At 36.3% G+C, this 144,179-nt stretch overlaps 3 protein-coding genes across 5 annotated transcripts; 1 reads left to right on the top strand and 2 right to left on the bottom strand.

Moving 5' to 3' along the window:
* Positions 1-18,022: 18,022 nt before the first annotated feature.
* Positions 18,023-19,356, bottom strand: LOC117792641. Its single transcript, XM_034632854.1, has 3 exons — positions 19,271-19,356; positions 18,911-19,214; positions 18,023-18,661 (listed from the first exon to the last, which is right to left on the bottom strand). The coding sequence occupies exons 1-3, from the start codon at positions 19,354-19,356 to the stop codon at positions 18,023-18,025; spliced, it is 1,029 nt and encodes a 342-aa protein (XP_034488745.1).
* A 20,249-nt stretch (positions 19,357-39,605) lies between these two features.
* Positions 39,606-134,652, top strand: LOC117790414 (maternal protein pumilio-like). Of its 3 annotated transcripts, XM_034629860.1 has the most exons (8): positions 39,606-40,585; positions 57,157-57,168; positions 102,784-102,825; positions 122,415-122,846; positions 123,205-123,421; positions 131,421-132,665; positions 133,158-133,326; positions 133,404-134,652. In XM_034629860.1, exons 1-8 carry the CDS (start codon positions 40,445-40,447, stop codon positions 133,924-133,926), a joined length of 2,781 nt encoding a protein of 926 aa, XP_034485751.1. In that variant the 5' UTR covers positions 39,606-40,444; the 3' UTR covers positions 133,927-134,652. The 3 variants fall into 3 exon arrangements, with proteins under 3 accessions (XP_034485751.1, XP_034485753.1, XP_034485754.1); XM_034629862.1 differs by lacking the exon at positions 57,157-57,168; XM_034629863.1 differs by lacking the exon at positions 102,784-102,825 and having other exon boundaries at positions 39,607-40,585.
* Positions 134,653-139,644: 4,992 nt separating this feature from the next.
* Positions 139,645-142,120, bottom strand: LOC117790925. Its single transcript, XM_034630540.1, has 4 exons — positions 141,907-142,120; positions 140,667-140,776; positions 139,995-140,400; positions 139,645-139,926 (listed from the first exon to the last, which is right to left on the bottom strand). Exons 1-4 carry the CDS (start codon positions 141,971-141,973, stop codon positions 139,775-139,777), a joined length of 735 nt encoding a protein of 244 aa, XP_034486431.1. The 5' UTR covers positions 141,974-142,120; the 3' UTR covers positions 139,645-139,774.
* Between the last annotated feature and the right edge of the window lie 2,059 nt (positions 142,121-144,179).

Below are 144,179 nucleotides of genomic sequence, written 5' to 3'. Positions count from 1 at the left end.
TTAATCCTTTTGTATAAAGTTGTGCTTACAACTCATTATTGTTGCGGCTGTCTGTTCTGGCGCTCAATGAAACCCCTCTTAGCCTCCAATCTCTCTTAGTTCCCTCTAATGTCACCCCGGCTTTATTTTGTGGTAACACATTTCGTTGCCATTCCTGTTGTTGCTTTTCCGCTTGTGGCAAAAGTTTCCTTTTTGGGGTCTTCGGCCAAGTTTTCCATGCGATTTTCTGTGTTGCCTGCGATTTTGACACTCGCTTGACTGCGTTTGCACAGGGAAAACTTTAACTGGATCTGCGTCTGTTTCTGTTTCTGCTTTTTGGGGTGACTTTTGTTTTCAATTTTACGCTTTAATTACCTGGACGAATACTTGTTGTTTAACAGAGCTTCCCTTGGCCATGATGGACATTGGCTCGATTAAAATTCGTCGACATCATTGGCAATTCTCTCTCTTTTCTTTTTGCTTTTATATTGTTTAATAAACTGCTGCTGTTTGGTATATTAAAAAGAAATACAAAAAAAAAAAAATGTAATATAATTAATAATTTAATAATGAATCGATTCGTGTTTGTGTGGATAAATTTGTGTATGTATATGTATGCGCGTGGTCTTGTATTGGGATTTCAATTTAATTAACATTAAAATATTTTCGCTAACTGACGATAAATGTACAGGCATATTGATTTTATTATCAAATTATTGATACATATATAAAAAGAGAGAGCGAGAGACAGATACTTGGAGGGAGAAAAGTGCAGTTATAAAAAATGTATAAATATTTTTTAATTAAAATTGATCTCATAGACTATGACAGTTGATCTTATTAGTAACTTTTTCATCAGAATTTAACACATGCGAAAATAAATCCGTTGAGAACTTGAATTTAAGAAATCATTTCATTTAAAATGTAATGACAGAAACTGACTTAAAATTAACCTTTGAATTGATGCCTGTGTTGTAAATTATCTCTTTTGCATAATATTTACCCAATCAGGTCATATTTGTGCAACATATAAACCAAGAACTTATACACAAGGCTTAATTCAACTCTAACAAGGAATAAATTGTACTAAAGGTTTTAACAAGGTATACCCAACAAAATATCTAAACTCACCTAAAGTGAATAACAAGTTTGAGTTCTCACATTATGTGCGAGCATCAAGAATGTAACTTTTCATATAAATTTAATGGAATATTTAAGTGTTTTGGGCCGCGTTTAACTGTTAGATACGAAAACAAACATATTACACTTGGAGATTTATTTTGTATAGCTTTAAATTATTTAACAATCTGACTTGTTTTTTCTTTGAGCTTTTTTCTTCTACTTATTGGTATTTTCAACAATGATGACAGTTTTATTGTGTGCCCACCTCTCTCACATTGAAATTGACACATTTAATGATTGATTGATTTCGGTTTTTGTCATCAATTATGCATTACATTTTGCACGCTTGACAAGCATTTGTCGAGCTGCTCTTCCTACTCCTCCACCTGCTGCTAGTTCGGTTTCTGCTTCTGATATTTGTTATAATTATTTTAATGAAATTTCAACGTGATGTTTGACATTACATGCAGTCGCTTTATTACAGCCGAAATGTGATATATATTCAATTATTCATTCATTTATTGAATACAAAATTCGTTTGTTTTCATTTGCTCAGCAAGAAGCGGAGCGCATCCAGTAGAGCAAACGTAAATAATTATTTTGTCGAAAACCAAACAGATTAGATGGTTAATACTAAATGCCTATGAGATAAGTTTACCCACATTTCAAATCATAAATTTGTACATTTTGTTGCATGTTTAATAAGCTTTTTGCTGAATGTCAGTGGTTGTTTGTCTAATATAAATAATGAAAATATGCATAATTTATTACGTCTTAATATTGTGCTGGTTATCTTATGAATAAACATTGCGACTTACTGTACTGTATGTAATTAATCTCATTTCTTGAAATTCTACTAGTCTTGCTCTAACATGTGCTGTATTTTAGATAGCTTTTACTGCTGTCGCATTTTGTGTAGATACTAATTATCTGGCAAATTTCAACAAGTATTCTGCTGAAACCTTTCCTTTCTCTTTATCTCTCTCAGTCTCATCATTTCATTTCTCATTTTTCCATAAGCTAAAATTGTTCTAACGCTAGAATCATAATAATAAGTATAAATCCAATTATATATTATTGCTCATCATTGCACTTAATGACTGACTAACTGATTGACATATGGTCTGTAGTACATTTTGGCTCATTAGATGAAAATCCGTTCAGTTCTCTGTGTCCGAGCAGCACCTGTTTGGCTCTTTCCAATAATACGCATAGCTGAAAATGTAATTAAAATGATTTTTTTCATTAGTATTCTCGTTTTTTTTATTTTTATACACTTGCTTTTCTTCTTATTATGTTGAGTGCTTTTTAGTTTTTCTCGGTTTTTCTTTGCGCTTTTCTCGTTTAGCCACTGGCAATTTGAACACTGAAAATTTTTTAAATGACGTTACGTGTTTCTAATTAGCTTGATGTTGCTGATGCTGCTGGCGATGATAATGATAATAATGATGACAAAAATAATTGCGATAATTTTTTTTTTTGTGCTGCTGATAATTTGGAAAAATGCATTGTTTTCCAACATTGTAAACTTGTTTTCGTAAAATAATTTTTAAAATAATGTGCGCTTCCGCGCTGCATTAAGAAAATACTTGCTATTATTTTGTTATGGCCAAATAGGAATTGACTCATTAGAAAATTATGTTAATAAAAGCTAATGCTTCAAGGTTGGGCCGTCTGACTGAAATATGTACTATGTATGCTTATGAGTAATTTTTTAATTGTTAATAAAATTAACTGAAATTTCTGAATATCATACCTTGTAAACATAATAAGTAAAACAGTATTAAGTAAATATTTGCTGATTTTTTTATTTGATATTTTTAATGGTAAGAAAAATTGAAAATATAATAGTACTGCTAGGGAATTTTATAAATAATTATTTACTGGTTCTTTAAATTACACCCTAGATTTATAAGTAATACGACGACTGAAAAACTGAATTAACTTTATCAGCTTCTTATTTTTAGCTGAATAAACTAGAGAATAAGAAGAAATTTATTTGCTAGTTAAGAGGTACGGATAATAAAAAATTTAATTAGTACTCCCAGTTCTGGGTATCATGTAAAATACGTATGAATTAGTTAAATTTTAAGGTGATACATGGTATCTGGACGCAAGCTTCTGCGCTTTTATTTTTTATTGCAACATTTGGAGTGAGCTGGCATCCTCAGAAATTCGGTTGACAAGGTTTGCCTTCCATTTAAAATATATGAGTTTTGTTTTAAAACTAATTTCATTATGCTTGTTTAACAGAAGTTTTAAATAAGTTACTAAGCTCGAAATGTGAAAATTTAATATATTAAATTGACGTCCAAGATAAACACATATTGTTACGCAAGAGAGAAAATTTGGGAACAATTTTTGTTTGAAAATTTGTACATATTTATTTGAATGTATGTTTATTTCGGTGTTTTGATGGGTCACTTTGTTAAATTAAATGCAATTACGAAATCAATGTCAAGTACGATTATACACACACACACACACTCGCAAACCCAATTCAGTATATGTGTGTGTGTGTGTGTGTGTGGGTATGTGCATTGTTTGTGCATATGTCAATTCGACTTTTAGACGCACTGTAGGTTCATGTCAAAACTGCAAAACCCTAAAAACAACATTTGATTGACCACTCAACAGCTGCCTCGTAGAGACAAGGGATATGTTGTTGGTTTTGGATTTCGGTTAGTTACGATGCCCATCATCATCATCATGATTCGCTTCATCATCATCATACGCAAGCATGATTGCGCAACAACTATCGCAAAATAATTGATCCCATTGTGGAAAGCGTCATTGCGTTGACAGCTAGCAGACAAAAGCGGAAGCAGAGAAGTTCATAAAACTAGGTGGGGAAGGGGATCTCACATTTGCCCCCACCACACACAAATTCTCTGCTGTTGACAGTTGCACTCATCTAGCAGAGGCAGATATGCACCTCGTCATTGTCACTCGGCGCCTCTCAGAAATTGGCCTTTCTGGTCGTCATCATGAACATCATTATGATCGTACGTTGCCCACATGCAATTTATGAGTGTCGACCAAAAACTAATGACTGATATGTTTGATACTGACGTTTTTATTGATTTGTCGTGTTGTCTGGCCTTTTATAAAATCAAACCATTCAAAACATTATATCAGGTTCACTGACTGAATTAAACCTGACTTAATATACATAAAAATTACATTCTTAAAACATCTCTCTGTGTGTAGAATTCAAACTAAAAAGTAGAATAAGCTCGACAGCAAACGGAAAAGGTTATTTGTTCGGTGTCATTTTACAAAAACCACATAAAATCAGGAAAATGTGTTCAACTAGCATGAGTGTTTGACTTCTGGATTGGACTTGTGATGTAAATTGGAATAAACGATGCATCTTATACTAATGTAAGCTAATTTAAAGCTTAAGCAGATGATTTACAGTTTCAATCTTTGAGTATAGGTATCCATTAAGTATAGAGGAAGTATTAAGGATAGAGTCATTAGAAAATGCGTACATTGTCATTTTCATACACTCTGATTACCGTCTTTAAAAGCTTTATAAAAGATTGTATCTCAATGCTACAAAGTATTTATTTTAGTTTAAACTTTAGCAGACAAACAAACTGATGCATAAAGTCGCTTTTAAACTCATCAAAAATGCATTAATGTCACGAATAAAAAAAAATATTGAAAAAATGCGAAATATATATAAAAATATCGAGCTACTCGATAATTCTGCACTTTGAACAACAAGTGAAGAGGCAAGAGAGGTACCAGGACAACAGCGCAACAAAAGTAGAGGACTAAAAATCTTTTCAATAAAACAATTTACTCAATTGGCTCAATGACTCGACGCGACTTTGCTTCTCCTTTTGTTTGCAGTTTTTATGAGCGAACGCAGCAATACAAAAGCTTAAAAAATAAATGAAAGTGAGCGAAAAAAGAGAAAAAAGAAAATGGAAATCTATTTAGTTTTGTGGCTCGTTCGTGGTGTTACAAAAGCTCATTGGGCTCTCCAGCATCTGAGTTGCAGTTTTTATCGTTCACATTTCCACTTTGCAACTCCCTCTTGAACAACACCATCATGTATTCTATTTTTCCCCCTTATTCCTTTTTCAATTTTGCCAATGTTTTCTAGTGTTTTTTTGGTTGTTGGGTTTTTTTTTCTCTTCTTTTATTTACCTGGTCTCCTGGCGTCGCATTGCATGTGTTGTGTCGTCGCTTGGCGCCATTGAGGGACTCCGCTAGTCTCGTTTCTCCTCTCTATCACTGTCTGTCTGTCTGTCTCTCTCTCTATCTCTTTTCTGCACCCGCTCTCGCCCAGAGTGGACTGTATCAATTTAGCGCATGTCGTCATAGCAGCCATTGATGCATAAATAATGGAGATGGTGAGTCGCATGGAAGGGGTGTTTGCTGGACTAGCTTTAACTGTCAGTCAGGCTGGCGCTTTGCTGTTTGTCAAGAGCTTTCCTCCCACCACTTTCTTTCCTTTTCCTGCTCACGCTGTCCATCACTTGTTCCCCCATGTCTGGTTCTAACTGAATTTGTAGGTATATTTGTATTGTGCAATGTTACGTTACGTTTCCTTCTTTTCTCATTTTTTGTTTTACCTCTTTTTTTTTGTATTTTATGCGCTTTGTTCGTTCAGCCATTCACTATTGTCGCTTTATTTGCTATTCAAAACTATTTTCATCGATTGCCGCGATGCCGAACACTAAACAAACAAATAAAAGGCAGACAACTTCTGTTATGCTTGGTTAAATTTAAGTAGAAAGTATATATATAAAAAAATTGCACAAGTGCAACAGAGTTATCGAAACTTTTTGATTTTCATGCTCTGAATTTAGTTATCGATTGTAATCAATAATAATCTATATGTTAGTGGTTTGAATAACTAAACTATATCAATATTAAGCCGACTTTTTAGTTAATAAACCCTCTATAACTACCGATATGTAAAATTTCAGGCTTTAAAGTCGCAGCATAAGCGTTGCTGTCGATGCTGCGTATGCGAAATATTGTTGCCTGCGTCGCATCGCTTAAACTAAGCCGCTTTTTCAATCACATCTCTTCTTCTGACACACAGAGCATCCAACTGACATTGTTTCGTGAGCTGCTTTGATACTGGAACTCTAGCCAAAGGTGCGGACTGACGATAGGCAGAAAGCTTAGAAAACCCAATTAAACTGCAAATTGCCGACTGCGAGTAGGAATAGCCAAAGGTGCAACTGATGCACATTATTGCAACTCTGTTCAAAAACTGCAAAATCCAACAGCCAATTAAATTTGCAATAAACTTTATTTAGGCAGGTATCTAAAAATAAAAATATACAAGAAATGGCCTAACCTCTTAGCAAAATACAAAACTTAATTAAGACTGCTTCAGAGACTTACCAAAAATATTCTTGCACGTGTATATTGTTGCCATTTTCCCAAAACAAATGGCACGTCCACGCCCCAAGGCCGAGCGCCCACCTACCGCATTCACAACAAAAATCATAAGATATTTTTAAAGTAAATTTTGCGTAAGCCAAAGGACAAAAATTCTGTGTATTTAGTTTACAAAGAACCAATCAATATTATGCCTAGAAAATGTGTAGCAGAAATTAGATAACACATGAAGCATTCAAAACGAAAGCCAATAAGGACTTTTCAATGCTATACATAGATATTTATATTTACTGTTCATCGAATGTTGAAACAGAATTTATTAATTCTTTTAAAATTATAAAAATTTGGATGATTTTTAATTGATGTTTCATATCCAAATACATTACATTTTATACGATTTTTAAGTCATTTTCGAAATTGAGCAGATGATTAATGTTATCTATTTTAGCAACAATGCAGTAATACATTTATCGATTTTCTCATGACCCTAAACTCAATGAAGACTTTATGCATTCTCTTTAACTCTTATCAACTACTTAAATTACATGAAAATCGCATCAAGTAGACCCTTGAATGTCATAAACAAACTAAAGTGATAAAATTGCTGGCTTCTGTTGCCGTTGCAGCTGCTGCAGACAGTTAGCCAGGTTCGGTATCCTTGCACAAATTGGATGCAGTGAATGCAGTCCTCAAGTTCAGAGTATGCTGATTGCCAATGGCACTTAATAAAACGTTGCAACTGAACAACTAAAATAGCAATAAATATTGAAATAAAATAGCAAAACTACAATTGCATGTACTAGAGACAGAGAGAGACAGAAACAGACAAATGCTGAAGCCAATTAATTTTTATAAATCCGGCTTACCAACTAGCAAAATTCTGAAGTTACATTTTGAAATAATTTAAGCAACAAGCATATGGAAAATCTCATCTATACGAAGAAAATTGCCAAAGTGTAAGTAAACAAAGCATCGTAAATGTATGGTGTGTGAGTGTGTGTATGTGTATATTACATGTACAAATACTTACATATGTATTTACATGAAGTTATTTACACTCTCCCAAGTGGCAAGTGTTATATTTGCTTTGTTGTTAAAGCAACACTTGAAAAACCTTTGCACACCCACATATACATACATACTCCTTTGCTTTCGGCTTTTCTTGATGTGAGCCAGCTGGAAGAAACGTCTCCCAGTGCGGCGGCAGAACTCCTCCGTAGTCCCAGCTGTTGCAACAAAGCCAAAGCTGTCTTGCCCCTTGCCACTCGCATATGTAACTTGAGCTTTACTTTTAATAAACAATATAAATTTCCAGTAAATAATTGTTTGGGGTTTGTTTGTGAATTTATTATATGCATTTCAAGCGACTTTCTTCCGTTGCTTTCTTCAATTTACTTGGGCATTGAAGGAAACTGATTCTCCTTCGACTAAAAATTTCAATAAATTTTATTTCATTCTTTTATAACTTTTGATTGGCTTCGAGGCAAAGCGAAAGTACAAAAGGGAATTGCTAAGTCAGCTTATAAATTTATATGTATACAAATATCTATATATTCTTATTGCTGCATTAATAAAAAGTTGACAACAATGGATTTTTATTGCCAGTCTTTATAGAGCATTTAACAGTGACTCTATAAACTTTAAGAGAAAGTTAAGAATAAAGTTTCGAAAGTTTAAATTAGATATTATGATTATATTATCTTTTAATTTGGATTTTAAAAATATTTTTTTAGAATCTGTAGATACTGGCAAATATATATGATGAAATTTTATTATGTTGTTAATCTCTCTGTCTCTCTTTTCTCTGTGTGTGTGTGTTGATTTTGTTGTTTATAAAATTTTCTTTATGAAACTCCAAATTTATATGAAAGAAACCAAGTGTCGATTGAGGTTCTTCAATGGTCCCTTGGTATCGAGATGAGAATATTGTTGATTTTATGGCAAAGTTAGTTTGGTGGTAAGCGGCGAGCTCAGTCAAAGCTCAAAGCAATTATCATGCCTCAACCGGAAAACTGTCAGTTGTAAGCTGCAATGGGGGCATTAGCACACGTAATCCCCAGTAGAATTCTTACGACAGTTTGATGTGAAGCGGTGCGAGGGGAAAAAGCGAAAAAAAAGATTTCACGCCTCGCGAAAATCTGTGACAGAAACTAAAACCGCAACAGAGATACAACAGCAAATTTTCTATTTAGATTGTGTTGGCTTTTGGGGTTAAAGAGCGCTGATGATAAGGGCGAAAAGGGGGAATTTGTTTATTTGGAATGGCTGCGACTAAGAGATTTGCTGTTCTTGGAAAATTTGCTGTTATGCAATTACAAAATACGCTGTTTTTTTATATTATTGCTCTTACACCGTCCATTCATATACAACTTCCGCTGTTGTTCTTTCCTTCTCTTTTCACATTCATATTCCTTAACTATTCATTTGCAACTCTTGCTTCTTCTCTTTCTGCCCATCTCCTGTTTCTTAACCGGCTTTTAAATGGAACTCACAAAATCCGCTTTTGTTGTGTCACCGTGCGGTCGCATAAATTAGCGCAACTTTAATCTGATTTTAATTGGGGGCGGAGAAGTGAATGCGCAGTCGGTGGGTGTCATTGTCACTGTGTGTGTGTGTTGTTTTGTCAGGTTTAGACCATGAGCTGCCTCCCTGGGCTGGTTGTGAAATATTAATGACAAACCCCGGCACCAAACCAAACAACAACTAACCAACCAAAAGCAGACAGCAGCTATAAAAAAAGAAGCCAACTAGGCAATGGCTAAAATGGTAATGTTTCCCTGTTCGTTCTACTCTGATCCTGTTGTTCACTCATCTGCAACTGTGCCTATCTCTTTGGCCTAAGCAAACTAACTGCTAACGTTATGTCCTTGCGTCTGTTTCTCTTTTATTTATTTATTTGCAGCTAGCTTACCTAAAACTGGTGTAATTTACGTTTTTAATTTAATTTCTTGTTTCATTTGCTTTAAATTTACTCACTTGTATTTTTAAGGATAATTTCTCCGCAATAGCTGAGAAAAATACAAAAATTTTAACTAAGCGTTGATTTCGATGTAAAGTATATTTCCGCTTGCTTCTTATTCTCGTAATTTGATTTCAATAAATTCTAATTAGTATCACATTTGTGTTTCAATATGCTTATGTTCAAGAACAACTCTGGGTTCAAAATTCTCACTCTAAAGTCTATGGCATTGTTAGCCTTTTTTCTTTGAAGAAAACTTGTAGCTTAGAAAATATTTCAATATAATAATGTACGCCTCTTGCATACCTCGCTGCGTATGCGTAATGAAAGGCTCATGGCAATGAATTAACAGGCGACCATTGTAAAGGCTGCGTTTGTGAATAGAGTAGAGCAAGAGAGTGTGAGAGAGTTAGATAGGGACAGCATGGAGTGATAGCTAGAATGAAGCAGCTGTGGCATGCAACTATCTGCGTGTTTAAAGGCGAAATTTTTGTCGAAATAAAACCATAAAATGTTTGAAATGCCAAGCGAAAAATAGTTTTGACTGCTGCTTGCAGCCGTCTATCACAGACAGACAGACAGACAGACAGAGAAAGAGAGAGCGAATGAGAGAGTGCGGGAGAGAAAGAGATATATAGATAGCTGGCGTATGCGTTGTCAGCAAACCGTTGCTCGCCAGCATTCCTCCTACTGGTTTCCTCTTTGGGCTGCCTCTATAGTCAAACACAATGCCATGGTATGCGCAATTTTCATAGCCGTAATGACGATGCATTTGTATGTGTGTGTGTGTGTGTGTGTGTGTATGCATGTGTATGTTATCAAAGAGCAAACAATGTCCTGCAAAGTAGCAGGATGCACATATGTCTTCCCTCTATGCTGTGCTACAACTGTGTGTAGCAGTTGTTCAGCGGGAATTTTGCAGCTTTTGTATGCGCACCGTCGTGCGGAAGTGTTGATAAACCTCACTAAAAAAATAACCACCTACCCAAAAAGAGAATGGTTGAAATGAAATGGGCAAATGACAACGTTAAATGAGCTTCATTCGGCGTTTTGTCGCATCCTTTTGCTGTCGGCATTGGGAAAGTTTATATACCCTTATTCATATATATTTTGATTTCATAGATTTGACTACTGTTTGTCATAAAATGAATAGTTGACAGTGTCACAGTCTGCTGATTTTTGTGAATATCCTGTAGCCAAGTGAAAAGTGTAAAAAGGGTATAATTATGTCAAAGGTAGTAGGAATATACATTATAGTTATACACTCTCATATAGTCATGTTAGACTGTATGAATTGGCCAAAGTACTTGACAGGAAATACTAAATAAATTAAGGGTATCTCATAAGTCGATCAACTGCGTTCTGGATTTGCACTGGCCAAGCACTAATTAGCAAGTTGCAGTCATTGTCATATTCTTTCCCATCGGGACTCAAATATGAAGGTTCAGCTTACAATTTTTATTCTTCATTTTTCGTATTCAAATTGTTTAAATATTTAAAGAGTGCAGAGGATTGCATGCTTTTTAGACCGCACTTGACACAGTTCCCCTCGCATTGTGTTGTGTAGGTCCAGAGCTCACCTCGATAAACTTAACCAACAACACACACACACACACACACACACACATACGCGCACTTTGGCAGTATCAGCAGAAAAACTTTCCACTGCTTGCATATTTTCAATTTCATACTATGAGTATAGCAAAAGTTTTCCACACCAAGGACAAGTGTCCTCAGTGCCAAGTAGCAGCACTTCGACATGTGTCTCTGCATGTGTGTGAATGTGTTGTTATGATATATGGTCAGAGCACTCGAACAGACACACACAAGGTTAGCCAGTTGGGTCCACCTATTGTCAAAGTCTATGCAATATATATTTATATACATATAATGCATTTCATGTTATTTATTTCATGTTTCCAGTTGGTTCTTTTACTTTTTGTCGTTTGCTCACAACTTTTACATTTTTTTCCCTTTGCGTAAACAATACTCTCAAGGTTTTTCCTACAAATATCTATTGCGTTGAAAAACAATTGTCACAGGTCAAGCATTATCCATTGTTTGACATGCTATGGAGTGCATTGACATTGATAAAGATGTTGACAGCTTTGTATATTGTCATGTTGAGAATTGTGACAGTTTCTAATATTCTATTCAATGCTCGGAGAAAAATAAATTTAAAATTATTCAGTGAAAAATAAATTGAGTCGAAAATGAAAGTTTAATTTAATACAAGTTTTAGATTTTATCAAAAACTTGAAGATTTATACAAAATAAAAAAAAATAGACTAGTTTCACAAAGAAATTAGAATCAAAATATATTTTGGAATTAGTTTTGCATTGGCTTAGACAATAAAAGCAAACATACCAATTACATCAAAATTTAATTGATAGATATTATTCTGTTTGTCTAATATTTTTATTCCCATTGAAACCATAAGGCTACTTGTATTTCTAAAGTTTACGTGCAACCTACTAGTTATTGGGGTATTGTAATTTTGTGTATTGTCGTCGTTGTTGTCGTCATGTCTTTTGCCTCAATGCATTTCAATTTTAGAGATTGCAAAATTGCAAAGTGTCACATTTAAAGTGCTTTGCCCTATGCCAGGCGATACGATATGCAACATTCAATACACACACATACATTTGAGTATACGAATAACAATTGAGAATGGGTTGTTGCCACATTGCGTTGACTGCTGTCTAATGCATCACATACACGCACACCCACACATGCACACATTGGTATGGTTTATATGAAAAGACACCCACATTTTTCTTCATCATAACTGTCAAAAACCGACAAAGCTCATGGCACACAATTACAAAACATAAACAGCAATGTTGTAATCACAGCTGTCCAACTCAACAAAAAAAAAAAAAAAAACGAAAAAAAAAATAAAAAAAAACCTCCCAGGAGTATATACACATTCTTCATCCTACTCTTCCTCGTGCTCATTTCGCATCAGAACAATGTCAGGCAGTGTGACGTCTGTTTGGATAATCAGAAAACTGCCAGAGCCAAGCCAAAACGAATGATGACGAACAACCAACCGCAGATGACAACAGCAACACCCAAAACCAACAAACGACAACCCGACGGTCGACAGTCGACGACGCACTGCATCATCCAGTTGCTCTACGCATTTTATTTCATGCTTTACGGACCAACAGCCGTCGACATCATCATCCTATCAACGTCATCATCATCCGGATGGCAAAATCTCATCAGCGTCAGAGCTGGTTTTTCCGTTCGCTTGGCTAGTCCGCTCGTCAGTTGCAGCTTCAGTTTTAGCTTCAGTTTCAGCTTGATGCACTCATTCGTTTTAATTGTTTAAAATGCCAACTAAAATCTAGATCTAATTGTAAGAAGCGCAAATTACTCGGCCACAACTCTAACAGCAAAAGTTGCATGCCACAAAACATTGACCGACCATGCGAGCTGACGTGATGACTGACAAATCTAATAGAAACGGCAACACTTGAAACTTATTCCAAAATGTTATTGCATTTATTTTACACTAGGCAACAAATTTTTAAAATGTTAAAGAGAATCTTATCGATATCACAATCAGTAAGTAAAACTGCATGTATTGATTTTTTCGGAATTGAAATTTGATTCGAATTTTATATTCAGGTTTCATTAAAAAATATAAGACATAATTTTAATGTATATTAGTGAATAAAAAAATAAAAATATAAGAAATATCTTAAAAATTACTGAAAAATCAAGTCAAGTCTTATATCATGTGTCAAAAGTTCTTATAGAGGATACTATAACATTTAATGGACATTTTAAACTCATTAAAGGAGATCTAGTTTTGAAGTTAAACTGTTTCTAGTTCTCTATGCAAACTTGTTTTCAGAGATAAGGCTATATTGATGAAACGTATTGCAGAATTTACTATAATACTATAACTATAGTATATCAAACGTTATCTGGAGATATTTTTTCTAAAAGCTATTAAATCTTTGTTCTACAGAAAATATATTTCCTATCTTAATTCTTTTAGAAATCATTTGTTGCCCTGTGTTTTGACCACAACGCTTATACATAAGTGCACACTTGATGTCTTTTTGTAAAAACTGAACTCATATCTGTGGCGATGACAACGACACACACACACACACATACACTCGCTCAGTGTGTAACATACACATAAAAGTAATTTCACTTAATTGCCGCAAATAGACGCAAGAATGTGTAATTTCTAACAATGCACTTGAGACCGCAAAAAAAAGGAACCCCCTTAGTTTCGCCACCTCGCCACGCCCTGCCCCTTTTGTCAGTTGGGGGTGTGATTAGATGTTCACATTGAGCGAGGCTTGGCCCAATTCCATGGCATTTAATTAGCATTTTGTAATACATTCGTAATGCCCGTGAGTATTTGGTTTGCTTGTTGTTGTTGTTCGTTGTTGTTACTCATTGCAGTTGTACTTTTAATTTTAATTAAATTGCTCAGTTGTTGCCCACTGGCTTGCCTTGATGACGGCAACTGTATGACGATGGATTGAATATATTGTGGCCGGGTTTTTATGCAAATGTTGCCCAGCTAATCGTTTGGGGCCCTGACACTCCCTATATGCATATATGCTTCAAATGGATAGGGTATGCTACGTAGTATAGAGTAGTTAACTTTCTCCCTGCTATGAAATGAAAGCTACCATGTCAGATTTAATAAAATTTTATCGATGACATTAATAAAGCAAACTATCGTTGGTTCTTACCCATAATATCATACCCTGTGATAATGTTATTATCTTTTCTGCTTACATTTTTTTTATGGCACAATCTTAATGACATTTTTAAGAATTATTTCGGTTCAGTTCTCCTTAAATACCTTGTACAAATAAATTCTTTCGATTTTCTGAAAGGTATACCAGGTTTAAAATAAATTTTTTCTAAAGCTTCATGTTTCAATGGATTTCTTGGACTTCAAGACTCCTCTTAATTCCATTCTTTACTTGACATCAGTTTTTTTTAACTCTAGCATGAAAACTCTTCAGATCATTTCTTTTGTCAATTTCGCTTTCGTATAATAGAAACAAATACCTTTTGTACTTTCGGTTCATTAAAACATCTTCAAGTGCAGAAAATAATAAATAGCTTTTGATATGATACTTTTAATTATAGATTTGAATAATTTTTTCAAGTACCATTTGCGGCTTAATTCAAAGTTCTTTAGGTCGTCTTTTTAGCTGAGTCACTTGCTTTGGTGTATGACAAGCAATTAGAGTATCTAAAGTGTCTAGTTATTCTACGTGTTGAACTTCTCCTTATTCTGTTGTCAGAGTATGGTAAACTGTTTATCACACGTGTTAAATAAATGTGTTTGTTGGCCTCCCAGTTAAGTGCCGCATTTCAACACCTCGAACAATGGGACGTTACTTGGCTGTTATCTGCACTTCCAAACGGACATGCTACACACTTAACCCATTTTGTAGCAACAATAATAATAATAACAACAAAAGTCACAATGCTGGGGAGTTGTTCATAACGTCCAAGGGAATTGATGGGTCTCCTGACGATGGCCCGTTGAAAAAAAAAGGAGAAGAAAGAGAGAGAAAGAGAAATGGTATAAGGACAGAGAGAAGTGTATAACTAATGACTCGTTCGTCGAGTTGATGATGACTGTGCGTCTTTTGCAGTTGCCCCATGTGGCATCAGAGGAACCACCCCCAAATAGAGCACATCCTCTTAATTGCCACAAATTAATTAAATTAATGAATTGTTTGGCATTGCATTTTTATATGCCTTTGGCAATTTCTATTTCATTAATATTTAAATTAGGCAAGTCAGAGAGAGAGAAAGAGAGAATTACAAAGATTCTGTTTTACTCTCACAACAAAAATACACACATACACAATGACAAATGATTTGCGTTGTAGCAAAATTGCAAAAAAATATTATATTTATTTATACAATTATGTATATTTTATGGACAGAAACTGACGAACAGCTGAGCTGGAAAATTAATTTTGTATTACAAACATGAAATTAAATAAGACACAAGGACAGATAAACACACGTACATACATATAGATATAATGCTAATGTCATTCTGTTATTATGCAATAACAACTTTTATTAGGCTTATAAAGTTGTTGCCATAAAAACACAAACAGAGTTGCTTTGCAATGATGCCTTGACCATAATGTTACATTTATTTAAGTATTGAAGCAGAGCCAATTTAATGCAATGTATAATAAAAGAGAAATTTACAAATATATTGGAATTTGAACTGACAAATAATTTAAATTGCAATCAAAGAAAATAATCAAATTGGTTGGAAATGCAAAATAATTGTTTCTAATGCTGCAAACTTACGACAAATGGTTACAGGAGCTGCCAACTAATGCATAATCTTTGTCATTATGTCAAACTGGTTAATTTTGATCAAGTACTCTAAACTTATCATCTTAGTTTATAAATAATCGACATAATTTTCAACAAATATAAAAGAGTGCTGTCAACTTGCTCTAATACTAAATTATCTGTAACTACTTAAGAAATTTGCAAGCGGAAAATTGTATAGCAAAAGTTTAGCAATTCACACAAATTGTGTTTAAATGTGCAGTAGATCATCTATTTTATTGCCTTTAGATAATCATACATTTTATTTACCATATATAGAATGGCAATAGATCATTGGATTTGCATTTTGGTTTAAATGCGAATTTTCTGAAACTCTCAACCATTTCGCAATTTTCTGCATATTCCTCGTTTCCGTTATAAATCAAATGGAAATGCCAACACACACAGTCAACAAGCGGGTCAGCATCCAGTGTCCTACATACATAAACAAGCTCACAAACTCCCATATGCCCTTGTATCCCTCATATATCTGTGTTTCTCTTCTCCCGACTGCCACTTGTTGCCTTGTTGCGGCACGTTGACGCCACCATCTGGTTGGCCATAATAAACGTCTACACGAAGCAGAACATTCCGCAGCCCCCCTAAACAATAAATGTCATATGGCTGACACATCAACACTTTATGTGTCGCCTTGCCAAAAGCAACACCCCAACCTCCCCTCACACACACACACACACACAACAATACTCAAACACAAATTATAAATGAAAATCTTGCACGCTTTTAATTTCGCCTGAAAGTATGCAGCGAATGTTCTACATAGGAAAGCGGAAGTGTGTGAGAGAGAGATAGAGAGGAAGAAGGAAATGGGGAAAAGGGAGTGCGAAACCTTTCTTGCTGTGTTTTGTATGTCACATTTTTATAGCCAAAGCGAAATAAAATAATATTATTGCCAAAAACGAAATAAAGGATGAGCCGAACAACAATGGAGTGAGAGGGAGGACATCAACATAACGTCAGCCAGCTTTTCTTATGACCATCCCCTGCTCCTGGCATCCGTCTCACTCACTCTCCCGCATCCTTGTCCTACTACTCCAAGAGCTCAGATGCTCGTCACTCACTTGACATTCTTTTTTCTTATGCGTAATTTATATATTTGGCTGCTGTGCAGTGACGTCAGCTGTTGGCCCTGGTTTTAGTTCCTGCGGCTCCTTCTATTCTGATACTGTTCCTGGTCCTGCTGCCATGGCCCACGTCTGGCTTTCTGCTTTGTAGTTTATGGCTTCAATTTGCCCAAATGAGTCGTTAATTTTGACTTTTCATGTGACACCCGCCCGCCCTTTACTCACGCAAGCACACACACACACACACACACACACACACACACACACTGCTAGGGCATCCTAGAACCTGACCAGAACCTTGAAAGCAGCGAAAGTAACCAGAGAACCAGAGAACTGTGAGTTAGTTTCCCAACCACTTTTATTGTAATTTTGTGGTCTTTAATTGAATTTTATTAGCATTTGTACTTATTATTTGCTCTCCGCTCTACACATTTAATCGTATACTTTATTTCCCAAGGAACCAAATGAAAAACCCCGTCGCTAGGGGTTGAGTTGGGTTCACATTGGGGTAGTTGGTCTTAGGGGAAACTCGCCTTTGTCTCGACACCCCTAGGCAAAGCTTTGTGTGCTAATAGAATTTGCTATTTGTTTTAGATGAGCAAATTTAAGATGGGGTACAAACTAGACACTAAAATAGGCATCATGGAGCTATATTTTGTAATTACCACATTGCTTAAGTGCTTTATAAGCAAAAGTAATTAGGTGATTTTTCTAACTTTTATATGTTTATTGTTCTTCTTTTTCAGGTAAGTGCTGGAACCATAGAAATTCGTATGATACTTTTCAAATTTGGGTAAATATAATACGAGTAATCAATTAGGGATTTTAAAATATAAGAATGGTTATTTTCAATTATCTTCTTTATATTAATTTTTTAAATAGTTTATAATTCAAATCCAATATCGATTTATTCAAATATAACCTTTTGATATTAAATTATACTTGAAAATATTCAAATTGATAGTGTTGAAAAATTCTATAATGTTAATTTCATGTAATAAACTAAAGGTTTTAATTAATTTTATTCATTAATGGTCTAATACTAGTACACTATCGCGTTTAAGATCCAAATTTAGAGACTTATTTATTTGTATATACAATACTAAAACTGACTACCGATTACAGCTATTTTTTGATATTTATTTATATTTATCATATGCGATATCTCTTGGACTTAATGCGGTTCTTTCGTTTCTTACGCGTTGTCAACTTCACATAACGCACTTTGCCCGCATTTCCACTGCCGGATTCCAATTGCGAACTGGGTCGCCGTTGACGTAGTCGCAATTTAGGGGGCGTGGCTTTTGTGGGACGTGCATATGGGGAGGAGAAAGTGGGCGGCAATGAATGCCAATCATTACTGCGAATGGCTTCACTCGTCGGTCCATAGTCATCGTACATATTACCATAGAGCTGGGTATAGGAATTGCTATTGACATCGCTTAGAAACTCATCCACCGTAGGCATTAATGACACACCGTTAGATTGGCCACTAAATGCTGCAGCACTGTCATAACCAGTTGCCTCATCATCTTCATATCCAATTGATGAACCCGATTGATCCTCGTACCCTGAAGGCGAGTCCTCTGGATAGTCATCCAAGTGCTCCTCGCTTTCCTGCACATGATTTAAGGTTTTCTTTGGCGGAGGACTACGATAATTACTACGAAAATGCACTCTCTTGCGTTTGCGTCTTCCTGAACCAAATTTGTTGAAATATTCATGTTGCAGTGCAGCCAAAAAGTTGTTATTCAATAACTCATTGTTTTCCAGTTCCGGCTCCGGCTCCGGCTCCTGCTCCGAATCTGGTTCCATTTCCAATTCCGACTGCATTTCGAAACTGTTGATGTTATTGTGGTGCTTCTGCTTTTTCTTCCTCTGCTGCTGTGACGCTGAGATGGCAGCCAAAATGTTTGGTGTAAAGATTTGCTGCAACTTGAAGCTGCCAATGCCAGACGCTGTGGCAGGAGCTGTGGCAAGATAGCTGCCACTACCATTTGGCTTGAATGTGGCTGACATTGTTGTTGTTGCTGCCGCTGCCGCCGCCGCCGACGCTGCCGCTTCCTGATTGTAGTTATCGAACAGTGCGGGTCCATAGTTGGGCGCCAATGTGGGCATCACGGACATGGGCGTGGCCGCAGATGCCATTACTTGCATAAGATTGGGCGACAGGACGCCAGTGCCACTTGCCGTTGTCGTATAGCCCAACAGCGACACATGTGGCTTGCCATGGGGAGTGGAGTGGTGGATTTGTGGCTCAAGCGAGGGTGGCAACCGTTTGTAGACCTTGTGAAAATGCGTATGCTCACGCACAATTTCCGGCATATGCAGACGTATGTGCACCCTGCACAAACATATTTCAATTGTAAAATTCAATAAATGTGAAGTTCTTTCGCTTACCTTTCACCGCTGCCAGCAGTTGCCGCATGCGTCAGCGAATTGGCCAAAATGAGGCACAGTATGGCAGTCGAATAGCGGAATTTCATCTCACTGGGTGTGTTCTGCTCCTTTGACTGGTTGTTATCCTTGCGTACGAGCGGCCTTAACGTTGGCCAACTTATGACGATCGCCCTGACGTTGTCGTCTACTTTTATTGCGAAAGATATACCAAGAAAATTTATACAAAATAAAAAAGGAAAATTTATATATATACACTACGCATACAGATCACATTTCATTATTGACTGAGGGGGCTTGATATGGGACACGTTGGCGCTTGGTGGACTGAGGGGAGTATAGTATGGTAACTGGTCACCTCACGTTGCCAGCTGTCTGCACTTTGAGTGCAATTTTCCATTTCCATTTTCATCCATGTCCACAGTGTGCAACGCCGCGGCGCTACAGTTTTATACTTTGTGCTATTTGATAGCTTTGAAAGCCAAACAAAAACAACAATAACAACAACAACAATAACTACAACAATCTCCCCTATGAAAAGTCAGCGGAAAACGCATGCGTAACGATTTCAATTTCATTTTTTCAAGTAAAGTAAACTTGGCTATTGGCAATTCCATTTGCTGCTGTTTGTCTCATTGGGATGCCATAAAAGTGAATAACCAACAGGCAAAGACCTTGACAAAGCGAATGACAAAAGTAAAGAGTAAAGATATAGAGAGAAAAGTATTGAGTAAAATGAAAGGTCAGTGTTGGAATTGTAAGGTGTAAGGAAGTGAAAAAATCAGTTTCCTCTCAGGTTTATTTTGTATGCTTGAAGTAAAAAAGCAGAGAGAATGAGCGAATCACTGAAAAAGATATAATTTAGAGATGCTGTAATACAGTGCTGACCAAAAAAAAATAAACAGCCAAAAGTGTGTATGTATTGACATGCATTACACTAAGAGAAACGGGAAGTAGATCAGCTATAAAAGTATATTTTGTAAACAGCTTGGATTATTCAATTATTTAAATGTATTGTGATTGCTTCTTATTTGGTTACTAATAAAGTATAACTTTTCATCGGTTTCTAAACCAAAATTAGTTTAACGTCATTTACTTTTACAATTAACTTGTTCATCCCCAATTAATACGAAACAAAAATTATTAAAAATACATTCATATCTTCTCTTGCTTGCTGAGAAAGATAACTTTGCCTCGGATTTATCTTTTACTGGAGTCAAGTTTCTTTATTTTTTTGGTAAATACAAAAACAAAACTATTTTTTGTCTTACTTAACCTTGGCTAAGTGCCCAGAAACTAAAATTTTCGTACAAATGAATATTTTTATCCGCTTTTCTGAGTCACTAAGCTGCAGCCAAATGCATGGAATAAAGAGGAGATAAGAGAACAGAATGGCTGTTTACTCCTATGATAGGGAGACGTCTGTGTTAAAGTTGGTTTTCCACCGCTTTTCTATCTCATGTTAATAGTAACAAAAAGTAATGTGACGACAACGCAATGAAAGTGTTTTACAAGGATAACCACAAGGAATATAAAGGAAAAACTTTTAAGAGATACTGTTTCAATTGAAATTAAATGGAAATTGGAGTCACAACATAACATATTTTGCTTTGTTAAAGAAAGGTGAGAAAGTTGCAACTGTGAATTTGAGATGAAAGGAGAATAGTAAAGAATCCAAAAAGATCATAAAAAGAAATTCAAAAATTAAAAAATCTCATAAAATAGAATGTAGAAAACTACTTAAATGTTCAATGACTTTTTGCACTTACATACTTGTATAATATCGACGAAAAACTAACCAATAATAATGATAATCGTCATTAAAGTGATAATGATGCTTTTGGCTTTAAGAGTAAAGTGTACAAAAAGCAGCATACAAGTAAGCAACCGTTAAATTCCCGCTTTTCCAGATAGTCTTCATATCTACTTAAACTGCAGTGCACAAGCAGCTTTAGCAACAGCAGCAGACACAAAGTAGATAAAATAGAAGAGGATGAAGAAGCGACAGGCGAAGAGAGAAAGGAAGATAGTAAGTGTGAGGCAAAAGCGTAAAGATTAACAAGTCATGATTATTAGTTGTGATGTTACCTCCGAGGGGAGGATAAAAAATAAAAAACAACTTTAGTTCTTCGACTCAGCTGCAACATCAACATTGTTGCAAATAGGTTGAAAATTGCTATTGAGTTACTGACGATCTGATGATTGCCTGACTGCCTCATGCTGACCTCTAATTTTATGTGGTTTTCCGGCCAAGATGTTTTCTTCTCAACATATGTTTGTGTATGTGTTGCATGAAAGCATCACGACGCACAACTCTTGACCTCAAATAATGCAGTTTTAGCCATTTGCTTTTGATTTTCTCACACACAGCAGGAGGAACAAAGCAAAAAGTCAAGCACCACGCAACATTTCGAGTTGACAGGCAGTAACCAAAGCAACTACAACATGAGCGATTGCAACATCTCACGCTACGCACATGTTGAGATACATGCCAAGTGTATGTTGTCAACATGTTGCAAAGCTGACCTTGGCCTGGGCCTCGCACTTGATCACGCGCTCGCTCGCTCATTTCTCTCTCGCGCTCTTTATCAACATTGTTGCTTGGTCAACTAGTTCAAGCTTATGCTAATGACTCTTCGTTATTATTATTGTTGTTGTTTTTACTTTGATGCGCTCTTCTTCCCTCTACGGTTGGGTCATTGTCTTTTGTTTTTTTTGTTTTTGCTTTGACTATTGGTGTTGTTGTTGTTGTTTCGCTCTAACATTACGTTACGCATGTGCTTTTAGTTTTAATTGTTGTTTATTTTAGCATTTGGCTTTACCATTATTTTAAACGCTATTATTGCGCCTCATCATCGTAATGGTAAATGGTAATGGTCAACATCAGTTACGCCCCTAGGTCATTGGCATTGGCCAGTTGCTCTATCTCTCTATCTCTCTTTCTAATGTAAGTGTCTTGAATAAAAAAGTTTGTGATACCCTGTAACAACTTACAAGCATGGTTATTGATTGAAAAAAGCTTGTACATTTTTGAAAGAAAATATTTAGAGTTACTTCTGAAATTTTATTAAACACTTTAATCAAAAGTGATCGACTAAGAGATAATTATAGAACAAATTGAAGCAAACGGGTTTGCTTAGGGTATTTCTGAGCTGTGCATTCTCAACTAAAGAGTAATTGCTTTTTATTTTATTATTTGTGATGATTTAACGTTGGGTGTATCTCACAATGTTTCCTATGGCTTCCTGTCTTTGCCAACGTGTTGCTGATGTTGTTGTTATTGCCGGTATTATTACTATTCGGTATTACTTTTGCCATTGTTGTTGTTACGATTGTTGTTGTTGATATTCCGCCATGTCCGGGGGCTGAAAGTTTGTTCTTTGTTGCTAGCGGAGCCAATTATTTTACAGGCCGTTTAGAGAATGCCTACAATTCTTTTGAGCTTACAAGTCGTTGATGCCGCTGTTATTGCTGTCATTGTCAAGTTATTAGCCATCATTATGGGTACCGTTACGTAAAATGATTTAACTGTGAGATAACAACCAATTTCTCTCAGTCTCATTTGTAGCAACGTTTTTGCTTCCTTTCCGTTCCTTTCCTTTGCTTTTCGTTCTTTGTGTATGTCTAACAAACAATTTGCATAACCAATGAGAGAAAGAAACAAAAAAATATGTGCAAAGAAAAATGTAAAAAACTTCAGTTGCAGTTGAAGAAATAGAACAAAACTTTCTACGTGGCCACTTGAATAATTACAGTCGATAGCTATACATTTTCCAGCCCGTTTTCTTCTTTTTTCTTTTGCAAACTTGAACAGTTCTCATATTGTGACTGTGACTCCAAGTTTGTATTACTCAGCGATTTTCTGCATTTAATTTCTAGATGGACACAAATCTCAAAGGGTTTAACTATGCAGCAAGCTCCAAGTGTGTAAATTGAATCTGTAACAGAAAGTTTCGAGATATGAGTGTATGATATTTCCAAGTACCTTATTACCTAGGTTTTGCTATCTTTGAAGCCAACTTGTCTTCCTAAAAAGATCTGAATCTTTCCTACAAAATATCTGAATTTATCCATTTTAAAATTATTCAATTATAAACTGTAAGTAACACCATAATCTGAACAAAATCTTCAATGAAGAGCATACGCTGTTCGTTTTCTCTCCAATATGCTGCGCCAATTTCTGTAAGCTTGCAACAGAGCCACAAGGCTTGCAACTAACTCGGCACTTCACAAACTGTTGCCAAGCTGAATTTTCAACTTGTTGGCTTCCTGGTTGGCTACGGCTCCGCTGAGATTTGCAGTGCCAAAGACAATATCTCCATAAATACATTCGAGTTCTCTCGAACAGAGCTGGAGTTCTTTAAATGATGTCAGTAACGAGATTTTGCTTTTTTCATTTATTTTTTCTTCTGCTAAGCAAAGGGATCTGGTTTTTCCATTTAAGATTTGAAGCTTGCTATTGGCGTTTTCTTTTATTTCGGCTTCTTACCTTTTTTTTTTTGGGTCAATGGCCAATGTTTGTGTGGCTTTTTCTAGTTGGATAGAAGCGCCTTTAGTCCGCTTTCTTCTGTCTTCGAAATGAGCAAATTTTTGGAACTCAACAAGTTTTTCCATTTGATGAAACTATTAATATGATTATCATTTTAATTGGCAATTATGTATATGGCCTGCCATTTGTTGAATTGTTTGGCCAGTTCACTGAACGAATCAAGAATCTCCTGCTATGCCTCTGTTTGTTTTGGCTTCACTCTAATGACTTTCCAAGTTGATTTGATTAACCCAACGAATCGGTTCTGCTTTGTTGTGCGTGCCGCTAATGTGAATTTGATTAATTAAATTAATAATATGATATTTATGAATATATCTTTTAAAAGCATTTCGAAATTATACTAATGGTACAACCCAAAATCCACCTAGTCTCATTGTGCCCTCTCTGTGGCCTGTGTTTACCAGAGTGTTAAACTGTTGACATTAATGCCTAGCATGATTTTGTCATGACTTCATGCCAGAGATGACAAAAATATGTTTATATTATGGGCTTATAAACATAACTGATTACGTCAGCGCGTTATCACAACATTTATTTAGGGGAATATCAAGTGTGTGAGGAAGTGGAGAATGTCGTTAATTTCGATGTATTTTGATGTGTATATTGAGTCATAACTAAACAATTATTTTTCCTTTTATAAAGTATAACTATAACATTCCGACTAGAATTTGTGCTGTAAAAATACTTTTATATCTAAAATACATTAAGGCCCGCTTTTTAAATGTCTAATTATGGGCTAATAAAACTACAGATATGTAATAACGTTAAATTTCTGACTCTGTATAGCAATTTCAATAATTAATTGATTATTTCATCTCCAATAAACTTTCTATCTCTTGAGAAATTCGCGTTCTTTGTGTTCTTCTACCCTTTAATATATTTATCACATTATTGTTTTTGGCGTTCCTTTTCGTGAAACTTCAACTGATTGCACCATTAACGCGTCATGTTCCTAATAGACAGCGACATTATTTCCAAGCCATTTCCACAAACACGTGCAAATTTGCATTCGAACAATCAAGAGTGCGACGACAACGACGACGACGGTTAAATGTTAACCCATTATGGGCCACAGCTGTCGCTGGTCTGATCAAATTTAACGCTCATGAGATGTCAACCATCCACATTGTCGTCGCACATTTTCCAGTCGGCTTTGTCACAGCGTGGACAGCTCAAAAAAGTCGCATTAGATGTGTTTGTAGCGATATCATAGTGTGGCAGCCATGTTATACATACCCTAGAACTAAAGCAGTTTATTTAACTTAGCTATAAAGCATGCCAAATAAAAGCTAAAAGATAAATAAATCGAAGCTGATATAAAAAATGAAATCTTTTGATCGAATTAAAATTAAAAAGATTCTATATATTAAATAAAACATTTTTAATAAAAATTACACCCAGAATATGTAGCTTTTCAATTGGGAAGTAGTCTGGAAGCAATATTAAAATATAGCAACAGATTAGAAAATATTGGGATATAGTAAGTTTTTGAGTAATTAATAAATAATTATATTCAAAATCTGTTAAGTAAGATGAATAGCTGATTGCTTTAAAAAGGGTATGCAAATGCGGCCTGAAGTTACTCTGTCTCTTTGTCCCGCCCTATGTTTTATGATTATTTTTTTTAATGATGTCAGCGCTTTAGATCTTCGATAAAAAACTAGTGAAATAGCAATGAAAAAATAGCAATAGTGTTTGTAATTATTAAGCACATCAATAAAATGAATGGCGTGAAAATGCTCACATTAATTGGAACACAACTTCAATGAGAGAGTACTTAAGATAGGTAGAAAACCAGTTTCAGTACCATAGCAACGCTCATCAGATTCAACACTGAACTCATCTCTTGATTTGTCACTTCACTTCACAACACTTTGGTCACAACCCCCCATTCCATCTTTTACACCCCATCAGCAAAATGTCTTTTTTTTCTCCATTTTTCTATGTGTTTCGTTTGTCGGCAAAGTTTTTTTTTGATATCATGAGCGTGGCCAGCAGAGGTGACCGCGCTATACAGTGATAAGGGGAGTAGAAGAGAAGTGTCATAGCATAAAAGTAGAATCCACTGAGCTCTCATCATGTCCAGCAGCCGTCCAGTCCAAGTCAAGCATTTGAGTGTGAGAACGTGAATATGTCTGGACATGGAACCTTCTGCCCTTCCAAACAGTGTGATCTCCCATTTTCCTCTGTTCCCTGCTCCCTGTTCCCTTTCCACTGTTCCTGTAACTCTGCTGTGTCATTCACACTAAGGCGGCGAGCTTTTTGGATTCAGTCGGTCGGTCAACGACAACTTTTTCGTCGTGTTTTGCGAGTTTTTACCAAACTCATTTATGTAGTTTTCGCTACTTGTTTACTTAAAGTTCAAGTCGAGTGTTGTTTTTACAAATTGTCAGCCATGGCTCTATGACAATCTGTGACTGTGTGTGTGTGTGTGTTACCCAAAAATGGAACAGACACCAGACAGAAGTCTGTTGCCGATGTCTAGAGTCCACAGTCACTGTCACCATTTCTTCTTTTATTTCTGTTTTTTGTGTGGCATTTTAATGTTGACCTTTGTTTTCGTTCTCGATTTTTTTTTTCATATATATGTTTTGGGTTATGTCCAGGTTGCTTTTCAGCTGGATTACTCGAGTTTTGTAATTAAAGTTGAAGCAAATGTTTGGTATATACAAGAATGGAACCAATGAGAATGAATTAGAGAATATGCTTTTACACCACACAAGAATAAAAGCTTTTTGAATTTACAGGACATTTTTTGTGAATACAATTGAATACAAAGTCTATTCAATGGATGTGTGTTCAAAATTATTTTGTATCTTTTAAAAAACTGTAATTTCATTTTTATTTTATTTTTCTTTCATGTTCTGTAGCCTGACTTCTAACTATTTATATTTTACTGTGTAACTCAATATTTTTTGCGCTGTCAACGATTAGAAATAAACTTTCTAGCAACACAACCGTTTAGTTTTTCAATTAATTTTCCACCTTCACTCTTATTTTTATACCGTGCCCCCTTCGCATATTAGCTTTCTAATGCACACTGCACAAATTCTGTACTTTTTTCTGCTAAATCATATCAAATACAATTACAAAACTATTAAAATCACAGGCTATGAGAGTCGAGTCAAGCAGTCAGTCTGTCATTCTGTCACTTTGTCGGTGTCACACAGCAGGCGAATGACATTTTACCAAATCTCAACCGACTAGATCAGGCTTCGTCCCTCTGTGTTCCCGATTAAGCTGGTCATCAGACGTAACAAATTAATTACACTCGCTGTTTCTGTTCTGTTCCGGGTTCCGTACGCTCCATTAAAACTAAAAAATGCAATTACATATAACGCCTGGGGGTATGCTATGGAGCAGTCGCAGCAGCAGGAAGATTGAATCAAATGGAAGAGAGTGGGGAGGGTTTGAATGTTATGAAGGGTAAAAACGACGCCGTCAGCATCAGCCTTTCGCTTAATTTAGCGCCCTGCTATTGGAGCTGGGCGTGGCATTGGCTTTGGCCAACAAATGAGGACAGGCGGACGGAATGAAAGAGAGGGAGTGTAAGAATATGACCACCAACTGCGGGGATAATTCGGCTAACAAAATGGCAATGAGATTTTGCGACACATTTTTAATTTCATTTTGGTCCTTTTGGTTGGGCAAAAAATAGCGCGAGTTTTTGGCGTCAAGAAAACGCAATTAAAATGATATGCTACTTGAGAAAAAACACGAAAATGGTACCATAAAAGTATTGTATATGAATGTTGGATTAATAGTGTAAAACATAATTAAAGTACTAAAACTTCGCTATAAGTAAGGTGTAAGGTGTTGTAAAACTAAATTAATAGATTGCTAGGTGCAAATTAAGATATTGAGATAATGTCAAAAAAAATGATTTATTTCAATTAAAAATTTGTATTTAATTTATTGTCAAAATGTCAGATATCCTATCATCATCTTTCTATGCTTGTTGATGAGAATAATAAAATATGTCAACATTCTATGGCCTTTTGACACGTATTGTGACACTTTGAACAATGTCTTGTCTTACCATCTTCAGCACAGCTGCAACTGCAACCAACTGCAAATTGAAAGAAAATAACTGGCCCTATAGCCGAGAAGAGGCTCTTACCCTTCTCTTTTCTTGTCGTGCCTCGTCACAAGTTGTCCTTCTGATGATTATCTTTGGCCTGCAGATAATAAAAACTGACACTGGCCAAGAAATACGTAGTCTGACAGCGTCTCGCGTCCCGATGCCGACAAAGTAACGACACTTGTGGCCTGTCTCCGTCCCCAAACCATAAACGCCTCCTTCTCCTTCAGCATCCTTCTCCTTTTGCCTGTTGCTCCTGCTCTATCGCTGCGGTCGTTCTTGTATGCGAGTTTATCTTTTGGAGTTTATTATCATTACGCTGCCATATGGCAAAATATTCAGCCCGAGGCTGTGCAGAGGAAGGGCGACGACAAGCGGCTGACGTCAGCCACGTTAGGCAGGCGCCAGAATTGTTGCTATGTGTATAGTAACTGTCAGTTGCTGTACACTTGAAGAAAAGCGAGATGGAAAATGGATTGCAAATTAATCAGTTTACAAGTCACATCTAGCTCACGGTAAGTAGAATAAACTGATTAGGTATTAAGGTGAATATGAAAAATCATGATGTGCACATTTTATTGAAGTTTTTGTTGAGTGTATTTCTGTTTCTAGCACTCTAATGTATGGAGAGCATTTCCGTCGTCATTTCATTCGCGCTGTCATCCTCACCAGCCCCATCATCATTTTCCATCATCATCATCTTCTTTAACATCAACAGCGCTATCTGCATAAGTGCTGGGTCGATGGGCCGGGTTAACTGGCAGCTTACATTTGCCATGTTTTTAATAGTTTCAAGTGTGTGAGAAAAAGAGATGGTTATATTGCAGGGCACCAGGGTTGTCATGTTGCGCACATTTTCTAAAACGTTTTTCTGCAAATGTAGCGCAAATTTCTCATCTTCTGTATCTTTCTAACCCCGTTCAATCCCTAGGTCTCTAACTCTTTCGCTCACACACTGTTTCCCTTTTTAGCGCGTGTGCTTTCATAATTCGCTATAAAGTATGCAATGTTATTTTGCGCTTGATGAATTTTTCAACGTTGTACAGTTTATGTTGTTTCTCTTGTTGCTCCTGTAGCTTTTAGCTTGTGTTTAGGAATAAATTCCGTAGTATAAAGTGACTTTTTCCACCACGAAAAGTGAATTAATGTGCATCGCTTTATGTGGGCTCCATCTCTTTTCTCTCTCTCTCTCTCTCTCTCTCTCTCATTCGCTTTGAGTCCAACTTTAAAAAGTACTGATCTGGCTTTCAAATGAGGCTCAAAATTAAGTTGGCTCTTTTGTAAATGTTGCCGGCGGTGGCTTATTAACATTTTTTTTTTTTGTCTAAGCAGTCTTGTGTTTTAGCATGGTTATTAATTTTGATTAGATTATGTTAATAAGGGATATATGATTAAATATCGATATATAATGGTATTGAGTTTAACGTATCTTGTTTGCCATGCGTGTTTTTGTTGTATAATTAAGATATTTTTATATTTTGCTCTCTAGGTGGTTTTTTTTCCTTGTCTCCTCTCTTCCATCTTTCACGATTTATCTTGCATTTCTAACATTATACCAAAATCTATTTTTATTTCTGTTAATGTTCTTTCTTTTGTTTTTCTTTTTCCACTTTATCGCAATTTCAAACAAGTCTATAAATTGCTGATTGAATTTCTTTCATTATCAGGCACTAATAGTTTCAATGGCAAACCAAAACAATCTACAACCAATCTCACGATCTTCAAGTCTAGTTAATGTCATGTTGGTTGCTACGTGTCACTTGCTCTTGCCACAAAAACAACAAGGGGTGACAATTTGCCAAAAACACAAAAAAAAGCTGTAAAAAAAGCAAAGAAAGTCGAAAAATAAAGTCATGTTTAATGGCGCACAAAACACGCCGTAAAGAAAATAGCAAAGTGCAAGCAGAAAAACCAAAGCAAACCAGAAGCATACTGGAAAAAAGATAAAAAAAAAGAGTTTTGTCAGCATTGAGGGTGGTGGGGGGAGGGGTGTTGAGACTGAGGCGAATGCAAAGTTATTTGATTAAGTCACTTACAAGCATCCTTTTGCCAGAACGCAACGAAAGTAATGCCACTCAGGATGGCCAATGCCATGTAATATTGACATATTGAACAAACGTGCTCGCTACACTCACACTCACACTCACCCATACACAGCGACCAAGTGCAAGCCAAAAGCTTAGTGGCAGACAGTCGAGGGAAGCAGAATCTCTAAGAGAGTCAGAGTAACAGACAGTAAGGCAGGGCCCGGACTTAAAGGACTAAATTCATATTAAAAGTACGCGCAGACATGACAGCGGCAAAAGCCCACACCCACGTAATGTTACCCCAACAAAGTGAAGCTAGAACAAGAAACAAAGGTTCGAGGTGCCGAAGATTTGATACGCTTAAATACACAAGAAAAAAATTAAAATTTACATACTAAGAATTAAGTTTTGACCGATCGTTTGTGTGGCAGCTGTATGATATTTAAACCAAATTTAGTCACTATGCATTAATGAATACATACTCTTTGAGATTGGTTAAAACAAATCAACAAGAATTCAGAAAGAAAGTTTCAAAACATACAAACAGTATGGCTATATCGTCTCAGTTCGACGTTCGGAACAAGAAGATGAATATGTTACACATTTTGTGTAGAAATTAATATACCCTCTGCTAGCGTATAAAAACCGACAGACAAAACCAAAAACTGAACCCAAACCCAAAACTCGATCCCCAACTCAAACCCAGTCTAGCCGCATGGCTGCAAGTGCAAAAATTCTAAAATATATTGCAAAAAGGAGCAGCAGCAGGAGCCCCTTCATAGAGGCACGTACAACGAAGAGTGGCGCCACCTCGACCACCTCTCTCGACCTCGACCCTTCTGCAACTTTAGTACCCCCAGTACCCCCTGCTGCACCACAGTGTACTGAGCTCCGTCTCTCCTAGTGCTGTGTTGTGTGGCAAGTAACCAACGTCGAGACACATTTTCTAATAATGTTTCAGCGTCACGTATTAATGCGTTTGTTTGTATCTTCATTTTACCCACTGGCATTTTAATGTATATATTTTTTCTTTTTTTTGCTCCTCTCGTACTCTCTTTTTTTTGTGTTTTTCTGCAAAGAGAGCAAGCTGTCCTCTAGGGGAATGGGTTCGTTTCTCTCTGGGGAAGTTTGTCATGTTTGTGCATGCGACACACTCGCCGGGATAATAATGAAGTACGTTTACGTGTAAACTCTATCCTAATATGTATGCTAAAAGCTTTGAACAGACTTCCCCCTCTTAAGGCCCGCTCTAAACTTAATGTTTTTTTTTTTTTGCCTTTTTTTCCTCTTCTTTGTCTCTTTTAGGTGTAATATGTGGTTGTGGGGACAATTGAGGTAGTTTGGATACTATCTGTAGGTAGTTAAAATTAATTAGTGCTTGAAGCTAGAATTGAGTGTTAATTTGAAGAATTAACTATAAATAATATGATAACATGTTTAAATTGTTTTGAAATGAAATCATATCATAACTATATATTTACACAATTAATGAAGTCTTTAAAAAACGTAGATAGTTTAAATTCCTGTTACTCATATAGTTCCAACGTATATTATATTCGTTGCAATCATAGAATCAAACCGAAACAAAGATAGGTACCTCTTTCTGTTCCGGTACGTCCCAAAACAAATTTCCATTTCGGGTTTGTCCTTTTGGTTCCGATATCAGGTACGTACCGATACAACTACTCAACTTTGAAAATTTTCGATATTATTTTTTTTATTTTCCTTATGTTGTTGTTCGTAATCGTTGCCCTGGCATTCAAACGAATTAAAATATCTAAATTTTTTCATATGTCCTTAATCGTCATTCGCAAATGTTTCACTGGCAGTTTAGTAGCAGTGTTATTCAATGAACTCCTTATTTGAATGAAACTTCTACATATTTACCACCACACACAATTTCTATTTGACTTGCTCTGCATCTGCTTCTGAGCACTTAAATCAAGCCGAGAAATGCTTGCGGCTTGTTGACTTAACTGCTGCTCCTTTTTCAGCACTTGTTTAACCATTCATACATGCTCTGACCCACTTTAGTGAGCCACCAGAGAGAGGGAGACAGAGAAAGAAAGAGTAAACATCATATTTTCCAAATACTCACTGCCTACTTTTAGGCATCTAATCACGCACACAGCACTGTGAAAGATGCCCCAGCTCAGTTTACCAATTCTATTAAAATTCTTCTGAAAAGTCACACGCAAGCAGAAAGAGATAGATGAAGAGACTGATAGAAAAAGAGAGAAAAAGGCATAGAGACAAATACATATTAGAAAAGTATTAAATTACAACGCCATGCAGAATACTCGTCGTATACACGCCTCTGTTTGCACAATGTCCTTGCCCCAGCTGCATGGAGCAGGCCGTCAGTTCAGTTTTTGGATTGTTCTTTGTCCAGTGTTGCTTCGACTATCCCAGCTATTCCAGGCTATCCCTTTTTTGTGCTTGGCAGCAGCATGAAAATTATAGGTCCTATGTCCTTCGTACAGCAATGTGTGAAGTCATCGCTTTATAATCAAGTTTTCCTTTCAAGTTTCCTTTTCCTATTTTCCTCCCACGTCTCTTTTCCCCAACCATTCTCGTTCACGTTCTCGTTCGGTCCATATGCTTGCACAAATTGTCGCCTGGCTACAAGGATATGTGACTGAAACTTTGTTAGTGTGTGTGTGTGTATTTGTGTGTTTGTATTTTACTCCTTTTGCCGTTTACTTACTGCTGACTGTCTCTTCGTGCATCTGCCATGAAAATTAAATTGACCGTAGCTGCTTAAAGTTATTAAAGTCGAAAGGCAGTTGACTGTATTCCCCAGCCCATTACTACTAAGATAACATTTAGAAAAGGCTTGCAAAATCTGCAGAACATCAGTAGTGACATCTAGCTACCCTACTTCGTAATTACAAAATATTTAGCAGAATGTTACTGATAGTTTTTGGTCTAGCAGGAAAACTAGGGTATTTATGATTTCGAATATGCTGTAAATATTCACTATACTCGATTTAATTACTTAGATATCTACACAGTTAGGAAATAAAAATAATGTAAAGTATAATTCTAAATAAGTAAATAAATCACTGTAAAGATACATTTTTCTTTTGGAAGAAAAAGCTATTTAGATACTGCTAAAACTATGTAAGACCTGTTCGAAATAGGGTACATTTTAATTCTCATATGCTCAAGTCGACTCGTTTCCTGTCTGTTGGTTGAGTCAGCACATTGTGACTGATTTTCACAACAGTTTTGGGATCTGCTCATGTGACGTATAATACCTAAAGGGACTAGGTTAGACCGATGGGAAGGTCAATGGTTTGTTACGGTCTATTTGATGACACTCGGATGACATCAGCAGTGGGTCTTTTAAGCTTGTTTACAGCTAATCAGATTGTAATATTTAATGTAGAAGTACTTGGTCAGCTAAGAAATGCTCGAAAATGCATAGGTAATAAGAAATTATTAAAAAATAAGAATCTTTCTTAGATAATACACATGTGAGACCTAAGGAATCCTCTTTAGGGCTATGACTTATACCATAATCAATCTCCCAATCATAATTGAAAATTTCTGCGTGTCACTTTCACTTATTGCCTTTTATTTTTAGCCAGGTTTTCATAATTTTCCATTGCATACCTTTTGCGGTAATACAAAATTTTCGTGCCGGCTTCGTTTGCAGATTAAATCAGCACACACAGACGGCGAATTTTCTTACTTTTCCTCTGTTCTTTGTTCTTTTCTCTGGCTACGAGCATTCTTTCATTATTGTGACTCGTGTTTACTTTTAATTTGGTTAAATGAGGCATAAGTGAGCAAATTTTTTAAGTGCGTTGTAATTTTTAATGAACTTTAAGCACAGAAAAAAATAAAAAAGGAAAACAAGAAAAGTATATCCCAAAGTATGTATAATAATAACAAGACAGATAATCAGGAAAATGTACAGAATGTTTATGGTAAGCACCTTACTATGCTTTGGTTTTTACGCTGTTCTTTTCAATACCCTGTAGACAGGTTATGCAAAATAAAGTTGCACCTTGAACGATGTTTTATTCATATAATCGATATATTTAACTATATTTAATAATACTTCTCGTTTACTTCTCTCATTGAAAGTTTACAGATTGTTATTATAATTTTTTTTTAATTTTTATTTACTGAGTATTATATAGCCCACTCATTTTCTTAATTGGTTCCACTTGTTTTCCACTTGGGAACATTGTCTCATTTCTTTAAACCGATAAGTATTAGAGTGGGTTGCACTTAACGGTTGCGACTATAAGACTCTTACAACTTTCCATATTTACCACATGTACTTATAATCTTGCATAATATCACTTTTCGACTTGTTTAATAATTTCATTTTTATGTTTTTAATCTTTACAGGTACGTGGCTTATATAAAACATAACTTTTTAAATGGTTGGACTCCCTTCATTTTTTGTGTTTAGGTTTGTAAAAAATTTAGCTAATTATAAACAATCAAAATATTCAATAGTGTTTTAGTCCAACTGATCATCAAAGACTTGCTAGAACAACGATTGTAAAAGCATCTATATTTCTGAAGTAGTCATATTTAAACGATGCGTCTCTGAGTCATAGAAAGTCAATTGTTTTAAACTGTATTACGTATTTATACAACAGGTATTTAGTTTCTGTTCCAGGTGTGGCCATGTCTCCCCCGATTTTTATTATTATTCTCAACTCGTTGTTGCTGACACAATTTTTGTGTGTGTTAATTTCAATTAATTTAAAATATAAAGGTCTTTTCATTGCGATTTGCGACTTTTCGTTGTTATATTATCGCTATTGTTGATGCTTTTATACATATTCTATTATTTTTTGTCTTGTTTTGACAGTCGTGGCATTGGCTAACTTCCAGTTGGCAGAATTTTTATTTTTTAGTGCACGTTTTGGCAACCCTAATCGCAGTTGCCATTGAATCTGACAGCCAGATAGCCATGGTTGCCACTAACAGTGCTAAGTTTAAAATTGCATATGTTTTAAATATATTTTTCGCCTGCTAATTTCATTTTTACGCTACATTCACAATAATTGTGACATGCAAAAAAGTGAATTTAATCAAATTAAATAAATTGAATAAGAGTTCAAGTTTTTTTTTGTGTGCAAGCAAAAGAGAATTTATTTTCTTCTGCATAATTCAATTAAAAATTGTTTTTTTTTTTTTTTTTTTTTACAAAAAATGGACAATAACGGATGAAATCAACAGCACTGTTTTGTACATAATTGAAAAAAATTGAGCAATGAACATGTTAAAATGATCGAAGAGCAGATGCCCTGTCATGATTGTTAAAGTGTTTATTCAGCGTACCGATAGGAAGATACTCGCCTATCTACCAGTTACAGGGTATACAAGTACAAAACTCTGAAATGTATGGGGAAATAATAGAAAAAAATGGCATTGGAAACGTTTCATATGGTAGTTGGATACCACTTTGGATTTGGCTTTGGGATTCAATTCAATGGTCTGTTAACGGGCAAAAAAACTTCCAATATTGTGCAAATGTAAATTAACTTTTCACGACAAAGACACCAAATACAAGTAGTATGCGAATAAGTAAGTTGATAATGGCTGGGTTGAATTGGGATTGAATTGCCATTGGCTTGACCGAAATGGTGACAAAATGGGGGAGCGAAGGGAACCTAGTCCAACAGTCAACGATCAACAATCAAATTCAAATTGATTTTTAATTAATTTTCGTCACATTTTTCTGAACTCTGAAATGAATGAAAATTGCTGGCAATTGCTGGTGGCCCCTCTTGTTGTTGACGTTGTTGCTGGCGATTGATTCGATTGAACTGGATGACTTTCTGTGTGGGCGGCGATGACACTTGAAGTGGGCGTGTGAGGTTGTGTTGTCAACTATTATAAATTCAATTTAAAAACGTGATAGATCAACGGTAGGAGAAAACCACAGAAAAAATGTACACAAATGAACAACAGAATTGTGTTAGTTTGTCGTCTAGTTCTGTTGAAAGTGTAATGGGAAAAACGAGGGCAAAAAGTGGATTTAAATAATAGCAATTCCACAGATAAAGGACAATGGATTTATAGCTAACAGTTTAATTATTGGGAAATTGTATTTGAAGTGTTAGAGAATTAAAAATAGTGGATATGTGATCAACATTATAACCGAAAAAATAATAATAATATTTTTATTATTATAATTTATTGTATTCAACAAACTAATTCTAGATTACAATATATAGTTTTGAGCCAGAGCAAAAAGGCCTTCAGGCTGGAAAGATAATAATGGCATTATTGAAGAGGCTGACAATCCTTGCAGACCTTCATTCATAATAAACCCATGCACACACACACATGCGCAGTCCTTCAGGCACTTGAAACTTCATTGCCTCATGTCTGGTTGGGCACTTCACAGCTGTTTTTGTAATTGCGTATTGAAATTGATAGAAAAAGTACTGCAAAAGCATGTTATCGATAGCAAGTAGCCGATAAAAACCCAGCAAGACTGTACTACATTAAATTTATAGTCATGTTATTTAAAATAAATGAGTTGACAACAAATTGACTAAGACATGTACTAATTTTAATCAGGCCTTCAAGCTAATTGCCAAAGAACTAAGACGGAAAAAAACAGCACGTTAACAAGGGAGGGGGGACTAGTCTACAAGGAAAGACGACATCCTAAGCTGCATGTTAGAGCGTCACTAAGGAGCGACGTTGCCTCGAGATTAACATCTTGAAGATGCCGCCACGGATGTCACTTCATGAAAATAGTTTGTACAAGAACTTGGAGAAAAATGTACCGGTTTTGAAAAATTATTATATTTACTAAATCACATTAAGATTGTTAATAGTTTTAAAATAATGAACATCAAAATAAAATATACTTGCATAGTTTCATTAAATAATTACAAAACATTGAAACAAAATCAAAAATTGCTAATGCTACAAAAAATGTACCGCTTTGGGTACAATTTATCCGAAGTTTCAACGAGTAACAAAATGTACCAGTTTTGACATAAATGTACCAACTGTGGCAGTTGTGGCTGCCGCTCTCTCTCTCTCTCTGTCTCTCTTTCTTGCTCTCTTTTTGATCTCACACTGTCTTTGTCTTGCCCCAAAACAGAGTCAAACTTGTTGTGCAGTTAGGCAGGTCGTGGCCGGCTCTGAAAAATTTTAGGCCAAGCTCACACACACACACACACATGCATATTACACATATTTGAGAACGATTCAGTTGAACGTCGCGTCGTTGCCTCGTCGCGTGCGGTGAACGAACTCCAAGCGGTTTGACGGGAACATATTCGCACAGTTGTTAGAGCGAGTTGGCAGATCTCGGGTGCGGTTAGCTCTTGTCGCTCTAAGCTTGACTTGCAGCTTTTTTGAATGTCATTGTCGAGGTGAAGCGTGGTGAGCTGAGCTGAGCTGTGTTGTGGTGTGGTGAGATGAAGTGAGATGGGGTAAGAGTGCTCGCTCATTCGTTCTCTTTTCTTCAGTTGCCTTTGCGCTTGTCTAAGTTTTGCATAAGCATCGTTGGCGGCTTTAGCTTGTTATTGTTGTAGTTGTTGGTCGTTGGTTGTTAGTTGCTTGTGTGCTAATTTCTCATGTGATTGCCGAGCATTGAACTCTTGCGCTAAAAACAAAGCACAGAAACATGTAAGCATGAATAGAGCAGCAGCAGCAGCAGCAGCAGCTACAGCAACAACATCAATTGTTAATTGTTGCTGCAATGTTGCTGCAACATGTTTATGGCAACTTGTTGAATGTTCATGGCATATCTTGGCTTGGCTTGGCTTGGCTTGTCTTGACTTGGTCCATTACCGTTAGAAGTTAGTGAACTCTCTGAACATGACCACATTTGTTCACATTGTAATGCGGTGTTCTTCTTTTTATTGTTGTTGCCTTAGCTGATGGATTTCCATCATGTTGGGCACGCAGACAATTTTCCAGCTTATGGGATTGAAAGAGCAGTAACAGCAACAAAGCAACAGCCTACTTCAATTTCATGATGTCGTGCATGAAACCGTCTTCAATGTTGTTCTTGTTGCTGTTGCTGTTCTTGATATTATTATCTGCCTTCTTTTGACACTCCTCTCTGATATGTATGGACTATGGAAGCTGTCCAAGAACCGAACCGAACCGAACCGTAGCTTAATATGTAATTTAACGCCTTGTTGTTGTTGTTGTTGATTTTTTTCGTGCCTTATAAGGTTTACGTTTTATTTCATGTTTTTTTTTTTTTTGCTTTTGTTCGCCTTTCGTTTCGCGCTCTCGTTTTAGTTTCAAGTTCTTTTTTTTTAGTTCTCAACTTAATTTGTTTAGTCACACTTTGTTGCAGAAGTCAACAAACTTCACATGGGTTCAACGTTACCTAATAATAATCATACCATCAACAGACAGCGTCAACGTGTTATATTTATTATATTTTATAATCTTTTTCTCTTTTATTTGTTTATCATCATTAAAATGTAAAAGCCTCTTGTCTAGTTCTCGTTATTAATGAACTTATGAAGTTAATTTTAGGTTGGCCATACATTTTGGGCATCTCTTAGAAGATCATAAAAGTATTTTGCGAAAGTAAGAGATTAGATCAGCTCTGCAGCATACTTAAAGCATTGCCCACTAATGAAAAGAAACGATTTGTAATATTTGTTTAAATTTTAACAAGAACGAATTTTAAGAGAGAAAAGTATTATAAAATTAATTTTACTATCGGTTCTCTATCGATGCCAATTATGTTATTTAAGTTTTTGCTTACTTAAAGGTTAGTTACCCTATCTTTCTTTTTTCTTTGCAGAGGCTATTAGAAAGAAACCCATATTTTCAAACATTTCTTCTGTATGATATAGAACTTCCCTAATTTATTACAAGAATCTTATTAGCAGCCTCTCTCTTCAAATATCTGTTTGTCCGGCCTTCCGAGCTTTAGACACTGTAATACTTTAGACAACCTGTTAACTTTTAGCTAAATTATCCAGCAAACACAGATGTACTCATACACACATATTCATATGCGATTTGTTGGTAAAATTGCATTCTTCGAGAATCGCAAACTCAAGCCAAAAATGCAAGAGATATGCTACAAAAGATAACTGCGCTTTTCGTTCTCCAACTGGCAATGCCGTACAAATAGTGTCGATAGTATAAGAGTGTATAAGAGCGTTAATTGGGCGCAACAGTTTTCTCACGCTCTCTCACTCTGCCACACGATGTTTTGGGTTTTTGGGGTGTGCTCAGCTCCACAGAACGTCAACAACAAGTGTTTATCATATGCGCTGAGTAAAGTCTACACAATTGACACTCTCTCTCACTCTCATTCGCTCTCTTCTACACAACAGTATCGCACAGTGGCCCAAAGTGTGTAAGTATATGTAATACTTGTTGTTTGCAATAGTATTTGTAATCTAGGAAAATATCTACTACATTTCCGTTTGCTCTTTGTGCAACTTGTGACCACTGTGCTTCGTTATACGTTGCATTCGTTCAGCAACGAACGAACCTCTCCCCATTGTCGTCGTCGTTAAATCGTTCGTTCGGCTGTCGGCTGTCGTTTGTCGGTTTCTTTTTTTGCTTCGGCACAATTCGTATCGCTAGCTGAAAATCAGTTCGCGATGGAACTTTGAACACTGCGGTTCGTTCTCCCGTTTCCGTTTCGTACACTCGCAACATCCGTTAAACGTATTTATCGAGAAACTTTATTGGAAATCGTCGTGTTTACATTATTATTATTATTTATAATATTATTATTGTGCAATTAATGCAAAAGATGTGAAATTATTGAATTGGTTGAAAACCAGAATGTGCAATAGTAATTTCTGTACAATATATCCGCAATTGTAGTGCCTAAGTGTGTTACTTGAAACCAAACAACAATAATGAAAATTTAACAACAAGAAGAAAAATTAATTGAAAAGATAAATAAGAGATATACTCGGGGAGCGTGTCATTTAATTGATTTTAAGGATTTCCCAATGCAAAGTAAATTGAAAACCTCGTCAACATCAACGTCAACGTCATCGTTACCGTCGTCGCAGTTGTCGTCGTGTGAGGATTAATGCTGCAGATTATTTATATATATGTCCATACATATACCGATATATAAGAAGTATCCCGGTGTCATCTGGAACATCTCATATATCGCTCTTGTGGCCTGTGTGGCACGTTTGACGAATGCGGCTTAAATTTAATTGAAACGCGCGTCTAAATCTGAAAACACAAAACTCAAATCCCGTAGCAAAACCCAAAACAACAGAAACGAAATTTAATTTCGCAACAGTCCACAAAACTGAATCAACAGTTTTACAAGCAAATATATATAAATATATATATATTTATTCTCAGAAATCAGAAACCAAAGTTCCAACTTTATTTTATACAACTTGAAGTTGATATAAAGAAAAAAAAAATATACATATAATAAAAAAAAAAATAAAATATATACGGGCTACGCTTATCTTTAGCCGCCCGGATAAAGAGTGTGAACCACAACAACAACAACAAGAAATATAATAATTACAACCACAACAACAAACAGTGATAGTAAAAACAACAAAATGGTGGTTTTAGAAACTGCCAGCGCCCTTTTAGGCGGACCCTACGCCCAGGGTGCCCCCGCCCTAAAAATGGTGCAAAAACGTTACATTGGATTACATCAATGGCTGGGACCAATACGCAAAGAGCTAAAGGAGCATATTGTAAGTGAAATCACATCTATATTGTTATAAAGAGTCAATGTAATGAGTCATGAGTTTGAAAAATTTACATGTTCCTGCGATAAGAAGAAACATATTCCAGAGTTTAGATCGAGACCCCTATATTTCTGAAAATATCACATTACTAATACATTATTCTTTATTTAATTTCATAAAGTGTTGCGGGAACAGTATTTGATGTGTTGTATTGTAGATGTATTGTGTAATTTTCTCGGAATATAGTTATTTGGAGTGCGTCAACAGTGCCGTGCGAATTTTAGCAGCTTTTCAACTAAACTTGTTGATTCCAAAAAGTTATAAACATAAGTGAAGACGGTAAACCCGATTTAAGAAAAACTATATTTTTTGAAATTGAACCGAATCATAAGATATCCAGATTTCTGTAGGTTTCTCAGGCAGCTCTAAATTTGTTCAGTTATTTAACTTTACTTTCTAATTCGATTTTTTAAGCATTTTTTTAATTTTGCTTTTTCATTTTGTATATACTTACATACCTATTTTCTATTTCTGCTTATTTTTGTTTACTACTTTTGGAAACAAACCTTGTTTTATAGTATTTGTTTTACAGTATATATTTCTAATTATTTCCGCTCATTGTTGTTTTTATTTTACTTGTCACACTATCCTCCTTCTTACCCTCCACATTCTGAATTCATGCTCCACAATTTTGTTGTCCATTTGAATTTGGTTTTTCAAACATTTTCACATTGATTGCGTGTGCTTTTGTTTGTTTCGCTTGTTGTTGTTGTCGCTGTTGTTAGTTTGCATTGATTGATTGACAATTTGATTGATTATATGCCAAAATCCCTTTTATACGCTCCCCTATATACCATATATACAGCTGTAATTCTTGCACACTTTTTGCACACTTTTTCGATTAGAAACAAAAAGAAAACTAAAACTGAAACTGAAGCTTGTTGCAATTGGAAAAAGGTAGATAATGCTAGGTAACGAGAAGGAAGGCAGGCTGAGCATTTGGCGTAGTATTTACGAGTAGGTTCCCCAATGTCTGGTCAAGACTAATGAGCACACATTACTCATTTTTATCTGAGAAGGGTAGCCTGCCTGTGGATGCCACAGAATCGGCAGCAACAGAGCCACAACTAGAAAACAAAATCCAACCAATGGATGCCCAAAGGCAGCTTGCTTATTAGAAGAGTTGCGATTTTAGCCAGGAGTATAGAAATAGGAGCAGGAGCAAAGGAGTAGAATGTGGAGTAAAATGAGGACCAGGTAGATTGCGGAACGAGAGAGGAGTATCTTTAGGCTTGTGGTAGAGGGCCTAATTAATGTGTGTGCAGTAAATTTATGACTAGTGGCTTAAGCAGCTTATGAATTATGCTTTTAACGTGTTCAGAAGGAAATGGAGAGAAGAGACCTGGAGAGCATTAACTACCGCCTGCACTTGATGTGCGTGTGTGTGAGACAGAGAGAGAGAGAGAGAGAGTTTGAGTGTGTGTGTGCATTTTCCAATTGAGTGATTTATGCGCTTGAAAAATGCACGTAAAATGCGCTTGCCTAGAATACAACAGCAGCTCACACACACACACACACACACACACAGCTCATTAAGCTGCAACAAATGGTGTGCCTGAAGCACGCTTGTTTTATTTTTAAGAGGGGATCAGCTGCACTTGCATTAATCGAATGGATTAGTTATTGAATCTGTGAGACTGAGAAACGATTAATAAAATTTTAAAGCAATTTTAACCATCTCTATCTATTTTCGATATCTCTGTTATTTGCCCCATCTCTTGAATATTACGTATACGTTTTGTATGCCAGTAACAGATGGAATCAGGTTACACAATTGACGCACACCGAGGCACAATTTGCCAGTGTCTCGCTTGTTGCCGAGAGTAGAAAACTTGAGTGACCTGATATCAGTGCGATGTCAGTGTCATTGTCATTCTAAAATGTCCATATCAGTTACCATTTGTGGACCACACAAAACAGTTAATAGACTTCTATATTTGTTGAAAGCCTACAAATGCACAGCTAGAAATATTTTACAGAAAATTGTAAATAAGAAATGAAAAACATCGTTAATTATCTAAAAGAAAGTTATTCAGAGAATCATTGGGAAAAAATAATATTACAGTTGTAGTAAATTTATTATGATACACATTCCATATCCTTCAAACTTTGTTTATTTCTGTCGAAAGTATTTACTGATTTGCAAGTGCGTCAAGTTGACCAACTTTCTACCAAGTTGATTATTACCTTAAAATTCAAACTGTAAATACCATTTGGTTATTGCACCAACCATATTTAGTTTTACTTGCTATCTGTCTCTCTCTCTCCATCTTTCTATCCCTCTATCTTTCTGCAACTTTTGTTTGACCTGTTTAAAGCTGAATGACCAAAGGTTGTATAGCGACAGCTGTCACTAGACGTTTCCTTCCAGTCAAAGACAGTGTCGACTACAAGTGGCCATCTCTAAATGACTGACAGACTGATTGACTGAATGACTGACTAACTGAATGACTTGTCTATCCATCTAGCCAAAAGCCAGTTTAACAAGTTGAAAAACTTCACACAAGTTAAACACTGAAAAGCGCTTCAAGCGACTTCCAAGAGGCTTTTCAAAAAATAAAAATAAAAGGAAAATCAAAAAAAAAAAAAATAAGAAAAAAAAGAAAAAAAGAGATGTTGATGAGCCCTCAAGTTAGTATTTTTTTTCGTTTTTTTTGTATTTTTATTCAAAATGTCGTTAAAAATTGTTGTTGCATGTGTCTCCGTGTTTTTTTCTCTTCTCTCTTCTCTCTCCTTTGACTGTCTGTGTGGTCCTAACTTAGTTTCTGCTGTGCTTTTCGCCTACGAGGACCTTAGTCAGCGCCTTTGCAATCCATTTAAATGTTGTACAAATTGTCTCATGACGCTTGAGGCTCTCTTGAGTCTGTCAGATCCCTCAGTCTTTCACTCCCCCGTTCTGCAGCCTTCCTCGCAATGATTCCGAGTGCAGCTTACAAGTAGCTGCCGCTGACTCTCGTCTTGGTTCTGCTCCACTGACGCAGCTCGAGTGCATCTCTTTGGTTATGCTTTATGGAACTGCAAGTGGAGTCTCTTCACGGTTTTCTTTGGCTACCTTTTAGCTCCCACTCTTTGACATGCATCGCTAGTTCATCGTAGTTCTTTTTTCCTGCTTCCAGTTGTTGTTGTGTTTCTTGGAAGCCTGACAACAACAATTAAAGCACGCAACTTTCTATTAAATTAGCTCAGAAAAAATGATCACGGACTTAAGCACAGATATTAAGCTCACAAGAGCGTAATTTGTTTAATTTCTGCTTTGTGCGTCATTCGTAATCGTTTGACTGACTGTTTCTCAAAACTGACCGATCTTTTCTTTCTGCTTTGTGCGACGTTCACAATCGCTATGCAACAATTACAAGTCCAATCATTTCTACACTCTTCAAAACGTTAGATTTTCACTTCTGTTTTGTGTCACATTCGTAAACGTTTTCAATGTTAAAGATTAGATTTATTTAGATCAAACAATTCAAATAATGTAGATTTGTATCTTTTACATTTTACATGTCATCTTAACTGACTTTGAGTATTCTGCTTAGTATTGAGATTGGTTATTTTTCTTGCTTCTTCAGTTTTTATATTGCTTATTTTGCCATTTGTTTTTCTTTCGCTTGCATCTTTCATTATTCCTATATGCATTCTCGCTATTCGTATTCGTTTTCGCATTCCCATTGGCATTGGTATTCGTGTGGGGTTTTTCGCGCAGCTGTGAGTTTTCCTGCGCTTTTCATAAATTAAAAGTTAATAAAAACCGCAGGTAGGTCTAATTTATTTTTAATATTTATTTTTATGTTCGCCGCGTTTCACTGCGTGCAAAATTGTTGAAGATTTTTTGCTGTTGGCAATGGGGGAATTTCGCTTCAGCTTCGTTTTCTTGTATTTTTATTTATTCATTTTTAATATGGGGTGCTGAGAATTTTTCATTTCTGCCCGTTGTTGATAGATACGGTGAAAATTGTTGCAAATTAGGTATCACAAAATCTTTGACTTTGTGTTTGTGAGTGTGTGTGTGTGGAAATGTGATTTTTTTCTTTTGCTTAACAAGCTCATGCTCAACTGAATGTGCAGCTATGTTTAGGTCTACAGATAAAGAATGCTTGGATAGCGAATTATTTGCAATATTTTGCCCGGGTTCCTATTTTGGTCAGGTGAAAACTGGAGCACAGCTCATGGGAGAAATTTTGCTGAGCCAACAAACTGGTAGTAGTTGTGTTGCAAGAGAGCTAGAAAAACAGGAAAAAATCGAAAGAAATCTTAAGTAGAAGAGCAGGTTAAGCTAAGATTGGCAATGATACTTGACAGTTAGAAATTGCAGAAATAAATTACACTTGGACAAAATATATAAAGCAACATTTAATAACATGCAACATAGCTTGAAGCTTATGAAGAAATGTATAAAAGCTTTTTCCATCTCTTGTATGCATGCATTTTATTGAGATTGGACTTCAGTATATTTTAAAAACATCTCAAAATTTTAAGTGAAACTTTCCGTAATATATTTAAACAAAATTTACAAAACTTTGTTATGAACTTAGCTCGTTCGTCTCATTCTCTTCATCTCTCTTTTCTTTTTTCATATTTCACCATAAACTTTCATCTTGCTTAAATCCAATTAAATACAGTTGCCAAACGCATTTGCAGACAAAGAACATTTTTGAAGTTTTCCATTACACTCACCTGCAACCTGCAACCAGCTGCGCTCAACTTTGGAACCAGCTTCAGTTCATAATGACCTAATCTTGGCCAGAGACCACTCCGGTTACTCCATGGCCAACTTTAATGAACTTAACTCAATCGCAAGCGGAATCGCAATCTCAATTCCAATCGCAGTTGCAGTCTACACTTTTAGCACTTTTTTAATTAATTTTCTGTCAACGTTTGCGAAAAAAAACCAAACTTTGCCATAATTCTGACTTTTTCTTTCTCTGAGGGCGTGACACACGTGTTTCAATTTCTGTTGAGGTTATTAACAACAGCATGTGTTATGTTAGAAAAAAAAAAATAGAAAAGAAGGGAAAGGGACAGGGCAAAAACAGCTTGAGTTGATGGCCCTTAATGCTGTCCCTGAAACTTGGCGTTCAGCTAAACCAGCAATGGCAACTGCAACTGCAACTTGTAACTTGATTATCTTCTGCTCTCAATTACAAAACAGCAACAAAGTTTTCCATTTCTTGCAAGACGAAAGTCAAACACAATTTGTGTTGTTGAAGAAAAACATCTCTAAAAAAATATAAGAATGAGTAAGAGAATTAAAGTCGTTGCGACTCGACTAAAAAGGGGGTCATATTGATGGTCAGTGCTTGGGTCTTCAAAGGGCATAAGCTATGTGAAATAAAATTCAAGTGAAGTTGACGTTAAGTGAACTAAACATAAGTCAAACTATATGGAATGGAACTAACAGAGAAATTCTTAAACTAAAGTCACAGAAATAAAACCAAAAGCCAGCATCTCCAAGAAGTACTCAAAGAATACGTACTATACATTATACATAAATAACATATATTTTGTTTATAGTAGGCTTTCTACGTATTTTTCTCAGCTTATATAGTCTTTATTATTTTATTCCTGGTATTCAAAACAGTTCAAGTCAAGACATTTTCAAGGTGACATATGAATGATTTGCTGTGACAATCGACCGAGTTCTCTAATAAACAGGAGAGGAGAGAGAGGGAGTCAGTGGAAGAGAGAAAGAAGTGCAAAAAGTTCAGCACAAATAATGAGCCAAAAAGTTCTGAGCTCAGCTGCAAATTAGGTTAATTAAAAACCGCTCGAGGTCTTCCTATTTTCCTTTTCCTCCCGCTGACTCCCTTTGGGGTTCTCCTCTCTCACGTAAGCCACACTTGAAATCTGCTTGCCAACGAGAAGAATAAATAAAAAGAAGGAAAAAAATAAAAGCTGGCAGCAAACGACAACGAAAAGTGCGTAGCAAACTTTTTCAATTAAAGTTAATTTTTTTCGCTGCTTTTTCTCTGCTTTAAACGTTGTCAAAGAGCGGCACAAATTGAATTTTGATCGATATATAATGCATGGACGGTATCAATAAGGGAGGAGGAGGACGGCTCTAAGGGGTAGTTGGCTGCCATCAAGGGAAGATTGTCAAGGGCCAGAGCAGGCGTACATAACAAAATGACAGCAAATTAGCAGGCTAAAAAGGTCACACCAAAGTGGCAATTGACATAAAGGTTGGAAAAAAGAATGCTGCGACAGGCGACATCTAAAGGCGTGCCTGTGGTGCGCGGATGGAAGAGTGGGTCTTAAATAAAAAAATCTGTTAGAAAGATGAAAGCATGTTTGACAATGTTCCATGCTAAACGAAACGAAATGTTAATGCTCCGATTAGATTGGAAAACTGAAAGATAGGTCTTTGTATTCTGACGATATTTCAAATATAATAACGTTTAGCATAAATTAATAGAGTAAAGAATTCGACCCTATTAATTACACCTAGAACACATTTAAAATAAATACAATAAATTACTTATTACATATAGATACAATCAATAAAAGAATGAATGGAGATATCGACTTAGATGTTTAAAAAATGTATTTCTTGTTTCGATTCTTATAAACTGCCAGTGCATAGCTAAATTGAAATAAAAATATATATACGTGTCGATATTTGATATGAACATAGTTGCTGCAGTTAGAGTTAAAAATATGCTGGCAGCGTTGCATTTAACAATCTATCAGCTAGTCACCCAACAGAAAGCCGCCGCGAACAGTTTGCCCCCACGCACGCCCCTTTTGGTGCAACCCCCCTTTATATACCGTATTGGCTGCTCTTCAAACAAAACGCAAAAATTCCGATGGGAAACAGACAGGCTGTTTCATTTCTCCTTCTCCCAATCTGTTGGGTGTCTCTTCACGTTTACAAAATGTTTGACACATAAAACGCAGGGCCACGCCCCGTTCCCTGCCCTTTTAGCTGCTACTGCTGCTGCTGTCTATGGCATATTGTAAAACATGTTGAACATTAAACGAAACGGCAATAAAATAAAAAAAAGGAAGACAAAAAAATCAAGTAAAATAGAAAATTTACGCGCAAGTTTATTGAACCACAGAGAGAGAGAGAGAGAGAGAGCGAGAGAGAGAGAAAGCGGAATAGAGAACTAGAGACATGAGGACACAGCTCATGCAGATCTCTAGCAAATACCATGCCCCTCATGTCAACACCCGCCCAAGTCTCACTCACCGACAGTTAAGTACACACATCAAAATATTTGAATGAAAAGTAAGCAAAGTAGCAGGATAGCCACATTCGCTTACCTATAACTATACTATACGAATACCTATAGCCAGACTTGTTACCTTTGTCCCGTTCCCATTTTCAAATTCTCCCTGCCTACTGTAAAACACTTGACGTTGGTTTGAACCCAACCAGAAAACAATTTGCTATAGCATTTTTCCCTCTTTCATCAAATGTTGGGCATCATTTCAGGTCTGTCTGTCTGTCTATCTTTCCGTCTGTGTGTCTGACTGACGCCTCCTTCAACGAGGACTACTCTGGTTGAAAATAGTACGTTTTGGTATGGTTTCGGTTTCGGTTTTGCTCTCGGCCTCTGGCTTTATTTGCCAGTTGATGTGATGTTGCATTTTGTGCGCTTTTGCATATAAAATCGATAATTTTCTGCTCAAATGTGCAGAAAATTTCGTTGATGTTGTGTATATTTATTATATATGTTTTTCGCTCTTCTTATTTTTTATTTTTATTATTATTATATCCCACCCTACTTATTCCTATGCTCAAATTTCGGGCATGTTTTGGACATATATCGTATTTTAAAGTTTAAGTCTAAAGTTGTCATTTGGTTTGCTTTTACAGTGGCTGCAGTTAAAAATTAAAAACAAAAATTTAACATCAATTTATTTTAGTGTGCATATATTTGATTGAGAATTGAAACATGCTAAAAAATGTATTAAAATTAAGTAGTAGTAATAGGGTTAGTTAAATGTGGTAAAATTTAAGAAAAACAAAACTCCTCTCTTTTTTTCTAGCAGAGTAAAATAAAGAAAATTATTTTAAAAAAATAATTGAAATCTTAAAGCAAGTTACTTTAAAAATAAATGAGCTTATGAAAAATGTTTTAGAACTCTAAGCTTACGACGTAAGTGACCTTGAGATAGGCATTATTAATTTCGGATATATCGGTCTGCATTTGCATAGTCTGCACATTATTTACTCAATTCATAAACAATTCAGTAACGCTTTTTATCAAAGAAGTTTAACAAGCAAATTTTTAAAGAACTCAATTAAATAAACAGACAAAAACACATCAAACATCAAGAAACGGAATGATGAACAAATTGTCAAGTTGAAAAAATAGATCAAAAATACACAAAAGTTTAAGAAGTAAAAAAATTTAACGAATAAAAGGTTGTCAAAATTCTTGTCTTATTTTTATAATAATCATTTCAGTTGGTGATTTCGTGTTCCATTTATTTTATTTGACTTTTTTCTCATGTATTTTGTAAATGTGGTAGCCATGTCAATGACCCAGGGCAATGTGTGCCGGGTCTGGCTTAAAAACGTGGCCAAGACAACAAAGCAGCAACTGTGGCAGCTGTTTTTGTTGCCTTAAAATTTTGTTCTCTCTGGTAATGTCATTTGAATATCTCTCACTTGAGTGACGCCCTTCAAACTTTTCTTTGTCGTGTCGTGTGTGTGCTTGGCTAGAAGATTACGACTTGGCCAACAGCTAAAAGTCAGTGAGTCAATTGTCAACACTTGAAATACATTTCTAACTTGTTCTTCCCTTTCTCTGTCTCTTGATAGAGAATCCATATACATGTATCGTTTTGATGACAATAAACAAAAGTTGTAACCGGTTTTTTTTTTTTTAAATGGAGAGGTGTCCAATTAATTCTGTTATACCTTCAACTTGAAGTTGATCGCACTTAAACTTTAAATTTAACACGACATCCTCATTTAAAGTATATCTGATTGGCAATTGCATTTAGGGAATGTATATAGATGTATATAATATATAAAATATTTGGTATTTTATTAGCAAAAAAAATTCTTATAGCAGCTATACGAACAAAAAAAATATCTATACAAGAACTATTTAAAAAATTAGCTCGACATAATCATAAAAATAATAGCAACAGACCACAGTTTGGCCCATAGTTGGCTCAAAGTTACTTGACCTCATTAAGCTAAATGATGAAACATTTCAACTGTCAGCTGCAGTCCAACCAAAAAAAAAAAATAACGAAAATTTTCATGGTGATATTATACAGTATACCACTAGGTCAAATACAATCCCCTAGATAATCAGAAAGACAAAAAGATGAGACTACAAATTAAAAAAAATGTAAAAAGATATATGCTGTAAATAATTACAAATATTGTGTTTTCCATTATTTTAATTAGTGAAATATGTAATGCACTTTGTTCTGTGTGGTATGGCATATTGAAATCTCTTTACCCCAGAGAGAGAGGCCGAGAGAGCGAGAGAGATATATAGTGTTAGCTGGTACAAAAGAGGAATAAGAATGAGCCACAATAAAGTGGAAGTGGGAACATTTCCGCCTGCCGCAAAACTGTTTCCTGGCCAACGATAAAATACATTTTTATGCCAAAGCTAATGTACGTGTGTGTGTGTATATATGTTGGTGGGTGGGTCTGTAGAACTGGGTGGGTGGTTAAGGGTTGGCCAAATGCTCGAAACGGAGCCGTTAATTTGCGCTTTAGTGTTGAAAGTGCCGCAGTTTATGCCGCGTATATATATACAGCCATATATATTTCATATGTACATATGTATATCAAATATATATATTTTTTAAATTGTCTGCACTTAAATTGAAATTAACGAGGCGTAAACTTTTTAGGTTAGACCCAAAGCTGAAAAAAAATAAGGATACAAACGAAAATGAAATGAAACTTTTGCTTTAATTGGGCGCTAAGTGCAAAGAAAGAGCAAAAAAAAGTGTGATGGTAGAGAGAAAAGGGACTTCGAAAAAATATGGTACGAACGTAATGAAAGTTAAATACACTCTCATGATTGAAATTATTTTGGGTCAGTTTGAACAGTTTTATAAAATCTATGTTGAAACTTTTCTCATATGTATCTCCTTCAAAATTAAATTATAGATTTACACTATGAGTCGAATATGCTAAAAAATAAAGCGAATTTTGTTAAACTCATGCAAATTCTAGTAGATATTTTGTTTATAGATGCTTAGCAATTTGTATTACAAATGTGTATACCCCTGCAGCATGAGAAAGGGTATATATGAATGCTGTGTGTTCTGTTAGACTAACGCTATCAGACCCAAAGCAAAACCAGAACCAGGCAGGAGTGTAACAGAACCAGCCAAGACTAGTAACAGCTCATCGTGAGCTGTCAGTAAGAATTATTATGCTTGTAATGCAATGCGCATCATTGTGTGGGTGTGGGTGTGTGTGTGTGAGTGTGTGAGTGTTGGCGTGTGTTGGTTAAAAATGGGCGTGGCTATACAGAGAACCATGTCACACACCCACACGAGAACGCTGTGGAAATAAAAAGCCGCAAGGATTTATCACTCTGGCATCTTTGGCTGGCTGGCTGGCTGGCAGAACAGGGAAGACTAAGAGACTGAGAGACTGAGGAGAGGACTGAGGACGAGGCAGACACATTTCATGCTAACAAGCTGGCCCATGCTATGCATGCAACTTACTTACCTTAGAGAACAAGCAGAAGACGAAGGAGAAAGAGAAGGTGGAGATGGAGATGGAGATGGAGCTGCAGCTGTAGTTGGTATCCAGCAGGAGGGGAAACTTTACCCTGGCGGCTGTCAAAGCATATGTAAAAGGTATTATGGCTAAAAGCAAAAATATTGCATTCGACAGTGCAATTTGTTAGCTATTTGAATCATGTCGATGTGGTTGCATGCTGCTAAAAGGCCAACCAATGCGATAGCGACAGCAACTCGTGAGTGCGTTTTAGGTTTGATTCGTATTTTAGCTGGAACTGTCTGTGAAATAGTATCTGACTGTATGTGGATATGTTGTCTACAGACTGACGCTGCTCAAGTTAATTGCATCTAGTTGTAGTGTTAAATCAATTGACAGCCAGAGATAGGCACTTAGCACCACTTGGTCGTGTAGTATTCTGGGTGGTGCTAAAGAACTAAAACAAAACTGACGGTTACATGAGCACGGCATTTGTCTAATTTATTCTGAATTCCACTTTTAAATCTAAGCAGAAAATTGTGATAAATTTGACTCTGTTAATGTTTTTTTTTTAATTCAATAGTTTCTACTTAAAAAATAAATGAAAAACTATAAATAGTTTTAATTAGCCATTCTTTAAGGTGTTCAACTGTTGTTATAGTTTCAACTATAAACATCTAACTCCCCCACAATTAGTACCCTCTTCCCCTACCTCTTTCTTGGCGCCCGCTTTACTATATGTAACAATTGGCTGCGCCTCATAATCTTAATTGTTTCCAAAGCATTCAGTTTACTGTCAAAAAGTGTTCAAGTGCAACTGCTCAACTTGGATTACAATTTTTGCCAAACAAATTTTCAGCAAATTGCCAGGGTTACCCTTCTTTCACCAGTCTTCTTTACCGCCAACAAAAACTCCAAACTCTTTGTCCTCTCCCCTCGAGCAACTGATATGCAAAGTTTTTGCTCATTTTGTGCCTTTTTGCTCTTAAGGGATTATGAATGCGAATGAAAATTTGCCCAGCCGTTTGAGGTGGATACTAGCGAGGGAGAGGGCTGGGGATGGTGTAAATTGGGGGAGGGGTTGAAGTGGCAAAGGAGGTTAGTGGAGCTATATTACACACTAAGCGGGCTTGCCGTTTGGTCTGAATGATGAAGTACTTGGTGCATAATTTGCTTAAATAATTCGCAAGTGCAAATTTCTGTAGAGAATTTTCACCAATTTTATTTTTTGTTGTTGTCTGTTTTCTGGTTTGGCCTGGAAATGGAAAATGTTTTTTTGCAGTGCGGCGGAAATGATGCAGTTTCTATAGCTATTGCAAATTGCAATTTACAATTGAAAATGTTAATTGTTGAGCTGAGTTCATTTGTGTCACACGAAAATGAGGAAATGGAAATAGAAAACTGGAATAATTTATCTTAAAAGTGGGTTACATTTTCAATGATTTGTGTATAATAATAGTAATAATGATGATGATGAGCAATGGGTATGAATATTAAAATGCATTGTCAGATACAAACACAAAAGATACAGTTGTATCTTATGCGTGTTTCGTAGGTGAAAGTTGGCTTAAGACTAATGCAATGAGTATATTAAGTATTTGAAGAGTTACAGCTCATTCAAGAATTATGTGAGTTTCACTTTGGCTGACGTGTGACATACTTTTGTATCTTTGAGGTTAACAACTATGTGACAAACTTAAATTTTAAGAGAGATGTACAACTCTAAGATACTCTATGATGCAATCGTGACGGCTAGAAATTGTTGATTTTCGAATATTCTATTCAGTTATAATGGAAATCTTTGAGTTGGTATCTTATGGAACAAATTTGTACGTGCATCTGTTAAATTTCAACTTCTTTGCAATTTTAACAAGAATATCAACTTGTCGACAATTGATAGATGGCTAAGCCTCACTTAAAGACTCAGCTTGGAAGTCTTGACATATCCGCCACACATATAAAAAAATCCACTTTTCCCGATAGAGTTTATGCATAGCAAATGGGCGGCTTTGGCTTTTGTCTGACAAGCGTGTAATCTCAACATAAGTGGAAGACGCAAGAAAGATGGAGTACAGAGAAAGGGTTTTTTTTTTTTTGCCATGCTGCCACTTGCCTCGAGTCACTCACGTGGCTGCAACACGTGCCACGCTTGCTATCAGCTGACAGGCAGACCTCGAAACTACGGGGCGTTTCCTGTCAACATGTGTGACAGACATTTCATGTCATCAAAATTCACTTTAAGCATCAGAGAGAGAGAGATGACCAAAGAGTGAGAGAGAAGTGGAGTCAGAGTTGAAAATTGGTTTTCCCACAACTGCAACGCGTATGGGGTGGCAACTCTTGCCTTGAGACTTGCTTAAGTTTTCGAGTTTTGCGTTAAAGTCCCAACATTTTGTATCCATAAGATACATATGGATGTATCTTGCATTTGTCACGTGCCATTTTCGTTTGTTGTGTTTGTTATGTTTGTCTAGCTGCCCCTTTGCAACCCTGGCAAGTCATCCTCCTCCTTCTCCCCCTCCTCCTCAACCCCTGCAGTCCTGGCACTCGCTTTTCTTTGACAAATAGCTAAACGCAGATACTTTTGAGTATGCGTGTGTGTATACGTGTGGCACAGCTGTGAAGCATTTTTGTGGTCATGTTGTGTGTTGACACGCACACACACAAACACATTCACTCGAGACATGTGTGTGAAATCACTTCACAAGCAAAGGGCAGCCGCCTCGACGGACCACGTATCTGATAGATACGAAACATATGATGCTGCTGCTGCTGAAGCTCCTTGCGTGTTCTTCCTTCAACCACACACAATTTATATAATGATGTCGCACTTTTACTGTCTCTCTCTTTCCCCAGTTTCCCCCCGTCTGTCTCTCTCTCTGTGCACTAGGGAATATCAATTTTTGCTGTTGTTGTATTGACAATAACTATTTATTAGATACATCGATACAATGTATCTATGCGCCTGGGCATGTGTTGTATATTTTTGTTGTTGCTGTTATTGTTGCCCTAAGACCTCTTCCCTTTTTTTTTGTTGTATATATATTTTTTCTTTTTTGCGCTACTCTAAAATGCAATTTTATAGCTGTCAGGGGAATTTAACGCCAAGCGCGAAAATGCAGTCACTTGCCTGTCCCTTGCTTTCCCCTCTGTTGGGTCTGACCTAGCGCGTGTCACGTTGTGCCTGCCCCACCCACCTTCTCCTCTCTCAACACTCCAATGCCTTTTGCTGTCTTTTGTTTAGCTACGTTGCGCTACTTTTTGGCTAACGATGAAGTGTCAAGATACATTTTGTTGCCGCTGTCTTTGCCTTTGTATTGTTTTTAGCTGTTGGAAGGGTGGTGGTGAGAAGGGGCGTGGCACGACACTTGCATACAGCGTTTGGAAACGGTTTTCAGCTACCATTTTTTCTGTCTTTTTTATTGCGTGCAAAGCGTAAACAAAAGGCGTCAATAGAAAATGAAGCGTACAACCCAAAAAAAAAAGTATATATAGTATATTGTTTTGTCCTTTTTAGGTTTAGAAGGGTAGGGTGGGGGGAGTGAGGAATTGCCCCACTGCGTGTGCACATAATAAAGCTAAGTAAATTGATGGTCTTTGCGCCGAAACTGACAAGTTGCAATACCAATAACAACAACAATGGCAGTGAGTTTTCGATGGTCATATCAGATAGGAGCTGGCAACTCAACACTAAGAGAGGGAGAGAGAGAGAGAGGGAATAGAGGAAGACTCTGCAGTTCATATTTTGCCATATTGTTTAGCTGCATGCAAAAAAAAAGGCAATAGAACGAAAGTTGGATAGTTAGTAAAGTTAGATAGATAGATAGGATAGATGGATTGATGGATAGTGTGAGTGCATGTATATAGAGATGAATGGTTCCATTGGTCAGACAAGTCATTTATCATGCGATACCCTACGCAATGCAGAGAAATCTATGATATATTTATGAGCAAATGTGCGCGGACTTAAGGTGAAAGTAAGACAAATAATTCGTAATAAACTTTAATATTTCGTTGGAATATTACAAAGAAACTTTAGAAAAAAAAAGATTTTTGGCACATGAACTTAGCTACATAGTTCTGATTAATTAAGTATACAGGACAAGCTGAGATTAAAACTAAAAATTCTTTCAATCTACCGTCAATTTTATATTTTGCTCAGGAGTCACCTACATTTTTCCTAACTGGCATCTTCCCAGTGTTGCGTTGCTCAAGGCCAAATACTTGACCCTGCACCCACGAATCCATCCACCCATCCATCCAGAAATATACAGACACAAACGCATAAGAAACAGCTGCTTTCTTATGGTCCATCCCCCACCCGTTTTCATACACATAAATCAACCGCATAATCGTAATTAAAGAATAAACAAAAACACGAGGGAAAAATCGAAGAAAACTGCACACACATGTGCCATAAGATTCTGTTGTTGTTGTGACTTAAAAGAAAATACCTAAATATATTTATAAAATCCCTTAAAAAATACTGCACACATTCTTAGAACATATTTGAAGTTCCCAATAACAGAAATTGCAGAAATTTATACAAAATAATGCAAATATATTTAAAACTGAAATTGAGTTTTAAAAGTAAAATCGCGTAAATAAATGATGTGCTAATACAATTGGTGAATGATCTTGAGGCTATGTACATCAACGATAAATCGAAAGTTGCAACATAAATATTTAATTTCATTTGTGTGTTTGTTTAACATTACGAACAACAAAAAGAAAATATGAGGAGTCAAAGATTGATAACACAGGGTGGAAGAGAAGTACATTAAAACATAAAAAATAAATAATAAAAAAAAATTAAAAAAAAAAAAGAAATTGAGGCTGGAAAATCGAATTTTTTTTTATATTTTTTTGGGCAAGATATAAAAATGTAGAAGCTTTTCATGTATATTTGTAGCAGCAGGCGCTGCCAAGGATGCGTCCTGGATATGTAAATGATGTTTTCGAGTGGCCCTGCGAATGTGAGTGTCAAACGCAGGCAATGAAAACTGAAATCCCAATGACCGCAGTAAGGGTGAGTTGTCATATCCGTAGCCAAAGCCAAAGCCAAAACCAAAACCCACACCCAACACTTTGCGGTTAAAAGGCCAGAGGGGCAACAATCTGTGTGTGTGTGTGTGTGGGTTTAAGCTGCTTTGCCAGTCAGTTGGCCAATTCGTTGGCTTTCTTGTCTTCCTTTATAGGCATTTTAAAATTTCATATTCCTGGGATTTGCCTGCATTTTACAAGCCATGAATTTTTTAATAACCCTGCTCGCTGCTAGCGACAAAAACCGCGCGCGACAATTTTCGAGCACACGAAACGCGTCAATATTTATGAGTCTTTCCGCTCGCCCTTATCTCCCAAGCAGTTGACCCTCTGAACCCGCTCTGACCTGGTATATATGATTCTCTCTTTGTCTCTATTTTTGGGATTGGATATGGAGGTCTCGCAATTTCTGGCCTTTGTTTTTGTAAAAAGGCCACTGATTTATGAGCAGCGCTTTTGATGCGGATTTTTTGGTTATACCCCGTGGCTTAACTAGTTTGCCAGTCGCTCAAAACCAAAGCCTTTGTTACCCAACAGTCTGTCTGTCTATCATCCCGAAAGCTGTTGACAGTTTTACTACAGCAACGAGCAATTTAATAGGCGCACTAAAACAGAGTCACAAAAGGGGAGAGGAAAAGAAAGAGTTATGTGCGAAAGTGTAGAATATAACAGAAATGTCCTTATAAATTTGTTAATACTGAATCTAAAAACTTCTCAACAGATTTAAAAATATTTTTATATTAATTATCTTGTATTGTAAAATATAACTATCAATACAAACATTAAATAATATTTCTAAATAATTATCTCTTCTTTCTCATTGCAGGTAGGTGACAATGTACGTAACTTGTGCAGGGAATCAAGATACATGAAACAGAAATCCCAAATCTCTCACTCCCCCTCTATAAAAGTATAAACAGATACAAAATCGTAAGCAAAATGTTATTATTATTTTCGGAATGGGGTATATATGGATTTTTCGCACATGGCTTCATACTCGATGGCTTATTTATTAACCAAATGCCGAATGAACATCATTCTGTGTTATATAATATTGTTATTATGGTCTAAACAAAATGTTATCTTGTTCGTTGGCCATCCGTTTGCGTCATTAGATCGAAGAGGCCAATTGAATTTAGTGCCGAAAACTATTAGATATCCATTTGTTTGGGTACGGTTCTACTTTAGCTGCCAGCTCATTATAAGTGCTTAGACAATAACAAAAAAAAACTTTGTATTATTACTTTGTTCTTGTTTTTGTTGTTGGGGCAAAGTTTCCAAGTAGAAACAACAGCAGGTAAACATGGTATTTCACATATCACAGAGCTTCCATAAATTGTCTTGGGAATTTATTAGTCACTCGTCAGAGCAACAGCAACAAATATCTGTGGTAGTATTAATATTTTTTTTTTGCGGGTTGGATTCGTCATAGTTTTTTAGTCAAATTAAATAATATTTTATTTTTTGGTATTTTATATTTATATTTAGACGAAAGGCGAGCGACAATAAATTGTTTAATTTATTAGATTTGACATGGATTGTCGTCTAGCTATGACAAACTAGATATTAGATGTATAGAAATATATATTTTAAATACTTCTCATTTATTGTTGTCGGTTTCGTATCTAATCGTCAGCTTAATAAAATCCCACAGCTTTTAAACTCATATATTTGCATTATTAATGATGGGCATAAAAGGGTTGCAAATCTCACTTAAAATTGCATAATAAATGCTCGGCTATATAATATATTTACAGTAAAAGCTACTTTTAACGGACAATCAATTTAAAAATGTTCACTTATCTGTAGGTATCTTGACCTTTTCATTCGAATAATATGAGTATTTACTGTATTTGGTTTAGCTTATAAGGAGAAAACATATTAAAATTCTAACAAAAACGGTCAGAAAGATCTTTTAAAACGTATTAAGGATTGTATAAGCAATAACACAAGTTGCTCATTTAATTATATATTTCTGTTTTGTTTTTTATTCGTCAGGGAACAGGTCTGACAGCCTTTGTCTACGAATTTTTGGCTGAGTTGACAAAGCCAAAATTAATCTATATATATATATAACATCAAATGAAATAACTAAGTGAGAAACTCATCAAAATGAAATAATTTCGATGCTTTGACAGTGACGCTAATTAACTTAAAATGTCAAATGAACCGAAGATCGAATGCTTTAGCAATTTATTTGAAGGCATTCCATAAACTCGTACTCTTATGAAGACACAAATAGCACACACCCATTGCCATATGACATAATCAGAGATGCAAATTTCATTGGCCAGCTCTCATGCTTTTGACCCCTTGAAGAACTACGAGAAGCCATAAAATATATTAATTAACTAGACTGGTTCAGTCCGGTCGGACTTAGTAGCCCACTTCAAGTTTTGTTAAGTTTAAGCCAGTTGTTAAGCGAAATCTTTATACTAATCTGTGTGAATGAATAGCACGTTCTATCTACCAGTAAGGAAAATGTCAAGATCATAAACAAACCCGAAAACTAGATAAAATACTTAAAAGCGAATACAACTTTTTAAGAAGTCAATTATAATCAGAATTTAAAATTAAAACTTAAGCTGGGTGAGCGTAGTTTTTTTTTATGAAATAAAGTAAATTAGTTTAAATAAATTAAAAGGGACAATTTAATTTAATAATTGGTTCAAGTAAAATTTAAACAGCTATTGGACTGAGATGAGAGAAGTAGTTACAGCCTTTTAAAGTTGACAATAAATTCAATTTGAATTGAAAAGAAATTGTGAACTGATAGGCACTTGGAAGCTGAATAATGAGATTGGCAGATTCCAAAGGAAAGTTTACATTGTCAATGATGTACATTGAATATAAATCAAAATTGAAAGTGTTATTGAACTATAGTTAAAAATGAAGAAACTATTGGAATTGCATTGAATGAGCATATTAAAGGCAATTAAATAGAAAGTTGATTGTATACGTATATATAATTGAGATCCAATTGAAGTAGAAGAATTAGATAAAGTAGTATTGCATTGTGTATTATTGCCAATTTTATTTCCACCATTTGCTAAATTGTTGCAATACTTGTTTCACTTTGATTATTATTATAATTTTTTTTAATTAGTCTCCAAAGTTATTTTGACTTTGGATTTGAAGCTTGCTCATGCGCGAATCAAGTGATTTCATTAAATTTCCGATCAAACCTAAACAAAAAACAGAATAAAATTAATAGAAATATTAACAAATGGAATGAAACTGCAAACGAATATTTAAAAACATTTATTTCAAACGTGGCAATCAAACGGAAGCATCCAAGTTTGGTTTGTTTTGTGTATTGAACAATTTCCGGTTTTGGTTTTTATTTCTTAAAATTTATTTTATTACGTTGTTCAGTTGCAGAACCTCCAATTTGAAATTGTTCAACAAATTATGCTAGATATAAGAATGAGATTGTTAATGAGCAATAATTAAACAGTTTGTTTAATATTTTATTATGTATTCTATTATCAATTTATTACTTACATTGACAGATTTAAAATACCGTTGTAATATACTGTGCTTGTCTTTTAGAAAGCTACACAGCTTGACAAGGAAATCATTTTAATGTAAGATTTTAAAACCAGTTTCAATCGTTGTGTATTCAATCGTCAACCGACAAGAACCTAAAGGAAATCAAAGTCAAAGACATTCTGCAAAACTGGGTGTCAATGTTGTTATTGAAAGGCAGAAGCGACCAGGCAATGTGAAACCGGTTTTCAGTATCCGCCAAATCGTTGGCTGTTGTGGGAAAGGAGAGGGACGGGAGGGACAATGTTCTACAGCAGTACCGTTAACTAAGGCGGTCAACATAACGGTGTAAGCAAAATTCAAGCGTCGATTCTGATATTCTGCTATTTCCGCGATTCTTTGCGGTTCTCTTTGTTCTTAACTTTCTTTTCATTTAAGCCAAGCTCTCGAACAGGCCAGGCCAGTCAGCTTTGGCCAATTACATATTTGCACTGCACATTTCTCTGTCTCTTTTTCTCTGTGCCTGACCCAATTCTTGAACTCTCTTTCTTTACCGTTACTTGTTGGCATGTTCTGTTCCATGTTAACATTGGGAGGAGGGGCTTTTGGCCGAGCTTCAGTTGGTTTTTTTATGCCTCTGCGCTCTTTTGCGGTTCTTGCTGCTGCTGCTGCTGCAAATCTGCTGTTGCCTGTTTGTATTACCTGATTTGTTGTCGTTGTTGCTGCTGTTGCAGTTTTGTTTTGGTTTAACACTTTTGACCTTAATACTTTAAGAAAGGCGTCACTTGGGCATTTTTCGTCTGCCTTTTTGCCGCAGCGCTTTATACAAATTGTTTTTCTCTTATTTTCTTTGACCTCTTTCTCCCTCTCTTCCCTCATGTCTTACCTTCACTCTAATTTCGTTTGTCCTGCCGTTGAAGTTAGTGCAAATTGAAAATGCCAGTCAAAGCCACTTGCAGAGTGGACCACGTCAGTTTTGATTGTCAATACTGAAAACGTAAATACTGAGATCATTTCGGAAACAAGGAATACCTGAAGCTGCCCATTTTTTTAAAAAAATCTGCTTGTAATACATTTTTTTATCTGAGTCACCATATGCTTAATATCACAACATACTTTTTATATAAGCAGTACATTTTACTTTGAGTAAAATTTCACTATTCGTCCCTCAGTTTAGCCACAGAACTTTTCCATTTGACATGTACTAAAATTGCCAGTACACTCATGTAGCTTCCCCATTCGTCTCTTTTATCTTAAAGTCAACAGCAAATTTATCAACAAGCTGTCAACGAGCCGAGTGCGAAAATCTACGCGACACACAAAATAGAAAAATAAAACAAAAAAAAAAAGAACTAAAAAAGCTACATAATGTCTTTGGAATTTTCACCAGGTAGAAATGACCAATTGATGCTCTGTTGTTGCTGCTCTGTCGCACTCTTTCTCCCATCTCATCTCTCTCAAATTGCGGTCAGCCAGTGGGCGTATGAGGCAACTTGTTTTGAGTGGAAACCAAACAAAAGCAATGCTGTCATGCAGTCAATCAGAGGAGCTTTGATATGACAGTGTTGAGAAGTGAAAATTAAATGAGATTCAAAAAAATTCTTTATAATTTTATTTGCAGTCATTCTCATAGTGGAAATACGTTGTCTTATGTAGTTGTTGTTGTCGAAGTGACTGCAAAAAAGTAGGTTAATATTTATTGTTTATGTTGTTTAATTGAGTTATGTTTATTTCTGTGTGTTGTATAAAGTTGTGGTTCTTTTGCACATTTACTTGTGGGTTTCTTTGTTGTTTGTTGATTTTGGTTTGCCGTGAAATGTGAGTCAGGTTGAGATCTTTTTTGGCAACAAAAGCCGTAAGAAAATCTTGAAAAAGCAACCAAAAACGTGCAGCTAATGGATGATGAGAACCCATGTGAACAAATGAGCAGAAAAGTTGAGCTTAAGAAAGCAGGGCACAGCAATAGAAGAATAAGAAGAGAGTACGTGCGATTAACGTAGCCTAGATTTTGGTGGAAATTCGTATACTCATATATAAGTTGAAGAAAATGTAAAGAAATTTGAAGTAAAATTCAGTGAAAATAACATTAAAGATTGATATAAAAAAATAAGAATTGAACCAGCAAATAATTTTCAATAGAAAGCCAATCATAAATATACTACTTGGTAAAAGTCACTTTGTTCGTAGAAGAAACTTACAATCTCCAAAAAAAAGGTCACACGATCACTATTCTTTTTTTCTTTTTTTTTTTGCACAACTGTTTTTTGGGGTCAATATTTCAATTTCAATTAGGCAAATCGTGGCTAATCATGTGAGCCGCCTGTCACTTTAGAAAGGTTTTCCATCAAGCATGGAAAGCGAAAAAAAAAAATTATAACTTGTGAGCTTAAATATCATTTCGAAAGAAATCAATAAACTGAAACAAATGAAAGTCAAAAACTGCAACAACAACAACAATGAGAAGAACGCAAAATAACACAAAAGTCAAAAGAGTCAATGAACTTGGCCAAGAAAGTCAACGTACAAAAGAAAGACTTAAAGCAAGAAAAAAAAAAGGTGAAAAAAACTGCTGTCAATGGATGTCATATGTTAATTGTGTAAACAATAACAAATGAGAAGAATAATTAATGTATAATAAATAAATAATTCGCTTGAGGTTTGCATAATTTATGTGATAATTACACATTTAGAACTTTGACAAGCTTGACAACTTTGCTGTTTCCAATATCCACTTGCCACACGATCTTCGTGGATTACATCATGCCACCATTTTCGGCCGCTTCGTCTTCGTTTTTGTGCGTTTGTTTTGTGCATTTTTTTTGTTAATAAATTCTTTCTTTTTTCGTTGTTGCTTCGTCGTGAATTTAATTAACGAACTGTGTTACCGTTTGCCTCTGTTGCTCCGACTTGTAGACTGACTTGAAAACTTCTTGGTTGAGGGGAAAAGTGTGCTTAAAAACTTTGCAGCACTTTGCTGCCACTTGCCTTAACTATCTCTGCCGCCCACAACTACAACCATACCTACACCTACATTTCGATGTAACACGTTCTTCTGCCGTTTCAACTGCTATTCTTCTTTGTCGTGAGTGCTTGAAAAGCAATTGACATACAAAATAATGGAAGTACTCCTATAATGTCAGCTACCTACTTCACCTGGTAGCCCCCCCACCGTACCGCCAAGTCCCTCTCTTTGAACTTCTTGTTGCCCAATTCGACGTCTTGTCTTGTTCTTGCCTTTGTTGGACAACTATTTGCAGTCAGTGCACTTGTTTGTCTCTTTTTTTGTGAAAGAAGAGTTTCGGTAACAGAACTTTAACGAAACTTTGCACAGCAGCGCCACCTTTTGTGTGTTTTTAATAGTTTTTTTTTTTTGTGTGCGAAAACTTTATTTAAATATTGATTACGTTTTAGGCAGCTCAATGTCAATCAATTTCGTAGCTTGTATTTTAACTATCTGGCAACTCAGCTTTTCGATTTTGTCGAGTTATCTAGCGATCTAATCTGAGCCATAGATTCAAGATTCGAGATTTTAGCAATAAAATCGAATAAAATAAACTAAATGGCTTCAAATGTTAAAATTGACTCATATGAAATCTACAAGTTGTTGATGATGATCTGAAAAGATTTCTTTGTAGCAGGTCAAGTTCAACGAGTGGTCGAGTTATTCAGTTCGAACATGATAATAGGCGATAAGATGATATATTACTGTGTTGAAATAAAGTTAACATTGTTTGGAAATCGATAAAATTACTTGAACATGCAGTTTAAGTGGTTGTCGTTGATAGATTCGACATTAATTAGGTGCTTAATGTTTGTCAATAAAATATTTGGGAAGCTAAGCTATTTCTTAAAAATGTTTTATACAAGTGTGATTGATTATTATTGTTGTTTATTTAAATCAGTTTTCTCAATTCAAATATTAAACCCAACTGCGTTGTAAATGTCATGTTAAATAACAGAGACTTTATCTCAAGGGACTATTCTCTTACTATGCACACATGTTAATTACACATGTTAATTAGAATTAATTAATTTTATTTTGAATATGAACATGAAAATAACTGTTCTGTCTTTAGAACTATTAAAGCTTCTTTCTACCGTATCCCGTCTTCTGTCTTACATTACAATCGGACAACTCCTCCCACCTCTTAAATTTCTGCTGTGTGTATTGTCTCCAGCCCGTCTGGAAGTCCCGCCGGGGGCTTGTAGCCTGGGTGCTAGATGAAAAGCCGTTGATGATAATGGGACAGGGCACAGAAGAAGAACAAAAGGCAGCTTCATAAACGACGCCCCAAACTCCAGTGCCGCAATTTTGATGGATGACATTGATTGATGATGATTAATAATGTTGCATTTTTATTGCTTTTCATCATCAACGTCCAGCCAGGCAGCGATTTCCTTCTCCCTCACTCTCTTTCGCTCTGTCTCGCTATCTCCCTAACTGCTGTCTCAGCGCCTTTTAGTTGTTTAAATACATTAAGGAACGCCACTGCAGACTGAAAGTGTCCTGGCCAGTTAATGTGCAACATCAGCAGGCAGGCAACCAGGTTAGAAGTCTTGCGCTTACTTTGTATTCATGTTGACGCTTGAATGCATCGCAAACTCATCAAGCCGCCCTCTCGTCTCCAACCACTCATAGACCAACTTTGTGGAATCCTTTTTGGCACTCCATTCACTTCATCTATGTCATCATCCTTCCCACTTCGTTTCCCTCTATGTTGTCGACCGTTTTGATCTCTGTTTTGCCGACTAGCACATGTTACACGCATATTCGCTCAATTAAAAAGCATAAAATTACATTTTCGCTTAAATAAACTTGGTTGCCACACGTCGACACGCCCCCATCTTTCTCCCTGTTTTACCCAGCCCCCTTGTCCGATGTCTGCTCCACAGTTTGTGTACATGTCTGGTTTGTTGTCCTCGTATCTATCGAGTCAACCCTCCGGAGCAGCATCTGCTCTCAAGCTCTCGTTGCCAGACTTTAAACACACTTTTCTCAACCGTTTGTCACTTTTTTGGTTTCCTCTGTGAGTCCTTGTTCCTTATTTTCTATTCTTTGCATTTGAAAATTTGCTTTGCCAATAGCTTTAAAGCTATTTATTTTTACTGTGTTCTTTGTGCTTTTAATAGCTTCATTTATGCGCTGATCATTTTGATATTTAAAGTTCCTTAATTTGCTTATATTTCTGCGAATATTTTTTTGTATAAATGCTTATTATATGATGTGTGTAAGAGTGTAAGGTGCTTCCTATTGCTCGATACTTAAGCCCTTCCCCAAGAGACCGCTGGAGAAGACTAATGAAATATCTTCTGCGGTTGCATTGCTCTCCTTGACAAATCATACTTCTCTACTTTACAAACTAACCGCAAACATTTCACTTGCCTGCCTTCCCCTCTCCCCAATCTGCTCCTCTCTCTCTGTCTCTTTGTCCCAACCAATTAAACGACAGCAGTCATTAAATAAAAGGCAAGCTCTCCGAAAATGTAAAAATGAAGATTTTGTTTGCTTAATTTAATATTTATATGATAAAAGAAAAAAAAATAGAACCGAAAAAAAATTAATTATTATGAACATGTCTGAAAAGTGGGTTAAGGGTACCACATGGCGTAAGCTTAATTGCATTTTATGTTAACAACAATAACAAGAAGAGGAACAGGTACAAGGCGAGCATTAAACATTAATTACAACAAAAGTATAACTATTAAAACCTAAAATGTCCTCTGTCCTCTGTCCTAATTACATTTTCAAATACCTCAACCAGCCCTATGCTAATAATTTCAGCTTTAAAGGACACACACTTGTACACACACACACACGCACATAACAACTAAAAATTTGTAGGGCACATTTTGCTGCCATAGTCACATATGAAATTTTAAGTGCAAACATAATAAGCAGCTTAATGAACAGAACGTTCAAAGTGCTTATAGAGAGAAAGAGATGGAATGAAAGTTCGAGAGCATGAGAGAGAGAGAGGAAGGGGAAGATACCCTTAACAGCACGTGCCGCTGGCACCCTTTGAATTTTCAGAGGGAAGGTTCGTGACAAACCTTTTTGTGCATGCAAAGCTCGTGCCATGAATTTAACAAGCTTGTGTGCGAGAATATATGGGTGTGTGTGAGTGAGTGTGTGTGTGTGGTGTGCTTAGGGGTCATTTCGAGTGGGTTATGAGTGGAGCCAGAAAGCTGCCATGTGATACGTATGTTTCGTAATTCTTTTTTTATTTGCCTCTCAGTCTCAGCTGCTGTTTGTGGCATCATCATCATCAACATTAACATCATCATCATCGTTAACACTTTCAGGGATCCAATGTTGTTGTTGTTATCATGATTTTTCTTGCTTCCCCCTGCACCCCACTCGTTTTTACAGTTATGTCACAAGGTGGCGGTGGAAAATGCCACAAAGAACTGTCAAAGTTGTCGTCTGCCCCTTTCTTTCCGCGCCACAAAAGCATCATCATGTTCATCTTCATCTTCATCATATCATCATCATCGTTGGCAACATTATTATTATTGTTATTCTTGCTGTTGTCCTATCATTCAGCTTTCGTTCTGCTGTTTGTTGTCCTTTGGCTGCTTTGTCCTTGCCTTGTGTCATGGCATCGCCTGCCATTTGTTTGTTGTTATTTTTATGCTCGCACAATTTGCATTTTAATTATTTAAGAGAATTTTGATTAAAAAATATATGCACTGCTCTGTGTGTATGTCGCTGGGAAAGTTCATGGTTTTTTTTTCCTATCCCTTGTGTTGTGTTGTATATTCATACTGTCTTAACCGGAAGAGGAAGCAATCCAGCTAGGAGTTGAAGTTTAGTCAGATAAAAAAAAATATTAAAATTGAAGTTAGTCTTAGGTTACAGCTTTAAGTCCATAATAATATTGGGTAATAATCAAAGACACATATTTCAAAAATTTAAAACAAAGCCTGCATTACATTTAAAAAAAATTTAAAAACATTTCAATTTCTATTTTTCTATTTTTAAATGCGATTTCAAAAGTAAAGTATATAAGATGTTCGCTTCAAAAAATACTAAATGAAAATATACATATTATATTTACAGAAAATATTTTTATTCATACAACACATTTTGTTAGGATATTTTCAAGTTCATCACAGATAATTTTTAATTTTAATTTTGTTTTTTTTTCGTCGGCTGAGTGAAAGTTATTTTAAAATCCCTTTGCTCTTGGACTCACGATGAGGTTTTGCCGTAATCCCTGACTGTAATCTGTAAAAATTTTTTGCATGACATCAGGCAACACGGTGGAAACCAGTTAAGACAGTTGTCCTCAACGTTTGTAGGATTAATCCTTCGTATGTGCTGCGTTTTCATTTCGGATAATTCTTTCATTTTTTTTTTTTACAATTTTCCCTTTTCTTCATTTCCTCTTGTCAGTTGGTATAATGCCTAATACGTATGTCAAATGGCAGCTTTATGAAATTTTGATGAAAAGTGTTGAAAATGTAGCGTCAGCTAATTAGTTATGAACGGGTAAAAAAAAGGGGAAAATAAACTAAAAAAGTGTAAGAGAGGTACGGAAAGTAAGAGGAAAGGGGCCATTTCACACGCAATCCAATTTATGAGGGGCCGCATTATTCACAGTGACAGTAAAGCGGTGGCAGCTCCCCTTGGACTACCTGTCAAATGTTGCTTAAGAACTTACACACACAGAGTAAGAGTGAGAGATATACAGCGAGTGAGTGAGATAGATATAGCTCTTAGCTTCCTCCCCGTCGCGTAACATAAAAACACAAGCAATAAACATTTTTATAGCCATAAATTCTTGTACCACTTGTCTATCTATCTACTTGTTGGGCTTCTTGTTGTTGTACTTTTTCTTTTTGTTTCTTACAAAATTCTTCGTAAATTTTCGTGTGTTTATTGCATTTTTGAACTTACGAAATATTTTTATTTTGAAAATGCTTTGCACCGCTGCGTTTACCGTAAATTATTAATATCTAATATGAGTTTTTCTCTTTACTTTTTACTATTCGTTGCAGGTAAGTTTCCAGCCACAAGATCAACTGAAAAGGCCCCCACGCCAGCTGTTGACTGTAAAAGAAAAACCCCCAAAGCATAAGTACTTTTTAACCTTTTATCATTTTACTTGGAAGTTTTTCAGAAAACTTTTAGCACATTTTCTATAGTTTTTATATTTTCACCAACGTCAATCAACTTTTTGTTTTAAAGCATTGACATTTAAATTAAACATAGAATTTAACAATATCAAAAACTTGTTCAGCTCGTTGTATACTTAAAAGTTAATTGAATATATCTGCAAAAAATTTTTCTTTATGCCAATGTAATCACCAGTAATTGTAATATAAATACACTTAGTGAATATTTGGTGGCTTCATGTACTTTTTAAATTTTATTAAATTAAACCCAAGTAAATAACTAAGACTTTGGGATTGCTGAAGATGTTTTTAAAGTAAACAATTACAACAGAACCTGGTTTAAAAAGAGCATTAACTGACTTTTAACAAAAAAAAGAATATTTAATAGAAGCTTGGAAGATTACGAAACTATATTTAACATATTGTGCTCTCTGAAATAAATAAATAACAACAAAATCTCAGGTAGTAGCACATGCTGAAAAAACAAACGCCTTGAGCTAAATTTAGTTTACAATATGCCGCAATAATAATCATACTATACACACATGTTTGTATAATATTTATATTTATTATTATGATCGTTGTTGCCATTGGGCCATATGCTCGAGTTTTGCTTATTGCTGTTATTGTTGTTGCTGCAGCTTCATATTCATATTCGTATTCCAAGTAGCTCAGTTTGTGGCATATAATTAATGTCTAGTTAAGTGAAATGGCGGTTCGTTCTGCCCAAAGTACTCGCCATTCTTGCCCCGCCCCACTTTCGCAGCATTCTGTTGCCGTTCCTCTTCTTTCTTTACTGCAATATATTTCTGTTTAGCTTTTGTTTTTGTTTTGCTTGTTAATTACTCACTAAACAGTCGAAAGCCAAAAAAAAAAGCCAGAAAGAGCATCAAAAAGATACAAAAATATATCTTAAATTCATACCTAAAAACAGGCGAGTGGTGCGCAGCATAGCTACGTATCTCTGCCTACGCCAGCGTCGATGTCGACGTCGACGTCGACGTCTTTGGCAACTACTAAAAATAATCATATTGGCGCACACCTGCATGCGCTAGCAGCGCTGCCAGCGTCAATTTCGCAGTCGCTGCGTTTGCTTTGCGTTGAGGTAAAAATGTATTTATAATTTGGAAAAATGATTTTTCTTCGCGTTTCGTTGTTTTTGTTGTTGCTGCTGTTTGTATATGAGATGAAAAATCTTTTTGGGTATATTTCAGTTTAGTTTTTAACGATGGCACACGAAAATAAATTAAGTCGAAATATATGGAAAGCAATTTACACATTGTTGAATATGACTAGACACTGTCTAAAATATCTACGACAGAGAGAGAGAGAGATATTCCCTAATACATATAGATACTTATAAATGTAGTCTGATTTTGGCATACATTGTTGTGGGCAGGGAGCTTAATTTGACAGACACTTGCGTGAATAGTACCCAATAGAACGGTTCCCTCAGCTCCAGTTCCATTTGAGTAGCTGCCATAATTCAAGAGGGCCACTTATAAGGGGTCATCCATATATAATATGTACTATTTGGTTTATCATCCCCCGCACACCCTAATTTCCTCCATTCATTCTTACCATTTGCATACGACAGGGTTTTGATTTGTCCGCTAACAAGTAAATTGAACTCTTCCCCCTTTTTCACCGTCTTACCCTTCGCTCCCTGTCTGACTCTGGTTATCAACATGGTCATCATCATCCCTCAACATTGTGTCGGCTAAATTAAATTAAGCAAACAAACAGATGCACAGACACAGAGGTCAGCTTATTGTGGAACATACATAAATGCATATATATATGAACATAGTGGAAATCATCCATTTATGAATATACTACACGCAGAGAAATGCAGAAGTTAGTTGATGTGTTTTTGAAATAGACTTTGTTTTTTGTTCCATCTTTTCTTATAGATTTATTTAGTCATTCTTGTGTTTTCAACTGAAGTCTGTCAAAATTTTGTTGTGTGTATGCAGCACGAACGAAACTATTAGTTTTGATTGTGGTAATTGTAAATTGAATTCTGCTTTGCCGTTTGGCCTGGCCGACCACAAGCTAATCAGCTTTTGTCCGTCAACAGGTGCAGCAAGCAGCTTTTTCAATTAATTTCTCATTCAAATGAAGGTGTATGTGCATATTGTGTGTGCTTTTCTGCTGTGTATTTGCTTATGAAAAAAGCAAAAGGCAATCAAATGACATCATTTTCATTTCCGTTTTTGCAAGTGCACGAGAAGATGCTTAGAGATCGCACTGAAAATTCAATTAAAGCGGTCCACTCACAAATGCACCCACAAGTGTGCCTTCCCCAGCTGCTGCTCACTCATACTCAGACACACACTTATACACACACACACTCACTCACTCACACGCTTGACATATGAATAGCTCTGGCTGTTTTCTGTTCTGTTTGGAGGGTTTTGTGCGCCTTAAATGGATTTTGATTGAGTTTAATTAAATTTTATTAGGTTTTGTCACCCTCACACACTCGAAACTCGTACGTCCGGTCGAGTCACAGCCACAGAGACAGAATCCGTTTCTCAGACCCAGATCTAGAGCATAAAACTGAATGAAAAAAAAAACCTTTCCATTGAGTGTGCGGTGTTGTCTGTCGCCTCAACTTGAAATCAAAGCATTTGCTTTGGTCTTATTATGTGTGGAGACCAAATGCAGTTTATATCTTTGTGTCTTCGCATATGCTAAATGGATTCACAACAGACACACACACACACACACACCCGCACTCACAATCACACATCTATAGAAGAGGCTGAAGGAACTTGTCGGACAACTCGTATAAAATTTCACTCATTCAATTCAGATTCACATTCATTTTACGTTGTGTTTATTCGTGTCTTTTGAATTTCTCCAGTTTAAAATGAAGTTGTCTCTCTTTCCCAACGTTTATGGTTTTCGTTGTTGTTGTTCCTCGTTTTTTCTTTAGTCAAGAGTTCAATTGAATCAAGCGTTGAACTTGTTTTTATGGTATCTTAAAAATTCTCCAGATCAAAATTGAACATCGACTTATTTTCGATGTTAAGCAAGCCAAATTCTTGATTGAAAGAGAACAAATTTACATAGGTTTAACATCAGAACACATGCATTAATTCATTTACTTTCATTAAAAAATTCAACTTATAATAATAGTTTACTTTTCGAAGGCTTTAATTTAATTTCATTTTAGTTCCAAAAAGAATCTTATTCACTTTCATTTGATATCTAAAGTTATCATCTCGTTAGTTACCTTTCACCATACTCTTCGGTAACCCAAATAATAACTGATGTATGACTGATTGTCAATCTTAAGCTCTAAAACGCACACAAAACGTTTTGACACTTTCTCGAGAATAGAAGTCAACCCATTGAGTTTTATGGTCCACTGATAGAGGCAGCTAAATCACTAAAAAGAAATGAAGACAAACTAAACAATGTTATTATATTGTTATTATAAGCTATGACACCTTCGACAGACAGTCAAGTGAGTGAGTTCGTTGGCAGACACCTTTGTGTCGCCTGCTTAGCTGACACTTTTGTTGTGCCTCTTTTGGGTTTACGAGACGCAATATTATACAAATTTAAGCTCTTAAAGATGACATTTTGATCTGTTTTGATTTCCCCAGAGAGACTGAGAGGGATAGACAGACAGAGTGAAAGAGAGATAGAGAGAAGGAAGCAGCAGCTCTGCGGGCAACTTTGATATGTGTCCTTTATGGTGTCGCAGTTGTTGTGTTGTAACGTGATTTTTTTTCAAGCCCTGTTGTTGTTGCCTCTGCAACTTCAACGCCCCTAGAGAGTATACATATTTTGGCAATGGGTGTATGTGTGTGTGTGTGTGTGCGTGTGTACTGTCTCACATATCCTTAATACATAAAATATGTTTGATGGTTTCACTGCCATTCGCTGCCTTCTCATATGTCAAAGGTTAACGCACGTGCTCATGGATTCAGTATCGGATTTGGATTCGGGTTCAGGCACTCTCAAGCTGAATATGTAGTTGGAGTTTGACTTCTTCCCCAAAATCGAAATCGAAATTTAATATATTTGTGCAGTGAAGCGCAACTGTGTGAACTTTGACGTTGGTTACGTTTCCAGTTTGTATTCTGTGGTCTGTTACATTTTTTTCAGCTGTCCCATGCTTTTTCTTTTACCCCAAAAGTATGCTGTAAAATTGTAAAATTGAATTATTTATGATAGAACGACTGTCGGATGTTTTTCATTAAAAAAAATAAAGAAAACAAAAAATAAAAAATAAAATAAATGAAAATGAAAATGAAAAAGACAACATTTGATATGGGTACGATAACTACAGGAAATGGAAAACACACTACACTCACACACGGACAAACAAGAGTGAAGAGGCATTCCACTATCTGTTGATACCGTAGAACAGATCTGAACAACTTTCAATTAGCCGTCGCTACAATAATGGAAATTGATTGCTATTGTCAGTTTATTGTTGTTACACAGCTCTTCCGGCTACAAATCAATTATATACTACCTTTTTTCTCCTGCTCCTCCATCATTTTTTCCCATCAGTTTTCTATTTACCTTTTGATAACGAACGAAACGGAGCTGAACGGATAGATATCAATAACTGTGTCATAGGAAAATCAAATATTGTTGCCAAGGAAGTCTCAAGTAAAGAATCATACACCAAAACTTAATCTCATTGCATTGTTCATTAGTTTGTTGTTTCTGCGCTGGAAGGGGAATAGACGAAAAGAGTGGAAAGTTGTCCGCAAATAATAAACATTGTTATCAGGCTCTTGACGAGATCTTCAGATTTTCGAGTGGCAATAACAATTGCTGCGAGTTGTTTTTTTCTTTCTATTTATTTTCCTACAGTTACTTATTTGTAGCTTTATCTTTGCCGCAATGTCGCAACAAATTGCGCTGTCAATGTTTACTCTACGCCAATTATCTATTTATGGCCTAGAAAAATAGAGAGATAAAACATTACTTAGAACTACTCTTAGATATAAGGTAAAAATATTTTGATATGTCGAGAAAACTTCAATTTATAGACTTAAACGATTTATTGGTACTGACCATAGAATTTTCAGTCTTCGAAGCAAAGTTTACTCGTGAATAAAATGACCAATTAAAAAAATTATTAAAAATTGACTTAATTCATTTAAACACTATTGATAGATAGAAAAGAGATAGGTAGAAGACATAACTATCATAGCATTGCAGCTATAATTTTTGTGAATATGCTTAAGATTTATTTGATTGCGTAGAAAACTGAACTCTCTTAACTCAAGTTCAATTTACCTGCAAATTCACTTTGTTCTTCCTTATCAAGACAATCTCTTGAGATATACAATCTTTAGTTTTAAGTATTTTAGCTAATGGTTAAGTAAATAATGCGGTTGCACGTTGTTGCTTATCAAAAGTTTGCCTATTTGGTGAAGCTACTTGTACTTGATGGAGGGCAACAAAAAAAATCTGTTACGACAGTTAACTGGTTAGTATTTCAGCAAATGACGTTGTGCAGCTTTAAATGGCAAACCAAAACCGAAAACCAAAAACGGTAGCATCATGCCGCAGCACTCCACATATCACAGCATGTGATACGCCCAGCAAACAGTCCCAGAAGACGATGCTGAATAGGAGGGTTGTGTGTGTAGCGCACAGATTTCAGCACCTTTTTTTCCATTTTTTTTTCTTTAGTACACAGCCACAGACATGAACTGATTTAGCCGGATTTCCTCTTTTCTTTTTTTAACCCCAGTTTTCCCCGCACTGTGTTCAAACCGTGATGTAATTTTCTGCAACTTTTTCGTGTTGAGAGCAAAACCCAAACCCCAAAACCCTCGTCACATTAATGTCTCTATAGCTGTCAGTTTAGCCAGGCATCTAGCAGCTAGGTGGGATTTTTGCTGTTTGAGCGTTTGTGGGCGTGGCATTTGTCTGCGCTTATCAGCAAAAACATTTTGCCAACGTTGCGGCTGTTTAACGGGTTGAACAGGTGAGGTTCCACCGCATTTCCTTTGGCTGCACTCGCTGTCTATGTGTGTGTGTGTGCGTGTAGAGGGTGTAGAGAGTGTAGATGTGTGTAAGTGTGCGTAACTTGCTTTCCATGCTTTCAACACCTCAGCGCATGTCAAAAGCTTTAAACTTTGCTACTACTTCGGCTGTTGCCACACAGGGCGTATGTGTAATGTATAATGTGTAATATGTAATTTTTGCTACTTTTCGCTTTTCGGTTGATGGCAAAACTTTTGGCATTAAATTGGCGCCCGACTGCACTTTTACAACAATTTATCAACATGAGGTTTTGCCAAGAACCCTCCCTCTTTCTTTACTTTGTTGTTTGCGCCTTTTGACGCCTGACTAATCGCTAAACAATTGCTTAACATTAAAATGGCAGCATAATCACATTAATTAGCATTTTCGTTGTGCCTCAGTTGACTTGCGTCTTTTTGTTGCTACAACTGCGACAATTGCCAAAATCTTTTTGCCCCGCACACGACAAAAGTTTTCCGTTCCCTTTTCGAGTTCCTACTAGTTGCATTCTAATTATACTATTTATTTTTCTTAGGCTGTTGATAAATGATGGACTGTTAAAATATATGTAGTAAAGCAGCTGAGAATTAATATTTTCGTAAAGTGTTTTGCTCTGTTTGTATTTTTATTTTATTTACGAAACACTCAAGTAATGATTCATATCAAAAAGTTGTACTCATTGAGTTCATTAAACCTTTTAGAAATATGATTGTAAAACAGCTGTCAAAATAATTTTTGTTTTAATAAATCTAATATTCAGCATTGATAAGTAACTCATATGACTCACTGTAATTGTATAAGTTTTCCTTGCTAAATCTATTCATTAACAAATAATAGTTTATATTTATAATTTTATAAATGTGTACACATTTTACTCTTGGTTGTCGTTGCCAGAAATATATTAATAGCTAAGCTCAAAATATAAAATTGCAAAAGATTTTTTTAAAATTTGTTTTATTCTTTACATTTAACATTTATGCAATCGGACTTAACTAATTTTTCTGAGTTTATTAATTTTTGTCATTTGCATAATGTTAACTGTATAATTCATGGATTCACAGTTTTATTGAACCAGTTCACTGGAAAGTACATTAATTAGGCACAGGCTGCATTTTAGAATCGGCTTTGTTTGCTAATACGCAAATATTGTTACTTATTTGTTTATTAATTTCATATGCATAATTACTGATATAATTTCCAGTTAATTGCAATTTAATTTTTGCGTAATGTCTGCTTACCTCAATCAAACAACTAAATTGAAGAAGAAGAAAAAAAGAACAACAGTAACAACGATAACTACATTAAATATAAATATTTGCCTTTGTTTTGTTTTGCGGCACATCAAATCAACATACAGCTCATTACCATTGCCATTACCAATACCTTTTCCATCCTCCAATCCCCCACTCAATAGTCTACCTACCCATTATTCTGTCGAGCTATTTATCTATCTAACTGTCTGTCTATCTGTTCCATTGCTCATCATTAGATCCATATAGTAAATTCATGTTTTTTGCCTGGCCAAAATAGTTGTTTAATTTTGCTTTTAATGTTGGCCGCGTTGTTTTTATTTATGTTAAACAAATGCCGTTGAAAGATAAATTATGCACAATTTATTTATGGGCGAGCTAAAATGGATCGATACATTTTGTAAACACGGTTGAGGGTCGATATGTGGTGGGCAGGGAATGGGTGGTGGAAGAGGCTGGCAAATAGATTTGAGTTTATATCTGACCATTTCTAAGACTCATCCACTGTGCTGGCCACTTAATAAATTGAAGCTCATTATAAGTTTTCAGGCAATTTAATTTACAACAGCATTAGTCGGAATGGATCGACTATCAGATGCCCTGCAGCTGAGTTGGAAAGTAAATTTTGACTAGAAAATATTCTGTAAGACTATCTCTGTAGAGTATACAGGATTCAATATACCTTTTTAGCACATGTTTAATGCTTTAATTACAGAATATATAAAATTTGTGAATTAAGTAACGATCGATTGTTATCATCTACCTATTTTACAGAGTATAAAACATTTTAAAGTGACCTCATCCTATAACTTATATCTTCGTCTGTGTTTGTTAAATTTCGCTGATCTAAAGCTTAATTAAAATGATTAATTTTGTCATATAAAACTGGATTAGGCAAATACTTTGCGCAACTTTCATAGTGTAATTTGTAATTAAACATAATTAATGCGCAATAACCACAGACCCCCAGATGACGGGGGCTACTCTAAAGTGTTAAGGGGTTAGCTAACCACAAACACAGTAAATACAAACATACATTTTGACATACAGTGGAGATTATAAATAATTGAAACATTTATTGCAGTCATGTGCAATTTTGTAGCTAATTATAATAAGCAGCCGCCCCGTTTTAGATTCGGTTCGCCTTCGGACTCGAGCTATGGGATACTCTAGGATACTTGCTAGGGGTTTGCTTCGTTTTGCTTCCTAGCAGCCCGCTCACTGACAATCATAATAGTCATAAATAATAAGAGCTATGCATTTTGTTGGCTTGTCATGTTGCTCAACACCCGCCCTTCGCCCCACTCTAGGCACACCCACCAATCTAACATACATTCGTGTGAGAATATATTTCGATCACATTCCTTACCTAGTTTTTGGGTGCTCTGCAGCTGTCAGTTCGCATTTATTCGCACTGCCACTGATGTCAATGATTTATAATTTATTAATATTTATTGTCTGTATGAAGAGTAAGGATTTCTCATAGTTTTGATCTGTGGCTGCAGCTGTCTGTTTCCCTACGATAATTATGCGCATATTTCGTTGTTTACAGCGAGCCACAAATAAATTGATATATATATATATATTCTTTAGGTTTTTATATTTTGCATGTATCTGAGAAATTTCAGTTCTCAAACTCGAAAAAGTCCTGAGATAATTGGACCCAATGTATGTCGACTCATTTGCTACGTGCTCTTATGATCATTATGATGATAAAATTTGAGTAATTAACATTTTTATTTAATTTTCTGCGCCTGTGTTTACTTTGTTTTTGGTTTGTATTCTCTGTTCATCTGTTTCATCTGTCATGTATATTTGTTGTTCTGTTTGTTGGCCATAACAACTGTCTATCTCTCTCTCTCCGCCCCTATGTCTCACCTCCTCTTTATGACCTATTAATATGCCTTGAACGTGTTCGCATAAATTCGTTGATTTATTATGCTGCACTTAATTAGCCCCTAACTGGCAGCTGAAGAAAATTTATCCACTTAAAGTTATAAACGAAAAATTGAATGAAATTTAATTGACTTAACTAAATTTGGCTAAGGTCCAAAACTAACTAGCTACGTTCTCCAGTTGCCACATGGACCAGACAGACACGAAGTCAAAGGCCATAACCAGCTGATAAAACCTAACCAAAATAAAAACAAAAAATAAAAGTTTCTGGCACTCGGCAAAACTATGCAACCGATATGGGGTCTGTCTGTGTGTGTCTTAACCTGGCTAACGATTTCAACAGTCGACTGAGCTTTTGGCTTTTTAAAGTTGTTGCAATCAAGAACTCATACAACTGTGAGCAACCAGTGTATATCTACTCACAGATGCACAAATATCTCACAGATACGCAGATACTCATACTTGCAGATACTCGTATTCCTACTCATACACATAGATATATAGGCGTCTGATGTTGTGGTTATTTGGCGATTGCTTTGCAATTTGTTCTGGCCAATGCGCGCAGCATGGCAGCAAATTGCTGGGGCATCCATTGGGTTTGTTCTGTCTGTGGCATGTTGCATGCGGCTTGAGGTATGGAACATGAGGCATGGGACAGGGGCCAGGCAGTCATCTTGTTGCGCGTCTGCAATTAATGTAGACACTTAATTAATCACAAAAATTGGCGAAATGTGCTTATGGCTCATTTAAATTGACAAATGTTGTGTGGGCTGCAAACGTCAAGACCTCGAGGTAGTACTACAAGTCCGATGATTACATAATATATCTTGCCGTAGACAGATAGAGAGAGAGAGAGAGAAGGAGAGACAGAAATATAGAAAGAGATATGACCTGACCTTATTACCATCAAGTCCTTGTACATTTAATGCTATTCATAAGCAGTGCTAATAATTTTGTGATTATGATAACAAACTCATTTATTTGTGAAGTCAGCTCAGTCAATCAACATCTCATAACTGTACCAGAAGAATAACAACCTCAGGAGTAAAACAACAAAAGTAACATCTGTCAGTCTAGTCTCTTGCATACTAATTTGTTGATTTCTAAACGAAGCGTGCTCATTCTGACTGATGTTTTTCTATATTGTTGTTGTCATTTTACTGTTGTTCATACTGATGATTGTTATCACTGGATTAGATGCGCAGCTTGTTTCGCGCATTCTAAGCAGCTTTTGTCAATGTTTTGAATTTTTTGGGGTGCAAACACCGAACCGCGCATTTATAACAACTCTAATAAATAGATGACTTTATGATGATAAAATTTAACAAATTTCAAGATTCAAAATCAAAAGCATCCTGAGTTATTGTCCGTCAAAATGGACATCTCTTCTGAAGTTGAGTATTTCGGACTTTTTGATTAGTTTTCTTGAAGAAACGCAAATTGCAGGCAATCCGCTTTAATCTTTTGATTGCCAAGCTCTCAAATTATAAGTATTGTTTGGGGATGCCCTCTAATTATGCGATACATCGCATCACAAATAAACAAATTTCATCTCGAGCTGCTCGTTTGCTCGGCTAATGCCGCTCACGTACACAGCTGAGCACATTACTTGCCCTATCGTCTGCTCGCCCCTTCATCCGCACGCGGCCGCACTAATTTTATGGCTTAATATACTCGTACTTCCATCAGTGTGGGAGTTAGATGGCACGCCCCGCTCCTCGTCCCCCCTTTTTTCAGCGAACAACTATGAGTTTCTTTAGCGCAAAATTGGCACTCAACGTCGTCGTCGCTGTCGTGAAGCTGTCAGTAATGCTTCACTCATTCGCTGATACCACTTCACCTCACTCTTCTCCCTTCATTCCTGGTTGCCCCCTCTCTTTGCACTTTTCACTCCCTCCTGCCTTCCTTCACTACTTCACAGTTCAAGACATTCGGCATTCATTGCGTATGAAAAAAATTTGTCACGGCAGCTTGGAATTCTTAATTTTATTACACTTCTGGCGTGCGTAACGCGGCAAGAGACAAATAGACAGACAGTCAGACAGACAGACGGAAAGACAGTTGAAAGAGTGGGCAGTATTGCTAGAAAAAGAACGGGAAGAGGGAATAGGAGAGTTTGGCGGAATAGGCCAAGGCGCATCTAAGTCCATGTCTGCTTCTACTCCATCTTTTTTCTTTTTTTTTTTATTATATATTTTTCCTTAACATTCCTGCATGCAAATTTCATCAGGGCCGTCTTTCCTACTCTCCCCTTCCTATTTTTCGTGTCGGAAATGACATTTTCATGCGTAAATTGAAATGTGAGCGACGTGTTTGGGGATTTGTGTGTGCGGTACTTCCCTCTCGACTCGACTCTGCGAAAGTAAAACCAAGTTGTCATTGCTTTTAATTATTTTTCATCTAGCCGACGACGCCTGTCGTCGTTGTCGACGCGTCGCTTCTTTCTGTCTTATATCTCTATCTTCTGCAGAGTTCGTTGCAATTACAAGCTTAGCCACGCCTCAAAAGGCTGAGCGTCTTACCAGCTAAGGGTCCATTTTTTAAGCTATTAAATTTCACTATGTGCGACAAATAGAGCAAATTAAAAGAGAAAACTAAATAAAATCTGTGACAAATTTGATTATACAGTAGAAAATTGACTTCAAATGGAAACTTCAAATTATAAACCAACTCAAGGCAATTATAAATAAATAGTTTCGTTATAAATATACTATGCAGTAAATCATTTTAAAGAAAAAGAAGTGCATAACATTATTATTTGTAGCGTATCTAATTAAAAGATAATAAAATTTATCTAATTTCCTGTAATTTTCTTTGTCTTTTACAGGTAAGTTGATTTGATGGCTCTTTGACCCTATGGAGAAACAATACATTGCAATAAATTGATATGCAGCTAAGTTGACTGTTGATTTCCGTTAAACTTTTGCTATTACAATAGAAAATTTTATACATAAATATTATGTGCATACACGTATATCACTTATGCAACGTACTTGGAAATGCTTTGGAGTCGAGCAGAATTTTAATTATTAAAGGACGATAAAACATCTTTATTCGAGGAGTCTAAGTGTGAATACCCTTCCATAATATTCTCAGAAAGCAACAACTTACAACAGAAGTTTTTTAGTTGTAAAAGAACTATTTTTCAAATGAATTGTATAGCAGTTGAATGAAATATCCGAAAAGTGAATGAGAGGCAGGTAGACCTGTCGAAATCAAACTATGAAACTGATGTAGATTTCAAATAAAAATATTTAAAACTTAAATAATGCATGACAAAGTGATCATATCCTTTGTTAGAGTATAACATAGCATTAAACTGTTAGCAAAGTCGGTCAAGCGTAGGCCCAGTTTCTGTTTCTGTTTTAGTTTGAGTTTTATTGTTGTTCTGCCTGAGCCTGATAAGGGCAGTTTCTATAACATTTCCGTCTGCGATAAAAAAACTTGCCCAGTTGTAAGCGATATAAAAACTGCAGAAACTTGGCATAAATATATTTATTATAGTAGTACGGTTTGCGAAGAAAATTAAATTTCCTGCGAAAGCTTTGTTGAAGTGTTTAAAAAAAATAGAGAATCTAAATAGAAATAGATAGCTAAGTGAAATCCACAGCCAGCCACCGAGTAGGAGTTTTGATTTCGTTCTTTTCGGTCTGACATTTTGTCGGGCCGCCAACATTCAATAAAAATTCAATTTGCAATCGAATTTGTTTTCACTCGATGCTCCATCTCCATCTCACTCTCCCTCCCCTTCTCCTCTCTTCTTGTCTTGATACATGTCAGCCGTTGCAAATTGTAAACATTGCAAAATTGGCAATAATATTACTATGCAAAGACCCGCCCGTTTCTCTTATTCTCTGCCAAATACACAGGCATGTTGAAAAAAAATGCCTATGTTTGCTATGTTGTGTTGCATTCAAAAACAAGGGAAGCTCATGTCAAAAAAGGGCGTGGCAATGCGTTGAGCTTGCATTTTGTAAGCCATCTAGTTGTGCCAGCCGGGATATTCTATGTGCACTTTAAGCTTGGATATACCCTGTACGGTATTATATAAATGTTATTTTAGATTCATGATATCTGTGATTTAGTTTCACTGCCTGAAAATATGCGATATGTAAACATTTATTTTTGTGTCTACAGGGTATCTTCGAATCAATTTTGCTTAGCAATTTTCCTCCTGTTTATTTTACAATATGCACTTTTCTGTTTGCATTGTGATATTTATTGCAATTGCCGTTTTGCAAATTGGATTTTAATGTCAACATTGCACATTTTTTTGTGTATCGAAAAGCATAGCACACATTTGTGGCCAGGCACAAAATATGTTACCAAAAAAATAGTCATAAATTAGCCTCAAACCAAAATTAATTAAAAGCCAATCAATAGGTCCAAAAATAACCGCAAAAATGCTTGTCTAGATTTAGATTAAGTGAGCAGGGTTCTCTTTCCTGACTATTTTTAGACATCGGTCTACATTATACTTTTTCAAACGCTTGACAGCGATATGCAAATAAGGTGCAGAACATGGTGACAAGCCGCAAATGGCCAGCTAGTTGATGATGACGATAATGATAATGATGATGGTGATGATGAGGATTTCACCCGCAGCCTTTTGACTATGCCCAGTTCTCCTTAACTTCTGCACTACAGCAAAACAGTTCGGACAGCAGTCACGTTAAACGGAAATGGCAATGTCTAGACTCTAGACTCTAGACTTTAGATGGGGTCGCACGGCCCGCAGTTCGACTTTAACACACACACACTCACACAAAAATGGAAATATGTATACTTACATATACATATAACCGCAACCATTTGCAAGCAGCATAAAGGTTTTCTGTTTCCATTCTTTCTCTCAATTTTTTTTTGTTTTTTTTTTTAATTTTTGTCAGACTTTTTGTTCCCGTTGCCAGTTGCTGGAAAACCGCAAACAAATTTCTGCAACCGCCCCAACATTTAGTCTAAGTCGGGGGAAAAACCGCCAAAAACGATTCATTTTCTGAGCATTCACAGGGTTAACCTTAGCTGGATTGCTAACTTTTGTTAGAGCATCAGTTATTTCTTGAAGAAATAAATGCTTATCTTATAAAACAATTATCGTACATGATATAGTAAAAATTTAAAAAATTATTGGCTCAGTTTCTGATAGAGTTTACTTCTTATAAATTGTGTCTGGTTGGTTTTTTTTTCTTTACATTATTATGACGAAAAATATGTGAAATTTTTGAATTTTGATTTCATATCCGTTGCGTTCATTTCGATTCGTCGGCTTGTGTTCTTTTTGCAAAGCTAAATGAAGAAAAGCATGTGGAAAGAAAAATAGCAATTTCCGCTGGATTATAAGAATCAGGCACAGATAGGCAGACTATTGTTGTTGCTGGCGCTTTTTCTATATTTTTGTTGCTGTCATTCCATCATTCGCAGCTTGAGATTCAGCTCCAGCTCCAGCTCCAGCTTTGTTGGCCCATTTTTTGCACATTTTTCTAGGACTTAAAGGCCTGAGCATTGGTTCTGAAATTGTAGCCGAGTGTCGCGATTCCACGGCGTTTAACTTGTTTCATTTCATAAGCTGCACATTTTCTTTTCCATTTTTCCTCATTGCAACTGCCTTCGCAGCAGCGAGTATGTGTATGCAATTTATCTGCCTGCAGCTAGATTGTATGTTCCCTCCTATCTCTTCTCTCCGTCATTTGTTCTTTCTGTTTCAACATTTGTAACAGTTTTCCACATGTCTGACTGTCATATTTTCTCATTTCTTGCACGTTTTACCTCTAGCAATTGCAACCCCATCGCCACCTGCGCTTTCCCTCAGCCACAGCCTGCATCAACTCTCGTCATCAACTCTAGTCATCAACTCTCGTCATCATCATCATCATCGTCGACGTTCTCCATGTCTCATAATTTCGCTTGTATGGCATAAATGCCAAGCAGTCAGCGAATTTCTATTCTCCATGGCAAACATTTGCCTCAAAACACCCAAAAAAGCTGCGCCTAAACAAACAATAGCAACAACCTGTGCCCCAAAGATATGATGATGGTCAGGACTGAAAAACTGCACTGCAAATAGCAGTTGACTGGAGTGGGGATCAAATTGTATTTTTTGTTTTTTTTGTACTGTTGTTTTACTCCTGCTTCTCTTTTGTTATTTCGTTTTCTGTCTTTCGCTGCTTCCGCTGACCAAACGACAAGCAACAAGAAACAGACGCCCGACGAGCAACGATGGTCAGCAAACAGGAAGAAAAATGTAAACTTTGTTTACAAAACCTAACCAAATATCAAGAGCAGGTGTAGTTGCATGTTGCTGGCAGTAGAAAAGAATGATCGACTAGTTTATGCCCTTGACAGAAATGTATAGAAATGGAAAAAAAAAATGTTTCTGTCGAGCTAAACTCAATTTAGTTGTTTTTTTAATTATATAGCATTGTCATTAAGTGATTTGTAAATGTATTTGTCTGACTTCTTTCCCATACTTTTGATAATTTTGTAATATTTTTTTGCTTATGCATATATGGTATCAATTCTGTTTCTGGGAATTTCTTGGTAACATCTCATTGTGTACAGACCCCCACTCGAAAAAAAAGTGTTTGCAGTTTTTTTTATTGCCAGGAATCTCAGCGTTGCTTCTGGCCAGAAACTTTACTCCATTAGTTTTTTGATTCAGGCACAGACGCAGACTTCGCTTAGCATACAGGTATGTGTGGGTGAGTTTGGATATGCATATGTATGTGCAATCGTGTGCTTGTCTCATTGCGCGCATTAACAATCCACACACACACACACAAACAGTCCTGTGTCGAGGGCAGGACAAATGTGCGCCATTTTGTTTGGTTCTTCCTGTTCTTCTTCTTGCCTAGCTATATATGTATGTGTACATGTGCGTCTTTTTTTTCTGTTATTACTTACTCGCGCATCGTTAAAGTGACTTCCGGTGCCCTCGCACACATCTTTTATGTGTGTTTTTCTCTGTACATGTGTGTGTGATATGGTAATATCACAGGTTGTATGTGTGTGCATGTATGTATGTACTGTAGCATACATTATGAGGCACTCGTTGGACCCAGCGACTGTCTGGCAGCTGCATACGCTAAATTATGCACAGCTTTTGCCTTTAACTCAGCTTTCCCCTTGGTTTTCCCTTCTTTTCCAACCTTTTTTTTATGTGTATATGGCCAAAAGGTGACGAAATATTACAACTTAACCTTTTCAGCAAATTTCCGCTAACAAAATGAGGAAACTCTAGCACCTAACACAGACTCTCTGGCAGTCTCTGTCTTACCCGTCATATATTTATCCAAAGTTTTTCATTTTTTATGATAAACTGACAAGGGAGGATGCGTGTATTAAATTTTAAAGACTTTCCCTTCTTTGTTGTTCGCCTGTTTCCTGTTGTCTATGATAAGGCACAGTACACAGCTCGCGTCATATCGTATAATAAATTTATAGATTTACAAACAAACAGCGCGATATCACAAATAATTGCCTTGCCCCTATATCAACACTGAAACAGCAACAACATTTCGTATCTTTTGCCATATTATGCATTCATATTGTTTATATTTATTTATATAGTCGTTTATTATTTCATTTATTGAGCACGTTTTCAGCAAATTTAAAAATTATTAAACACAACTGCAACAACAACAACAACATATAGACAAAAGCGTTGACCAGATATAAAAGTGCAGATCCCAAAATTTGTGTACATATTGCGATTTTTTGCAAAAATAAATAATGTGAAGTGGATTTATCCAATCAATCCAATCCAGCCCCAAAGCATTCAATTCCATTCATTCAACTGAATGTTATCTAAACAAACATACTCAATAAAATCAACCATCAAATTTATTTTATTTTTTTTTAATTGTTGGTCAAATTTTTTGTAGATTTCAGCCTGAACTAAGTTTATAAAATAGTTGGAATGAGTATGCCATCTCTGTGTGAATGTAGGCGTAATATATGTGAGTGAGAATATTTGTAATGGTATTGTTCATCATTAGCTCTCACTCTGCTTTAAAGATAATTTTTTTATAATAATATGTATTTCTCTGTTTAGATTACGTAAACCAAACTAAACAGTTTCAATTAATATTCCAAAAATATGTATATGAACTTATAAAAATATATCGCACTCATTCACAACACACACGCACGCAATTGCTATTTAATTATTTTTTAACTGTTGAAATACACGTGATAATTGGATGATTTATGACTAAATGGTGCAGTCTGTAAAATGCAAAATGAGAGAAACAGCAAAAGATAGAAAAACAAAGACAAAAACAGTGATAGTTAAAAATAAAAAATAAACTGCTTACTTCAAGGCGTTGCCGGAAACAAATTGCACTACAAAAATTGCGCGAGAAAAAAGAAAGCAGGAAAAAAACTCGAAACAATTAAAAGTGCGAGAGGAGGCGGCAAAACTTTGTCAAGTGGTTGGGCGTGCATGCGAAAAAGTTTTTCAAACACACAAAAAAGGCAGAAACGCGAAAGTTAAAAAGAGAGGAAGGCAGTGCGAGAGAAAGAGGGCGCGTTATGGTGGACTTCTAGTTACAGTAACTGCAGATTTTTTACTCGTGTGACAAATAAGCAAAAGTCGAGAAACGGAAGCTGCTGCTGCGGCTCATAGAAGCGCTAAGGCGTGCGAGCTGGGTGCTGGGGGCGTGGCAAAGAACAAGAAAGCATAGCCAACACTTTGCACTGCAATTTGCACTTCATTGCCAGACCAGCAAGTAACAGAGACAGAGACAGAGACAGAGGGAGAGAGAGAGTGAAAGGGAGGGCAGGAAATGTGCTTGAGGAAGGCAGCCGTGGGGCAGTCTGCTCAAAGCACTTTATAAATTTTTTAAGTGCCATGCAAAAAACTTTTGCCCCAACGCCTGGCACAATGTGAACAAGTGGAGAAATGGTAAGAGAATGAGAGGGTGAGATGATGAGAAGGAAAAGTGTCGTCCAGAGGCTTTAGTTCTTAGTTCCAACTGGAATGGCTAACTGGGTGTTCAGTAGTCGCCTCGACCATAAAGAGTTGCCACAAACAAAAGGCCATAAACATAAAAGGCCTCCAACAAAAATGCGACTTATCAAAGTGAATGATGTGCGACTTTCGCTGCATTTCTTTATTTTAATTAGGAGCATAAATTGAAGTAAATGAAAGCAACGACATCTGGCGGTCCGAATTGTAAACATCAATAGTTGTAATTACGATTCTCATGGTAATTGCATTTCCATTTCGGGAAAACGTTTTTCATTAGTTTACCATTTGTTTAAATTAAATGCGTAGGGTTTGTATAACATATTTGAGTACGGACAAAAACCGCATAATTTAATTTTACAAACGAAAAACCGCAACATGTTCACTCACAATATCAACAACAAAAACAAGAATGAACAAATGTCTAAAAAAAACGAATTTCGAGTGAAAAAAACGCGCACAAACCGCATGAATACATGTCACAAACGCGACAAACAGCAACAACAATAACAAAATAAACAAACAAGTGAATTTTTAAATGCCACAGTAAACATTACGTCCCTACCCCTACCCCTCTCCTACTCCGTCCGCCCTGCAAACACACACACACACACACACACAAGCACAGCTGTAAGGAGAAGCATCAGTAGCAACAAAAATATACCATGAATTTATTTTAGTTCTTGTCGTTGTTTTTGCTTCTGTTGTTTTTTGCGGCATTTATGACCAAATCGCATCTACCAAATTGATATTCTAAGCGCGTAAAAATTTATATGTCCCGAATATGCATAAAATGGCATTTCTTTTTTTTTTTTTTTGAGAGAGAGAAGCATTAAAAATAAATGTTGCATACTTTGCGGGTGTGTGCGATTTTTACATCTTTTTTTGGTATTTTTCAAGTGCTTTTTATGGGCGCTGTGACGCGCCTTCTTTTTGCTGATTGCTGCGGATATTACCTACATGCATAAATGTACATATAAATAAACATAAATACATATCTTTTACATGTGTTTTTGTTGCGAATGGCGATAAGAATGGCAGCTTAGTGACTTCATCTAAAATTCCTACATATATGAGCTTTCGGCTTATGTACATGGTTTTACGGTTTTTCTTTCGTTTGGGATTGAGTTGGCATGGAAATCACAGGGTATCTTAGATAATCTTTGATTTTGAAGCACAGTAAAGAATTTTTTTATCTCATCTATTTAAAATAGACTAGAACTTTATTACTTTTAAAGCTAAATAAAAATATATATGTACATTTAAATTTTACTCTCTATTTTCATCTTGATAACATTTCAGCATTTTGTATTATCCTCCCGATATAATGCTAACAGAAGCTTTAAGGGACTTAGGGTGATTTACATAGTTGGTCGGCAATTAGGAATTGTCATTAAATTAACAAAAATCGCTTCAAATACAACACAAATGCATTTCTGTTGTCTATTTGTCTGTTGCTGTGGATTGTCAGGCTAAATTTGAAACAGTTGCTAAAATTTATTTAGCCATGTAAATTGAATTAAGCAAAAAGTTTATTTGCAAACATTGAGTGTGTAAAATTTTTTTGGCTTTTAATTGGATTTCTCTTCTGACGGAAATTAAAAAAAAAAAAAGATTAGAGACAATTCGATGCGCTTTAATTGGACAGAAATTGTGACAATATGCGATAGATACGAGTACACAGAGCAGATGCCGCAAGCTAAGCAAAAGATTTCAATAAATATCATAAATGTATGTACCAGTACCATGTGTCTGGGGTCCCCTTGAAGGTGTCTCCTCTCAAGTGTTGTAAATAAGGTCGAGATAAATGCGTTGCCAACAAAATTGTACAGCAAAACGCAGCTGCTTCTGCAATTGCAAGTGCAATTATGACATTGCAAAATGCAATTTCAATTCATTATTTATGCTCTAATTAAGGTGCTGACAGTTATTCAATTATCCCAAAGAAGACGTGGATGATCTGCAAGAACTGTATTTGTATCTCTACCTTTTACCTTCATTCCTACACACCCCCAATTGAGGCACACTCAATTAAATACCAAGGCGTTGGACCACATCGTTAAGTTGAATTTCTCATTTCTGTTTGCGGAATGCTCTTTCTTTAATTCAGATCCAACAATGAGCACTCAAAATCGCATTAGAGGCAAGTTTTGGGCTAACATGTCATGCATAAACTTCAAAACAGCCTAAAAGCAGGCAACGAAAAAGCGCAAAAGTAACATCAATCAATTTTAGCTTTCAAGTCGCGTACGCGGCAATTTGTTTGTATAGAAAATATCCAGAGACTTTTCCACCCCGAGATTCTTATCCACTGACCCCCCTCATCTCTGCTGTATAACTTTTAATGTATTTCGGGCACGTCTAACCGCAGAGAGGATGGCAGGCTACGTACTGCTGGGAGTGACTGTATGTGTGTGCCTACAGACTGGCGACAGTATTGATATGCCCATTGATATAGCATAGATGATGAGGATGATGCCTCATCATCATCGTTCAGTCTGCTGCCTGTGCTTGCTATTGGCATCAATTTCAACACCCTTTGCTGTCCTGTTGCTGCCACAAAATGTTGTTGCTCCTTGTGCCTATTACTTGTAATAATATTTTAGCAATTTTTTTTGTCATGTCACATATGCGAACATCTCGTGTCAGTCAAAGTTATTTGCCTTCTTTGACTTTACTCGACTCGCCTTGTCTCGTCTTGAATTGCCCATGTCCTTTTTAAAGCTAAAAGCAAAAATTTGCATTTTTATGTGTCGCCTGTGACACAGCCGCCTTTTTTGTCTAGGCCGAAAAAAGGAAAAACGGAATGTTGGGATGGAAAAGGCAGCTGTCGAAAAGAAATTGATTTGATGCAAATTAATGACAGCTTCTTGTCAGAGTTACATGAGAAAAACTGAAGCTGATACCAACGATACGAATACACTTTGAAGTGGAAAATAATACATTAACATAAGAATATATATTAGCTTATATTCTGTTCCGATTACCGCATTTTAACGAAACTGGAAATGATTTCGAATTTAGATTTTCCAACTATCTTACTAAAATGCCAATTTATTAGAAATTTGAAAAGTCGTTAGACAACCCTGGCGATTGTTAACTCATTATCTTCCCTTTTTATGGATACACGCAAATTTTTAATGGATTTTTAAGTAGGCCTTTAAATTAGGCAAAAGAAAAGGCAATTTGTTTCAGAGGCTTTGACAGAATGACAATGTCTCTCTCTCTCTGTTTTCCTCTCTCACAATGTTATGTCACCATCTCTGTCTGCTAGATTTATGCTGTCAGTTTGTCTCGATTTGCAAATTCATGTTTTGTTTTTTGTCAAAATGAATTTAAATTTAATTTGCATTTTCTCTTTTGCTTCTTCTCTTTTTAGGTAAGTTCACGTTCATTATTGCAAGATGTCGAACATTACATGGCGCAAGTTAGCTTTAAATATGTAAGGAAAAGGACATTAGGAGCTTTATCAACTAATCCAAGGATACCGCATTTAAGTAAAGTGCCAGCCACTTGACAGCAGCCGCATAATTATTTTCATTTTCCAATTCAATCAGAAGCTTTGGCAACGACTGCTCTGTAAGCCGCAAAATGCGCTTAGTTGCTGAAGTAGTCGCCGTTGTCCTGTTTTTCCATCGTCCTGCAATACTGTTGTCCTGTCGTTCTGCCGGTTTCCCTGGCAGCTGATCCATATTGAGCTGGATTAGGCGCTAACTGCCATCATGTGATTACCAGACGAGTACCAGAAAATTTCGCTACATTCTCCACTTTCTGTAGTGTATAGTACCTCGACTGAGTCCAGCTCCATAAATTAATCAACAAAGCGTAACGGAAAAAACAAAATAAATAAACGAGAGAGAGATAACACCGAACGTTTTAAAGGCAGCGTTTATAGAAAATGTACATTTTTTTTGTAAGCCACGCAAATGTGGTTTAATTCACTTTCAACGCGGGCAAGTTGTGCGCCACCTGCCCGATTCCAAGGTTGAGTCCCTCACGTAATTCTTATTATTTACTTTATTAATTTAAGTGTTTTAGCTGTAGGTAGGACAACGACTGGGCGGTAAATTGGACTCTCTTCCTCATCGTTTAATTCTATTAAAGCCAAATATTTACACACAGCGAAACGAGAAAGGAAAACGAAAAACTGGCGGCAGACAGTTGAGTGTCAGCCATTTTTGGGCCTTGGCTGTGTCAGGACAAAGTGTCCTGTGTCCTGTGTACTGCGTAGGTGCGTATGCTGACCACACCCAGGAATCGAGGACAGGACAACAGAGCTGGTCTGGTCTGAAGTTTATTAAAAGTAATGACTCGTTGCTTGTTGGCCAGTCCAGGTGTATTACGACTAGTATGAAATGTTGTTGATGTTATCGCCATGAGACCTAACCTATGGCAAATGAATGTTAACTGCCTAGTATAAGTCCAAATTGTGGTGGGTTTCTAGTTACGTCAACATCTGAGCATGTATATTGATATTTACTCTCTTGACAGAAAATTTTCAAATTTTTCAAACAGATTATCCTAAGAAATTCAATACTGAAAGCAAATTTTTAGCTCTATCTTTTTCTTTCTTGGAATTCATTTTGTTATGAAGTTTTTTTTAATAACCACAACACGCATTTCTTTGATGTTAATCCCTCATTCATTAAATGCATTTAATTGCCTAAGCCTTACTTTTCTCCCACTCTCAATCTAGCTTCATTTCTTCAGCTATCTCTCTTTCTGATTCTTCATTTCGTTATTGAGCATCTTAAGTTGCAGCTTCCACTTCGCATTGTGTGTCTTGTTTGTTGTTGCCACACAGAACTCTCGAAGTTAGAATACAGCTACTTGCTGCGGGTCCATCCAACCCCAAAACCTGTAACAAATATGCCACGCCCCTTTCCATCCCGGCACATTAAACGTTTTGACAATGCTTCCATCACACTCCACAAGATGCAGACAAAAGGACATTTTTGTTTGTCAAATGTTTGTCATTTGTAAATGTCAAACGGCGGTCGAGCATATTTTGCATACACAACACAGACAGAGAAGGAGACAGAGACAGAGAGAGAGAAAGAGAGAGAGAGAGAAATGTGGAACAAGTTAGTAAATTCATGTGCCGCTTGCCAGTCATTTCACATATAAAGTCAGTTCTCGAAAATGTGTTCTTTCAACTTGCAGCCCGCATAACTTGGGGCGACCTGAGAAATCGCTCGGGTAGGGGCGGGGCCGGGCAGTCAGTCGGAATGTCGTCCGTTTGCAATGAATTTTCCGGCAAAATTATAAGACATATTTTGTTGTTCTTCCCGTTGTAGTTGTTGTTGTTGTTGTTGGTCTGCTTGGTCTCGTTCTGCGGGTACGTCAAAGCGAGGGCGAATTATGGATTTTTTGTCATATAGAAATCTGACATTTAAATATTTACTTGCGTCAACTTGTGACATTTTACTCATTATACCAAGCCATAAGGATCTTACGACACGCGTTTCCTTACCAGGAGGTTACGGAGTTGGGGCTAAGGATTCGGTTTTGAATAACTTTTGTCATGCTGCCTTTAATTTGCCGAGCATTTCATATTCATAAGCTGACGCAATTTTGACAGTTTTTAGTGTGCCGTTTGTCGTTGTCTTCAGCTTCCTTCCAAATGTTTAGATTTATTTCTACACTCAACTCGATGGTGAGTTGGGAAACGGAAAGGGGAAGGGCTATCATTTATCAACGCTTTCGGGCGTCATTCTTGCTTCCCCCAACTGACTGACTGTCTCCTTTGGCTGTCTTTCAATTGGTATGAACTTTCTGTTGCCTTGGGGCCAGGTATAAATGCTGTTGTAAATGTGTTTTTAAATGTAATGAGATTATTACGCAATTAGTAAAACTTTTCTGCGGGCGAAGGCAGCGAAAGAGGAAGAGTGAGGAGAAGAAAGTGTGCCCCGAGGTAGGCTTTTAACTGCTCGGATTTTATACCTAATTTATTTTTGCCTGCGCCCCTCTGTTATTATGTGTTGGATGAAAGAGAGCAGGGCAACAGACGGAAGCTACGGCTTAAATATGCAATCGGAAAATCATCTTTGTTTTTTAGTGTACACTCATGAAACATATTTTTAGGTAATAAACGAGAGCTAACATTCTCTTGCTCGAATTTTGTGCAAAAATTTTTCAATTTCAAGTCAATTTTGTAGTTTTTGCATAAATTTTGTACATTTTGTTGCCTGTTTTTGGGCGAAACTCTTAATTAATTGATCTACGAACCGTGTATCTGCCTGTAGGTGTGTGTCTGTTTGTGTGTGTGTGTGTGTGGTTTCATACTCCCAAAAATTCGTTGAATAATAACATAGAACGAATATTTCATTAATGGCCAAGCACGAAGTTTTCACATGAACGTAACTTGACTCCACTTGCCAATTTGTATACGAGTATACCCTATAGTCGACCGCCTGTCCTTTCCTACTCTTTGCTCCCCACTCTGCTGTACGCTGTTGCCACGCACGTCGAAGCTGTGGAATGCAACTCTTTGCCTTTTTTCCCTTTATTCTGCCTACGTGCCACACAAATGGCGCTTAAGGGCTCAACAAACACAAAAAGTCAAGACATTTACACTGCACTTCGTGCTTCAGTTACAGCTTCAGCTACCAGCTTCAGCACCCAACAGCAACAACAACAGTCAAGTGACTTTTCTTTAGAGCCCAGGCAAATGAACCTTAAAAACAAATCATTATTAAAGATTGTGTGTGTGCTCCACACTCCATCTGACGTTTTCTAGTCCGACCTTATGCCTGCTGAAGACCTGGGTTCATATTTCTAATTATGTAAAAATAAAAAAAATAAAAGTTGCATGCACCATGTCGCAGCATTTCTCTTGCCCAGTAAGCTGTGTTTGCCCAGCGGCACATTGGGGAAACTTCTCCCGTTTTCTCCTTCTCTAGTAGTTACCACCCTACCTTTCCATGTCCTTTGTCTTTCTTCTCTTCCCTTTGATGCAGGAAAGTGGATTGCAGGTGGGCGTGTCGCTGTAACAATATTGTTGTTATTGTTGTTAGTGTTGTTGTTGGTGTTGTTCTTGGTGTTGTTGAATCACCCAACGGCAATTTTGTGCTCTGCAAAATTTTCTCTCTGTGTGTGGAAAAGTTTACCGTCATGTGTGTGTGTTTGTGTGTATTGGTAACTTGTTGCAGTCTGGTTTAATAACTACATAAAGTACGTTTAGAACTTGCCCCCTTAGGCATGCAACATGTTACAGCTTGAATCCTGTCGCTCCCCTCGCTCCCCTCTCTCCCCTTTTTCGCATTTCTCTATTCCATTCTCTGTCTCTATGGGGCTGCTCGTAAGCAGCTTTGAAAATTGTTTTTGATCGAAATTTAAGCAAAAGCTGTATTTTCTTGTTGGCAGCAACAGTAAGAACAACATTTATAAACGCGTGCCTAAATGCCTCAAAACATTGCCTGGAATCTGTAGTCAAACTTCCATGAAAAGAAAACAAATAAAAAGGAAAATATGCCAATTTTCATTGCTCACGACGAAACTGACAATACACTTTTATTGTTTCGGAAAATAAATATGAGATATTAGTAATTTTTCTTAAGATAGTCTTCAATGCTTCATAATGCATTATAATTGAAAATGATCTTTTGAATTTTCATAAGAATCTGGACATAACTCTAAAGATATTACTTTTCCATTTAAATATCTTGATTATAAAAAGGTTGCAAATTCGAAATAAAACAAAAAAATAAATATAATACAAATAACTCAAAAAAAAGTTTGAGTGTTTTCAAATGATTACCATGTTTCATTGATATTTTAAGTTTTAAAAGAGAAAATTCTGATATTATTTTAATTTTCACTTTTTCAAAATCAGCTGAAATTATAATTATACATGATAGATTTTTTTAATATATTATATTTTCTAGTTTGTCCATATCTTAAACCCCAGTTTTGTAGATTAACTAAAATTCCTTTCCTTTTTTTAAGTTTAATACAAATTTTTGAATTTAAGTTGTAAATAATAACAGAATAATTAAATGAACACTTAATAATTTAAAATAATTACAAATTTTACAGAAAATCATAGCATACTTTGCAGCGCTTCCGGTCATATGACAACGCACCTTTCTGATGTCATGTTTGTGGGTAGTCCTTGTGTGTGAATGTGTGTATTTGTAGGGGTTGTGCACTGTGTGTGTGTAACATGGCTGTAAAGTTTTAGTAGAAGGCACAATACATGAAAATCGAGCAGCGACTCAGCGGGAAACATGAAAGTGAAATTCCTTTTATTTCACTTTGGTATTCTTGTTGTTGTTATCCTTCGTTGCTGTTATCCTTTGTTGCTGTTGTTGTGGCTGCTGTTGTTGGCGACTCTGCTGTCAAGCATCTGCTTTAAATGAAATTGTTTATAAGAATTATGTAAAATATGTTTTTTGGGGTTCGTTTGGTCTTTTGTCTTACAAAATGTTAAAATAAAAATTAATTTTCTGCTTGAGCTATTAAACATTTATATTCAAAAGCCAAAGCCATTGTCAGTCTGTCTTTCGGGTTTGTCAGGGCACAGCTACTTTATTCCGGCTGACAATGCTCCAAGCCTAATCCCTAGCAACAATTCCCGTTCTGTCTTTGACTGTCTTTCTCTCTCGCACTCCCTCGCTCTCTCATTTTGCCGTTGACTCTGTAGTTGCAATAGAAAAATCTGTACAAGGATCACCCGTTTAGCTGCTCAGTTGCCCAGAACTTCCGCTTCCCCTCTGCTTGTTAGAGCGCATTACACATTTGCCGAGTGCAACTCAACCAACCGCTAAACCGCTTAAAACTGAAAGCTCATCATTGGTAGCAGGACTCGGAATTTGCTTTTAAAGTAGCTGACAACTTGGGACTGACCCAACGCCCACCTGCATATTTATAACTATTATAGCTGTACAGTGGTTAAGTTTAAAAATACTTATAGTTAGGTTTCTATATAACTTTCCTTTAACTTTTCGAAATTCCAGCAACAAGTAATGTTTTTATTTAAAAAATCATATTGTAAATGTCCTATTAAGTACTTGTTTTAATTTATGGTCTTTAAACTATTGACAGTCTTTCACATCGTTTGACTCATTGTACGATCTTTGAATACTTTTGCTGTCAAATGTACAGTTGTGGCCATTGAAATCAAATGAGTCATGAATCGAGTTCAGCCACGCGACGATGGTTTTGTTATACCCTGCACTCGGTATGGGCTAAAAGGATATACCAATATCAGCTTCTCTGTGTGTAACCGTATAAACAGACGGGATGAAACAGCAGATAAAAGACGCATCCTTAATTTTAAAATTAAAAAATAAAAACTTGACAAAAAATTATCTTGATGAATGAGAATATCTTTGATATACTGTTTCTGGATGGAGTATCCTGCAATAAGTTTAATTTAATATTTTTCCAACATATTCGACTAATACTGATTATAGGGTATTTTCGGTTCAATGCCTCTCAACTAAAGTACCCATAATCGTATTTTTTTTTCGAATGTAAAACAATAAAACAAAAAGGGACGCCCGCCGTCGCAGCCAGATGAAAGCGACCCTGACCAGGACTCGCAATACACAGCTCCTTTCTGGTCAACTGAGCAGCAAACCTCCCAACGTTCACTGAAGGTCATCATCATCATCATCAACATAATTCCGCTCTCTGCCTCCTCTCTTTCTATATCTCTCTCAATTATCATCATTTGGTTGTGCATTCTCTGCAGTCGGTCGCCGGAAGTTGGCAGTCGTTTGCATTGTTTTTGGCCATTTCATTTGGCGTCATTCCATTGTTGCTTCTGGTCAGCATTTCCCAGCTTTTCCCCACAACTTTGCAACTGTGCACTGTGGAAATCTCCTTTCGCCACTCCTCTCTCTTTTTCTATGATTGTTCAGCCATTGAGTTGATGATTTCCGTATGCATAGCCCATTTTATGCACAACTTCCGGAAATTTCATTGCGGTTTCGCCAGCGGATGTTGAATTGTTGTTACTGTTTGCAGCGTGTCTATTTCAGGACCCTTTTGACTCTCACACTCTTTCTCTCTCTCTTTCATCTATGCGCGCAGCTTAACAATTCCCAAAGTCAACTTTAAAATGCTGCTGTTTACATTCAACAGGGTTGGATTTGTTTGATTTGATTTTATTTTTTGTTTGCGTAAATACTTTATATGATTTCCGAAAAAATTTTAAAAAACGCGAAAAGCATCAACGATTGATTCCGTCATATTTTGGAATCACAGGGCGGATAAAACTTAATAATGCGCCAAAAAGTATGCTACCAGGACAGAACACGTAGATTATGTAACCACATTTCCGACTGGGCTTATCCTGCAATTGACAGTTATGTGAAACTCAGTATAAATTGCACTGCAACTGATAGCGGTGTGAGTCCGTGTGACATTGTGTCTTTTTGTGTGTAGTTCCTTTCGCCTCTCTCCAATATACACAGATATTTCGATCTTCATCTGCTGCACGCATTTTAATTGCTTTTGTGGCTTTTGACAGAATATTACGGATTGAAACTATTAACTGCAATGACGAATGTATTGCAAAATCGAGTAACTCACTCTCAAAATGAACACAAAAAGAAGTCAATAATCAGAATGCTGGAAAGTGTAAGCTAATTCGTTACTGAAAGGAGATTTTATACTAAATTTTATGAAAAATGGAATGCAAAAGAGCTTTAATAAGCTTTCAAACTATTGTCATTTATTTATTTCATATTTTGCTCATAAAAATTAAAGAAAATAACGAACACCTACTTGTGTTAAATTAACACAATCGAGGCTTTGATAAGCTTAAATTGATTTCTTAGAAAAAATATTTGAATATATTTTGCGAATCTTTTTTGGCATACCATCTCATTGTTATAGAAATTCAATTGTAGTATTCCATTCTTATCGAACTGCAGAGTTAAGCCGCAAAGCCGTAATTCCCATAATCTTTACTTCCATCCAATCGTCCTTGCATCGCCTATTTCTCTCTCGTTCTCTTTCTTATCCTTTTCCTTGCTTTGCTTTCAATCTTTGGCCATTTCTTATGCTCAGCCGTTGTCATTTCTTTTCTATTCTTTTGCCTTGCTTTGTTGTTGTTTCACCTTTTCTGTTTACTCCTTGTCACATGACGTCGTCTTCTCCCCAACCCGATAGTCTTTCTTCTTTCTCTTGAGCAGAACAAAGAGATTGCCATGCGACGCAGCTCGGCAACATTTTGGTTTGCCATTGTTGTTATTGTTATTATTATCATCAAGTTGTCATGTTAAATGACATTTGCCATATTTCATTCATACAAGTTATGTATATGCAAGATTTATATGTGGGTAGATGTGTGTGTGTGTGTGAGGGAGTGTATAGAAAGCCTCTAACGCAAGACAACATAAAAAAGTACTCCTATATATCCTGGCTGTATATCCTGTGCTTCCTTTTGACCGTTGAAAATGAGCCATGTGAACTGTTGCGGCTGCTATGCGCTACTCAACAATGGCAATACCATTGCTCTCTCTCTCTCTCTCTCTCTATCTCTCCCCTCCTTTCTGCCTTTATCGCTCTCCTTTTCGGTCTTTCCCAACAAACTATTGTCGCTATTGTATGATGCGTCTGCAGGAGTCCTGTTATTGTGTGTGCTCCATTTGTGGCATGTGTCAGCAACTGGCAACTGGCAAACCGGCTACCAACTTGAATTCTCTCATTTATATATATTCATTTACATCGGGGGGATTTCATCATTTGTCTGTATGCCTGTCCGTCCGTCCCTCCGTTCGTCTGTTGTGTTCTGGTTTGTATCCCGGGTCGTTGCCTGCTTAAAAGTTTAATTGTCCTTCTGAAACATTTACATTATCTCAGCAGAAGCTGCTCCTGCCAGGTAGTTTCTGTTCACATCTCCACTTTACTCAAAAATATCTATTCTTTTCTTATCACACTGTTTCTTTTGCTGTCACTGGCAGTCCTACCATTCTCGACAGTCTCTTTTAATAGTTTGTGCCCAGCTTTTGTCAAACTGACGACAACACAATTATGCATTCTATATGTAAAATTCATATTCGGAATTACTATATAGAGAGTACGGTTTACAATTGGGCGCAAAAGCAATTAAACTATGCACATGTGTTGGGGGCTTCATATTTCTGCTTCATTCTTCACATTTCAATCAACTTTTCCCATATTACATTTTAAGCCGGATATTACAAAATGGCCACTCGATTGATTGTGCGCCCATTCAGACATAATTACAAAACTCCCAGTCGTTTGCTCCACTCCAACATCGTCGACTCGTCTTATACCAAAAAATATATAAAAAAAATACATCAAAAGACGCTTCAAAAATTTGCATACTTTTGGTCGCAGCAGCAAAACCACAAAATTAGTTTAGGGTCACAGCCAGAAATTGAAGCTCGCATAAATTTTAAATAACAGACGAAGAGCGAGGTCGTGAAAAATGTTGAGGGTGCTGAAAAAAACGGGAGAATTATTAAGGCAGAAAGATCGTACTAAAATTCTGAAATATAAGATTCGTACATAAAATGCATAAAAATAAAAAAATTTTTTTTATCACTTCTTAACCTCTTTAAATAATTAATAAAAAAATAGAATTTTAAATTAAGAATTCTGTTTTTTATTTCATTAGCTGTGCATATATATTACTTATCTTTGATCAAATAAAATTCTCAAAAATGAACCAGATCTAAATATCTACTACCGATTTCGTAGATCTAAAAGAACATCATGTTCGACATCTTGGTGGGCTGTTCAACTTTCTTTTTGTACATGTATGTTTTGACAAAGCTGACAGAGTCACAACCGCCACCGTCTCCGCCAAATGTAATTATCCAAAAGTTTTTACTATTTGCCAAGCACCGGGGGTAAAAGTGGAGAGAAAGAAAAAGAAAGCCGCATGAAAGCAGCGAAACAAAAATTAAAAAGGAAGCTGCAGCGGCTGCCTTGTGTCAGCCGCAGGCGTCGCCTCGGCTTTTGCGGCTTGTTGCTTGTTGCTGTTTGTCTGGCAGACTGTCTAAAAAGTAGAAAATTAAATTCGTTTCAACTGCAGACATTGCTCAGGTTTATGCCTCAAAGGTTGGCAGCACCACCAACAGAAGGAGCAGGAGAAGAGCAACATGGAAAAAAAAATTAAACGCCGGAAGCTGATTTTCCACTTGTCAAAATGGCTGCAATGCCGGCGACTGTTTGTCTTTGGCTCATCGCCATTTTATTTCGTCTTGGAAACGTCTCCAACAAATAAAGTAAATAAATAAATAAAATTCAAAAAGACTGTCAGGCCATTTATTACAGTTAAATGCCAATTTTGTTCCTATTAATCGCATGGAAATGATTGAGACGTGACTGAGACTCCCTCTTGAGAAAAGAAAGCATCTTTTTTTTATTTCTCATTTTTATTAAATTTGAGTCGATATTATTGTTTCGCTTGAATGCGTCAAAATTTGACACGATTACAATAAAAATTTACACACATTTCATGAATAAGTTTAACCCCAAAAATTGATTGCAGATTAATCATAATTTGTCTCTGTTGCATGTAAAACGTGATCCAAATACTAAATGATTTTATTAAATATGAAAAATATGATTGATCATGTTTAATCAAGCAATACATTACATACAACATCAAAAAAATAATGAGAATTAAACATAAAACATGAAGAATCTATTAACATTAAATAACAAGCTAAAAGTTCTATTGCTTAGAATTTCTTGTAAATAATTTTTAATTTGACAATATTTATGCGATACGAATAGAAGCTTACTTTATCCTTACTCTTTACCTTTTGAAATCAAATCCGCATTTCTAGAGCCTATTTGAATATGTAAATATATTAAACATGAAGATGTTCTTCAAAAAGTATTTTCTTTATAGCATTGCATAATAATGCTAAAATGTAAGCATTTAAAAAATACAATGTAAATACAAATGAATGAAGGAAAATTCAGCAAATGAAATTGAAATGAATATTTTGTGCAATTTGTTTCCACTGCATTTTAAATATTCATGTTGCCCCATGACTTTTATATACATACTTACGTATGTATATGTGTGTTGAGCCATAGTTATGGGCCTCAATTCTCTCGAGGCACAAACACACACGCACATATGCATGAAATTGTTGCTCTGTGCATATTTAAGAACCCCTCCAAAACCGGGAGCCAACCTTTCCAAATGCTGCGTGCTTCGAAAATCTTTACATTTTATTTTACTTTCTTCTTTATATGGAGTTTTTTTGGCGGAAAAATTGCTTGAGTTTTCGTCGTTTTCAAGGCTCGTTGCGGCGGTTCTTTTACATATTACCGAGGCTTGAGGCATGATTTTTAAATATTTTATAACAATTTGTGCGAAAAGTAAATAGCAATCCTCCCCACAATACCAACGCCGTACCATCTTCCCTCTTTTTCTCTTGATTCAGGAATTTTGCTCCTTTTGCACTCGTGAACGGAAAAGCTATTAGCGTAGAATTGTGTGCTGATTGAAATTGAAAGGCAGCTGTTTGAACAGGTTGCCAAGCATGTTGGCCAAGTTAAATGATGTGTGCCAAAAGCTCTTGAAACATTTATGAATACTTTCGGCTTAATAGCATACAAAATATTATATATTAATATGAAAATTGTGTGAGCTATTCTATTGTGAAAATCAGTTTGAATTTTAGAGTCTGAATCATGATTTTTTATCACTCTTAAAACTCTTCAATTGTAAACTCGTATATGGTTAAGTGTCAGGCTTTTAATTTTCAATTTTAAGGGAGTATTATTTAAGGTTAAGAGACACACCCTTAAAAGTATGCAACACTGTTGTTGTGGGCTAACACCCCTTTTAGATGGAAATTCACTTCGCCATTGGCAATTTGTATGTGTGCAGCATGGAACGACACCTGCCCCAGACGAACCTTCTTTTCGCCATGGTTACCACATGGAAAGGGGTGTGGTTCTATGATGGGATGGATGCTTACAAAATCGTGTTAGCAACCGCGCTGTGAACACAACTCCAGGCAACACACAACATACAGAATTGTTGTTATCGCTTATGTTGTCTCTTACGGTCTGTTGCATTTGGTACACACAATTTTGCCCATCGATGCGATGGTGAAAACGAAGAGACAGAGACAGAGATAGAGAACGAGAGAGAGAGAGGGCTAAGTTCGAGTAAGAAATGTGTTTCTAATTTTCTAGCTGCAATCACTTTCACTTAATGCTATCCCTTGATTTGGGTTCAAGTTCAAACTAAATGTTTTGTAATTTGGGCAAAGTTTTTGCGGGATAAGCCCAAAGCGGCAAAACCAACAAAACAAAAAAAAAGGGAATCAAGCAAAGTCCTCAATAAAAATTACCAATATTTACTTTACAAAATGACAGTTCCACTTGCTGCTACATAGTCTATGTCTCTTTGGGGGCAAATCCCCTGTCAACTTAGCTACTTAATAAAATATGAGTGCCAAAGTGGAAGATACAAACAAGAGGGACAAGCTTTCAATGGGATAAAGGACAGAGGACAGAGGACTAAAGACGGCACAAAAAAAAAAATGACACAACGTCCGCCGGCTGAGGCAAAGGCTGTGGCAGGAATATAAGGACAAGGACGTGCCACTAATGGCTGCCAAACTCAAGTGCCGCCGATTCAGCAGCCAAAGGGATAAAGAAATAAATAGAAAATGCAAATAGATGGCAAGACATTTACAGGACCTGCACAAAACCCAGACGAAAAGTTTATCCATATCCTTACTGAGTGAAGTTGGTTGCGGCTGCTTTTCAGCCTTCCTGCCCTCTTGCCTCTTGCCACTTGCCACTTGCGACTCAAGGACATGCGCTGGCCATAAACTGTTGATTTTTATGTCGGTTCGTGCCGCGACAGAAACGGACAGGATCTCCCTTTCTGTCTCTCGCTTTTACTTCTCGCTTATTTCAGGTGTGCGAAAAACTAAGAGCTTTTGTACAGCTCGTATACCTCATCATGGTCTGCCCTGTGACATGTGTCAGACTTTTGCTCCGGCTGTAATTTTGGCCCTGGTAAGCCCAAGGTCACTTTACCCTTCGACCCCCCAAACCCACTGTGACATGTTGGGGGAGCTGCTTTTGTGGTTTGGTATTAGTCTCGAAATTATAGCCTTTAGTACTCTTGTATATGGTCGCAACTGGCCCAGATGCTCCTCTCTCTGCTAACGCCTTACTGGTTACAAAGCAATTTCAATAGTTTTATGTTCCAAGCACACGTGTGCGTGTGTGTGTGTGTGAGCGTGTGTGTGCGAGGCGTGCATTTAACGACTAAATACAATTTGAGCTCCTGCTACTATGCTACAATTTCTTAATGCCACCTTGTTCTTTGACACATTTCATTCTGGCCACGCCTGCTGTTTTCCTCTGTGTGTGTGTGGATAATTGTTTCCTTGACTAATATCGAGTTTTAACCTGCTGTAAAGGTTTTCTATTGATCTATTGGAATTTGCCAGCGGTGCACTCTCTCGCATTTCCTCGTAAACTTTATAACGTATTTTCTTTTTTTATGGACAAGAATTGCATTTGATTTTGTAATAATTTTTTGCGTGATATTCGTAAGTGTCTAAACTATTTGAATCGTTTATTCTCTTATGTGCTCGTTTTTTTTTATTAAAACTAGAGTAGAGTATTGCATACTTGCTCAACGAGAAATGTCTTACTACTAATGTTTCTAAAAATTAATATAGAAACTTAATTTAATAATAGTTAAAATTATTTGTTATAATTTGCCAATTACAATAAAAATTTTCCCTTTTTTTTTTAGGTAAGTGACGACGTGCTTTCGTTTGCTTTGAGTCAGAATCAAGTAAGATATTTGTTATTATTTTGCTTTCTAATAATAAACCATTTATTATTATTATTGTATTTTATTTTTGGTTGTGGTTTAAGTTAAAGTATGCATATTATATTACAATTGTCATATATCAAGTCAAAACACCTTTCGGGACATCGGTCAAATCGCTGTCTGGCTTCATAAATCAATCAGAATGTGGCATCGGCTTATGTTTGGGGGCAACTCTCTGTTGGGAACGAATTCAGTGCTGTACTGTGTCGAACGTTGCAACAACATTTCCGGCGCAAAGCAGTTAATTTGTCAAATGTCTGCACTTTATCACCATATCGTCAGACGCGTCGCACCCCCTCACCCTCGATCCGCCTGAAACCCGACTTTGCCAGGATAAACGCATTACGCACTCAGGCATTTTTGGGTCTCGTCTCTGTGAAATTTTGAAGCAATGCGCAATCAGAGCATTGATGCGATTCCCACAGGAACGACGACCAACAGACGAGCCTCATCTGCATTGTCGGCTCCTCCAGGGATAGAGACAGCAATAGCTTGAGCGAGCGAAACAAAGATAGAGAACTGTTAGAAAAACTCACAGCAAAAGCAATTTAAAGTTGCATCCATAACAGAGGCTACAACAACTCGAGCAACAACAGCATTCTGTCCTGGGGGAAATATGTCCAGGCTAATGTTGTGCTGTCCTGTTCTCCTGTTCACCTCCTCGTTTTTGCACTACACCACACAGCCTGTCAGAACCAGCGACAGAGTTAAAAAACATACAGAGTGACAGGGAGGAATAGAGAGAGAGAGAGAGAGAGAGAGAGACAGTAAGAGGTAGTGGGAGGGGTAGTGATTGGGGGAAGCTGCAACCGAAATCGTAATTAGAAAAGTGCTTGCATGATAACTCACTTTTTGGGCACTGTGGCAACACTACACTCATCCTTCAGCCATTTCATTCGGCCATTTAATAGCTTTGAAAATTCGCTATTTAATGGAAATAGGCTTGATCCCTTTACTCTTTGCCATCTCCCATCAAATTAGCCAATCTATTTACATGGTCACTCTAATTGCCCAGTTAATTGAGCTGATCGGGAATGGTAAAGGAGGAGACACTGGGAGCTGACAGTATGTTGCAATGCATAAAGTAAATATTTGTAAATTGGCAACAATTTTTGCATGCAACTTTTTGGGGCAGACATGCAAAAAATGTCATCAAAATGTCATTAAGGAAAGTGGCATGGAAAAAGGATGGAGGTTGGATAGATGCCTAAAATGTTACAATGGATTGGAACAGAATATGTAGATGATGCGGAGAAGAGTTACAAAGTGAGTAAAATATAAAGTGAGTACACTGAAAAAAAAGACCAAGTTCTAAAATCAAGAACATTCATCTTAAATATTTTGTTCTTAATATAAGATTAATTTAAGACCAAATTACTAAAACTAAGATTATTAATCTAAAAAATCTTAAAATCTTAATATAAGAATAAAAATCTTAAATTGTTGGGAAAGTATAAATAGTTACTATTTCGTATCAAGCAAATGATGGCACCGTGGCGCTCTGGTTAGAGAGGCCGCTTCAGTTGTGAAGCAGTAGGCGGCGGTTCGAATCCCCCTCGTAACAAATTAAAATAACATTTATAAAATTACTAAAACAGAATAAAATAAAAAATAAATCAAAATTTAAAAATAAAAAAAATATAAATATAAAAAATAATTTTCATTTATTTTATTTTTTGATTTTAATTTTAAGAACATTTATTCTTAAAATAAGAACTTGGTCTTATTTAAAATGTTCTTAAAATCAAGATGTGTTCTCTTAATTCAAGAATTTGATGTTCTCGACGCATTTTTTAGACCAAAAATCTTAGTTCTGAGACCAAAATCTTGATTTTAGAACATTTTTTTTATCAGTGTAAATATAAAGGAAAATCGAAAGATAGACAAGCTTGTGAGTTAAGAGTATAAGAAATTGAACAAATTCAAATGTAGCAAATAAATATGAAAAATGAAAGGAAAGTTGAAGAAACGAAAAGAATTTCAAAAAACTAGACTGCTAATGAATTTAATTTTACGACATTGTTCGCAACCAAAACCAATGTAATTCCCTGCATACACGCATTTTCTGCGACCTGACAACTCTGGAAATATACCACAAATATATAAAACCGTGGTATTTCCACAATATGCAACAGCCGGTGCATAATTTCAAAGTTGCAACCTTCAATTAAAGTCGTTTTGACACAGACGCCTAATAAAAGGGCGGACACAGCTTGACCAGGACTGCCGCCAGTCACATCACATCACACCACACCACACCATATATCACCCAACCCTTTTCTGTTTTGCGCATTGTTCATGTTGTATGCATTTTCGGTCGGTGTGTGGTGTCCATTTTGTCGAGCCACACTGCGCCGAGTCCGTGCTATGATGGTGATGATGATGATGACGACACCAACACCAACACCAATACCAACACCAAAAGCAACAGCAACAACCCATGCTCAACAACAGGAAGAACAGCGGTCAGTACAGCAAAGGGGTTGCAATAAAGGATATTAGGCCTGAGCTGGTGGGTTACCACCACGATGGTTTTGGGTTCTAAGGGCGCCGCCACAACAACGTCATCAACAGTTGCCAGCAGCTCTAATGACAACCACACGTCATCAGTGTTGTCGTCAATGCTGTTGTTGTTGTTGTTACTATTGCTGCTGCTGTTGGCGCTGTCATCGCCCACTTCTGACACGCCCATCCAGCCAGGCGCATACATTATAAACATGCATATTCCTAAAGCGCAGTACCAAGCCCTTGCACAGTGTCCCAATAACAATACAAATCTTGCATGATTTATACAAAGTAACAAATAAAATATCTATGTGAACATTTAGAGGAAATTAATTGAATATTAAATAGATAAGTCTAAATTAATTTGATAGAGCCACAAACAAAATCTGATGAAATTAATTGAGGTTATAATAAAAAGAAAATTACAGAGAATTCATCAGGCAACTAAACTTTTTTCTATTTCATTTTCTTAATTCCTAAAAGAATAGTTAGAAAAAAAAAACAGGATTTATAAATCAAATATTTCACCACTGTGCCATGGTTTTCCATTGCCAGTGCTTTGAAAAATGTTTTAGCCAACAGTTCGCTGGATTTCCTTGCCGTCGTCGTCATTGTTGTTGTTGTTAGATGGCCATGTATCATTGGCATGCAAATTTTGTGTCTTGTTGTTGGGATTCCTTTTTGGCTCAACACAATAACAACGAACGCAGCACGTCTGTTTTGTCTATTTGTCCCTATCTCCATTTCTATCTCTCCATCTCTGTTTCATTTGCAGTACCACTGTCCCTTGCGGTGACCCTACTACTGTGTGTGTGTGTGTGTGTGGGTGTGGGTGTGCATTTGGGAGTGTGGAGGGGAGTTTGGGAAATGTCTCTGAGCTCGTAGCTCCAGCAGCGTTCATTTGCATTATCGCATCTAATGATTGTCATCATCAAACAATGTTGCTCGTTAGTTTTGCAACGCGACGAAAATTTAACGTATTTTGCTGGCTTATTTCAAACGTAAACAATAGAGATAAAGATGGAGATAAAAAACTGAATGCTAGTTAGATTTTGATATAATCCCGCCAGCAATTGTAAATCTATTGACAAATTTGTTAGATCCTTATCCTACAAATTGCCCAAATCCCAAGCGCTGATTTCATATATAGTTGCGAGTGTGAAAGTATGTGTGTTCGTGTATGTGTTGTGACACAAAATGCGATTTCAATTTTAGGTTAGGCGATTTTAATTTGCTGGCAATTGGCATGCAAATGTAGCAACAGCCGTTACACTTGCCCTAAAAATCGCAATTAAAATGCATTTGGTAATTTGTTGCTGTTGTCAAAGCCTGCAACATTATACGTATGTGCACATCTGTGTGTGTGTGTGTATTTTAACGACTAATTTTAGCAATTTGTCAGTGAATTTTATATGCCCAAAACCAACAAAACCTGTGCCTTAGTTAAATAAATCAGCTAAAAAGACATTAAACGCTATATGCACAGTTGCTATTTTATCAAATGCAGAACATTTTGTGCGTTTGATACATATGAAATAATTTGGGGTTTCCTTAACTCCAACTAAAAATTTACAGCCTTTAAACATTTACAAAATCTCAAATCTTTGTAAACTGAGTTTTAATACTAATAGATTTAGAAATATGTGTTACTCGAAAAAAATGTAGTAATTAACAGAATGAATTTATTTATCCCTAATGGAAAATATGGATATAAAGAAATCTATGTTTACATTAATAGCATATATTATTAATATTTAAAAAATTGTAAATGCAGATAATGTTTGCAGCATTACTTTAACATTAACATTACTGGAAACTTTTCTTAATATCAATTCAAATAACTGACAAAAAATTATTCAGAACTGGATATTAGAAAGTTTTAAAAATAGTGTTGCAAACAAGTAGGAAAATTCCATGTGTCCTTACCCCAGAGTGATAAGGCGAGAGAGAGAGAGAAAGAGAGAGAGTCGCCAATTTGGGATTGGGGAAGCGGTAGAAAAATTTGCCAGCATGAAATAAGAGAAGTGCTGAAAGAAAAGCCCCACAGCACTTAATGCTACTTAATTAGCACGAACAACAATAAAAACAACAGCAGCAACTTGCAGCACATGCTTAATGCACATTAAGCCCACGAGGATACGGCACGAATTCGGCGAACACAACTCGCCGCAAATCGTGAATGGAGAAAAACTCGAAAAAAAACAGAGAGAGAAATATAAAAATGTGGGTCAACTGTGTTGCTTCATTGAAAAAAATTAATGAAATCTTTAAGAGAGAGAGCATCAGAGCGAGAAATCACATGTGCAATTTGGCTCGTTTCGTATTTTGGTTTAAATGTCATTTGCATTTCTGTTCCTTTTTTTCGCACAACGCTGCCAAATGGGCAGCTGTTTAATGTTCATGCACGTCTCTCTTTTTCTTGTTTGTTTACGGTCTCCCTGTCTTGCTCACACTGTATTTATGCTAAAAATTTATTCCTTCCTTTTACTTGATTTAATTGTGCATAAATATTTTGGCATTGCCTGCTGTTCGGTCATGTAAATTAGGAGAACCCTGGTTCAGGATATGCGAGTCAAGACAAAAGCGCAGCATTAATGGATGTGTGTGTGTGTGTTCGACTATATTTATGTGTACGTCTGTGTAAGCGTGCCACAAACACTAATGATGTCAAGTGCAATAAAAATTGTATTTTTAGTAGATGATTTTTCAGAACATTTAAAACAAATGACACATAATACAGCTAGAATCTATTTCATTCAGAGGAACAATGGGAAAAGAATCTTTCACTTTAGTCAGTTGAGTTTTCATAAATTTTTATTTCAAGATTTCAATAATTTAAAAATATTGGGAACAATTTTAGGGCTTAAAATATTTGCCAAAATTTGAATTTAATTAAAATATAGCTAAACTATAAGAGCTATATATACATATAGGACCAAAAGCCCTTGTAGCTGAATTTTATTTGTAATCTAGCTTTAAAAATAAATAAATAAAATAAAATGCTATAATAATATAGAAAAAATATTGAAATGTAAGTGTACAATCCCCTTCTTTTTTTTTATTTTATTTATAGATAAAAATAAAAATCTTATCTGCAAATTCAGTTTGTCGTAATGTGCAATTAGTAAATTGCAAAAACAGCAATAAAAATCGTGTTCGCCATCTGCATTATTGTGAAATAAAATACACTGTAACAAATCCCTCTTCTCTCAACCCAATTATCGATTAAATGTAAGCGTAATCCCTTTTTGTTTACTTCGTATATGCAATTCAATTATTTTTACATTGGTGGAAAATATTTATAAAATTTTTAGCTTAAATTCGCTTTTAATATTTAATTATCATAAATGATTTTGATTGCATTTGTGGAATAGCAAAAGTGGTCGAAAGTCCTTAATTGCTTTTGCTTTGTTGTTAATGAACTTTACCCAGACTATCGGCGAGGATATTTGAAAGTTTGGGCAACGAGTAAATTGTATTTATTGGCGAGGAGTAAGCACACGGTGCATGTGTCAGCTGCCAAATGCCAAAGCTCGACAAATTTTAAATTTATTTTTCAGTAAACTATAGTTCACAATAACTAATATATACGTATAATTATATTTACCATAAATTCTATTTTACAACAATGAAAATAGTAACTGATTGCTGTGCGCAGTCAAAAAATAGAGTCTGTCATTATAAAACTATTCTGCTCTGTTAATATTGTTAAATTTTTGTTTTGAAAACGGATAAATATTTGTGGGTTTTGGCGACCTTTCTACTTGGATGTGATTTGGTTTTTGTTACTCATTTTTTATTACTCATTAATAAACTCAGACCTCGAGCTAACAAAAACCATATCACAAAACGGATAAATTTAATTGAGGGAGCAGATAAATTATTACAATTATTTCGTCAATTGATTAGAACTATATTTTCACGTTTTCTATTATCTGTATATATTTTCAAAGATGTAGGATTCCCAAGCGAGTGCGCAAGAGTTTAGTGAACAAGATAAAATTAAACGAAGCTAATTATTTCAATTGGGTTAAGTAAGCTTCAGTGCTTAATTATAGTATCTAAATTATTTAACAAAAAATTTATAAAATTTTCTCAAGTAACCATAAGTTCAATTGTTTTTTCTCTTCGTGTCCAACTACTTCAACTTTTAACGCCCGGCCAAAATTGCTTTTCCATTTTAAATGGTGATGCTTTAAACATTGATTAAAAACTGATGCCGAATACTTAGTCTAAACAACGTACAATGTTTATTTGCCTTACCGTTGAGCTGAGTTGAGTCTTAAATTGTATTTTGGCCTACAGTCAAACAGCTGCAAAAACTTGCAACTTCTATAAGATATATGCAGCTCTTTTGAATTGAACAAATGTTTTTACACAAAGTGCACAAATGCAAACTTCAATTAGTGTGCAGCTGTCTAAATGTCCTTCATTGGCTACGAGGACCTTGAAGTCCTTTTGGTCCATCAGCATCCTGATCCTCTAAGCCCACTTTTGCAGCTGTTGTGGCTGTTAGCTGAATGCAAAACATATTTTAGGCAGCAAGGTTTGGCATATTGACAGGCGCATAATTAACACTATTATCAACACAACAGTGACAAGACTACAGAAGTAGGGAGTTAGAGGAGCAGATAGAGATAGATAGATATTGATGCAGAGAGTCTCTGTTGCAAGCACTATACGTATGTATATTGTTGCCCATTAAAATTGACCGAGCCGACCAGAGGCATAAGTTTTGATTACGCTGCGGTCAAACTACATAAGCCTAGGGCTTTAACTGGCTGCCTAACTGTGAGTTGTGTTTATGTGTGTGTGTGTGTGTGTGTGTCTGAGTGTGTGTTGATTTGCATTTGATCCCCCTCGTCTAATCCGTATGCTACATAATATAATTGTCTGCTGTGGTAGGTAGTAGTGGCTTGAAGAGTGATGGGGTTGCCGCTTACAACTTTGCAACAAATCAAATTGCATAGCAAAAATTATGCGATTAATAATTATAAATATTACAACAATAGCAGCAAATAAGTTTCCTACTTTCAAATGAAAGTTGGCAACAATTTTATGGCAGTTGCTTTTCAATGGTTCGTTGACTCGCTGCCTAAATGCAACAATAACAACAATAGCAATATGAAATTATTATTAAATATTAAACAAAAGTAAACATAGCAAACCACTCGTATGAGCTTAAGCGAACGTTAATTAAAGTTAATTTCTAAACGACTCACGCGGCGTATGTGCAATTTGGCGCTTTGCAATCATTGTGAAAATTGTGCGTGATGATTGTCTGCTTACACACACACACACACACATGCACACACATCGTGCTTTGTTTCTTCGACTCGTTGCTTACTCAGTTTCATTTTATGACATGTTTGTTGTACAAGTTTTTCGTTTGTCGTCAGCAACAATTTTCCCAGTAGTTCTTGCAGTTCTAGTCAAAGACTTGCATTGGCTCTTACCACTAAAATGTGTTGACTTTGTGGCCAAAATGTTTGTGGCTGCTACTCCCTTGTTCACAGAATTATTCCTGATTTGTTTCTCATAAATACAAATGACTTTAGGCCATAAATTTAACGCTAATTTATTTTCCATTCACGAGTTTTCGTGAAATCTGCATCCTTTGTTCAGATAATTTTAATTACAATGTTATGTTGTTATGTTATATTTGTTATAGCAGTTTAAATTAATTAATGACATTTGTGACCATAATTGATTTTATTTTTTTATTTTCTTATTCTTAATTTATTTTAATACAAAGATTTGTAAATCATATAAAGAATAATACTAACCCATTTTTCTTAATTTCTTTCTCTTTTTAGGTAAGTTAACGCACGACATAATTTTTTGAAAAATAACTGGAAATGTTGTAAGTACTGTTGGTAATTCATTTGCATAACCACAACAAGAGAACATGTGAGTAACTGAAAAAGAATGAGAGAGAAAGAGAGAGAGAGAGAGTGTGTGAGGGAGAAGGAGATAAATTGGCATTGGGCTGAAACTGCAGCATAGTTTGCATATTGTTGATAAATTAAAAATTTAACAAGCTTTGCAGCTTCTGTGCTGTAAAACCGCACAGAAAATCCATGAAAAATCTATTTGCGTAAAAAAGGTCGACTTTCATGTCTGGGTTCGGGGGAAACTATTCGAATAACATGAAAATTCCATCATATGCCAGCGTCAGGCATTTAAAAGATATTTTTATGCCGCCTATGCTATTGTTGCTGTTGTGCATTTTCCATATTACATTTAGCAGCAACATTTTTCAAGCTTAAACCCGAAACCGAGTCCAGGCCATAAAAAATAGATTTGTTTTAGTGTTCTACTTACTTCTCTTTTCCTCCCCGATTTTATTTTCATTTTGGGACGTGAATTGTGTGTGCTCCGCGTGGGCATTTATAAATTAAATAGTAGTCGCAGTCGATTTAGACAGCAGTTTTCCCTCCCACTCTACATTCCTCACCCCGCCCGGTAGGAATCGTGCGTGTTATCCAGACATAAAAATTGCAGCTATAACCGGTTTAACTGTTATAACTATAGCGGTTCTTGTGGACTGGCCGCCATTTTCGCCATTCGCGTCCTTCCTTTTCCCGTGCACTGCAGGAAATCAAAGTTTATGACATTCACTCGACCACAATTTCAACAACTGTCCGCCAGATTACAAAATGGCTACAACTGTTTGTATATGGTATATGGTATATGGTATGTTGCATGGTAACGGCCAGTTTTCTCTAATGTTGTGTTGAGACCACAAATTCTGTTAAAAAGTTATGACTGGAATATTCCAAAAAGATATGAGTTTAAAATGCTATTTCAATTTATAAGCATATAGGTATATATAATACAGCAATATCAATTTTTCAGCTCTTCTATAAGTTTGTTCTAGTTGATTTATCGTTACTCACTTTACTTCATTTTCTTAAATGGGACTACTCCTTGATCCCTTCTAAAATAACGCTCAGCAAATAAATTATATTCTAATTAATTTGTGTGCATATGCCTCATACGCAGTAATCAATCGCAAGCCCTGTCGACCTTCATGACAATCACAAGAAAACCTTAAATGCAACACCACAAGTAACTATCTATATATCTATTTATTTATCCATATCTAGCTTTATCCGCCCCCTCATTGTCCCCTTCCTGATCTCCGGTAATCATAAAAAAACCAAACAAAATGCGCTTTAATATTTATTGATTAACTGTCACATTATCTTTGGGAAATCTTTCCCTAGCTTGCCCGGCCTCTAGTTACGCTTCAATTCCTACCCTATCCCTGCTTGAAACCCTAACTCATAAATGTCAGAAGCTTATCAAACCTAGCTAAATAAATCAACAAGAACAAAACAAGCAAAGTTGCACTAAACACTAAACAGTATACAGAATCGTGTCAATCAAATGACTTAGAGCAAGTTGAATTCAGCTGACCGTTTTAAAGGGAAGGGAAAGGGTTGCAGTGCAGGTCGCGATGCTTTGAATAGAAAAGTTAAGCAGAATGGTTGTTGGGAATAGGGTAAAGAAATATTAAAAACAATTTAACCGGCTCGAAAAGTTACTTGAAAGAAAGTGTGAAAGAGCAGCCAAAAGCAGGTGAAAATGTCAACGACAATTGCCAACGCCAGGTGGCGCTGTGTGTGGTGCCAAAAAATAACAACAACAATAACAACAACAACAATAAACAGCTAGGCAACCTCACAATGAGAACAACAACAACAACAACAACAAAATATTTGCATAAATTTCAAGCTACCCGCTGCGGGTAAAAGTTGTGCGGCAAGCGCTGAAAGTGATTTACATCAACACCACACAAACACTTACACACACATCCACACCCACACACCTACACTGCTGATGTTTCCTTTGCCATTACGTTGGCTCGTTTGTTGCTTAAGTTCAGTTTAACTTTTCATAAACTTGCAACACGCCCTCCCCTTGTCTCTCCCCACCACCTCATCGCATTTTGCAGGTTTTTGGCTACTGTTTTTGAAGGGAAGGAAATGGTAATGGCAATGCAGCAGACGAAAGAACAGGAGAGGGGTTTTTCCTTTTTATTAACCACATTAGTTGATTTTTGTCACGCAAAACTTTTTTGCCTACTAAAAATGTGATTTATGGCAAATTTCTATACACACTCACTTGTAGGTTGTTATAGTCGCTGTTGGTATTGTTGCATATTTTAATAATTTATTTATTTAGCACCAAGGCGACTTTTATATAAACTCTCTTCACCTCTCCTTTTATTCCTTCTCTCTACATATATTTATAGAATTTATTTTTTATGAGTGTTTGGTGTTGCCCACCACTCACACACCTAAGCACACACACCCACCGTTCCCTCCAACTGTGTCCTGCGTTTAGTTATTGTAATTTTATGTGCTTGCCTCTTCAGCAGCGCAAAAGAGATAGCCAGAGAAACAGAACAAGTGAGAAAGAGATAGTTAGAGATTCAAGTTAGGCTTTTGGAGCAGGCAAATTGTGCGTGTATTTGATTTAATGGCCTGGCCACGATTTTATTTATTTACTTCACTGGAATTTAGTCAACAATTTGTTTGATTTGATTGCGCTTTGTAGGAAATGAGGGACGTTAATTGGACAGCAAAGAGAGAGCCAAGTCAAAAAAAGTCACCTTTAGTTTATGACACTACTTTAAAGTAATTTAAATATCTGATAAGGTAAAACTTGAAATTAACAACAAGTTACCAAACTTGTTAAAGAATGATGACAAACTGATAATTTGATAAAAAGGTAAGAAGAGGAATACAATAGATTAGATGTGAGCAGCCATTTTAATAAAATGACATAACTGACATATATTAATGAGTATAATATTTCTATCTGAATAATTCACATTGTTTAAATGGATCTAGTTTAAATTTAATTGATTTACATTAAATTAAATATCAAATTTCTATCAAGAATATGTACATATCCTCACTTTACAGAATACATTATTCAATTACATGACTTTGTTTAACAACTGATTTTACCTTCTCTCCCACTTGTGTCTGACTGACAGTTGATTTCGATTGCTTTGTCATTTTATAAGCTTTCGATTTGCTCAAGTTTAATTGCTTGGCTTAATTAAACATTTTGAAATTGGCTGAAATTATTAATAATCAATCGGCAAGTGATCTAATTGCCAATAAATTAGTTACGATACGCACCAATAAATAAGTACATAGACATGGCATAAATACGAGACAAAGTTCTCGATAAGTGGTCGCGTCTGAAGGACATTTTGCCACATCAATGTACAAGGATGAAGATGAAGGGACTGTTTGCGAAAATGTTTCAGCTAAGATAGTCATCTGCTTTAAGAAGGTCCTTTTAGCCAGAACATGGCAGCTGCCTGCCATTTACACATAGTTTTCTTCTTTTTGCTGCTCCCACGTGACATGTTGTTTGTGTAGTGCAAAACAAACAGCAGCAAATGCGCAAAGTAGCAAAAATCGATAACCTGATTTTCAAACGACAAACAAAAGGCACAAGAACAAGAACAACAAGCAATAGGTGGCAGACGACGGTCGACAGTCGACACACGTTTCCTTTAGTTGTCAGCGCTCCCCACCCACTATAGTACGTGTGCGTGTCTGTGTGTGTGTGTGTATGTTTGTGTATGGCTGAGTATGCCGCCCGCAAAAGTAGGCAACAAATTCTGCTCGCCCTTACATACATTTTTAATGTATGGCTCTCCAGATGGCGTGTGTGTGCAAATGAATATGTGTGTGAGTGTGAATGTGTGTGTGTGTGTGTCTAGTACATAATAAGTGGCATATAGAAGTGGCAACTGTGACTGCAACTCGCGTGCCATTTGTAGGCGTTTTGTCTGTGCGACGCGACGCGTCTGCGTCATTTAGTAGAGTCATGAAATAACGTAAAAAAAATGGCGAAATAAAAGTTCTAAATGAAATTAAGTCACATATGACCATGTAAGTACGCCTAGTGTGGTGTATGTATGAACTTGTTGTGTGTTGGCTTTTAAATTGGCCTCTAAATGGACGGAAAGTAAACTAATTGCAGCGGTTACTTGGGATCATTTTGTGGTCAATTTAAACTAGTTGGTACTGCAGTAGTTAAACTAAACAATAGTTTAATGGTTTTAATAAAATTACATAAATGGAATAAAATAATAAAAATAAAATCAATAACGTGAAAACACTTTGCATTTTGTTAACTGTACACTAATTACATGAAATACAGTAATCCAATTACAAACTTCTGAAATACTGTAATAGAGAACTGACGAACTAATAAATGAGCTACGGTCCAGTAATAGCAAATTTGTCGGATTAAATTTTTATAAAATTCTCGACGGTATCGAATTTGCGTGCTCGTAAAGTTAACTAATTTTAATAATCATTAATTGAACGAGTAAATGTTAGTCAATTTATTTATAAATCATACAAGAAAATTTAAATAACATTTCATTTTGGTATTTTCAAATTTCAAAAAAATCTTGTTATTTGCGATATCCGGAGCTGATAGAACAATTATATTTGACGATAACATTTGATAGTTGAGCAGCTCTGTAGCACTTATATACACACATATAGACAGAAATGCTGTCAGCGCAATTAAAAATACTTTCCACATCAGAGCCACAACAACAAATGTAAAATATGACCAAAAGCCAATTGCGTGATTTGTTGATAACACCAGAAAGCATTGCTGGTGTGTTGAAATGATGGGAGGTGTGGCAATGGTTTTTATTGAATCTCGCATTGCGTCAGGTCAAACTTAATTCAATCAGCTGTAAAGCAATGACAAATTTAACACATGTTTCGATAAAAAACATTTGTAGATGGAGTGAAAGAAAGAGAAAGAAACTAATTGACTTTTTTAATAGTTAGACAAATAGTTTGCCTAGAGAATTGGCCAGACTATTGAAAGTATTTAGGCACACGCAAAAATCTTTAACCAAAAACTTTTGGGCCAACACTATATTTTCGCATCCTGCTGTCTTCCCCCGCACACTGCATTCCAGCAGTTGCCACTTGTTTGTAACGACAAATAGTTTTAATGGGCGGCGTTTTTATGGCAACTCGCACAGTTACAACTTTTGTCGGAATCTGCGGGAAGACAATGCACAAAAGTCTCAATTTACGGCAATTTGTTATGAAATTCAAAAACAATCACTTTACCGGCAGAGCAGTATGCAGAGAGGAGTTGAATCGAGTGGGCCAAACTTCTCCTCCTGGCCAATTTGCAAGGCAATTAAATTTGACTGCTTTTTGGCTCGCAATGCTTGCGAAAAACTGCATAAATAAACACTTTCAAAGCCAAGCCACGCCTATACGCCTCCCCACCCTCCACTTAATATCGCCTGCTACTTTGTAATTTCGTGATTGCGCATTTATGGCTTCATTTTGATGGTTTTTTATGCGCCGCCCCATCTCTAGAGTTCAGCCAGGGCAGACAGGCTGATGGCAGGCTGGATGGTTCCTTTCTTTTGTGAACAATTTGCTTGAGGGTGGGGAAGGAGAAGTTTTGGTGAAGCACAGAGACGAAGTGGAGTGGGCAGCTTTTTTGGGGTAATTTGCAGCGTCCTTTGAACCTGCGCTTATCGCACTCAGCTAGCACAGCTTGGGCCATATTTTACTTAAATGTCCTGTTCATGTAAATGATGCGGTGGTCGCGGTGACTCTGCTTTTCACTCTTTATATCCTTGGCATTCCCTGGTCTTGCTCCTCTTCTGTTCTCCATTCTGTCTTTGTCTTTTAGTGGCTGTCTGCTTTCCTGTTCCTTTTTCCTTCCCAGTTCCATTTCGATTCCGATTACTATAGTCCATATATCAAATGCGTCTTAACCACACACACTGAGAGAAATTAAGGTCACATTTACTTAACGCTCTGCATGTTTTCTCTGCCACCTCTGCTTCCTCTTTCTTCTTCGTCATTCACTCTTTCTCTATCTTGCAATCCAACTCCCACAGCACTCATTAAATAAGTCAACAAACGAATGAGGGAAATTGCGTAATATCATTAATAAAATAAGTGGGAACTCAACTCGAGGGAAGCCTTTGTTGGCTGACTCGAATGTCGGAAGTGGCTTCTCAACCAACTGAGTGCCAACTGAAAATGTCGCAAGGACAAAATCAATTATAGAACGCATCTCACAGATCATTAAATTTGCATGTGCTTAAATAATGCCACTAGTTATAACAATTGTAAACTTAATGTCTTCTCTTTCTTATGTATTCTTTAAAGAAAAAAAACTGTTTAGTTATTCAACCTTCTATAAAATCGACTAAAGTAGTTTTTTAGAATAGCAAGAAATAAGGAATCAAAGCAATTGAGATTTTTTCCTTAAATTCTGTAGCCAATATTATTATTAAGAGTTTTGGGAAAATAATAATATGGACAAATTTCCAATTTGTGTACTTTTTTGAACAAGTTTATTAGTTTGATCAGTTATTTGGCACTGTTTCCATGAACATTTGATTTCATGAACTAGTTGCGTGATTATAGACTGTTTGTTGACAATTTCCAGCCGAGCATTAGCAATCGACAAACTGTAGCTAAGCCTGTCATTATGTCCTGCTCCTCTTCTTCCTGCTCCAATTCGTGTACTTCACAGCACTTAGCCAATTCTGGAGTGGACACTCGCCAGTGACTTGGCAACTACTTCAACTGCGCTTTAATTAAATATCAATTACCCCGTCACAGTGAGCTGAAAGGCAATCAATTAAGTACGCTTAGTTGTGTCCACTCACCCCTCCATCTCCTTGCTGGAAACAATTCATCAGAATATTCCACTGCTGTCTATCCATCAATTCGTATAAAAAGCGAGAGTGCAGCACAAATATTTGTAGTCAAGCCAAATTGAATATGGAGGACACTCCTGGAAAACCCGTTAATGAGGGACACATGGCGACAGCTTGGCGATAGGGCGGGGTACGCTAAACAAGGGAATGTAACATAGTGCACAAACGACTTGTAAACAAAATTAATGCCACAAACAACAAGCATTACTCGCACTTTTCGTGCCGCATTGCGTGGCTCATTAGGCCCACCAGGGCAACAACTGAAATTCCAACAAAGAGGAGACCCGATGTGAACCGCTCGCTGCTGTTGGGTGACCATTAAAGCGAATTACTTAATGACCACACGCGTGTGCTTTTTGATGCCTACTTTTAGGCGCAGAGCACACTTATACACTGAAATATACTCACACACACATGGTTGAGAAGTTTGGTCAGCGCTTTCTTTAATTGAAGTTTGGGCTTTTCTTTTCTCTGCCTTGCTTTCATTTCCTTGGACTTCTCTGTGCGTGATTGCTGTTTGTTTATTGCTTTTTAATTTTGCTCGTTACTCACAATTTGAGGTCGGACGTGTAGCGCAAAGAAAACAGCGATTGTTTTGACCCACAAGAGAGTTAAAGAGAGAGAAAGAGGACCAAAATAAGAGCGAGTCAAAATTGCATTTGTGGCATGGATTTAACTCATATTTGTATATTCTATTTACACCTCAACTTTTGCCACACACACACATCATATTTCACAAGTTGTGGAGCCACTGTTGCAGTTGCAGTTTGCAAAACTTTTTTACAACCTTGCTGACAAAGTCATGCTTTACAGTCCTCGTTTTTATTTAGCTGCACATAACTCGTAAATTTAATACACTCTAATTGATGCCCCACCAACCAATTTTTTACAATCCGATCTAAAAGAACTTTACTTTCAAGGTAACAGTATTAAAAGCTAGACAAGGAGAATGATTTAAATCTGTATTTAAAAAAGGAAATACGATTGAGAGGAGAAAGCTAAAGCTGAGAAGTTGTCAGCGTCAAACTAAAAGAAGTTGCAAGCGAAAAAGACGCAGAGAATTTTCGTGCAAGTATTGAAGCAATGTGAAATTAAAAGTGTTATGCAAAGCTTTCAATAAATAATTCTCGTATAGCTTTTAATTATCACAAAAGTGCATTAGAGACAGGCTTACATACACGCAACTAATTAATTGAATTCAATTAAGAATTCGAAACGTTCCAGAAAAATGACAGTCTCAATCGATAATGTAGTCTATATGAAAATTGTGCCAATTAGGAGAAAAGGCAAAACAATCAAATGAAGTCCAATAATATTTTGTAACATTTGAACATTTAAAACATGCAGTGAAAACGGATACGGATAATGTAGTCTATATGAAAATTGTGCCAATTAGGCGAAAATACAAAACAATCAAATGAAGTCCAATAACATTTTGTAACTTTTGAACATTTGAAACATGCAGTGAAAACGGATACGGATTCAGATACAGAATACAGAATTGGTGCTGAAGTTGAAGTTGAAGTTGAACTCGTTGGCACCATAATTATAAATCAACTAGCAGCCCCACCTGCAACACAACAACTAATCCACTCAACCAAAAGCAGAATAACAACATTAAGAGACTTGAAGCTACACACTTTTTTTTTTGTTGCTGTTGTTTTTAGTCTTACTTTGCTTTGTTTTTTGTTTTGTTGTGCGACCCAGTTGCAACAAGTAAGAGCAAAGTGACAAGGGTAGCAAATGCTAAGGGTTGCCTGCCTGCGAGTCCTCAACCCAGGGGAAGGGTATGGAAGTGGGGTCACTTTCACTAAACATAAATATGGGCGTGTGGGCGTGAGCTTGCTTTCCCCTGTGTATGACATCAGCTATAATTTCCATTACGAGTCGAGTCGAGCACTGAAAATTGTACACCTGGGAGCTTATTAAGTCAGGACCCGCTCGCAAAACTGGGCAATATGGGTAAATGTAATGTAATGCGCAAATGAAATGAAATAAAAATGTCCAAACGGATGAGGGGGGAGTACCAAGAAGAGGGAAAGAACTAGCAAATTACGACATGCAAAAGCAGCCACACGAATGGAAAAAACTAAAACTTGTTGATATTAGAGAGGGAAGTGGAAATTAAAGTTGGTGGAAAATCTGTATGAGCCACAGAAAAGTTTGCAGTTCACTTTTCGAGTGAGTTGAGTGGCCTTCAACTTGTCACCGGTGGTGCCCCAAAACATGACTCAAGCTGAATAATACAATACATATGTGATCTGGCATATACAGAGATGCCATACACATAATCCTTAATGCCTTAATACCGAAATGTGATGCGTTTCTCCAGTTTGTGAGATGTTTGGGTAACGCAGATGTAACGCACTCGACGGCCATTTGCATAAATCACTTGTGAGAATGAGCATAAAATTATAGTACCATTAGTTAAGGAGAGAGGGAAATGACACGAGTCGTATAATCTTCAATGATACGCCTGAGCTGGTCACACTGTTCAACATTGGCAAGTGAATCAAAAGCATTGCATACTTTTATGCGGCGTCAAATTACATAATATTTTACTTGGCTTTCGGTTTCTTTCTGTTTTCAATTTCACTTTTAATAATGCGAAAGAAGGAGGCGCAACCAGGAAACCGGGAAAAAAAAAAAGAGAAACTTGGTTCAGATTTCAGCGCTTATTTGGTTTCTGATTATTATTTTATGCTCTGTGAGTTCAGTGCGAAAACAAAGGTGAATTGCAGACACGGAAGAAGGAAAAAAGCGAGAGGTCAGGATAGAAGAGGAAATTTCACGCGTCACGCCCCTCGAAGTATGCAGCATGATGTTTGCTTTTATTGCTGCGTGTTTCAAAGATTTTCGTGAACTCTGTAACTGTAAATATAACTGTAACTGTACATGGTGTGTTTGTGTGTGTGTGTGTGTTTGTGCCGCCTGTGTATATTATTATTTGGTTTTTGCAATCTTTTGCCACGTTTCGTTATACTTTTATTTGGAATGCCGCTGCGCCATTCATCAATAATTCACATTGATTTCTTTTTTATATTTTTGCTGCTCATTTCCCCCTTCCGGCTGCTGTTGCTGCTGCTGTTAGCTTGTCCAACATTATTCGAGCTGTTTGCTTTTTGGCGGCTTCGCTTTTGTTTTACTTCAATTCGCATGTAAGCAATGCACAGAATACCAAGGGGAAATGCTAAAATTGGCATTTCCTTGAGGTTATATTCGACAATCTATTGGCAATTGAGAATGTGAATTGTTTGTATGAATTAATAAAAAAAATTATTTTACTTGTGTCTTTGTTCAAGTCAAAATTCTATTTTGTAGCGCTCAGTCGATAGTTGAAATAAACTCAAGTCTGGCTTTATGTGCTCAATTCAAAGTGCTGTCTGCTGTCGATTAAGGACTTTTAACAACTTTTAAGTATTAAATGCAATAATGCTTTCATTATCAAACTAAAGTACAGTCACGGCACTTGGGGATGCCAACTTGTCAAGTGGCCATTTATTAGTTGCAACTCAGCTTCAATATGAAGTTTTTATTGCTGCTCTTTAAACATTTTATAATACACACACTCAATGTTTTCACCATTTACGCACAACAATTTTGCATTGAGTGGCTGTTGTTGTTGTTATTGTTGTTGTAACACCTGGCGATGATATGACAACCCTGCAACAGACAACGTTGAGAGACGAAGATGAAGAAGAGCACTCACTCATGCGTTGCCATGTTGCTTTATTTATTTGCCTGCTTTTCTGCATGCTCGTTATACAAGATGTATCTTGTATCTCGTATCTCAAATCTTACATCTGTGTATGTGTGTGTGTGTTTGGATATCACAAGCTGATTTGATTGGATTTGATTTAATTTTCCAATTGAAAACACTTGATCATGTTTCCCCCTATGTGTTGTGACTGTCATTTTGAATCATGGCTAGAATAACACAAGCTCTCTCAACAGAGCCTTTTTGTGATGAAAGACATAAGAATTTTTACGCTGATTTTCCTGCAAGCAAGACAGATTGATTGTGGCGCTGCGGAAAATTGCAACAGTCATGGAAAAGCATCTAATACTACTACTTAAGATGTAAACATATTCTATAAAGATAAACTAATAAACTTGTTATATGATACATATGAAATAAGGAGAACGCGTCGAGAAAAGTATACAAATTATATGTATGTTATTCAATCAACAGTACTTCCAACATTAACAGCTACTTAGCCTTTACTCACTAACGGCACATTTGAAGAATTAACTAATAATTACTGTCTTTCTGTCTCTCTGTTTGTAGCAACTCTTTCGGTCACAGAATCCGGGCTTAGCGGCTGCGGCCGCTGCAGCCACATCGGCAGCAAGTGCAGCGGCTGCAGCCGGCGCTGCGCCACCAGGTGCACCCAATGGCACAATGCAGGCATCGCAGCAGCAGCAGCAGCAACAACAGCAACAACAAATGCAAATGGCGGCCGCATCGCAACAGTTTTTGGCCGCACAACAGGCACAACAGAATGCGGCATATGCGGCACAGCAGGCGGCACCGTATGTTATCAATCCGGGACAGGAGGCGACACCGTATCTGAGCATGATTGCTGCCGCTCAAATGCCGCAGTATTACGGCGTTGCGCCCTGGGGCATGTACCCAGGCAATCTGATACCACAGCAGGGCACACAACCTCGTCGCCCCCTCACGCCCTCGCAACAGGGTGCTGAGAATCAACCGTATCAGGTAAGCAATTGCTATTGGCCAGAGGTGTATATACTATATATACACATACATACGTGCAGGGGGGCAAATGGGGGGCTGTAAAAGAGCTTCGATGTGTATAAAGATCCAGTGTAAATTGTTGTACACATATTTCGCATTTAACGTTGATTTTTAATTAATTGTATAGTTAACCTACAACTTGACCTAAAACGTTGTATTTTTTCTCTCTTCTTTTCTTTATCCACATAAAATAATAATAAACAAAAAACAAAATGCTTCATAACCACAAAACAAAAACGAACAAATATCAAATGCTAACCCTGTATAAAACAAAACATCTGTGTATAATACCAAAACCAAAATCAAAATCAACCAAAAGGTCATACCGGCCTTCTTCGATCAGAGCGGTTCGCTTGTGATGGGACCACGCACCGGTACGCCCATGCGTCTGGTTAGCCCCGCCCCCGTTTTGGCGGTGCCACCGGGTGCCGCTCGTGCCGGACCGCCGCCACCGCAAGGCCCACAATTGTATCCACCACAGCCGCAAACGGCCCAACAGAATCTCTACTCACAGCAGAATGGTTCCAGTGTCGGAGGTAAGCCAAAAATCATATAACCCAAGCATCCAAATCCATCTACGCCTTCTCAACCCTAATGTATAGTGTTATATATATTTTTAAAGTTTATGTATAAAACTAAGCATATAGTAAGATTATGACATATGTAACTTAAAGCATTTTACGGTATGGTCATATAACACCCTCTCATCAAACTAATCGAACCATCAACATGAGCTTATAACTTGAAACTTTTAGTCTGAAACTATGCCAAGAAAACAAAGACCCGCCTTAAATTAAAACGAGTACTATAAATACAAATACGGGCAACAATAATAACTATTGGGTAGACTTTCACTTGACGCATTTCTGTTTATCTTTTTCGAGGTGCGCCCCCAACTTGTCAGCATATTATACAGTCATATAACAATGTAATGCAATTTATAATTTCATATTCATTTCCATTATTCTGCGTGTCTGACTGCGTGTACGCTATAGTTGGAATTGTAAGGCATATCAGTGGCAAATGATTAAGTAAGGAGGGCAAGTTAATCAATTTTCTAACTCTCCATATTTATAATTAAATCTAATTTTAGGTAAATTTTTCCAATCATTTATTATGATCTCAGTCAACCAACTGAAATGAACAAATAAAAATGTTGCCAAGTTTAACAACAATAATTATAATAAGGCTAGCTTTTAACTTGTTCAATTTTATCACTTGCATTTGCAGGGTATAGAAAAAGTCTGTCAATGTTATTGCCGTCACACTAAGCGAATCACCAAATGCTTTTGCCAGTAAATATTTTCTTGTTTTTCATAAATATCTAATGGAGAAAATAGCAATAACAAAAAAGTGAGGGAAAAACAATAGATGAAAACTAAAAGCAAATTGCATGCCAGCACGCAAAATGTTATTACTCCTATTGCAAACTTGCAACTTGCTGCAGCAACAACAACAGCAACAGCAACAACTAGAGCTGCAACAACGACAACAATGTTATCCTTACTCATTCAAGTTGCTCTGTCAGCCGTCGACTGAATCATGCAATATGTAGAGAGTGTGTGTGTGGAATGTGTGAGAAGTGTGTGTGTGGGTGTATGTGTATACACTATAGTTGCAAGGCGCCATAACGAAGCTCTTCACTTGTACAGCGATACAATGGTTTGTATTACGTTTATGCGTGAACTGAACGTGAATCGCAGAAAGCGACAAAACAATCCATTCGTGATTCGAAGGCGAACAATATTTCAAAACTAATTTGATATAAACAATTATTGTAAAACTTGAAAAATGCTTTTAAAAAAAAAAACCTAATTAACTAATAATATATAATAAATAAAATAAACTTCAGCTAGTCATAGTTTTGAAATTCTATTTAACTATACACCTTAACAAAGCTCACGAAATCTCCTAACGTATAAACGCATGTACGATTTGCATGTGCTCAGCGTGTGTTTTTAGTTTAGTTTTATGCACCAAAAAATAACATTTGCAATATGAGCTTGCAGAATTGTGAGAAAACTTGGGGTTTGACAAGGGACGTCGAGTTGTGGAGAAATGTTGTTGGTAGCCAGAAGCTTCAAACTTGGCAAAGGCAAAACAGTTGACGGAAATTTTTGTGTTATTCTTGTTGTTGTCTCCCAATTTGTTGTAAATTTATAGAATTTTAAATTATAATTAATAACGGCAGTCAGGCACTGAAAGTTGAGTTTACATCCCGCTAACTTTCACTCTGTTTCCCTTCTCTCTTTATTAAACAACTAGTAATGGATATTTTCTATTATCGTTGACAATGAAAAGTTGAGTTGTAATTTTGTAGCATTTAAATTAGTTGTTCGGTCTGTCGTATTGGGTGATATTGTTGCATGAAACTTAACATCAGTTAAAGTCCGTTTAAGCCAATATTGAATTATTGAGTTCGTTAACGTGAACTGCATTAAGAATCGAAATAAAAATCAATTTACTCTTTACTCGACCGCATGAAATGCTGCTTAATGGACGCAACTTCATTTTTCACAACAATTTTCGTCGACAATTTTGCCATTAATGGCGCAACTCGCACATTAATTCATTAATTAAGTTTCCCTTCATGTGGAAATTCAATAAAATTTCTTCTTCTTTTGCGCTGACACATACTATAAGACATATGATTACAGTTTGCAATTATTTCACAGATTGTATACCCTGTAATTGAGTATATGAAAGCATATTAATCCGTTTGAAAAACTTAAAGAATAAGTATATGTAGTTATTCGTACACTACACCTCTATCTAACCTTTCTTTGCATCATGCTAAGTCTGACTGGCTTAACTGTGCCACGTGTGGCACGGAACACCACGCCCACTTTAACGCGCTGTAGAGTATCCCACTCGAGTCTATCTTTGGGCCTGACAATCAGTCAAAAATCAATTAAGTGCATTTGTCATTCTGGTCTTCTCTTTGCGGTTGGCTTGACATGCTTAGGTACCAAGTTAACAACAACAACTACAATACCAACAACAACTATATCGGGGAGGATAACGAGAACAACAGTCAAGTGTGCAGGTGATTTCGAATTGGATCTTCTCTAGCCTGTGCCTTGAGAGCGTGCATTGTGTCTGGTCATACGAGGGCTGTCCCAAAAATTATTAAGTCAACAGAAAAAAAAGCGCAGTTAAAATATAAATGTAAATGAATCAGTAGATAGATTCTTATAAAAAGTAATATTCGCTAAATTCTTTCCAAAAAATTTCCGTTATTTCGCTAATTTTGATTTAATTTAATTTTTTTATAATAGATTGTTTTTTACATTTATATAATTTAAATTTAAATATTATTTAAAAATAAGGGCTGACACTTATTTTTAATTTAACAGTCAATTAATAGACGTTGTCCTGTAAAAATTTATACAACTTCCAATTTGTTTTATGAAAACAATTTAATCTGATGTGAGCTAAAGTGATCAGCTTAACAACAATTGCCATTTTTATTTGTATTTAAGGTGATTATTAGACTATCGATACGGCTCCGGATCTATACATCAGATTGGGTACTTGTGGAACTATCCTCGTAGAATCAACCCACATAACGTACAAGTACACACACGCACACACACACGTACACAGACACAAGTTGTTGCACAACTCAATTGCAATTAGCACTAAAGCAAGCGAATGGGTTCTCAATTTCATAGTACAAGAGCCATATTCCACCATTATAGAGTGCGTGTGTGTGTGTGTGTGTGTGTGAGAGAGAGAGAGAGAGCGAGATGCCCCCATCCATAATGGCAGGCTCAGTTACCGGTTGCCAGTTTATCTACATCCACATATGCCTTCTTCACATCCCCAAACCTCCTCGCTCATTACTGAGTGCAATCGATGAGTCAAGACACAGCAACAACAGTTGTAAGCCACGTTCTGTGTTCCCCTCTCTCTCTCTCGCTACCCCCCAAAACGTGCAATGTCAAAAAGCTTTTTAATGGAGATTATATTGTTTTAAGTGGCCGGGCGGGAAGATGGAGGACATTGAAGGCAAGAGACGGAAGGCAGGTCCGAGCTCAGGCAAGCGCTGCAATTACAAACGTTAATGCGCACATGAGAAGATGTGGTAAAGGAGATGGATGTGGAGGTATCCTCTCACACACAGACACAGCTTGACTTTGGCAACCGCCAAACCATTTGGCCGTGCCTGAGAACAATGAGAAAGCTTGGTGGTTGGATAAGGGCTGTTGTTGTTGCTGCTGTTACTACCAACCAGCCAGGTTTCAGTCAGTAGGATTTGTCTGGCATCCTGAGCACGCCCCCTCGCACACACACACACACACGCACACACACACACAATTATTATGTACACCTTTCACATGTTGGCAACATGTGATTGCATTTGGGGGAAAGTGAAAGTAGAAGCAGAAGCCAAACAGCCAACAGGCAGGCAGGCGGGCAGGCAACAGCCAAAGCCAATGCCAAAACCACTTTACATACTCACACAACATGCACATTGTTGTTGTTGTTGTTGTTGATATGCCATTGTTGTTGTTGTTATCCATGTCGCTGTCGCCTGTGCCTGTTGTGTTGCCTTTTGTGCAAATGAATTCGTTTATTTTGTAAAATGTCAATTGCTGTTGCAGCAGCTGCTATTGAGTGCGTCGGGTCCATCGAGGGGAAGTAAGTAGAAGGATGAATGATTCTGTGCCACATGCAGAAGTGGCAGCAACTTGTTTGACACTTGCCACAAAAGCGAATAGCTACCATTAGAAACAGCGAGAGGGAGAGAGAGTTTCAGAGAGTGGGAGAGGAAAGATGCACTTTACACTTAATGAAATTCTCCGAGACGTGTACAACGTGGCGTATGCGTAACGCGCAACAGAACTGTAAACCCGATTGAATATCCTTACGTAACTATGTACACAAAAGGTGGCTTATAACGGTAGCTAAGATTTTATAACTAAGTATATAGTACATACAGATAAACATCAAGCAATCGAATACAAGTGCAAATTCAATTCGATTTGACACACACTTATCTAATCGCTATTAACTGTCATTCTATATTCGTATCCTGTGAGCAATGAAATCGTTCTGATTAGACATTCTATTGTCAGAGGCAGACAGCAGCTGGAAGCTAATTACATTTGAGATATTAAGGAAAAGTGAGAAAAGCATAAAATAGAAATAATATGAGTATGAGTATCGAATATTGTATGCTTTGAAAAATGTATAAGAAGTACTTATTTTGTGTATTCAAGTTTCCACATCATACTGAGACTTTTTGCAATGTTTGTCGCATCCATCTACTTTCGAATATCTTACGAATTGCTTTCTTATGTCTCACGAGTACCATACATATCTTTTCAGCTAAAAAGCTTCCTTTTTATGATGGTCTTTAATTACATTTAGATGGAAGACTCGGCATGTTGTTATATATATATTTTTTTTTTTTTATAGCCTACTTCTGGGTATTTGCTTCGCTTCAAATAGTTTCCGGGCATTTAAATAACTGGAAAATTTTTATTTTGAATGCAGTAAATGTGTGCTTGATGTGTTGTGGGTAATGTGCACGTGTGTGCATTTATAATTCATAAAATCATTACATTAGACTAGGCAGGCGACTGAAGGGATGTGTCAGAGCGATACTAGCAGTTATGGCACCTGCCTCGTGTATGGAACGTGTGCATAAACCACAAAATGTCGCCTGCCATAAACGATGGCGTCTTTTTAATGCTACACTCGCACACACACACACGCAATAGAAGCTGCAGTTTCATTTGGTAAAGTGTCCTTGCCAGGAGACGCACTCGCATGTTAAAGGAAAAGACAGGCACAGAAGCAGAGCAAGAGAGAGGCAGAGAGAGACAGAGATAGAGAATGAGAATGTCAACTATGCAGCATAAGAAAAGGACAGTTGAATATTTGGGCGGGGTTGTGTGGCTTGTGAGTTCCCTGTCCCTTTGCTTGCTCTTCAATTATTACGACTGTTTTGGTTACCAATACCAATACACACGCAACGAACAACTGGCAACAACAACAACAACAACAACATCTATAGCACACAAATTGCATGAATAATTCCCTTTTAAATTGTTGCAACTACCGAGGAAAACACCAACATTCTCGTGGGGAGGTGAAGCCGAGTTGAGAAGAGACGAGACGAGACGAGATGTGGCAAGGGGAAGCGAGTCGCGTTGCATTGAGCAAATAAAATAAACAGACTTGCAAACATTCAAAACAGATGAAGTAGATCCTCCATTTACCCACCTCCCTGCCGACACAACCATCCGACCACTCGACACTTTCATTGACGTAAATTGTTTGTACTACATAATCCATTCAATGCTTCGTGCAGACACCCTCCTCCCTCCTACTTGTTTCCACTCGCAGTTGCATGCTCTCATTGCCTGCATTTGAAATGAAATTTCGGAATTTTGGAACTTAGCAGTCGCGTCTCTGAAGTGCGTCAAATTAGTTGCAATTTAAATGCAAAAAATTCAAAACTTTTGCAGACGCAGTGTCGTTGTTGTTGTTTTCTTTTATTAAGCATTTCATCTGCCTCCCCTCTCCCGCCTTACACCTCTCTAGTTGCCAAATTTACATTTCCACTATCCTCTAATTGTTGTTGTTGTTGTTGCGTTGCTGTTTGTAATTAAATATAGTGTTGAAATGAAGCTGGAATTAAAAGCATTGTTAGCATTAGATTGTTTTTTTTTTCTTATATTTTTAAATATTGCAAAGACATTGTCAGCTGCTTTTTATTTAACTTTTTTTTAAGATTCCGATAAAAGTAATAAATTGATACATAAGGCTAAATTTTCTGTTAACGGATTCGTTATTCTCCACCGATTACAACACTGATAATTGCAGATATTTCAACATACAACATTTTAAAAATATTATTGAGTCTGTTTTTAATTTCAGCATTTTTGTTTAACTTTATACATATTTTAGAAAAGTATCACTGTTATTAGACAGTAATTTAAGCGCTATTCAACACTATTTGTAGTACAACTTCTTATGTAAAAATTGCAAGGCAAATAAGTCGATTTATTTAGCTCACATAGGACCTATTATAATAAGTTTGAAAAAACTTTGGTAATTTTCACGCCATTTCTGAAATCATTATAGTAATTATGGTAACATAGATGGGCAGATGACAGGGAATGTGTGTGGTGGAATCAAGGACAGCAAAATAAGTGAATAGGCAATGAACAGACATGACCCACCAAGAGTAACACTTCTATTATGGCACATTTTCTACAGCAAATTTATAGAAATGAACGCAACCCCTAAAGTTGCACTCCCTCTTCACATCTCCAGTCGTGCTTACACCATATGCTATTCGTGTTGCAAGTTGCATGTTGCACGACAGGCCGCCCGCATTTGCTGTTGCATACTTTTTAGGGCAGAGTCGCAAAAGTTGCCTTTATGCCGAGAGTTGCAAATTGTTGTAGGTTGTAAATAGCATTGTAGACTTTCACTTATTTGTTCTTATCCTTACCCCCTACCCCTACCCATTCCCCCATCACCGCAGTCCTGTTGTAAATTCCCTTGCCCTTATCCCCTAGCTGGATTCCTTCATTGCCTGTTGCCAACGCTCCTTTGGGCAAATCAATGCCAGTGACATATTACAGCATCCATCAAGTTGTCAGTTCCCTCACTCGCTTCTGTTGTTATTTGTACTTAATGTATGTGTGTTTGCGTGTGTGTGTGTTTGTGCGCTATATCCTTTTACATATCCCTAGAGCTTTGCCAGCGTTTCTGATGCGCATATGTGCGTCCTTAATGGGTGACATTACGAGTACCGCCTCCACTTACAGTTACATAAGTGGGTTGCCAGTCTATGTCCACCAGCACCCCCCTTCCCTGCCCCCTGCCAGTTTGCTGTCAGTTGTCTGCAACTGTGCCGCATCAAACTAAAACTAACGGTACACCAGATGCGCCTTAAAGTAGGCAATTAAGTTTACGAGCGCCTACTAACTGAAATGGCAGCTTCAACTCTACGTAACTCGATTAATTACAAAATAAATAAAATACTCTCTGGCATCTCTCGTTGCTGGTTTATGACTCAATTGGCTTGGCCAAGCTACTAAAATGTGGCTAAAATAGTAGCCACGGAGCTGCGTAAGCTTCAAGCGATTAACTTGCATTTATCAGTTTCTTTTTAATCAGATTATGTTGTATGACATACACACTTAAGTAACAAACTGGACAAAACGATCTTCAGCTATGACACATGCCGGGAATTTTATTTACAAAGTCATCTTAATGAACCTACAACTTGAATATTTAAACTTTGCAATGTAAAAATCTAAAAAAAACAACTGTTTCTTAATAGTTTAATAATGCCTCCAATTTAATTAGTATTCGTTTAAAATTACTTTAAATATTCCGTCAAGTATTAAATAAAAAATGAACTTTAGAAAATACATTGACAATTCAACCCAAACACTTAAAATGTAAATAATTAATAATTAATTAATGAATGTGCTATTTAATAATACAATATGATTATGAGTATGTGTTAACAATTGTTTATTTCACGCTCTCTCTCGTTTATTGCAGGCCTTGCATTGAACACAAACTCATTGACTGGTCGTCGCGACTCCTTTGATCGCACCACATCCGCCTTTAGCCCCTCGGCCATGGACTACACCAGCAGCAGCGTTGCAGCAGCCGCCAATGCGGTGAACAGTAGCGTTGCCCAAGCAGCTGCCGCAGCAGCGGCCGCAGCACGTGTCAAGTGGCCCGGAGCCATGTCGAATGCCAGCGCATATGGAGCATTGGGAGCAGGTGGAGTTAATGCATCGGCCAGTCCATTGGGTGCACCACTGACACCGCCACCGTCGGCCCAGTCTTGTCTAATGGGTGGCAATCGGGCGCCGGGTGCCGAGTCGCGTCAACGTCAACAGATGGCAGCGGTGGGTCTGCCGACAACAGCGGCAGCAGCTCAGGCAGCGGTTGCAGCGGCGGCCAACAATATGTTTGGATCGAACAGTTCGTTGTTCTCGAACCACTTGGCCTTGCCGGGCACCACACCCGCTGCGGTTGCCGCTGCAGTTGCCAACTCGCGGCAGGTGGTCGCTGCTGCTGCGGTGGCAGCTGCCGCTGCCGGTGCCGCCGCTGGGGCACCACAGCCAGGCAGATCGCGACTGCTCGAAGATTTTCGCAATCAACGTTATCCGAACTTGCAGCTACGCGATCTGACCAATCACATTGTGGAGTTCTCACAGGATCAGCATGGCTCGCGATTCATTCAACAGAAACTGGAACGTGCAACCTCCGCTGAGAAACAGATGGTCTTCAATGAAATACTCGGCGCTGCCTACAGCCTGATGACCGATGTCTTTGGCAACTATGTCATACAGAAGTTCTTCGAGTTCGGCACCCCAGAGCAAAAGAATACTTTGGGCATGCAGGTCAAGGGTCATGTATTACAGCTGGCGCTACAGATGTACGGCTGTCGGGTGATTCAGAAGGCGCTGGAGAGCATCTCGCCGGAACAGCAGCAGGAGATCGTTCACGAACTGGACGGACATGTGCTGAAGTGCGTCAAGGATCAGAATGGAAATCATGTGGTCCAGAAATGCATTGAATGCGTCGATCCCGTTGCCCTACAGTTTGTTATCAATGCATTCAAGGGTCAGGTGTATTCGCTGAGCACACATCCCTATGGCTGTCGGGTCATCCAACGCATTCTCGAGCACTGCACAGCCGAGCAAACAACGCCAATACTGGATGAACTTCATGAGCATACCGAACAGCTCATCCAAGACCAATATGGCAATTATGTCATACAACATGTGCTAGGTAAAATCAATATTATATCTTGAATATATAGAATTATTTTATTAATTTTATTATTTTATTTTATTTTATTTTAATTTTAAAAAATAAATCCAAATTAATGGGTACTTGGAATGAGGAAATGGCCAATATTTGTAGAAGACATAATGTCTCTCAAGAAAACCAATATGAAATTTTCTGAATAGAAATTCATTGTGATGGTCAAATATTAAAGCTTTTTTTAAATCTTGAAGTTTATCAGAAAAATATATTTAAATTTGACTTTAATATTTATGCGTTCAACGTAAAAATATATCTCTTCAATAGTTATTAAGCCGCTTAACTTACTTTACTTTACTTTAACTTAAACTGAACAATAGAATTGTTTGAGAATTAATAACGAAAATATCTTTTTGAATATCTTTTTAGTACAAAATCAGTTTTGCTTAATTAAAAATGAGAAAAGTTCCGATCTGTGATAATTTTATTAATCCGGCATTCCTATAATAATTACAGAGCACGGCAAACAGGAGGATAAGTCTATACTGATCAACAGTGTGCGTGGCAAGGTTCTGGTGCTATCTCAGCACAAGTTTGCCTCCAATGTGGTGGAGAAGTGTGTGACACATGCCACACGTGGCGAACGCACCGGCCTCATCGATGAGGTCTGCACATTTAATGACAAGTAAGTGTGACTAATTGGAATAACTTAAAAAAAAAGAAAATGAAGTAATGCTAATAATCGGATTTTGTTGTATTTAGTGCCTTGCACGTGATGATGAAAGATCAGTATGCCAATTATGTGGTGCAAAAGATGATTGATGTTTCGGAGCCGACGCAGCTGAAGAAGCTAATGACCAAGATAAGACCACACATGGCTGCATTGCGCAAATACACCTACGGCAAGCATATCAATGCCAAACTGGAAAAGTACTACATGAAGATAACCAATCCGATAGCTGCCGGTTCGGCTGGTGTTGGTGGTGGTGCTGGCAGTGCCAGTACAGCGACCACAACAGTTGCCAGCAGCTCCAGTGTTGTCTCCATGAGCGGTGGGGTAACATCCTCATCCGCTTCATCGACTTCGGTGTCCGCAACAGCAACAACAACAACTACCAACAGCATTGCATCGCCCACTACATGTGCGGTGCAGGAGAATGGCAGCGTAATAATGGCCGAGCCCACATCGCCAGCCACCTCGGAGTCATCTGCCTCGGTGTTGGCCTCAGTGAACAATGGCCTCGGTCCCATTGGACCGCCAACAACAGCCAATGGTGTGCTGTAAATTGATTATCGAATTTTAGTTTTTAGTCTCTGCATGAAGAATATTAAAAAAGGAAGGAGATGATATAGGAAGAAGAAGGCGGAAGGAAAGCTTGGGAAAGCAAAGCGAATGCATACTATATAAATATTAATAATATACATATATCTATATATATATAATAATAACTATAATGTAATTTATTTATAAACACGCAGAAAACAAACTGCAGACACACATACGCCACACACACAAACAACCGACCTAAACGGATTCAAAGAAATGAAAGATATAAAAAAAAGTGAAAGAGTAAAAGAAAGGTCGGCTCAAACATTGAGAGCAATCGATAATTTGTATATTCAATTGTTAAATGCTTTTTTAAAGTGCATAACACAAGTAGACACACCCACATACACATATAATCACTCGATGAGCAACAAGTTTGCTTTCAATTTTGATATATTTGTTGCTAAAATTTGTCACATCAATTTTGTGAGCTTTCTCTATGAAAAGCAAGAGCGACAAAATAAAGAATCGTAAATAAAATAAAACAATCGTAATGGAATCGGGCTAAAAACAAAAGAATTAAAATTCTAGCTCAGCGTACATTATTTGTTGTAATAACTTTGTAAAGAACACACACAATTTGTAAATGATTATTGAAAAGTATCAACTGTAAATTTGATTATTGAAAATTAATATGAAAGTAAAGCACATTACGTTCTGTTGTGTGTCGAACAAGCAAGAGAAGAGAAATAAAAAAGAGAAGCAAAGCGAAGCGAAGAGAATGTGAAGAAATTAGAAAGTATGATGATTATTAGCGTAGAATTGAACAGCAACCATTTCAAATACAGAAGTATAACAATATAAATATTATTATATAAATATCAACACTTAAAGTAGCATGTAGGCTAAAGGAGCAGCAAATATGTGTAAAAAAAAAAAACATTTAAAAAACAGCCGAGAGCACTCACACACATACACTGACATATTCATATACACAGACACAGACACACACAATTAGGGACTCTTTAGCGTTGCGTTTCGCAACATTTTCACGTCGCTTTTGCGCTATGTAAAAATTTTGTACAAAATAAACAAAAACAAAGGATTGAAACAAAGCAAAAACCAATGTAAAACAATGTAATATTATTTTTGTCATTTTGTTCGCATGTAAAATTAAACAGTTTTGTAAAATTCTCATTAATTTTAATCAAATTGCTTGCAATGTATAAAAGAAAAAAAAACAAAATAATGTTATACCAACCATAAGAACAACCAACAACAACAACTACACATACACATACACATATAAAAACCCATACAAGACTCTCAAATAGAAAGAAAATACGCAAGCATTGTAGCAATTACATATATATATATAACTACACACACAATACCAACTATTACCAACTCTATATGTCTATATATAGATATATATATATATATATATATTCATTTATATTTATATTTTGTAAATTGTCTCGTTTTTAAGTCCACACTCATCAGAGCATACATATTTACACGCATTGTATTTATATTTGTAGAAACTCGATTCTTTGGGCTTTCGAACCGAACCCTTTTAGTTTAGCCACTAAGTTTTAACTGATTACAGATTACTGATTATCGCTTATCAATTATTGTATACTGATAATAATTTTTTTTTAAGTTTCTCTTAGTTATGAATTTGCAAAAACCTTTATGTTTTTTTATACATGCAATAACAATTTTCAGAGAACCAACCAACAAAATGTAAAGAAAAGCAAATAAACCGAAAGTATAATATTTCAAAATATTTACCCATTTGTTAATTTGGCAACATCTTATATCATAAATCAGCTTTTATGGATTTTTTTAAGACACGCTTCATTACCATTTATTGTGTGCTTTGTGGCAGGCACACACCCCCTGAGGGGTGAAAAACTTCAAACCTTCATTATAATGAGCACCTTTTACTTTATCAAATTTCGATTTTTTCGATTTTCATTAAATAATTCAATTATTGCATTTTCTATTGTATTTTGCCGTCTCGGCTGCTGTTGCGCAATGACTTGAAAACTGTAAGACGTCAAGCAGTGCGACGCGTGTTGAACTGCTTGCGCAGGCGTTTACAGTTTGGCGACTACTTGCAGCAGCCATGTTGACGCCATGCGATACTGACATAAATTACTAATTGAATTGTAATTTAAGCAATTTACATTTGTATTTCTTTATGTTTAACATATTCATTATTTTATGTGATCAGCTTGAAATGTATTCGTTGTGCGAATAATAATTGATACTAGTAAGTGTATAAAATTGTTTTAAGTCTGATCATAAAAACAGACTCACCCACATTTGTAAATTGCATGCATGGATATGTATCTATACCCAAAGCCCTAAAAAATCAGATACACACACACACATACACATATATTGTAAAAAGTCACGAATTTTGTACATTTTGATAAATAATTTTAGAATATTTCACGACGCCTTAATCAAAACAGGACAAAACCAAACAAGGATCAAATCGAATTTAAATTAATTTGTTGTGTTTTTTTTTTGTGTTTTACTGCACTAAGGTACTAAGCAAAGAACATAATTAAATGTATATTTTTGTCAAAATTATAAACTTCGAAATTAAAGTGTCGTCTTTGTTGTTGCTGTCGTTATCGTCTTCGTTGTCGTGTTTTTGTATATAGTATTTAAAAATCATTGAGCATTTGTAATTTTGTGTAAATTTTGCCCATCTCCCATACAAATCCCCTCCTTGCACAACAAGCAACTGTAATGCATTTCAAGCTATCGCCGTATGATAAACATATACATGTAAAAAAAATTGTATGTAATTTTTATTATTTTTAGTTGTTAAACAATCAACTCTGCCTGTCTACAGAGCGTAGTGCACTGATAATTTTAATTTGCATAAATCATGAAACCCTAAAGTAACAACATTAATGCAGTTTTGTATTTAAATTCAAATGAAAGTGGATATTCTTTTTGTACAAACATATACACATGAGCATATACATAAACAGACATCGACACTTACATACGTATATGCAAAGGCAAAAAAACATAAAAAGCTGTTCAGCTGTAGTAGTTAGTAGTATAAGAAAGACGATCCTTCGATGGCTCTTATACATGTATAACATACATACAATGTTTTTAAGCACTTACATAGAGATTATATATGATTACTTATTTGTATATGAATATGTACATGTATATGTGTAATGTGTGTTGAGATTGAAACAGCACAGTGAAATTTACATGCAACTAGTGTTGTCTATATACATAAATATTGCTAGTTTTTACAATAAAATATTTCAATCACCCAATTTAAAAAGGTAAAAACACAAATGTAAACAATGTAACTTATCGTATATACAAAATTTAAGCAAAGGTGGTAAAAAATTAAAACAAAAGCAAACTTGTAAGCGGTTTTTGTAGAAATATAAACAAAATGTTTGGGCTATAAAACATTTGAGAAACGAAGAACATATTTTGAACGCTACCAATGTAGACAAAAAGTAATTCTTCACAATGTATATTTTATTTTGCCAATTTATTTGTAAAAAAAAAAAGCAAAAATCATTTAAAACAACAACTAATATGAAGCGAACAAGCTATGAATAAACAAGCTAATCAATATTTAAACAAAAGTAAAAAATATTAATAATTATACTGCAGAACTTTGTAAAACATTGTAAACTAACTCTAAGGATACTAAACGAAACATTTGTAATTTGTTGTAAAAAGAATAGAATGATAAAGCAGGATGATAGTTTGATAATTTGGTAGAATGATAGAAATGAACCGGCAAATGTCAAGTAAAAAAGTAAAAAATAAATTATGAATATATATATAAACTATACATACGAGTACATAATACTTATAAAGCATAAATAATTATATTTTGTAGTTACAAACACTCTCACACATACTCGATACATACACACACACCTTTAGTTTTGTAAACAGCGCGCAATCGGCACAATTTATGTACGAATATATGAAAATATATAATACTTATATATTTAATAATAAAATGAGAAAAGAAACAATTTAAATTCGTAGACAGCATTCGAGCATTTGATTTAACTATGCATTAAACTCTTATGTTTATTATACAAATTAAATTTAACGCTAATTTCATTGTGGCAAAAACAAAAAAAAAAAAAAAACCAACAAACAAAAGAATAAAACAAACACAGTTTATTATGTAGCAAAAATCGAAAACGTTTTATTTCAACAATTCTAAACAACTTGTTACTCTTTATGTTTAAATTTGGATATCAGTTTCAATTTCAGTTTCGTGAAGTTTAAATTCAAATTCCAACCAATTGGCTTCAATTGAAGGCTGCGATGACAACAAAACTGAAATCAAAATTCATATTTATATGGCATACAATTAATTGATAGCATAGCACTATATATAAACTATATATATATATATAAATATATATATTATTACATATATTTGCATATATGTAAACCTAATCTATAACCAATCTAACAAACTAGAAAATTGAAAGACAGTGCAACAGTTTGTGGCATTTTATACGGCGCATTTTTATATACACAGGCTAGCTGTCTATAACATATATATGTACGTAAATATATATATTTAATCAAATATATTGATATATATGTATATAGCTATATATTTGATTAAATATGTTTGAAATTTTATAATGAGGCAGTAAGTAAACGGACATACTATTTTTTTATAAGCCTTGGCAAGCTACACTTTTTCCAGGCCAAAACATTTTAACAAAATTACCAATTACCAATTCCCGATAAAAAGATATAAACCAAAACCAAAATAAAATAAATATAATACTTAAAGCATTAACCCCCAGCAGATAATTTCGTATATAAATAGTAGAATTTTTCCATTGTAGAAATGAAATGTATGTATAACTATATAAATTTTTACTTGAAAATTGTTCGAATCATCAAATCTCGATATGCAATAGGAGAACGATAAAGTGAACAAGTCATTGTGTTAAAATGATGGAATGAAAATGAAAAGGAAAAACTTATTCAAATCACATAAACTGTATATACGGAGTAATTACTCGTACAGGGCATACATCTGGAAATTAAAATGGGGGAGTTACTATTGCAATTTCCATTGGATTTGGTTAAGAAATCATTCGAATGATATTGTTTATGGGATGGTCATACCGAAATTCTGCTGATCTTATCCTCTCTCTAAGGATCTGGTTCAGCATTAAGTAGCTAAGCTAGAACTTTTCTAGAGATAAAGATAGTCTCAGTTATGCATAAGTATTTGTGTTTGTTATATTTACTATAGAGATATATTTATGTATTTCATGTTGTACTGACTCCATGGAGCACTATCGACCAATACCAATTTCCATACAAGTTTAGATTGGTTTTCATTTGAATGCCCCCATTAATGCCACAATTACATCTTAAACAACAACTTGAAATCAATTAAACGATATGAAAACATGAAATCTAAGCGGTCACTCGTATCTCGTATGTACATAGGTGTACGAACAAAACTAAAGATGAACAATTGTAAAACTAAATACTTCTACATATTTAATAAAAACAAAACATATTAATACCTCTTGGGAACTTATTTATTCATCAACGCTCTGTGGGTTTTGAGTAAGAAGAGATTTCAAAAATACTTTCAAAATAGATTCAGAAAATCCTTATATCATTCTGTTTGGATCTATTATAACTTGCTTTCAGACTATGGAGAAATAAGAAGTCTTCTGATTACACCACACAGTATGTAAGTAGATTATTTAATACTTTGTTTATAGCAATAACGAGCACTTTACAATTAAATAAACAAAAGCTTAGGCCTAGAGTCCTTATCAAAAATAGACTGGAAGCTAAAGGGAGTCTAATTCGAGTAGAATTGATCGACAGGAACGTTTTTGAGCAGCTGATTGGCCAGTTTGCCGAATTCAGTGGCCAGCTTCTTCTGGAGCTGCGATTGCATGGCCTCTAGAACAATTTGTGAGTTGTCGCGCAGGAAGAGATTCGTGGCCTCCACTAGAAGAACAGCAAGAGAATAGTGGATTAGTATTTTTTTGTTACAGCCAATTGACACAAGAACTTACGCAGAATACGATTGTTGTTGAAGGCACCGGAGATGCTCATGTTGGCCTTCTTCACATCCAAGACAATACTGAGGGAATCCACGTGCAGGTACTTGCCACGTGCCGATGTCTTTCCAGTGAGATCGGCGGTAACACCGTCGAATATGGCATGGAATTCGCCGCCTCCTGATGCGGGTATTATCAGTAGAACACCGGAGCTGGTGTACTTCGCCTCGATCTTCAGCTTGGGCATCACAATGCGCGCCTTAAAGGGTTCACCGCCATTCTCGCCGAGCTTAAGAGACTTCACCTCAAAGTTGCTGGCCCCAAATGCCTCCATGTTCTTCAGCGTGATCTTATAACCCTGCGGTCCCTCCGTGAGCTGCAGTGCCAGCGAGTCCATCTTGAAGGGCTCCACGGGCGGCAGCTGCAAACAGATGGATGCACAATTAGAGACGTCAATAAATGAACAACCATCGACAGTTTAAAATCACAATCACAATCGAGGTCGGAAAATTTCCGCACTCAAGAGGCAGCTGCCACAAACAGATTGACGATGGAGCATTACGTAAGACCCGTTAGCCTAGCCCCACTGTATTGCCACAGTGTTGCCACTTGCCATTTTCTTATGCAACTGCAACACGTTTTGCAATCCAAATTGTCGGAAGCGTGTCAGACTGAAGGGTTACCCACCTCTATCTCGGGTATGCCGCTAGCCAGATACGGTCTCAGATGCTCCAGGGAGCCAATAAGGCAGTTCACCAGCTTGGGATCATCGCGAGGGCATTGCTTAATATACGCAGCTGTCAAATAAATGTAAAGAATATATGAGAAACTTTGAGCATTCATCACTAAGTTAGATCAACAAAAGGTCTAATCAATTTCAATATTAATTCCCACAAAGTTCAACGACTTGCGAAGATCTCAAAGCCGGCCAGCAACTGTGACAACACCTTATTTTCATGTTCAAACTTATAACCCTGGCCCTGGCCAAGACCAAGTGCGATCTCCGGCAAGGTCAGATAATTTGGCCTTGCGAATGCATCAGTTTTGATAGCAGCTTAAGAACCTGTCTTACATTGTACACTCTGTATTGTGCTTACAACTCTGTAGCATGACCGTCACATATTATTATATGGTATATACAACATATTTATAAATCAATGGCGACTGCATCACAGCGAACCCAAGCACGAAAAATTCAAGTTGAAGGCTGTTCAACGGCTGTTCAAAAAACTTGATCATTCATTAAAAATGGATTTAGTTCAGAGTCTGCATTATTGAGTTGTCTCTTTTATGGATGCGGAAGAGTTTCATTTTCATGTTATGCTTTTATTTTATTTACGTTCGCTTTGGTTCGATTCGGTTCACTTGGCTCACTTTAATACCCCTGCCCGAGTTTTCAAGTTTGCGAGCTTGTCAAACTGTGTCAATTTGCAAACAACAGACAATTAACTCATTGAAGCTGTACAGTAAACAAGATTTACATAAACTTAATGGATTCCGTTAACTTTTGAAAGCAAAGTTCATTTGTGATCGACAGCGACAAATTCTTTAAGAATTAATCATTTATAGATTGTTTATTTTATTTAACTTTAATAAATTTAACAAATTTTGCATTTAAAAAAAAAGGTAATGTAATAGTCAAAATTTTTAATTAGTTAATTTTAAATGCTTACTACAAGTACATAAAGACTATAAGTTTACTGCATTAGTCACTAATGGTGAATCATGAAGATAAAATAAATAATAGACTTACATAATGTCCCAGCTATAAAATAAAATTGACTGCCCATTACCAACTTTAATAATAATTTAATAAATTAATTTTCAACTGTGACGCTCTTTTAATACTTTTATACTATTAGGTAAGTAATTTCAGATGCAATTTCTATTACATCTTAATCCATTTTCGAGTCGGTGTACAACTTACGCGCTTCAGCCAGAGTTAAACAGATCAATTGACTGATTGCAGCCAGTATGCACAAGTATCTCAGCATCTTGATAATAAGGTTCACTTCACAACAAGTTAATTATAATGCTATCAATTAGTATACAACACCGCTTAGTTACTATTTATTTATTGATATCGCAACTCGTAGAAACACGTCCAATCCCGCTAAGCTCAGAACGACAACTGTGAACGTTATCTGCGTCTGCCGTTGGTTTTAAAGCCTCCTCAAGAAAATGCAAAGCGCAGCTCCAAAACTCCTCAGCTGCGACGTTGACTGTGACGCTGACGGCGACGGCGACTGAGTCCGAGACCAAGACTAACTGACTGACTAACTAACTGACTGACTGACTGACTGACTGCTAGCTGGTGTTTAGTAAATCTGTCTAAAGGTCTCTTTGCTACTCGGTCTACAGTCTTCAGTTGTAGTCTCTCCGTATATTTGGTTTTCTGTCTCGCCGTCTTTCACATTTTATTATTGTTGTATTTTTTTATTTCGAATTTCGGTTTTGTTTTCAGTTCTTGTTTTGTTTGCCCATTTGCGAAGAAGTATAAAATGTAATTAAGCATTTTTTTTTTTTTCGCAATGAGCTGTAAATTTGTTGTCTCGACTCGTTTAGAATAAATCGTTAATTTCTTCAAAAAAAAAAATTAAAATAAGATTAAATTGGCAGCAATAAAGTGCTAAAGTGCAGTCCATTATGCAGTTTTCATTAGCACCTAAGATGCAAATAACAACTTACTCATTTATGAGTAAATATATAAACTAGTTAAGTTAACCTGTTCCACGAACCTGTCTCCATTGTCTATCTGACCTTTGTGGCTCAGCAAAAATGACCACAACAGAACCCTGAACAAATCAAAGAGAAATCAATAATTTGTGTAATTTTTTTTTTATAGAATTGCATAATTGTTAATATTCTGCAACTGTTTGTTTATGATTCTGATGTTCGCGATTCTTTCCTGATTTCGAATTTTATTTATAAGTTTTGCAAATAAAATTCCGCTATAACAGGTATAACAACCTTCGCATTCGAGTAAATAGATTATAATATATGTGGAATAAATATAGTGAGTAGCTCAACTGCAACTCTGAGATATGCGGATATGGGTTAAAGCAATTTTGTTGCCCGTTTACGCAATTTATTAACAATTATTTTAGCAATGCATTTCTCACAAATCATTAAAGTTAAATGATTAAGTCAACGTTAGCTAGCTATGAAGAAACCTATTAAAGTAATATACAAAACAAAATGTTGAGGGAAGAAGAACACACTCTCTGATGTATATGTATATTTGTATTCTATATTAGGTATACACAACTCAAAGTCAACTAAGCAGAAAGTAAGGGTTCGACTTTGTGAAGACCTTTGAAAGTCCGATCTTAAACTGTTTACAATGGCCGTGACAAATATAGGGGGAAGTGCCAGTTAATTCTAAAGCGAGTTTAAGTACCCGTGCCCATACTCATACTATATTCATACAATATGCATTCCGTTTGGTAAATGACAATTGTGAGAAATACTTAAGAGTAGCTGGAGCAATTGCCAAAGCCTATTGTTTATAGCTTAAGCTTTGTTATTTAAATAATTACTTAGCTTTGTTCTGTCTGGCATATTCATATATGGCTATACATGGTTGTATTTCTATTGGAATATATTTATCAAGACTTTTAACATACAAATCTCAAAAAGTTACCTAATACTCAAGTATTACACAACTGACAAAAGTGAAAAGGAAAATAAAAATATAATTATATAGAATAATCTTAACATAATCATTATAGCAGCTGGCATTAATAATAAAGAACAAAGCAACCTCTTGACTTCAGCAATAAATTTGTGAGAACATGTTTCCTAAAAACAAAATAAACTGAGCTTTATTAGAGTGAAACTGTATTAAGAAACTGAACTTTTTAGTCTGATTTAATTAGCACCTCAGTAGATTCACTATCGATTAAAACAAGTTTCCAAACATTAAAAAATTCCCAAAAACAACAAAATACTAACAAAATAAAATACATATAATGTTTTAGGGAAGCATTCAGCTCAAACTATCTTTTGAGTGGTTTATTGAACTCAACCAACCGCATGGAATCTCGAGGATATCTTTGTAAAACTGTCAAGGACTTACATATCATGTTCAAAAACAACTAGGTGAATGTTGTTGTACAAACAGCCTTGACCGCATCATAAAAACCTGTAATTGGTTTTTGAAGTATGTCCAATGTCGCTGCCGCGACTGTAGCTGCAGTA

This window comes from Drosophila innubila, assembly GCF_004354385.1.
Source record: "Drosophila innubila isolate TH190305 chromosome 3R unlocalized genomic scaffold, UK_Dinn_1.0 2_E_3R, whole genome shotgun sequence".
NCBI classification, from domain to species: domain Eukaryota; kingdom Metazoa; phylum Arthropoda; class Insecta; order Diptera; family Drosophilidae; genus Drosophila; species Drosophila innubila.
This window is presented reverse-complemented; position numbering and strand designations above follow the sequence as displayed.

Excerpts from the sequence above, each read along its gene's own strand:
- LOC117792641 (XM_034632854.1), bottom strand. The coding sequence starts at position 19,356 with ATGAAATTCCGCTATTCGACTGCCATACTGTGCCTCATTTTGGCCAAT. Across the intron at positions 19,215-19,270 it reads ACTGCTGGCAGCGGTGAAAG|GGTGCACATACGTCTGCATA; the intron begins GTAAGCGAAAGA and ends ATGTTTGTGCAG. Across the intron at positions 18,662-18,910 it reads CGGCAGCGTCGGCGGCGGCG|CCGGAGCCGGAGCCGGAACT; the intron begins GCAGCGGCAGCA and ends TCGGAGCAGGAG.
- LOC117790925 (XM_034630540.1), bottom strand. The coding sequence starts at position 141,973 with ATGCTGAGATACTTGTGCATACTGGCTGCAATCAGTCAATTGATCTGT. Across the intron at positions 140,401-140,666 it reads GCGGCATACCCGAGATAGAG|CTGCCGCCCGTGGAGCCCTT; the intron begins GTGGGTAACCCT and ends ATCTGTTTGCAG. Across the intron at positions 139,927-139,994 it reads CAACAACAATCGTATTCTGC|TGGAGGCCACGAATCTCTTC; the intron begins GTAAGTTCTTGT and ends CTGTTCTTCTAG.
- LOC117790414 (XM_034629860.1), top strand. The coding sequence starts at position 40,445 with ATGGTGGTTTTAGAAACTGCCAGCGCCCTTTTAGGCGGACCCTACGCC. Across the intron at positions 102,826-122,414 it reads TTGCTTTGAGTCAGAATCAA|CAACTCTTTCGGTCACAGAA; the intron begins GTAAGATATTTG and ends CTCTGTTTGTAG. Across the intron at positions 122,847-123,204 it reads CTGAGAATCAACCGTATCAG|GTCATACCGGCCTTCTTCGA; the intron begins GTAAGCAATTGC and ends ATCAACCAAAAG.